This window comes from Mauremys reevesii, linkage group 3 (assembly GCF_016161935.1).
Source record: "Mauremys reevesii isolate NIE-2019 linkage group 3, ASM1616193v1, whole genome shotgun sequence".
Taxonomy (NCBI): domain Eukaryota; kingdom Metazoa; phylum Chordata; order Testudines; family Geoemydidae; genus Mauremys; species Mauremys reevesii.
In genome coordinates this window covers 10,964,669-11,108,847 of record NC_052625.1, presented here as the reverse complement: position 1 = coordinate 11,108,847, position 144,179 = coordinate 10,964,669, and the positions used below count along the sequence as shown (strand labels likewise).

At 43.5% G+C, this 144,179-nt stretch overlaps 2 long non-coding RNA genes across 2 annotated transcripts; one reads left to right on the top strand and one right to left on the bottom strand.

Moving 5' to 3' along the window:
- Positions 1 to 60,689: 60,689 nt before the first annotated feature.
- On the bottom strand, positions 60,690 to 99,731 carry LOC120401540. The gene is made up of 3 exons (XR_005596519.1): positions 99,577 to 99,731; positions 85,177 to 85,269; positions 60,690 to 60,771 (listed from the first exon to the last, which is right to left on the bottom strand). It is a non-coding gene; the product is annotated as an uncharacterized LOC120401540 (long non-coding RNA).
- Positions 99,732 to 99,863: 132 nt separating this feature from the next.
- On the top strand, positions 99,864 to 141,987 carry LOC120401539. Its single transcript, XR_005596518.1, has 4 exons — positions 99,864 to 100,163; positions 140,339 to 140,437; positions 141,119 to 141,319; positions 141,824 to 141,987. It is a non-coding gene; the product is annotated as an uncharacterized LOC120401539 (long non-coding RNA).
- Positions 141,988 to 144,179: the final 2,192 nt, after the last annotated feature.

Sequence of the window (144,179 nt, the reverse complement as noted above, 5' to 3'; positions counted from 1 at the left end):
TCTGATGTTTGCTTGTTTCTTAACCATTCTGCCTGTGGACGGCAGGCGAAACAATCAGAGCATTTAACATATTAAACTCATGCCATGTGCTATTAATAATACTCAGAACTGTTACAACAGGTCCAAAGCACTTCAGATTTTCTTCCATTGGAAGCCACAAGATAATAAGAGGAGGCTCCAAGAGAGGTGTGGATTGCCCGCAAGAGGTCTGAACAGCAACATGTATTTTTACTGGAAGTCTGCTAACTAGCCAAAACCTTTGGAAAGTCATGACACCAATTTGGCAAAGCACTATCTCTGTCTGCTATATTGAAAACATCTTAGACAGCATAATAAATAAAATGCACTTCATTTTCATGGTTTTAAGCCTGTCAGCTTTAAGCTGGTCTTTCTGTTGGCCTGCAGTCTGTCAAAGAGTAAAGATTAGGAAACTCGATGGAGCTGAACCAATTCAAATTGACAAAATATAACAGAGAGAGAGGGGGAAAAAAGAAATCTACCCAGAGGTCTGGGTGGGATTTCACTCTCCAGTGATGTAGTATTGCCCTGAGGACCTGATCCAAAGTCAAGTGAAGTCAGTGAGAGTCTTTCTATTGACTTCAGTGAGGTCAGGCCCTAAAAGAACACCCCAAACCTTCGAATCTGTAATATATATTTTCTGGGGCTCTACTAGGAACAATTGTCATGGTCACCAAATAGGAAGCACCACTGAGGACCTCAAATTTTGGTTGTTGGGATGGCGACTAAAACAAATATAGTAGGGGTATAGCTGATGGTTAGTGGGCCAAAGTTTGGTGCGTGTTCAGATGTTCACAGGATAGTCCCAATCTTGACAGAGTTCTTCTATCCCAAAAGCCAGAATTATCTCCAGTGGCAACGAAATGCTACAATATGGTTTTATGCTGCGATGGGACAGGATATCCTGGCATCTGAGTGACAATGTCTTATTTAAGTGTCTTATTATAAACATCTTTCTCTCATGACCCAGTAGCCAAGGACAATGTGTAATAAGGCTGCTCAAACGAGATGTGCAGGACAGCACATTGCCTGATTTCCAAAGCCATCGCCCTCCAAGGGAGTAAAAGAGAGGAGGCAAATGCGAAGAGACTTGCGGTAAATAGTCAAAATGGAAAACCGAATGCGAGGAAATGAAGTAGATTTGCAGAGCTTCGGAGCGATCAGGACTAAGAGCATTAAATAAAGAACAGATAGCTGAATACCCCAGTGCAGGTGCTAACAGAAAGGCACTGCAATAAGTGTCCTGATTCTCAATGGTCTTCAACAACAGCAGCTTTTCCTGTAGTTAATGGTTGCCCTGGGACTCAACACCTCTGTGGATCAGGCCTTATGTACGGATTTAGATGGCTAACTATGGGCACATACGTTTGAAAATTTTGGCCTGGGTCCTTAAGGAGACAGGTTCTGAGAGAAGGAAATGTGCCCATTGTAGGACATCGTTATGTATCAGGATCCCTCAGTTTCACATCAGGTGGCAAGTATCTTCTTGGGTAGCTACATTATACACCCCCAAAAGGTGAGAAGTTTTCTCCAGAAAATGATCAACGCCTTTACCCTCATATGTCAGGGATCAGAAACATATTGAGCCCTATGGTAAAACCCCTTCACCTACCATTGAAATGGCACCACTTTGGCTTTGAGATGCAGCGTAGCTCTTTTACAGTGCCCAGAAAGCCTACACAAAGCCTTAGAATGCTTTATTCAGATGAAAACATGGGGGAAATTTAAGTAGGGACAAGGGGCCAGACAGTTAAATGCTGATTTACACCATCTGAGGATCTGCCTCAAAGTATTTAACCAGTCAGCACAGGATATGTGAAATCAGGCATCTTACAGATTGTGGCGGGGCGACGACTCACCAGCGTGGCGCTTCCTGCTGGTTGTCATGGGAATTAGCTCTTTCCAGCCCAGAGCGCCCTCTGCAGGCTGGTGGCTCGCCCGCCGCTGGCCCCTGTGTCCCTCCCAGACCCCGGTGCCCCTCTACTTCAGGGTTATGCCATCTCTGTCTGGGTCTCCCCTCCCAAGGGAACCCCCAACCCCCTTAAACCCACCTTGCCTCAGTGGCTACTGCCAGTCATCATCTAGCCCCCTCTCCCTGGGGCAGACTGCAGTCTGTAAACCACTCATCATCGGCAAGGAGGTTAGGACCTGCTGCCTTTGCCTATCTCTGGGCTGCCCCCCTGCAGCCCCAGTACCTATTTGTAGGCCTGCAGCCTGGGGTTTTGCTAGGCTGGAGCTCCCCAGCTCCTTCTGCCCTTCCCCAGCACTGCTCCACCCTAGGTACCCTTCCCAGCTCCCAGGCAGCCAGATCCTTCTCTCTCTGAAGCGAGAGCGAGAGTGTGTGTCTTCCAAGCTCTGGCCCTCAGCCCTATTATAGGGCCAGCCATGGCCTGATTGGGGCATGGCCCCAGCTGTGGCTGCTTCCCCCAATCAGCCTAGCTTTTCCCCCGCCCCAGCCTTCTCCCAGGGCTGTTTCAAGCCCTTCAGGGCATGAGCGGGGTGACCCCCCCCTTCCCCCCCGCTACACAGATCAATAACCCAAGAATGAAGCAACTACAGGGACTGCCCGAGTGCATTTGGCCTCAGTGAGCCCTGACGGTATAAGCAAGTCTGCTGTCTGGTGTGATTAGGTCCATAGTTAAAGCTCTTATCAGTTTGACTAATGAGGATATAATAGGGATATGAGCAGATGAGCAGGAAAAAAAGAAAAATGTGTTTGCTGTGCTGACAGACTTACAAGTCAATTTGTGGTTATCTCATGCAGCAAGAATTTGCGGTTTGTTTAAACATTAAGGTATGGTTTTAACTAAGGTCACTATCAGTCAGATAGTGACTGGTTCAGGCGAGTAGCTGCATCTATAACCAGTGTGGCAAATTGCCAGCACTATTATGATGGGTCTCACGCTTTCTCTTCTTTGAGGGGGGTTCAGGGCACCATTTCTTGCCCCTGAATTGGAATATTAATTGCCCCACTAGTGTCTTTGAGGAGGGGAGTGGAGAGGGAGGGACCTGGGCCCGCCCTCTACTCCAGGTCCCAGCCCAGGGGCCCTGAGGATAGTGGTGAACCACTTGAACTGGCGGTTCCTTCCCCTGGGCTACTTCCCTCTCCTGCCCTTCAGCTTGTGGGGGGGCTTCCTGCCCTCCCTCTGCACAAGCCAGGTGCCCCTTACCTAGGGTCTTGGACTTCTTAGCCCTCCGCAGCACTCCTCCAAACTTTTCTCTGCTTTTCCTTCAAACTGTTCTCTGCTCCAATACCAATCCTTTCTGCTCCAACTCCCACACTGTCTGATTGAAGCAGGGGTTTTTTATCATGTGACTGACTGCAGGTACTCTAATTGGCTTCAGGTGCTTTAATTGGCTTCAGGTGCTCTAGTTAATCTATAGCAAACTTTCTTCCCCTTACAGGGAATAAGGCTCCCTTGTAACACTCTCCTGCTGCCCTCTGGCCATGCTGTATCACACCAGTTATTACTATGGGTCAACAAACCAGTTTGTATAAAGACAAACTAGATTTTCAGCCATTCCTTTGAACCAGACCAGAACCATTTCTGAGGGTCGAAATTATTAGAATTTTAAAACATAATTTTTACCTCTCTCCATATTTCCTAATTGCAGCTCATCCACTTCATAAAAAGGCTGTTCTTATGGACCCAGTCCTCATCTGGGTCTTTCATATCAGCTGAGAAGCTGGCCCATGTATTTCCAACTAAGTCTGAACCAGAAAGCCCTGTTTTTGCTAGACTTCTAGCCCAATTTTCCCCTATATGTATTCACCAGTCTATCGTTTTAGGGAAGAAGCACTAGAGTGGTGTCTTGTTCTGCACATTCATCGTAGAGACCTGTGTTAAATGAGCAAGTCCCTTTATTCTTATCTTCACATCCACCACAAACCAAACCATTTCTTAGCTGCAGCAGGCAGCTCTCTGATCTGAACAGCCTTCACAGCCCTGCCTGCTTATGGGAAGAGTGACCCTTTAAATTCTCCAGCCATACCCCATACATTAATAATAGCAGCTGCCCCGAGTCCTAAGGGTGGTCCTTGTGTTGCACTGCCAGGGTTATCAGAGTTACCTTCAGGTAATCTGAGAAGAAGACAGGTAGCTGGAGCCCCAATGTGAAAGAAAAGACAAAAGGCAATCATTTCATTTTAAAACTAGTGAGTTTTGATGCAGAACAACTGCAGTATCAAAGAGAGGCAGCTGAGCTTCAGTTCATTTGCAAATTTGACACCATCGGCTCAGGATTAAACAAAGACTGTGAATGGCTAGCCAACTACAAAAGCAGTTTCTCCTCCCTTGGTGTTCACACCTCCACTGCTAGAAGAGGGCCTCATCCTCCCTGATTGAACTATCCTTGTTATCTCTAGACTGATTCTTGCCTGCATATTTATACCTGCCTCTGGAAATTTCCACTACATTCATCTGGCAAAGTGGGTATTCACCCACGAAAGCTCATGCTCCAATACGTCTGTTAGTCTATAAGGTGCCACAGGACTCTCTGTTGTTTTTTACAGTTCCAGATTAACACGGCTCCCCCTCTGATACTTGCAGTATCAACAGTTACTTGAGGGTCTAGCTGGCACAGCATGTATAAACCCTGCAATCCACAACCTATCAAAAAGGAAGTTTAATTCAGTGGATATCTACACTCTATTGTACAGTTATTACATTTGACCACCGAGGGAGAAACAGAGAACTTTGCATGGTCACTAGAGCGAGTCAAAAACTGGGGAAACAATTTAATGGAATACTTCCGAATTTCTAAGGCATTTCAATTTTGTTTCAAAATGGATCGATTGTCCATTTATTTGTGAAAGTTTACTTGAAAATTTTCTTATTCAACATTGGATTTTTGGTGAATGAAATATGCTTCTAATGATTTTGAAAATTATTTCAAGAACTCTTTTGATGAAAAGTTGATAAAAATGTCCCCGAAAATTGTAAAAAAAAAAATGAAAAATTGTTACCCTCAACAAGGTTTAAAGGAATGTTTTGTTTTGTAAATAAATCAATTTTTCTGTGAAAAACTGGAACATAAGAACATAAGAATGGCCACACTGGGTCAGACCAAAGGTTCATCCAGCCCAGTATCTTCTGACAGTGGCCAATGCCAGGTGCCCCAGAGTGAATGAACAGAACAGGTAATCATCAAGTGATCCATGCCCTGTCACCCATTCCCAGCTTGTGGCATACAGAGGCTAGGGACACCATCCCTGCCCATCTTGGCTAATAGCCATCGATGGACCTATCCTCCATGAATTTATCTAGCTATTTTTGAACCCTTTTATAGTCTTGGCCTTCACATCATCCTCTGGCAAGGAGTTCCACAGGTTGACTGTGCACTGTGTGAAGAAATACTTCCTTTTGTTTGTTTTAAACCTGCTGCCTATTAAATGTCAGCCACTCCGGTGGTCACTTTAACAGCCATAGATGTTCACCATTACAATGATGGGTGCAGTATAGAAACCTAAACTAACAGACAGAAATATGTAGAGAGATCTATACTGATTTTTCCAATTCAGTAAGAGTGTAATTTATATACCTGTGATTTATGTACCAGCATACTATAGTGTTTTCTCTATACTGTGAATTTCAAAATCTGACACAAAACATATTTTTAAGAATGTATGTGCGTACTCACTAAATTAACATGTTGCATTATAGCAGTGGTCATCAGAAATGTGCAAATTTAGAACATTTAATATTTTGTTTACATTTACTATTAGCTTTTGCTTTCATCAAACTGCAGCGGGGAGGGGGGGAGGAAGGGGGGGGGGAAGGAAACAGAGACCCTTTCAGAAGTCTGTTTCTTCCTTGCAACAGATCCAGGATTCTTTTAAACACTGCACCACTATCTGATTAAAATGAGAATGTCAGCTGATGGACTCCAGCTGGAGACAAGATTGAGGCAATTAAGAATTATTAAATGGTGGTACTTTGTTTATTTTACTTAATTTTAAGCACACTTATTGGTGCATTATATGTCAGGCTTCTGGAAGAAATACAGTCCGAAAGCAAAGTGATTCAGGTAGGAAACAGGAAAGATAATGCAAAAATTTTGCAAAAATTAAATGTAGCCTTTGAAAATTAAAGGTAAGGCTTGACATCGAAGGAATTCTGGAATAAGGACAGAGTTCACTAAAGGTTAATTGATTTAGGGGTATGTTCTCACCTAGAGCTGATCCAAAGCCCAGTGAAGTCAATAGGAGATTTTTCCATTGATTTCAGGGGACTCTGGCTGAGACTCCAAAGGGACATTTCAAATCTCCACCATGCCTTGTAGGAGAGAAGGATACCCCTTACCTAGGTCTTGTCGGTATGATGCCTTTACTAGATCTTCTGCTTTGCAAAATCTGGATGCTCTGTTTGTCCCATCAGTGCACAACCACTGCTGTGAATCCCTGCGCATTTTAGCTTGGCATTCAAGCTTTACGAACTTGATGGGACTAATTCATACCCCTTTGCAGAAATTTAAAGGACTGTATGGCAATGGAGAGCAATTGTTCTCCATGTGAGTGGTAATGGCTTAGTGTGATTAATCTGCATTAAAGACATAGATGAGGCATGACTGGAAAGAGATCAAAAACCTGTTTCTTCCTGGTCACCAGTCATGACCTGCTGTGGTGAACACAGCTGGAAAGAAGGGAAATGGAAAGTTGAGAGGCTTCCTGCGGCTTCTTTGGCAGCTGGGCCACGAGGCATAAGGATATTTGGTATGGCCTGTCTCAACATGGTTCACTCCAAAGGTGACGTCTCAGACCTTGGCTTGGAAATCTTTAATCTGGATCTCCAGGTCTCCCTGGAGTGCTGGTTGGAAGATAAATGGATTATCATCACATGGCATGCAGAGGTCCAATAACAATCAGGGCCTTGTTGCAGGGCAGGTGGGCCTCTCTCACCCCCTCCTGTATAGGTTCACCACCGTGTGCTTTATTTTCAATGTGCTATACAACTCCTTGTCTTCCCTTCCCTCCCCGCAGCTTCTACCTTCTCCCTAGGCACAGGGTGGGAGAGGGAAGCTGTCACCTCCTTCATATCCTAGGCTTCTCTGGCCTTTGCCTCCCGTCTCTCCTTTAACTGTCCTCAGCTAACGAGCTGACTCACCTTGTTAATTGGTTAATCACCTGGCACTTTACCAATTATTTCCTCAATGTGGTCCATATGGAGATGCTTGCAAGGCGCACAGAGTGATGAGTCAGCCTTAGGCTATTCACATAGGCCCCACTGAGTAGGAAACAGTGATACCACTCTCAAAAAATGGGTAGGTGCAGTTTGTAGCCCCATAGCAGCTGGGAAATAGGGAGAATGTTCCTTTCCATACAACAGATATCCTCCAAGCCATTAGCTCTGCTGAGGGGGCCTATGGTGAGTTCCAGAAAAGCAATGGGTTCCATTCCAATGATTGCTATTGGCACTGGTAGACAGTCAGTCCATGACATACAATGAGTGATATCCATACAGGCTTTCACCACACCAGGAGACCAGTCATTTCTCCAGAAAACATTTTATCAGTGCAAAAAAGTAAAGGCCAGTCAAGCATTCCCCCCTTACAGTTGCCAGGACTTCCAGCCCCAGAGTTCAGATATGTTTATTTGGGTTGTAATGCAATAAATTTACACTTGTTTCCCAGCCATTTCAAACAATGAGTCAGTGTCACGATTCAGGCGTGCGTGGCCTCAACAGCAAGATCTTTATGGTGTAAACTGAGGTCAGCCTTAATAATGATAAAAAATATAATGCCCGACACGTCTATAATAATTCTTTGCTCTTTTACAGCACTTTGCATCCACAGATCTCAAAGGCCATTACAAAGATGGGTCAACATTTTTAGCCCCGTTTTTGCAGATGGGTGAGTTAAGCTGGGTGCCCAATCAACTAGATGGCACTCGTTTGCTTATTTTAGAGCAAAAACCCAAAAATACCCAAAAATGGAAAGAGGAGCACATAAACCAAAGTTGGTTGGGCAATGAAGTACACAAATATAGTCCCATCCTAATCATGTCCTTTACAAAATGGCAGCCCCGCCTGAAAAACAGACAGCATACACCACAAAACTTACCAAGAACGCTGGGAACCAGAATCACAAAGTGAGGCAGATAATAGGAGGAACAAATAGCCAGAGATATCAAGACAGAACACAAAACTCAAAACACATTAGAAGAAAAGAGGGGGCATTTTTAATCATACAAATAGGTTTTCTAAACCTACCCACCCCCCAAATGGTGAACTGGGTACTTAAAATATCAGAGGGGTAGCTGTGTTAGTCTGGATCTGTAAAAGCAGCAAAGAATCCTGTGGCACCTTATAGACTAACAGACGTTTTGCAGCATGAGCTTTCGTGGGTGAATACCCACTTCGTCGGATGCAAGTAGTGGAAATTTCCAGGGGCAGGTATATATACGCAAGCAAGAAGCAAGCTAGAGATAACAAGGTCAGTTCAATCAGGGAGGATGAGGCCCTGTTCTAGCAGTTGAGGTGTGAAAACCAAGGGAGGAGAAACTGGTTCTGTAATTGGCAAGCCATTCACAGTCTTTGTTTAATCCTGAGCTGATGGTGTCAAATTTGCAGATGAACTGAAGCTCAGCAGTTTCTCTTTGAAGTCTGGTCCTGAAGTTTTTTTGCTGCAGGATGGCCACCTTAAGATCTGCTATTGTGTGGCCAGGGAGGTTGAAGTGTTCTCCTACAGGTAATTTTTCGGTAATTAAAGATGATTGCAAAGGAGCAGAGTAGTTATAGTCATTTATTTTGTTCGTTTTACTACATGATGGGAAAACTTTTCTTGGGAAATCAGAGAGCCGCCTGTGCAAAAACTGAAATCATATGTAAGAAATTCTGGGGCAGCTTAAGAGTCTCAAGTGCATTAGGGCTGGGAGATGTTCCTCTGAGGGTTTGCAAAACAGTGGCAAATGAGAACATGCAAAGCGGCCTTAAAAAGAGCACCTGATACTGAAGACTGAGAAGTCCCTAACCTAGAGCCTACCTTTAAAAATGGAACCAAGTGAGACCTCAGGAACTTCATTATGAGTGAAGCTAGTCAGAAGCCTAATTAAGGGCAAAGTAGTACAATGTCTAACCTAATAAGGCCAGCGTGGCTTCTGTAAGGAAACATTGTGCCTCTCTAATGTGTTAAGAGTTCTTTGGAAAAGTTAATAAGACAGTAGATAAAGGTGACCTGGTGATCATAACTTACTTGGATTTTCAAACAGCTTTGATAAGGGCCCTCATAAGAACCCATTGAGGAAAATAAATAACCAAAGGGTAAAGGGGCAGAGTCTTGTCACTGAATTTAGAAAAAAGAGAGGTCAAGCCACAGGAGAACAGTTGTGGGAGACAGCTGCTCTTCAGAGTGGAGAAAAGTTGAGTGGGAGGTAGTGCAGGAGTCAGTTTTGGATGGAGGGGAGACAATTTTTTTTATTTTTTTTTTTATTATATAAAGAGGAGCATAGGAGGAGAGAGCGAGTGAGTTATAATGAAAAAATTAATTGTGGGTGAGTTCACATGCACACACTCGTGTGTCTGTGCATGAGCACGTGTACTACACATTTCCAGCCTAACATCTGTGGATGCTTTTCTATCCCTAACACATAGCGCAGCCTAGAAAACCCATGCTTTTGTTTATAAATTGAATCACCTTAGAGAAAAAAAATAATCTTGGGTTTAAGTTATAGGAAAAATAAGGCCTGTGACCTCAAACTAGCTTTACGGCCCCCAACAAACAGTTCAAGTCATGCAGAAAACCTCAAGATCCACAAGGTTTGCCCATCCTATTGGATATATTTAGAGCCAGACTGCTCTGCTGGTGTGTGGGGGGATTGGAGGTTCTCCAAACCGCTCCATCTCAGTGTCCTTTGCACAGTGTTGCCTGGACACAGTCACAGACCCGGCACTCTCCCAAGTATAGTGACTGTTTCCTACTAGTGCCCCCATGGAGACTAGCCACTGGTATGAGTCACAGCCACTTCTCTCCTACCTGGCAGACAATGGGGCACATGCTACTCTCACTGAAGGGGCATAGCAGTGGGTACTGCTTCTCTGTTTGCTTGGGAGCTCAGGAGAGATTGTGCCTTTTGGAAGCAAATTGCTTCCTAGAGATCTCCTGGGATAGTGTGACTGCACAGCCATCCACTACGGGCCAATGCCTATCAGGCATAATCCAGCCCTTGCTGTATTCATGGTTCAGAGGTGGGAATGATTAGCAGATTAATAACGTGTATGGCACTTACTGTCATCAGCATTTTCAGTAGTGACCTCCACAGCTGCACCTAGGACTTGTCACACCTTCACTTCTGGACATGCACACATCCAAATGTGTGTGTGAGACCTGCATTTGAATGTGCAAAGGAAGGAGCTGTTTGCATGAATAAGCCTTTCGGTCTGCACATACGCAAATGCAGAGGTGGAAAACTACAGATTAAATTTAAATTAAAAAAACTATAGGAACCACCTATATGTTGGCGGGTGGATTTTTAGTACCCTGTAAAACATTTGTGTGGTTGCAAGCTAAGATGATAAAGGCAATCAAGAAGATTCCAGGTGGCAGTTAATCACCTTCCGGGGTTAGCAGACAATCCACATATAAACCCATGCACAGCATTGCGGTATTGGCTAGGTGCATCATCCGTTATTGGCCTCTGCTGGTGACAAGATACCAGATTAGAATGTTTAGCTCTTCCCGGTGCAGGAAGTCCAAGATACAGATGGAGAGCAGAAGGTTAGCAAGGTGTTATGCTATGTCGTTTTACTGCCAGGCAGAAGGGCAGTCTTCAATCCACATGTATTTACGTCAGGGAGAAGATATGTCTTTTAAAAACTTCGGATCAAAACGTCTCCATATCAGAAGTTATCCCGTGTGAGGTGGAAAATGTAACATGCATTCAAACTCCTCATCAGCACCATGGCTATGTTTTGGTGTCTTGTGTTAAACAGGTTGCTCTCATGGCAGTGCCTTGGCCACTTCTCTTTTCTTATAGATGTTTCACCTCCTTATCTCCATTTTTACCTGGCTTGTTAACTGCATTTTTAGTTTAAGGATCCTCTGCTTATGGCTCTTTATTTGTGTATTTCTTCTTCAGGATGGATGGGCTGCTGGTGTGTTATTGTGAGTTTCTATCACTGGTGTACAGAGAGATGGCCATACCACATACCATCGCTATGCCCTTATCATAATCCACCCGCATAGCACTAACCACCATCCACATTGACAGTCTGAACAGAGACAACAAGAGCTGCGAGAGAGTGATTGAGGCTATTCACTGTAAGTGGAACCTGGGCTGAAGAATGCAATACCCAGTGGCATTGGAACAGTTTTTATAGTGGGGGAGCGGAAAGCCATTGAACAAAACTGTAAACATTACAGAAACCACTTCAAGCCAGGGGGTGCGGGCGCACCTCCAGCACCTCTGGCAAGAGCCAAAATCTAAAGAGGAACCACTGTGCAGCCAACATGACAGAGGAGAGATTGAGACACACGACTTGGAAGTTCCCAATACAAAGGTGCGTGAGAAAGGTATTTCCTCAAACAATCAGGGATTACAAAAGATTTGTTACGGAAAAGTGAGGAGGGAAAATCTTGAGAGAAAGGACGGAGACCACAGACAGCATCAAACTATGTAGCTACCTGCCACTGCATTGGGGATGGCCACTAATGACAAATAGGGAATAAAACTCCAAATGCAGAATGAAGCCCTGTCTTGGATAGATAGTACTTACTATGCACATCCCATTGACTGATACCCCAGGAGTCATTCTCTTCTACACTTTGACGTACAGTTTGCCACACCAGTAAAGTATTATTGAATTGGACTAGCAGGGCACTTGGGATGAGGTAAAGTTACAAAGTGTGAGAGTCAGAAACTTCTTTGTGCAGCATCTAGCCCAGCAGGGCTCTGGTCCAATGCTGGGGCACCTTTGGTGCTACCATAATACATGTTATTATTTATTATATGTCTTCTTCTACTTTTTTTATTTGCAGAGCCAGATCTTCAGCTGCTGTAGCCACTGACTTCAATGGAGCTAAACCGATTTACACCAGTTCAGGCGCTGGCCTGTAATGTGTATTCATTTTGCACTGCACATTAGGATTACAGGAATGCTTGGAGTTTGACAGGTGACTGGGCAGTGTGAGCCATCATTATTTTTTACATATTTCCTTATATTTAAGAGGAAGAAACTTGGCAGGGAGCGGGATTTCTATTTGATTTTTTGTCTGGAGAGAGGGGAGGAATAAATATAGGATTCTCCAGTTTTCCTTCAGACCTTAATCTCCCCTTAATCCATTTGATGAGGAATCTTGGGGGATGTTTATTAGCTGCGATCTACTTTAGGTCTTATTGCATTCACTGTGGGAGAGTTTCTTTTTGCATGAAGTACTTTTCCTATTGTTGGGAGATTTTTGCACTTCCAGAGCCTTGGCCACTTCTCTTTTCTTATGGATGTTTCACCTCCTTATCTCCAGTTTTACCTGGCTTGTTAACTGCATTTTTAGTTTAAGGATCCTCTTGTTTATGGCTCTTTATTTGTGTATTTCTTCTTCAGGATGGATGGGCTGCTGATGTGTTATTGTGAGTTTCTATCACTGGTGTACAGAAGGATAATGGTTACACTTGCAGAGGAGAAAGGTTTGTCATGGAGAAGATGTTTACTTTCCAGCTCATTGCTCAAAATGGCAGGGCCGAAGGCCTTGTGATCGGGGAAGGCACATTCAAACCTCAGTGGAAATCTCAAACCAAATCTAAATCTTTTTTCAGGTGTCAAAAGTTTAGCCACTGTTAAATTCAGTTAATTTTATTGACGTCAAACAAAAAGAGGAACAGTTACTTGAGAATCAGATAGTACTGAAAGTTATAGGATAAAAGAAGCAAAAGGAAAAACCTGTATTACTTTAAAAGGTATTCAGTACACATGAATGCTTAATTTTGCCTTCAGTTCATAACCTGTCTGGTTCTATTGATAACCTTCATTTTCATTTTGGCTGTGCATCAGAAAGAAGTTATTGTTTCGTTTCATTTTCATGTATTTTATGCCATTTCCTCAGAGGAGGGAATTCAAAGGGCAGCTCAGATGTGAGATAGTTCTTATGTGCACCTTTGAAACCCTACACATTACTCCATGGGTTCATAACACTCTTCAAGTAAGAGCACTGAGCCATTGAATTCCGCCTCCTTACAATGTATTTTCATAGCCTCATATGAGAGATGGCCTTGGAATTTTCTTCTCTGGACCCAGAAGCATATCAGAATTACAAGAGTGTTGTCTATCTACCTGATGTATTTAAATGGACCCCCATCACCAAAGCATTTGGGCACTTCATGGTCTTTAATTAATTTACCCTCACAGCACCTCTATGAGATAGAAAAGTACTATTACCCCCATTTTACAGATGGGGAACTGAGGCACAGAGAGACCAAGGGACCTGTACATGCCCACGGTCACACAGGAAGTCTATGGCAAAGCAGAGACTTGAACCTCAGTCTCCCATAGTCCAAGGAGGCTTTAAGCAGGTCTCCCAAATCTCTATAATATTTACTAAGAATTTGGGGGCCAAATTCAGCTCTTAGATACAGCTGTGTAAATCCAGGGTAACTCTACTGACCTTCTTTGAGTTACTATGGACACATCAGTGTAACTGGGATCAGCATTTGGCTCTGAGTGTGTTGAAAACAACAGAAGGTTAGCATTGTATTTATTGCTTTGTTCACACTTAGAAGAGGGAAAGCACAATTTTAACCAAAAAATGCTATTTCATAAAAGCTGCAGTTTATCTTCACCAAACAGCTGCCAAAATGTTTAGCAGCCTCTTGATCTAAATCTCAAAGGTCCAGAATTCAGTCTGATCTCTCCTTTATTGGTCTCATAATCTTTTGAAATTGACACTCCATTATGCGCATATTTTTAATATAAACTGTGCTCATAAATATGGAATTGGCTTTATAACAAGGAAAAGATTTTGCACTAATAGGAAACACTGGCATAACAATGACAAAGGAAAGACTAGTACAACACCTTGATACTCACATAGCGGGGCCAGGTTATGACTTTGACCATGTGCCCGTGCCCTTGACTTCTCACTCGGAGCCAGTGAATAGGGAACAAGTGAGCCGGCAAAGGATGGAATATAGAAATTCACAGATTGGATCAGGCCCGGAGATCCATCTAGTTCAGTTTACTGTCTCTAATAGTGGCTAGTCAACCAGATGCTTCACAGGAAGTACAAGGAACATCTCAATCCCAATCAGTTTGCTTACGACATTAAGCATGAGGTTTAATATTATTTCTAACATTTATGTTAGCATTAAGGCGGGTTGAGGATTTTTAACACAACATCTTTTGGTTGGAAAAATGTAGATTAATTTAAACCAAAACTATTCGCAGGAAGAGGTCAGTTATGATATATTTCCCATTTTGAAAAAAAGTTGAAAAAAGTTTCAGAATTGTTAGTCTACCCGATTTTGACATTTTATGCATGAAAGAGGTCCCTTTTTTTTCAAAATGACTTTTTGTTTCAAAATGTAAGATAATGTGAGGTAAAAATGCAAAAAACAGAAGGTTAATGCTGAAACCAAACATTTCAAAATTATTGAAATGAAACATTTTGGTGGATCTGAGCTGCGTTTGTGTTTGTTAGTTTTTTTGCTCATGAAATTTTTCAAGAGTGATTTTCATCCTGAATTAGTATGGGAAAATTTCTTAAAATCTTGAAAATTCTCCCAGCCAACTATTATAACTCTGGATATTCTTTAAATGTCCAGTCCCTTTGTGAATCTTGCTAAACTTTTGGCCCTAATGACATCCTGTGGCAATGAGTTCCACAGTCTAATTTTATGTTGCATGAAAAAGTATTTCCTTTTCAGTTTTGAATTTGCCACATTCTAATTGAATGTCTCCTTGTTCTTGAGTTAAGAGACATGGAGAATGAGATAGGAATTTGGAGAATGGCCAGTAGTGAATTACTACCCACCCAAGGCCCAGAGCAAGAGAGAAGCTGTGAGGGAATTGCACTTCATAGTGCTGAGTGTGTATCTTTTGGGTGCCCAACTTAAGAACACCTTAAAAGGGCTTGATACTCAGAGGGCAGGTGCTCTACAAAACCAGGCCTCTCCAAGATGAGACACTTGTGACAAGTTGCGTACCTAAAAACGGAGGCACCCAAATTCACTAGTCACTTTTGATAGTCTTGGCTCAGCTAATCTTCAGGCTAGTGCCGAAAGGCAAAATAAAACCCTAGATTTGATATACCAAGAAGGTAGGAACTCCCACATCAGTTATCCTTGTAAACAATGCTACTGAATGAAAAATGAATAGCCTAAATGGGCAGAGTAGACAGACAGACTAGACAGGCAAACAGAATGGAATAAGCACTGATGCCTCAGTCAGAGATATGTTGCCACCTCAGTGTCTGAGTGACTTAAATAAACCTTGATGAACAGAGATGGGAATATGCAGCTTGGTAATGGGGAAAAAAATGGTTGTGACTGAGAATCACTCTTTCAAAACAAATAAGATACAACTTAACTCATATATAAAATAAAAAGGCAAGGCTTTTTGACAGAAGTGGTAAGTTGGTTAATTTTCCTTTTCACTTTTTACCTGAATCTTGACCTCTGTCCTGCTCCCTCACTAGGTTTTCCTATTTCCACTTGGCCTTGACAAAAAACAGACCTATCCTTAAATGTGTTATACAAACTAATCATTTATACTAGGAGAGCTAAATGGATGGTACAGAACCCTTTTGAACCTATGTTACATTTTAACTACTTTAAACACATCCAGCTGTGCAAAGTTCAATCATTCACTTCAGCAGGTAAATCCAGTGTGAGATAACATGTGTGTCTCTTTGCAGATCACCCAAGAAAGGGAAAAATACCAGAGTGCTTGGAAGACAATTGATCAAATATTTGTAATTTCTCAGATAAACTGTCTTACTACATTCGTGTCATCATATTTTAGCTAAAACTATATCATCTCTGTAAATAATGTGGCCTAAGCTTTCGAAAGTGACTAGTGATTTTGAATGCTTTGGTTCTTGGGTACTCAACTTGAAACACCTTAAAGAGGCCTGATTTTAGGTTCCACTCATATAATCATTAATCACATCTGAAAATTTAGGCCCTGGGTATATCATTTTAGCTGATTTTCTATAATGCTTTCTATTGTGGAACAAAGGGGATGTTAGAACATGTTAGGTGCCATTTTTCCTGAGAAATTTTGAACAAAAAATGTTTTTCTTTCAATCTCCTGTTTTCAAAAATGAAAAAGAGGAAAATGTGCACTCAAAGCCAAACCACAAACTGATTTTGTTTTCTCAAAGCCCTAAAATTTCTACTGAAAAGATTTCCCCAAGAATTTCAATTTGTTTTTCACTGAAAAAGAAAACAGAAAATTTGAGCCAATCATAAATATAGGATCCGCTGTAAAATTGTATAACATCACTGAGAATATGAAAATGTGTCAATAAAAATGTAATTGGTGCACATAGAACACACAGAAACTTTTATGCAAAAATGTTCCTTTTTGTTGAAAAAGCTATTTTTCATCAAAAATGTTTTAATGAAAAAAAATGTTGGCCCTCACCAGCAATAGGGGACTTGATCCTGTAACATGTGGCACAGCTGTCAGACCACCCACAAGTAATTTAAGATTTGGTGCCTAAAAAGAATGGGGCTGTTATATGGTACAAATTGTGTCACTTATGGTTAATAATGTAGCAGCTATAATGGACAGAATACTAGAAAATTAGTACGTAGTGTTAAATTAATCAACAAGCTTTACCACTTGAACTTCTTTCTACTTTGATCCTGCAGTGTGCTCCTGAAGCCTATGGGTTGGCATTAAAGGATGGCACGGTCAGATAACTGCCCTAGTTACGATGACAATCACAGCATTGTGTCTTACTGCAAACCAAGTGAGCGTTCAAAAGGTTAGTTGTGCAGAAAGCAGGCACAACCCCATTGTACTGTTCTGTCTAAGGGAAGGGGCATCATGATATTTTTTCTTTTTTTTTTCTTGGCCTATGAAAATGTCTGGATTTCTGAGTCTGGGAGTGAAGGGACGGCTCTTTAATTAACACTCCCAGAGGATAAAAAAGGGGGGTTACATGACTTACAGGGCCTGTTTGGTGTAAGTGGTGCAAATAACTGAATTATTGAAATTAGGGATGGAAAAGATCTGTTTGGTCATGCAGCCTTCTTGACAGTGCATAGTCAGTTCTAGATGATATAGTTTCTAGTGTTTTGTGGAGAAGACTTGAATTCTCCAGGCTGAAGTCTACCGTGGAGCATTATGTTTGAAAGGTGCCTACAAAATGGTGAAAAGCCTCTTACCAGCTGGACATGCCCACGAGTTGGGACTAGAGAGTCTCCAACAGGGGGAGCTATTTCAATGATGTAATGCCTAAAGCACATGCTAAAGTCAGTCATTGATGGTCTAGTAGGCTAGAAAGGTGTGAACTTATGAAAGTTAGACAGGTAGGGGGGTCGAATTGCCTGTCTCTTCTGTTGCATGACAAAGGAGGCAGTGTCTGATCAAAGAAGATACAGGCTCTGAAGAAAGGGTGTCACGAGGTCTCTCTTACTCATACACGCTGGGTGGTAAAGCCGTCAGCTCCTCAGAAACAGATGCTGAGTATGATCGCTAGGCAAAAATAATAAGAGCTCTTGAGCCAAATTCTGCCAGGAGATTTGTACATACAATTTCCATTGGGTGTGGTGGGAGCCACACACATACGCCCCTTAGGGCAGAGTTTAACCCATCCAGTTTATCTTTCTGAGTAACAAAAGCCTTCTACTAGCATGAACAATATCTGCAAGATAGCTCTGCTAATGTTGGGCAAAGTACAGCTTGGCAATGTCTATGTCTGTCGCTGGCCAAAAGAGTGTCTTAAGGACCTTGCTAGAGAACGATTCAGGTGGCACTCAATCTGCAAGGCGGCAAAGTCCCTTTGGGATTTGCCTTAGTGAAAATGAATGATGGTTTCCTCTTCACTCCAAATCCTGATCATTACATTTAACACTCCTTTCACTAGATTGCTCCTGGGAAACACAGAGCCAACTCTACCCAGAGTAGCAAGATGGCTTGCACAACTATTTTGTAGTTATTAAAAAAAAAGTTTCAGCTAAAGAAACTGGGACATTTCAGGTGTTCCCAGAACTCCAAGACATGATATGAAAGCCTGTGACCACTTCAGTAAAATCAGGACAGAAGGTTGCTTTGTTCCGGATTTGGTGTGCAAGCAAGCAACACATTTTTATCTCTGTGCACCTGGACCCAAGTTCTAAGTAGACACCACAGGAGTGTAAGGAGAGTTCTTTCTCTCCCTGACTCTGTGCAGGCATATTGTCCAAGTCACACTCTAGCCCTAAATAAGCAAAAGAAGAATCATTAGACAATTTAAATCATTCCACTGAAAAAGGAATCATTTCTTTCCTTCTTCGCCTTTCTCCTCTCTATAATGTTTTTGGCACGTGCAGTTTTTTCATAGGACTACGAAGAAGAGTGTCGCCAACAAACAGAATACACTTTACCTTTCCATTCTGTGCTGTTTTTAAAGATATCTGTACCAGAAATCCCATTAACAAGGAAGAGCATGTACAGCATAGTGATAGACACATTTTTCATCCCATAAAATGTTTCATTAACCCCCCTGCCAGCCCTTTAAGCCTGGAGCCTGGTTTAGAAAAGGAGTTGCTGAAAGAACCAGCCTGTGCCACAACTCAGTAAAGGCTTCTTTCCTCTTCTCGCTGCTCTTTGTCACCACTAACAACCCTGCTTCCGACAGTTTGCCGTAGCTTTGTGGGCAGCTTTCATAGCTAGACAACGCAAAGCACACAAAGGGAGCCAGAATCCCCCAGTGTTGTGGTATTCGATCCAATGGCTAAATGCTTGCAAACTGAAGTAGGATGAAGACTAGCTGTTACATTTATTGGACAAATGCTGCTTGGTTGGCCCATTGCCAGAAAAAATAACCCATTACAATCAAAACCCAGTTAAGTCAAACAGTCCATGCTTAATTAAGCCCCCTCCAAGAGTTTTCTGTTCAACAAAGCTGATATTTTCAGCAGGTGAGACTGAAGCTGTCCAGCCCATAGTACCCAATCTAAATCCTTAAATGTGGGTGTCCGTGTCGTGTGTGATGCTAACTCTGAAAGGGGGACTCGGCTGGATCCCAGAATTACAGTATTCGCAATATAAACATAAGCTAAAAATCTCCCCCAGCCCCGACATCATTCACAAAATGGAATGATTTGCTTTCACTGTAACTTCAGGCCCCAGTCTGGTGAGGTGACTTCACTGGGCCTGAATCCAAAGCTCATTCAAGTCAACGGGATTCTTTCCACTGACTTAGAAGTAGGCCCCTTGTGCCTCATCCTGCACTCCAAAAGACATGGCCACTCAGTGCACATAGGAATCTGTAAGAGTGATGCACCTAGGGTGTGATCCTGCAGCCAATGACATCAGCTCAACTTCAGTGGTGCAGAATTTAGCCTAGTCTAACTTCCATTCAAAGTCAATGGCAGCTGACTTAAAGCAGTGAACAGGAGGGCAGATTTTAGCCATTATAACCACAAAGATGCAGATATTACAGGTCAGTCCCATACAACAGAAAGATAAAACAGAGAGGAAAGCATCTGTAGCATGTGTATAGAATTTTTTCCGTGGTGCCTGTCTGTAAAGATGGACACAGGCAAACAAACGGTGACATTCTTTAAAAGGTTCTTTCTCTTTTCAGACAGAGGTGAGCAGGCCAGGCCCTGACTTGTTTGGGACTAGGGTGTTTCATTGTGGTTTGGAGATGCATCCAGGATTTTTTATTACTCAGAAACTTTGGTTCTGCCTGTGTTTTTTAAGGAGTCTGAGAATGAAATATGATTCATATTTGCATCTGTTAGCATGTTGGGAAGAAAAAAGGATGAGCAAATTGCTGCTGAAAGACAAATAAAAAAAGCTGATTCCATTTCCCACAACACTTTCTAGGTTTGGGCTGCATCTGTTTATGTTACCAGAAACTTTGTAATAGAATTAAAAGTGGCGGACAATGGCAAAGTCAGCAATGGTTACAGCTGAGCATCTGGTCTTCTTGAAATGTTGATTTGGATGGAATATAAAAAGTCACTGCTGTAAATTAGTTCCATGACAATTTTGTTTTTAAAGAAGTCCTTCGGGCTTTTGAAAATAACAGTTTAGTTCCATGATGTAATCTACTCTGACTGACCAAATCTCATCCCTGTAGAAAGAATACATTGTAATGTCTGTGTGAACGATGACTCTACATACCCATACAAATAAGATGTTATGCATAGTACTTACCACATAAATCTGTGCTATCATAATAATAGTTGAAGTATAATGGAGGAAAAATGTCATGTATTGTAAAGAATTTTTTCCCTACATTAATCTCCATAAATGCCTTAAGGACACAGAGGGTACATCTTATGAAAGGACCTTTATGAGGCTGCATAACATGACATTCCATTCATAAAACCAGAAAAAGGCAACATGGTGTATCGGCACAATTCTGTTCAATGTTAGGATCTTCATGAAAAACACTGACATCATTTACTGCAACTTCTCACCCAGACGGAACATGTTTCGAATTTGTAAATGCTAAATATGAAAGATAATGTTGTGCAAGAGTTCAGATTAAAACCAAGCTTTCCTCCAGAAAAAAATATTGTCCTTGACCAGCCAAAATATATTATTGGTGGTACAACAGATAACTAGAATTCCAAACCAATACCAAGGCCAAGTGGCGCTAGGCGCTGTGCATATGCATAGAAAGAAAGAGCGCCTGTTATTCTATGGCGCTTATAGCCTAAATAGACAAGACACAGCGAGGAGAAAAGAAATATTATCCCCACTCTTACAGATGGAGAACTGGAGCACAGACATTTTACGTGACTGACCCAAGGTGAAAAAGGAAGCTTGTGGTAGATCCAGGAACTGGCCCCAGATCTCCTGAGTCTCAGGTCTTTAACTGCAAGGCCAACCTTCCTCAATTTTGTGTCAGCAATTCAGATTTCGTTAAGAATGCTTAGCACACCCACAGAATGTAATACTAGGACCTGAAATGGCCAACCCCTCTGTGGGTGCAGTTACATTGCCTTCAGGAGGAAGTGTTTGTAGGCATGTGGCTTTATTTTGCATAACACCATTCTGATAAACTGTATCTAAAAATGCCTTAGAGAGTGAAATAATACAGTAAAAGGAGAAATATAGCACAGGAAAGGCAGAGTTGTAGGCAAGACAGAATGGGAAATGGCTTTCAGAGGAGATCTGAAAGGCAATGGAAAGTAAATGAGGAAAGAGATAGAGGAAGGACTATTCCCAGTGGCAAGAGAAAGCCATGTTACCAGTTGTGACAAGCCTGTGTGGAAGGATATAGGGAACAGAAGCACAAATGTCTCAGATAAGCAGAATCCAAATAGACTGTCTGCTTTCCCATTCACTGTGTAGGGCAGAAGGAAGAAAACAACGTGGAAGCAAAACGATTATTATTAATATGATAGTAGTTCCCAGAGGCTCCAACCGTGATCAAGGCCCCATTGTGCTAGACACTGGTCAGACACATCATGAGAACAGACCCAGCCTTGCCATCTAAACAGACACGGATAATAAAGGCAAAGAGAGCAGAGCAGGTCAGCGACAGACCTGGGCAGTCCAGTGCAAAATGCACTGGGCCCCCTCTGTATCCCAAATTGTTCACTCCCTCAAAATGAAGGCGGGGGAGAAAATTCCTCATGTAACAAAAATCCAGCAAAAGGAGCGATACACAAGCGGGGCCAGAATCCTAAGTACATGCAGGAGTGCTGCAGACCAGATGGTACGTAGACAATTTGTCTATTAGCCGGTGCTGTGGGAGGAATGTACAAAGGGAGAAAAAAATACCTTATGCTGCTTGTGCAAACTCATCCAAATGCTTGCTGAAAGTCGCAAACCTTTTGTTAATTTGGTTAATTCTTTGAGGGGGGCAACGCAGAGAATAAGTGATAGCAGAGCACCGACTCCCTGGAAGAATCTACTATCCCACCAACGGGGGGTCCCCACAATTGTTACACTAACAACAAGCCTGTGAGGCAGCATGAAAACTCTTTGAGAGCATCAGAGATGGAAAACACATGCTGGCAAACCCACTGGAATGATATGACCCAATGTGCATAGACCACCGACTGACTACATGTGCATAAGCGCTCCCTGGAGGGGGGGGTCTTTGACTTTCTAGCCCCCAAACAAGTGACAGAAAGATTCACACCCTCTGGGAAAAGGCTCTGACACTCCGCATGTGCAGGTTTGGAAAAAGAAATAATCCCACGCTGCAGTGAACGTGTTGGAGAAGTCGCATGACAAGATCAAGTGGCTAACCCGTTGGTTTCTCTCCCTGGGTTTATTGTGTCTGATAATGAAGCCAGTCTGGGGCGTGCTGCTGAGAATGGGGGATTTGGTCATGTGTCATGTTTTGCAAACTGCCTTAATTAAATTGTTCATGATTTTCCCCCCCCTACAGCAAACAAAAGGCATATGAAACAAATACTGGCCTTTGCCTGTAATAGAGACATTCTACAGGGGGTCTAGGATGGGTACATGACATGGGAAGAATACCACTCCTGCCAAACGTGCATCTCAATCTGATTTTCACATGCAGAGAACACTTGGGAGGCTTTTAACTGCCTTTTATTTTATTTTCTGTCGCTCCCCTGCACCCTGTTTTCTTGAGCTACAATAGGAATTTTCCTGTTTCCTTCCAACTCCTTTCCCCCATCCTAGATATCGTCCTTTTTCACCTCCACAGTTGCTCAGAGGAAGTGACTGTGACTCACCAGCCAGCACGCCCCTTTGTGGCTGGGCATGGCGTAGCAGGCTTTCCTCCTTTTGCACCCCCCCGTTGCACAGCTCCTTCAGCTCTCTGGTAATCTGCGTCTTCTTTGAGACTCAACTCTCTGGCCAGATCACATATGGTCCCACCCTTTGCAGGGTAAACCAATGGTCTCACTACAGACTTACTAGTTCTTGCCCCCGGTATCAAAAGGTTGCAATATCTTTCCCCCTTGTGGGGGTTTTTTGCTCCACCTTCATCAGTGGTCCAGTAGGGGAGCGCAGGCCATCCCTCTCCTCTGGGTTCTGGTCCAGGGATCCTTTAAATAAGCAGTCAAGATCTGGCCATGCTGACTGCTGCTGCCTTCCTGGACCACTTCCTACCCGGCCCTGTCTTGGGCCTTTCCCATAGCTTCTTCCCAGGCTCACAGTACATCAGTAGCCTCTTCTAGAGACTCACTACCAAGCTTTATAGTACTTTCTGCCACCCTACTGGGTCTGGCTGCAAGAGAGGTCATCTACTCCCCTGGCAGGTCAGTCTCTGCCCCAGCAGGAGTCTTCCTCCTCCACACGGTCCCCTCCACCAGCACAGAGACTCCTGGAAGACTCACTTCCCCCAGCTATCCTACCCGACTGCCTTGGGCTGTCTGACACAGGCCTATCTTCCCTCAGAGAGGGTCTGTCAGTCACAGGGTGGCCAACTTTCTAATCGCACAAAACCGAACATCCAGCCCCGCCTCTTCCCTGAGGCCACACCCCCTGCTCACTACATCCCCCCACCCTCAGTGGCTCATTCTCCTCCACCCTCACTCACTTTCACTGGGCTGGGGGAGAGGGTTGGGATGCGGGAGGGAGTGAGGGCTCTAACTGGGGGGTGTGGGCTCCAGAGTGGGGCCAGAAATGAGGGGTTCAGGGTGCTAAAGGGTGCTCTGGGCTGGGCCAGGGCGTTAGGGTGCAGGGGGGTGAGGGATCTGTCTGGGGGTTCAGGCTCTGGGGTGGGGCTGGAGATGAAGGGTTTGGGGTGAAGGAGAGGGCTCCAGGCTGGGGGGAGGGGCAGAGGGGTTCAAGATGTGGGAGAGGGCTCTGGGCTGGGGCAGGGGATTGGGGTGCAGGGGAGGTGAGGGCTCAGTCTGGGGGTGCAGGCTCTGGGTGGGGTTGGGGAAGAGGGGTTTGAGGATGTAGGAGGGGATTCCAGGTTTGGGGGGGCTCAGAGTTGGGGCAGGGGGTTGGGGCTCGGAGTTGGGACACAGGCTTACCTCCGGCAACTCCTGGTCAGAGGCTCAGCACAGGGGTTAAGGCAAGCTTCCTGCCTGTCCTAACTCCGCGCTGCATCCTGGAAGCGGCCAGCAGGTCTGGCTCCTAGGGGGAGGCACAGCAGGTGGCTCTGTGCGCTGCTCTCGCCAGCAGGCACCGCCCCCGCAGCTCCCATTGGCCGTGGTTCCCATTGGCCGTGGTTCCTGGCCAATGGGAGTGTGGAGCCGATGCTCAGGGGGGCAGCGTGCTGAGTCCCCTGGCCCCCCGCCTAGGAGCTGGACCTGCTGTCCACTTCCGGGGTGCAGTGCAGAGCCAGGACAGGTAGAGACTAGCCTGCCTTAGCTGCGCAGCACCACTGACTGGACTTTTAATGGCCCGGTCAGCACTGCTGACCGGAGCTGCCAGGGTCCCTTTTTGACCAGGTGTTCCAGTCGAAAATCGGACACCTGGTCAACCTAGTCAGTCAGCAGGCCAATTTAGCCCCCTTGACTTCTGCTCTCCTTCCTGGTCAACCCCCACCTGAGCCAAGTTCAGCCCTCCTCTCTCCAAGCTTTACACCTACTGCAGGTATAGCAGGGCACCGTGGACTGAGCCCACAGGCTCTCATCAACCCCCTCTGGCCCCTTTCCAGTGGCCTTTATACTAGAGTACTGTGAGACATTGTGTTGTGCGCAGTGTGTCACAGATGGAGCTGCAAGGGATACCTTTTATTAAGGTTGCCTAACACTTTGCATTATAAGACCCTGATTTTGGTTATGTATAAATATGATACACTTTAACTTTTTGGTTAGCATAGGGTATATACTGGAGGAAGGATGGTGTAGTGGTTAGTTAAGATTCTGGCCTGCGAATGCCAAAATTTAGGCTCAATTTTTGGCTCTGCCACAGACTGTTTGTGCGACCTTGGGCCAGTCATTTAATCCCTTCAAGCCTCAAGTCCTCATCTGTAGATAAGAATACTCCCTGCTTCACAAAAGGTGCCATGTAGATAAATCCATAAGTAGTTGAGAGGCACTCAGGTTCTGCGTCAGTAGAGTAATGGTTTAGATCACTGCAGTAACACTCCTGCCTGCTGTGGTGGTTTTGAACCATCCCTCCAGCATCCTGTAATATTTCTTTCATACAAGGGCCCTAGGTCTGAGTTCTATCTACGTCACTACTTCATGCCAGTGAGAGCCGGGAAGCAATAAGCTGTATATAAATATTTAATCTGCACCAGCAACTGCATTAGCACACAGAGCAGCAAAACATTTCAGAAGGCAAAGCAGTAAGGCTCCGAATTTGGATTTCTGCAAAAGCTGGGCTGAGCTCAAATAATCCAGTAAACCCACTGTTCCAAAACCTCCCAAACAAATTCAAATATTTTAATCTGTTTCTTTCTGCTTCATTTTTCCCCGGAAATGTACATCAGAGAGTCAGTTCTTAGGCTGCAATGGTGAGAGATACAGTATTAGCATCTGATCCTCAAAGCACTTGAGCAGAGCCTTCATTTTAAGCACAGGAGTAAACCCATTGACTTCAATGGGCGTACTCACTTACTTACATTTAAGTCTGAACTGGGGCCTGACCGCAGTATTTCAACCAATGAGAAGATAAGCTCTCTGATTGTTTTCCCTTCACAAATGGCTTCTTGAAGCATTAAAATAGCCTGTGGGGAATAAGCAGAAATATAGATGCAGCTAAAGATCAGTGAAAGAAACAGAAATACTATCATCTGTGTGCGTTTTTACCCAAAAAAGGAGCTTTGCATTTATAGGGAAGCTGGTAAAACTGTACTTAGGGGGAGATGAGGGAGAACAAGTGTTTCCCTGTGTACCACAACTAAACAGGAAGTGGTGTGACAGTAAGTTTGATTTCTTTTTCTATATTTGACGCCTTCAGATCTAGGTTAGCTTTATAACAAAGTGTGTCAATTTGGTGCTTAGTTAAAGACTTGGGCTCTGATCCAACAACACACTTAAGCATGTGGATAAATCACTCTAAGCTGGGTGAGTCAAATTCCCAGCTGATGTAAATCAGCATAGCGCCACTAAAGCCAATGGTGTTACACCAATTTACAGCACTAAGGGTCAGTCTAATTGACTTCAACGGGACTACTCCCCTGCTTAGCGTTATGCAGGTGTCTATGATTTTCATGAGAGCTTTACTGGATCAAGACCGAAGAGTGTGGGCCATACCGTCAAGAATACGTCACCTACAACCTCTCTGGCATTCCAGTTCTAGCCCTCTCTTGTGCTAGATTAATTAGCTGGTGTGGGGACAGGGAATGGAGCTTGGGTGTGGAATGATGTCCATCCGAGGCTAGAATGAGACAAACTGACTCACTCATTGTGACATATGACTTAAATCACTCTCAGAGATGAAAGGCTATTGCACTAAACCACTGTACAGTAGTAGCTCTTTGTAGTTCTCTTTCTACTATAGAAAAATGTAATGCTGAGAACGTGAAAAACAGCCCGTTTTTCTCCTTAGAAATGAAGGGAAAATGAGCTCGTTTTAAAGTGCCCCACTCAAATGGCTTCATTTTTAGCGTGTTGATTATACATTCATAACAATTCAAGCAATTACTGCGGCAGTAAATGCAATGTAATAGTTGTTGGGATATTGCTTAGTAATTGCTCTACAATTTGAAAGGTTTTATATAACCGCTGCCGAACTCTTATTATAATTAAAATATATATAAATATATAGAGCTGATTGCGTAATAGCCATGTACTGTATACACAATGTCGTTCTTGGAAATGAAACAAATGTTAAATCTCCCCCTGGGTTAAAAAAAAAAGGCAACAAATTGTGGCACTGGGTTCATGAGTGGACAAAGTGTCGGCATTTAGGTTTTGTCACTGTGGATCAACCCCAGCTGAGATAATTTAGAATTATAAAAGATCTGGTGGTCTCACTTTGGCAGGCAGTAGGTTCTAGCGAACGCATGTGCACATACAGGCCATCACCAGCTGAACAGCACAGCTGTGGCAGTGGGGATAGAGTCAAGGATCTTTTGCTCCAAAATCGAATGACTGAAGCTAAATCTATTGCCTAAAATGTCTGTTAAAGCTGGTCAAATTTGTTGAATGCAATTTGGGGGGGTTGTCAATGCAATTTTTGTGTGTGCAGGTGGGAAACTATCGACATTGTCAACATTTTCCTTTTTTTCGCAAAATAAATGCTGAACATCCAACTGAATTTCAATGAACATTGTTATCACCGTTATGGTTGAACACGTTATTGAAAGAGTTATCAATAGTTTTTTTGTCTACTAAAAACCTGGCTTTCAGTAAGCAAATGTTTCAGGTATTGAAAAGTAGGGTTTTGGAAAACAAAAAAATGTCAGTAACTATTTTAATTACATTTTTAATTTAAAAAACAGAAAAAGCATTATAAAAATGAAAAAAATCCAAATTTGGAGCCATTTTAACTCCTTTGTAATAAAAACAACTTCAACTTTTTGAATTTTTTCTCTAATTTTGTCAACAAGTTCTAGGTCTCAGTAGCATCAGGATATACCATCTCTTTGTACATGAGCCCCACTAGAGAGCAACATCACAAACACTTGACTTTCTCCAGCCGCGAACAGTACTAGACATATACACCAACCAAAAGCTTATAAAGGCCTGTATAGGCCAGAACATAGAAATAACCATCACCTAGAAAGGCTAAAGATCTTGTCCTGCATCACTGAAATCAATGGGAGCTTTGTCATTGGTTTGAACAGGTACCAGATGACACCATAAGATAATCATATGGGTTAATAGATCCTTCGTTTCTGGAAAGGATGGTCCTTTCTGTTGGTCACACAGTGGGAAAGACGCCGCAAAGGAATTCAACAGCCTGTGAAGAAAAGTCTAGTCCTACTGTTTCCATTCCCCAAGTTCTTCCCAGCATAGCAATTCATTCATGCCTCAGCACAGCCCTCTGTTCTCATGGTGGAACTCTCTAATGTTTCTGCATTACAGAAGGTTGTCTCTATTGTGTGTGCTTGTCTTATTTTTCAGTTAATGCCTGTTTTTTCTCCATTACCGAAGTTCAGTTTTTCTTCTCTCTTTCCATCTACCACTCAAATTCCTTTCCAGATCGTCCTCCAGCACTTTTTATCTCTGGAGCCCCAAACAGGGGGGATCGAATTGGGAAATTAGCTGCACCCTCAACCTGACATCCACCCCACTCACAGTAGGTTGTGCAGATGTTCAGGACACACTTATGTAGGCTCTCTTGTGCTCTAACGGGCTTAGCTTCCCCTCATTCTGGGGAAAATTTACAGCTGTAAGGAACATTCTGCTGGCAATCCATTTATTTGTATTTCAACTACAACTGCCAATATGTTGTTTGGGAGGATTTTGTTTTGTTTTTTACATTGTATGCTTTTGTTTACCACAGGCAAAGAATTCCCACAATATATTCAAAACTAAAAGAAAAAATATAAGATAAAGATTAGGCACCAGATTCTCAGCTGGTGTCATTCAGTATAGTTCCACTGAAGTCAATGAATGTATGCTACTTTCCACCAGCTGACCCTAGCGCTACATGGAAATATGCTTTTCCACTCTACAATCTGGGGGCCAAATTTGTTGTCTGTGTAAATGGGCTAAACTCCGTCGACGTCAGTGGAGCTGTGTCCATTTACAGCAGCATTGAAATTGGCCCTTGGTCTTCATGACATGCTCCGTATATAGAAAGGAGGTCCTCTGACATTGTGTGAATATTTTATTCTTATGTCAAGCAAAGGAAAAATATTCACTGCTTTGAGTGAGTCTTGATTGCCTGGAAACATAGCACGGGAAAAGACTTGAGAAAAGTAGTTATGAGTTAGGCATTTCTTGTGTTGCAGAAATACCCCAGATACTCAAACTCAATTTTTTTTTTTAATAGGAAAGTCCATGAGAAAGAAGTTTGACTGCCAGCACTTGTGTTATCAGAGTGATTTAACATTGAGTTACGCTAGCAGAGCCTATAAATCTTTACTAACAGCTTAACATGTGAGGCATTTGATGTGTCTGGGAACCTGCTGTATGAAAGAAATTAGCTGTAAAAAAAGAAGTGAAATGCCTATTCCCCTGGGAAGAGTCTGTAAGGCTGCTAATAGATCATCTGTTCATTCGAAAGACACTTGTTCCTCTAGTAAAACAGCAACTAATATTTTTGCTTTCCACTGCTTGGACAGGAAATATGGTGCTAAGGGCCAATAGACAGAGCAAATTATCATATTAATTACACGGTCAGTAAACATTTGCTGTCCCACGTTTCCTAAAGTATGAATACTTCCTGGTTGGATTTCACCAGTGGAACCAGCCTCTGTTAGCTGTTTCACTCTGCTGTGAATGTCTGAGAAGATGGGTTACATTTTAGGGGCTAGCCAGGTTAAACACACTCATCATAATGGTAGGGAAGCGTCAGTCACCCGGGAAGGCAGAAAAATTTCAGTGCTACCAGCTTTTAGGCACAATTTTCAAATGAGGGCCTCTAAAATTAGGCACCTAAGTAATGCTCTGATCCTGCAAAGAGAAGCACACAGGGAAACCTCTGCACTCTCACAGAGCCGCATTGATTTCTACACACTCTTCATAAGTTATAGGCTCAGGGCCCATGTGGCCTGATTTCTAGAGGTGCTGAGCATCCACAGCACCCATGCTGGGCCGGATGTTCACCTCCACTGTGGCCCATGATAGCCTGAGCTGGGTGAGTCCTGAATGCAAGCTGGATAAGGACTGCAGGATCTGGCCCTATGGCAGGACTTATTGGTATCCAAAGGAGAATCTACAGCATTTCTAGCACAAATGTCAGGGTCAGAGTGCAATTTACCTCATTTCATCTTCACCAAAGCAAGACACCCCTATGCAGGACTTAAATTTCCTAACTGCCACTCTTCCGTTTGGGATGTGCAAGTCATTAGGCTCAGTCAGGTCAACTTCAAAGGGAAAAAAACAAACAAACAGTAAAGTGTTTTGAAAATGCTACGGTGGAATTCTATTACTTGTATGTCTTGGGCAGGGCTTCGGCCTCAACATTTTTGGCTAAAATAACTCCCAGATTTTATCCTGAACAGGACAACTGCAAAGAGAATATTTTGATTTTTTGGAAATCTTTCAGTATGTGTCACAGATCATTTGCATGAAGATACATTGTTGCCTTTAATTCTAATACTAAGGCCCACGAAACGTAAAGAAGAGGTGTAAACAGTTGGTGTGAACTGACAGAGCACCGTCTGCATCAGTTGGAATCATAGAATCATAGAATCTCAGGGTTGGAAGGGACCTCAGGAGGTCATCTAGTCCAACCCCCTGCTCAAAGCAGGACCAAACCCAACTATGTCAATTTACATCAACAGAGGAACTGGTCCTATATATTTATTTTATATATACTCAAAATAATTACAGCTATGCATTAAATCTCATGGTTTCAAAGTGGCCACTGATTTGTGATGGCGCAAGTTCTGGGCGCTCCATCTGAGATAACAACTCAGGGCATCATTTTCAGAAGTGCTGAGCTCCCAACCTAACAAATTGAAGTCCAGGGGAGCTGCGGGCACTCAGAACCTCTCAAAACCAGGCTCTGAAGTTGGGAACCAAAAATGGAGACATTCCAAAATCAGTGGGCACCAGAAAATGCAGCTGCGAATACAAAGGGCTAAATTCAACCGTTGCCAATTGAACTCAGTGGAGGTTGATAACATCAGGGTCAAATTTGACCCCAACACTCATTGCACTGAATGATGATCAGGGTGCCTACAGGGTCTCTTTGCTACTTATCACAGGCTTTTTATTCAAAGCAGAATTCAAGGGACGTAGAGGAGTGAATATAAGGGGACTATATTTAATACTTTTTCTATTCAGCTGAGGACCTCTGCAATTATTTTTAAGTGATATTTTTAGCCAGTTTGTGACACTAGGGATTTGGAGCACTTTTCCCGTAGTGGCAGGTTGTTTTATTGGTCTTTCACCAAACATACTTTAATGGTTTTATTTTCACCTCCATTAATGCTTAAATGCTTCCATGAGGCATTGTAGTCAGTTATTCTCCACCGAAATTGAAAAATAACACGAATGACAGTGCATTTATAAACACAGAGAAAGTACCAGAGTTTTCTCCATTACTCTGTCATCAAAGATATCAGCTCTAGGTTGTGCTCAGAGCATTAGCCCATGTAGCCTGATATGAGTTCATGAGGCTGGAATTCAAAACACTAACCAGCTGTGGGAACCCGGGAAGAAGCCTGTCACACTAAATGGTATCCAGATTAGAGCTGTGAGAATTTGGGATAGCCCGTCTAGCAAGCAAGCTCCTTTAGGGAAAAAACAATGGTTCCCAAGTAGCTACATTTATAAGTCTGGAGGAAGCAAGGCTTAAATTAGATAGAGAAGTAACTAGGCCTGACTGCAACTAAATCTATATCAGAGGGAAAGTTGTCAAGGGAAGGGAAACAAGTTGAGCAAGTTGTTTCTTAATTATGATGTGGACTTTCTCTTGGATAAATTTCTCTCTCAAATGCAACCTCAGGGCCATACCCTGTTTTCCGGTGCATGTGTGTGCATGTGCATCTTTTGGCAAAATTCAACCCTAAGAAAAGATGATAACATGTATCATGCTCTGAATGTTAGATCCACTATGCTACCGTATGCATAGAGCTGTTCGTGTCTGGCATGCAGGTGCTTGATTTTGAAACTCCAGTTAACTAGACAGAAATGTCTAGGGGGACCACCCACAGTGTAATACAGAAGAGAAGGAGAGAGGATGGGATTGATACTGCATCCACCCCACAGCAGATTTCATGCTTGGGGCAAAGCAATTACTCTCCTTCTTTCCTTCCAATCCCGAGCCACTATCGGATTTCCTACACTTCTTCACTACTGGAGAACACACCGCCTGCTGAAACGTATTTATGGCTGATCCTGCTAGATGCAGCATGTTTGAGGACTGGGGCCCTATCTCTTCTTTGATTTACAGCATCCTTTAAAATGGTCTTAAAACACTTCTTTGGAAGGGATGGTGTCTCTTTAGCTTTGTTCAATGCCATCCCAGTCACTTGGCACAGGTTTGGCAACACTAGCCCACTTCAGTGAATGGGCTGGTTTCAGAAAGCTCATAAAGATGTGCCAGCATGAGGTTCAAGCCTGGAAAAACTCAGTACTTCGTTACTAATGTAGCAAATTGCTTTGGGTATATCCATCAGTGTCGATACTGGATAAGTGCCGCACATCAGGTGTTGGCTGTTTGAGGTTTTTGGCATGAGGTGGAAGAGGGTCGCCCAAAGGCAGAAATACTCCAGGAAGTGATCTTTTTCTGCATACTTAGTTAGTGACCCTGAACACAGCAACCACACAGATGGTGTCAGGTCCCTCAGAGGTTCCAAGGACATGGGCAACGATCTGATTGATGTTACACCTGTTAAGACTCGTGGGAGTAACTAATGACATGTGTCTAATGAAATTCTCACTTGTGATTTCCCCTCTTTCATTACAGCTAAGTCTTTTTAGGTACTAAACTTTGCTCCTGACTCAGAAGAAGATCACAAGCCATTCTCTGTCCACACACTAATTGGTCTGATTATGAAACAAAATACATCTTCAAGACAAAAAGAAAGAACACTTTAAAATGCTATTTCCATTTGTCTTAACCTGGCTCAGAAATGTCTGTCACTCTCCCTCACACATATAACAACAAGAAAACAACCCTTTTTGGAGGGGAGCGGGAGAGAAGAACTCACAGGAGGTGATTTTGGGAGGGCTGGTAGGAAGACCTTAAAAAGGCTATTTTAGTTCTTATCTCCCTACTTTTTAATGAAAAAATGTCTTTTTTCTTCAACGTTTTCCTTTTTTTAGATGAAATACGGAAGTGGAAAAATTTGGACTATCGGTTTTCCTTCCCCCTCCCATCCCACTCCCTTTTCAATGGCCAAATGTTAAAAGACTAAAAAGGAGAGAAAGGAGGAGTAATGAACCTTCTGGAGAATGGATCCCAAGTTGTTGCTCTAACTGCTCAGGAAGTTCATCACTTAATAGTTAATTAAATAAAATAACTGAGTTTGCATGCTTCCCTCCATGTCATGACACAGAGGAATGCCTGCACCCACTGGAGGGGAGAACCCCACCTGGTCATTCTCACCTTTTCCTCCAATTCTGCAGCAGCCTCTGCTTGGAATTCCAGCTCCATACTCCCAGGAAAAGACAATGTAGAAGTAATACAGCTTCAGGCTCTGTTAACTACTGCTGGCCTCCCCCTCCACTCTTGTTTTGAAAGGTTCTTGGATAAGTATTTGGTAATGTGGCTTCAATAAACTGTCCTCCTGCCTGTTCTCCTGACCTGAGGATTATGGGAGCTGATCTAATGGACTCTTCTGGAGCATGCAGGCCCAGTGGGAGAAATCCTGAGGAACTGCAAGTTTCTCAAGAAACCCTTCTTGCAGTCCTTACTCAGGCAAAACTCCCACTGATGCCAATGTGGATTTTGACTACAAAAAGGATGTGCAGGGTTAAGCGGTAAAAGGACTAAGAGGTCCTGAGGCCAATTCTCCTTAATGTATGACTCATAAATCCAGATGTCAATTATTGAGCTTGGGAGACAGATTAAGCAAGAAGAGAAAACTATTTCTTGTGGGCAACTCATTTAAGGTGTGTCTGACTCAAGATACCCCTGACAAGAAATGCATTTAAGGACTTGAATATTTCCACCATGCTATGTGGCAGTGAGATAAATGTGAAGGCCAGAGCATTTTGCCCCCAAAACACTGATCAGCCAAAAATCAGTCAAGATATAATGTCTTACCAAACACTTTCTCCTGTATTTTAACTGTGTAGCAAGACTCCTCAAAAACTTCACTTGTCTGTCTTATGCATCTTTTGGGGTTAAGTCTACTCAATTGTCTTTCAAATTTGAATTCATATCTGATATCATTTTAGCCCCCTTAACACTACTATTATTATTTATAATTTGCAGTACAGTAGCCTCTAGAGGTGCCAGCCAAGATCAGGGTCCTGTCATGATAAGCACTGCACAAACACATAGCAGGAGACAGTCCCAGCTTCAAATGCCTGACAATCTAAACAGCAAAGATAGAGAAAGGGTGGGAAGGAAAACTCATCAGCAAATAGCCACCCATTTCATGACACCTACATATGCACAGATACGTCCATATGGGGCATCTCTCCATATGGTCTGAATTTTAAATAAAAGCTATAGGCCAGACCAGACCGATACAAATCGGTGTAACTCCACTGAAGCTGAGGATCTAGCCCAACATTTCGATTTACCCAGTTTATCAGTGTCACCAGGCCCAACTTTCTCTCTTCTTTATTCTTGTGCTAAATCATTTCCCTCTCTTTGTTAGTCCCACCCACTCTTCTCTGTTCTACCAGTCATGCTCTCTCTCGGATCAGATCCCTGTTTGCTGCTAGGGCCTTTTTCCTTTCTCTCCATTGCCATGCCTTATCTTCTCTGTTTCCACCTTCCTCCCCTTCATACCTGTCACTCGCTCGCTCACGATCAGCTGTCAATCCCACCTCTCTCTCTCGGCTAATACATACCTCTGCCTGTGCTTGCCAGCTTCCTTCCCTCCTAAAGACTCTACTCTTCCCTCAAGGGCTCCGACTCTGAGGTAGTTTTTCTTCCAGCCCTGCCCCCGGCCCCAGTTTCTGACATACTCCACTGGTTTCAACCTCTAGCAATGAGAGGCCTGAGGGAGGAAATTAGTGCAACGACTAATGGATAGGCTTTTCAAGGGGCAGGGCTGCTGCTTATGAATGTGAAGGATTTTGGTTCAAGTTCCAGTGAGGGCAGATCCCTCATACCCAGTGATACCACCACAGAACTATGGACTACTGCCACCAGGACATAACCACTGCTCTTGATACAACAGCTTCTTCTCTGATACGTTCTTATCACAACAATACTGGGCTTGCAAGCTACCATCTGACAGCGCGTTCATATGGGTTAGCTGAACTGTCACTAAAACATCCTCACTTAGACAGCTTTAAAAAGGCCATAGTTCCAATGGAACTATAATCTTAATTCCCAAATATTTGAAAGGACCCATCTTTTCTCTGGAGCATATTTATTCCATCCTTGCTCTGAACGTCATTTTTATTGCAATACAGGCCTTGGAGAAAATCGACATGGTAGTTACAGTCTCTAACAAAGGATGGTACCTCCTTCTGAAGATATTTACATACACAAAAGGAAAGCCTGCCCCTTGTTTAAACAATAAGTTTCTTGGAGCTTTAGCAACTGTTACACAAGTTTTTCTAATTGCATTTCGGCATTTGATAGTTATTTTCTTATTAGTGAATAATTTTCATCTGCTAAACATTTACAGCCTATATTAGAAACTTCAAAGGCCTCAGTACTTTTATGACATTAATCTCCATCAGTGCATACCAAGTCACAAGAAAGAAAAGTCAAACCTGAAAAGAAAAGTCAAAGAGAGCCACAATGGAACACTGAAATATAGCTAGCTTCAAGCAATGATAAATAAAGAGTAAACACTGCTCTCATCTGCTGCCTCATACTAAGAGATATCCATCACTCAATCAAGACAAGGCTAATTCATTCCAACCCTTTCCCTTCCTTACAGCAACTTTGTCACTTCTGTTATAGCTCAAGGACCATAATTCTAACCTCAGATCTGTGTACATGGCAGCTGTGATGTTCATATGAACAAGATTTGATGCTAGATGCAATATCTTACTATGGGAAAAGAGTCTTGAATATCGGTGTGTGAGCCGCAGTTGCAATCACTACAAAGAACTTGTTCTATTATAAAACCCATTATTTCATTTGTCAGTGGAAGGTGTTATTCAAGGAACAGTCTACTACTAGAACTAGTGATAAAATGAGGGAGAAAAAATCACAATATTGAAATTTCAGTGACATTTGTAATCTTTTTTTTTTATTTTGACAAGTTCTAGTGCCTATGTTAAGAAACCCCACATTATCATGCCATCTAAGTTAACTGTGATATCAGAGAACTGGAAATACTCTGAACTATTGTGAATGCAGAGTCTTTTTGTGTCCCAACCAGAGAATGTCCCCAGAATAAATAACCAAAATCAACAACCTATTCTCACACAAAACCCTATTCTTTATCAACACCGTAGGTGCATTTCTAGAATCCTTTCGGGTGGGGCTTGAAGGCTGCCTCTGGAGTTCCCCTTGTGACTACTACAAGTGGAATGCATTAGCTAACAAGTCCGCACCTATGTCAGACAGGCAAAGGACTTTCTTTGTTTACTTGGAATAATTCTGTTCTTTGGGAACAGTCTCATAAATTCGAGACTGGAGTTTTCTGTGCTGTCCCACAATCCCCCTTCTTAGCCAGGCAACCGTTTGGCCATTCCACTACCCTGCAAATCCTACAGCTTTTCACCATCTGTGCCTTTTAAGTTCCTCCAGGAGAAGGGGAATGTTGAACATTCTTTCATTTACATGCCCAGTTTAGAATGTGGGACTTTTATTCAAATATAAAGCCTGGGAATAGAAGGCAAGCAGCAAGCTAACAGAGCGCACTGCATGAACAGTATGAGATTATTAGTAGTAATAAGTACTGATATGACTGTAGCATTTAGCAGCCCCACTCATGGACTGTGACCCCGTTGTGCTAGGCACTGCACAAGCACAGAATGACTTAGAGCCACAGTACAGTAGAGAAGATAAAAGAATTTGGGGTTACAGGATTGACTGTTACATCTGAGCGATAATACCAGCTTCTGAGCTGGTGGGCATTGCCATAGAGTGATTTACCACAGCTAGAAATCTGGCCCATAATCTGTAATGGATGGAGATATGGCTACAGTGGCAAACCTGTTGTGTTCACTTGGCATTTTACGATATGTTTGGGTATTGTAAGAACTAGGGCGAGAATTGTAACCTGCCTTTACGAGAACAAAACAGGAGTGTAAGGGGGGAGAAAGATGCCTCCTTACTCCCCCATGTTGGCTACCTGAAGGGCAGGTCCCAGCACAGGCTGCAAAGCAGCTTCTGTAGGGACACTGCTTCACCACATGCAGGTGAGCAGGCAGGAGAGGACAGCGGACAGGCATTGGCTCCACCCTGCAGTGTGCAGCTGAGCTGGTGCAGGGAGGAGGGCAATCTCATGGTGGAAGGCACCAGGGTATAGGAGTAACAGATCACTTCCTCCCTGGAGCCAGTGGGCCTAGGGTGACCAGACAGCAAGTGTGAAAAATCGGGACTGGGGTGGGGGTAATAGGAGCCTATATAAGAAAAAGACCCCAAAATCAGGACTGTCTCTATAAAATCGGGATATCTGGTCACCCTAAGTGGGCCACAGGGGGCAAAACTGTGACTCCCAGTATTGCAGTTTCCTTCGTGGTCTGCTTCTGCAGCTGTACACCACCCATTACTCAGGAAAGATTGCAAAGCTACAGTCTAGCCCTAAATCAACAGGTAAAGCAGTATTTGCATTCACATTCTGTTCTAGCTTTTGTAAAGCCTTTTATGCAACTGCTGGATGTAAGTAAGCACATTAGTAGAGCGGGATAACTTGGCATGTGGCATTCCCAGTGAAGTTAACAGGAGATCTGCCAGCAGAAGAATTTCAGGACTGAGTGTCTGTTTTGTAGCAGTTCTCCTGCAGCCACACCCTCCAGCCCTACCTCATCCAAATACTCCTCAATTCATAGAGTCCCATGCAATCAGTGGGACTATTTGAGTGAGTAAAAGTTGAAGGATTGGGCCCTTATTTCAGTAAAGCCTTTATATTATCAAAAAGATCAATAAAAGATGTGAAGTTCAAAAAGTTAAAATATAGCATCCGGATTACTGCAGTGTAGCCACAATAACCTCTATTTCTGCATGCATATGTACACACATTCCTAAATGTGCATTTTTACCAGGTTTGTGCTCACAAATCTGAGAGACCTGGAAGAGGAAGATTTAAAAATCAGTGTTTTAAGACTACTCATGTTGAAAAAATTATCCCAGGGATCAGATGTCTTTTTCAGTTTGCAATTAACACAATGAGAGGAGGAGGAGGAAGCGGAAATGTAAATGCCAAGGGATGGGAAATGGGAGGCCTAATTTCTTTTCCAAGATTAACTCTGGGGGCCGAAATAAAATTCAACCTGTTGGCTAAAATTTGGCTCTTTTCCTATTAAAATACCTCCCTAATCAGTTCAGCGTGTTAGATATATATCAGAGTGGACCATACCACTCTGAGGGAAAACAGAATTGTCTATTTCTATTATTATTATTACTATGCTGCGTATAGATCACCGTTTTTCTTCTCAGAGAGCTTGTCGTTTGTATAAAGAAATAGAGCTAAAAGAATGTCAAAACCTGATTAACTTCAAATGCCTAGATAATTTTCTAATAAGCAACTAAAGTAAAAAGCGAGGTGTATGGGGTCAGATCATCTATGTCAAAAGCAATAGAAAGCTCTGACACATCAGGACATTTTAGTAATTCAGCTATATTAGACATTATAGGTTAGATTGTGACTTGGAAGTTGCACAGATGAAAGGGAGCAAGGGCTGATTCCCTTTTCAACAAAGCCTTTCAGCCACATGCTTAACTGCAGGCATGTCCTTAAGTCCCGCTGGCTTTGCAAAGGGCATTACCACATAGAATCAGAAATGTAGGGTTGGAAGGGACCTCGAAATATCAAGTCCAGCCCCCTGCATTGAGGCAGGACCAAGTAAACCTAGACCATTCCTGACAGGTGTTTGTCCAACCTCTTCTTAAAAACCTCCAGTGATGGGGATTCCACAACCTCCCTGGGAAGCCTATTCCAGAACTTAACTATTATTATAGTTAGGTTTTCCTAATATCTAACCTAAATCTCCTGTGCTGCAGATTAAGCCCATTATGTCTTGTCCTACGTCCAGTGGACATGGAGAACCACCATCCTCTTTATAACGGCCCTGAACATATTTGAAGGCTATCATCAGGTTCCCCCTCAGTCTTCTTTTCTGAAGGCTAAACATGCCCAGGTTTTTTAACCTTCCCTTGTAGGTCAGGTTTTCTAAATCTTTTATCATTTTTGTTGCTTAAATGACCTAAACCATGCTTAAATGTTTGGTGACATGGACCCAAAGAGGGACTAAGAAAGCCCACTCTTATGCAGGCTAACCCAACCTAGGGTGTGGATGCGTAGGAATAAATGGGTCTCCACACCTGCATACTCCCTCCCTGGAGAAGGTGGGCTGGGAGTAGCAGCATCCCTATCTCCACCCCCTCATCACTGGCCTGTGTAGCTAAGCCAGCACAAGGGGTATCACGATGTACTGTTGGTATTTGCCAGCACCATCTTACTACCTGCCCGCCACTGGAGCAAGTGGAAAGCAGACAGAGAACTGTGTCTCAGGCCTGGTCTACACTGTGTGTGTGTGGGGGGGGGGGGTGTCAATCTAAGTTATGCAACATACTTAGATCGACTTACCGTGGTGTCTTCACCGCGGTGAGTCGACTGCTGCCGCTCCCCCGTCGACTCCGCCTGCGCCTCTTGCGGCGCTGGAGTACAGGCGTCGATGGGAGAGCGCTCAGGGATCAATTTATTGCATCTAGAGTAGACGCGATAAATCGACCCCCGCTGGATCGATCGCTGCCCGCCGATCCGGCAGATAGTGTAGACATACCCTCAGATGCGTCTCTGAGTCACATTGGCTCCCAGACCTCCCACACCTGGGGTCGGGGTGCTGGAACAGGGGGGACTAAGGGGCCATGGCCCTCCCACATTCTGGAAGTGGACGGTTCTGGCCCATCCACTTTTCGCCTGGGCCCAGCCCCCTGCCCCTCCTCTTCCCCCTGAGGCCACTCCCCTGGACAGGCTGGAAGCTGGAGCCCGGCCTGGATAAGAGGAGCCTGGGGAGCCCGGGCACCTGTGGGGAGCCACGGACCCTCTACCTGCCCTGGGTGGTGGGGGGGGCCAAGGGTCAGGGACACGGACCGGGGGCTGCTCTCAGTTCCCCCTGCCCTGGGCAGGTGGAGGGGCCCAGGCTCCCCAGACAGGCTCTGGCTTCCAGTTGGCCGGGGGCAGAGCTTTGTGGGGAAGAGGAGGGGCAGAGATGTGGCCAAGGAGGGGTGGAGCCTCGTGCCCCCCCCATTTTAGGCAGAATCAGTCTCCCCTACCTGGAGTGGTACAATCTGCACACCATTGCTTGCTTGGGATGTTCTGGTAGTCACCACTGAGCCCTCTGTGAAGAGAAATAAACAACAGTTTTACATACACTTGGTCACGTGTCCCATGTAACATTATCCAACACTGTGTAATTAACAAGAGTGAATTTTCTAAGGCCCAGACTGATTTCTTCCAAAGTAATCCCAGCGGTAATCGTTTCCACTTCCACACTGTCTTGTTTTGAATGTACCTTTGCCTTGGGTTTTTCAGGACTTCTTGCAATTTATACTACCTACTCAGCAAGTTTCAAAGCAGTCTATATAGACTGATCCACAGCTATAGAGCAACTTAATGCTCGCTCCAATCATTCTCAGCAATATACGGGTTAGATTACATACTCAGTGCCAGAAAAAATGATCTATCTCAGATTTAAATCATTAAGAATGACCCTCTGGAGACAATAATCTCTCCTAAATTTGAGAGCTACAGACAACTGTCAGAATGTTGTCTGGCTCTGGACCGTTTCCTCATAACAAAGCTGGTTTGTGCAATCAATGAGGCTGACGAATTCTTTGAGATGCTCTCAGGGCCTGATGCAAGGCATACTGAAGCCTGTGGAAACACTCCATTGACTAGACCTGGGTGGGAAACCGTTTTCCCATCGCCTGAGAATTTTCAAGAAAAAGAAAATCGATTGGGTCAATTGAAACATTTCAATCAGTATTTTGACCCTTTTTTATTTTTTTACTGTTTTTAATTTATCTGTTACTATAAATTAACTAACATTTCCAAATGAAAAGGGGGTTTTTTGAACTGAAGAACAGACTTTTTTTCTTTTGACATTTTTAAAACTTTTTTTTTCCAAATGTATAGAAACGGACCCTTTCCTATGAAATGTTTTGGTTTCAATTCGAACAATCACATTTTTCGGATGAAAAAACATTTAATTGAAAAATTCTTAATCAGCTCTACCATTGACTTCATTGGGTTCTGAATCAGTGGCTAATCCACTATTTTCTTATCTTTTTCGCCTGTGTACTTTCAAAACACATTTGATATAGACAATCTCCTTTATTTTATAACCAGCACAGTTTAAATTCCTTCCAGTAAGGAGAGGTTTGCCCTAGTTAAACACACTTGTGACAGAAAGCCTTTATCATCAATCATTTTTAAATAACACTATAATTCCACACAACTAAAAGTATAATGTGCTGTATATGTTATTGGAACATTAACACTAACACAAATTATTTATTTATAGCTCAGCGGTTCGAGCATTGGCCTGCTAAACCCAGGGTTGTGAGCAAGCAGGTGGAGGAGCTAGGAACTGAACTGAACAAAATATCCTGGACAAAGTTCCATCCCCTGTTCTGCCTGCCCACTACAAGTTTTATGGCAGTCTGGGATGCACAGATCGCACTTGCCAGAATATGACCCATGGTCATGTGTAATTCTTTTAAGAACAGCCGTTTTCCAGAAGAAAACCCATCACTATGTCTATTACTTATATACAGCAGAGGAGGGAATTCCTGAGCGTTGGTTATTCTTGCTGCATAAACTATGCGCGCACACACTGAGACATTCTTTAAAAGAAATCAAGCTAAGAGTGGTTTCTTATTTCACTATATAATGCTGAATATCCAGAAACTGATGATAAACCTAAGCAGAGCAAATAAATGACTCCCCAATGAGAACTTTCTGACTGACATTTTTCATCCATAACAGAATTCACATGACTCTCCAAGGGACATGTGAATTGTCTCACCTACAGAAATTCGAGCAAATTTCTGTGCATGCGGCAAAGAGAAAACAGAGTCCTAGACTTCAGCTGAGTGTTTCACAGAACAACGCACCGCTTTCAAAAAAGCCCTCTAAGAGCACAAACGCTGTGCCCTGATGACATCACCATCTGCTATGAAATGTGCCATGGGAAGAACAAGTCAATTGTACAATAATTCTCATTCTCTCGCTCACTCACTTTAAACGTTGACAATGAGCGCAGTAAATTAAGCTTCATATTTTTCAGACTAAATTCAAAATAAGCACGACAGCTTAGCCAGTGATCTATCTAGAAACCTCGTCCTTGCATCTCTGGCTTTCTATGAGCTGTCAAGAGACTTAGGCTAGCACTCTGATCGCTCATTCCTAGACAGAGCCTCAGCCCAGTTTTACAGGCACTCACTCAAGCCTCTACTTCAAACCTCTTGCTGAATGTGCCATGTTCTTTATCACCAGTCACCTTTCTTACAGCTATCACCCCAGCTCCCGCAGTGAGCAAACTTAGCAGCCTTCCCATCACAGAGCCCTTCCTACAATTCTTCCTAGACAAAGCAGAACTATAGAGGACTTCCAGACTTTCCTGCTACCCCAACATCGATTCACCTCTCACATGACTCAGGACATTTCATTGCCTTCCTTATGCCCAAGGCCTGATCATTCCAAGAAGGTGTTTTGTCATTCCTTGGATTTGTCTCCACTTACTGGGGGATGACGCACAGCGATCAATCCACCGGGAGGCGATTTAGCGGGTCTAGTGAAGACCCGCTAAATCGTCCGCCGATCGCTCTCCCGTTGACTCCACCGGAATGAGAAGCGTAAGGTAAGTCGACAGGAGAGTTTCTCCCGTCGAACCAGCACAGTGTAGACACAGCAATAAGTCAACCTAAGGTACATCGACTCCAGCTATGTTATTTACATAGCTAGAGTTGTGTAACTTAGACTGACTTAGCTCTGTAGTGTAGACCTGCCCCTTGACTCTGAAATAGCTTCATTTGGCTTTGAAGGGCTATTTCTGAAGCCTGCAGAATAAAACTCTTCAGAGTGTTGTCAGAGGCTTTCTGAAGGTGCCCGGTGCTGTCCGGGGCAGAGAGAAACAGAAGGACATCTGCTGAGGGAATGATTTTGTTCTTCAAGACACTCCTTCATCATGCACTACAAAGTGTCCGTATGTTCAAAAATGGATACTATGGTCAGTCCTGCAAGCTGCTACTTCACAACGTTCTAATTTTGTTTTGTCACCAAACTTATCTGTCTTGTTACTCTTAATTCCCAATAGTGCCTACAGACAGTTGGATGGGGTTCTGTGTCATTGTTTTGTTACTTGCCTGTATATTGGTCTTCTCAGGCCTGGTCTACACTACACATTTAAACCGAATTTAGCAGCGTTAAACCGGTTTAACCCTGCACCCGTCCACACAACGAGGCCCTTTATATCGATATAAAGGGCTCTTTAAACCGATTTCTGTACTCCTCCCCGACGAGAGGAGTAGCACTGAAATCGGTATTGCCATGTCGGATTAGGGTTAGTGTGGCCGCAAATCGATGGTATTGGCCTCCGGGTGGTATCCCACATTGCACCATTGTGACCGCTCTGGAAAGCAATCTGAACTCGGATGCACTGGCCAGGTAGACAGGAAAAGCCCCGCAAACCTTTGAATTTCATTTCCTGTTTGCCCAGTGTGGAGCTCTGATCAGCACGGGTGGCGATGCAGTCCCAAATCCAAAAAGAGCTCCAGCATGGACCGTACAGGAGATACTGGATCTGATCGCTGTATGGGGAGACAAATCTGTTCTATCAGAGCACTAATACAGAAGACGAAATGACAAAGCATTTGAAAAAATCTCCAGGCTATGATAGACAGAGGCCACAGCACAGTGCTGTGTGACAAGCGTAATGGAAAGCCAAAGAAAAAGCATTTGCATTCTTGGCTGAGCTCCCAATCCAGGGAAAAAGGGCGCGAAATGATTGTCTGCCGTTCCTTTCACGGAGGAAGGATTGAGTGACGACATTTACCCAGAATCACCCGCGACACTGTTTTTGCATTGGGATCTCAACCCAGAATTCCAATGGGCGGGGAAGACTGCGGGAACTATGGGATAGCTACGGGATAGCTACCCACAGTGCAACGCTCCGGAAATCGACGCTAGCCTCGGTACATGGACGCACACCGCTGAATTAATGTGCTTAGTGTGGCCGCGTGCACTCGACTTTATACAATCTGTTTTACAAAACCAGTTTATGTAAAATCGGAATAATCCCGTAGTGTAGACATACCCTTGTACACATCCACCTGAAAGATAATAGGTGTTAATGCTGGTTGTTCTTCATCCATATTAGCATTTTCTTATTAAATTTTGGAATTATTAGCTTGGTTCTTCTCTGGTATCCCTGCATTTTATAATGAAATATTTTGGCAAGTTGGAGTAACACTGCATGTTGTCTTAATGTGGATAGAACTTCCTAGTTGCTCCTACGGCTAGGTTAGTGGGGTGTATATAAGAATTATTTCACACATATGCCTGCTCTTGATCACAGAAGTCAATGGGAACATTTTAATTGATACCAATGAGAGCTGGGGCCTAAGGAAAGACTATAGAATATGCCTCAATGTTAGTTTCACATACTTCTGATTAAAAAAAACCATGTAACTGACAATTCCAAAGATCAGGAGACTAGATGACTTTATTGCTAATAGTAGCAGTAATTAGGGCAGATTGAAACTATTCAAACAAAACCATTTTGTTGAAAAATGACCCTTTTCTTAAATCGGAATTTTTTCAGAAATATATTCAGGGGGGTGCTTTTTTCCTTTTTTTAAAAATGAAACTGGAAAACAAAATGTTTAGTCTTTTTCTGAGGGTTTTCAGTTTTATTCTTTTTTTTCCTTTTTCTCATGCAAAAGAAAGAAAGAGTGCAGGAGAGAAGGCGGGGAAGGAAAACAAACAAAAAAGTTTCACAAAACCAAAAAGGGCAGCTGTTTTTTCAAAAGAGCTTACAATCTAAGTGCAATTGATGTATAATAATAAGTAATGTGACACCGATGTTCACTGATCACACAACTTTCTGAAAAAATGCCAAGGGGGGACTGAAGGTTTCACATAGAAATGTGCTAACTTTGTATCACAAATGATAAATGTATAGCAAAAAAATCTGGGTTTGGATATATAGCGTTCTCCCACCGTAGGGCTAAGGGAGTGTTTTATTTTCACAGCTCTGTGCAGACATACCACTTCCGCTCCAGAAGACTATAGATTTTGAAATCAGAGATACCGGTATCAGTGACATTTTTTAAACCTAAGCTCACCTTTTTTTTTTTTTTTTGCATGAATACAGAATAGCATCAATTCCCGGTGATTAATGGATCAGGAGATAATTAACTAAAGAAAGAATGCTATTTCTAAGAGCAAAGTCTAAGGTTGTGGTCTTACACAACCGCATTTCCCTGCCATTTTGGAGAGGGAAGGAAGTAAAACTGGGGCACTGACCTCTGCGGATTGCAGATCCCTGCTGAGGATGACAGGAGCTGGGCACCACAATTATTTTCGGGCCCAGGGGACTGACATCAACAGGACTTCCAAACTAGGAGTCCTGTTCTCCAAGGCTGCTCCCTCTTCCTGAAACATTCTTGTTCTGACTTGAAATGAGCTGCTGGCACATCAGCATGGCTGGAAAGATGAGCAGAGGACAGGCACTCCAGGTGCAAAACCTTGGCCCCCTTCATTTCAGTCATGTGAAAACTGTGACAGTGTCACCCATCACTGCTTTTAGCAACAAACATCGACTAAAAGCATAAGGGACCCTGTATAACACAGTGACACTCTTTGGTGTAAGCCTAAGCCTGGATAGGCATCTCATGTAAGTTATTACCTTAAGAATTCCAGGTCTGTTTTTTTTTCAATGGAAACAAATGGATGTAGGTAAACTCTTGCACCACTGAAGCCATCGGGAACTTTGCCAGCGGGCACAGGCTTGCACGCTATTTCCATCTCATACTGGATACCCAGTGGTGTGATCAGGAGACAATTCTCACCATGCACTAGCGTCACAATTTCTATCCTAGAAATTCAAATGATCCATACCACCCACTGCCATCCCCAGTTCCAAGTATGTTTTCAATTAGACTGAGCCCTGAGACTGAAATAATAATGTGCTTTGGATCAAATCTTGCAGTCCCACCTCTCACTCTATTCAATAGGAGTTGTGACTGCAGGATCTGCCCCTTAATTACTGTATTGTAAATTGCTCTGGAGCTACATAAGTTTTCCCAGGCTTTAGCTCCCCTGCAAGTATCTCCACTGGGAAAAGGGAGGAGAACTGATGCAGCTGTGAGGTGTCTGCCCATGTCTGACCCTGGGTCAACAGTGGGCTGTTTAGTTACCAACAATGACCCATGGGCTTCGAGAATCCCACTTTACCTTCTGTAGGATTTTCTCAGCTCCGCATTTTTCCAGTGGAATATTTCATCCCCCCTTCCCCCCGACAGTGTAGTTTGAGAACAATACCCAAATGTGATTTCAATTAGGTCAATAACAAATTCATGGAGGTTCAGCCCTCACCATCTGTCCAGAGGGAATGAGACTCCGTGTTTTGTTTTGTTTTTCTTTCTTTCTTATGAATCCTCTGTTTGACAAAAGCAGCTCCATAAATAAGAGAGATGAAATGGGCTGTATGGCAAAAAAAACAAAAGAGTAAATTAATAGTGGACCTACCTTAATTCTCAGCGCATCACAGCATTACATAAATGTATCACTTAACATGTACATAATTTACCATGATTCAACCACATTTAAACTCATTAAACAAAGACCTAGAGGACAGCACTGAAAGCGTCTGACTAGATTAGTAAATTTGCAGAGGGATTATGTTTGTGTTATACTAAAAGCTTTCATTTCAGAAGTTTAGATGCATTTTGCATTAAAAGCAAAACTGCCACTGGACCAAACCATATAGCTGAGTCTGTAGGTTTAATCCAGCGTAAGAGAAGCAGCAGTACTGTACCAGGATTTTTATAGTTCAGTGGTTATGCCTTTGATGTCACTAAAAGTTTTGCATACTCTACATACACAGATAGTCAACCATTGTAGTAAAAATGGAGGCAGCTTGTCAGATATTCTGTCCTGGGTTGCACTTCCAAATAGCAGCATGCAGGGCAGTTATTGGATGATAGTGAAGGACAAGAAAAGCCTGATCCTGCAAATACTTTCACATGTGAATAGCTTCAGTGGTACTGCTCACCTGAATAAGCTTGGGCTTTTGCAAGTCTGGGCCCTTAATCAGGAGAGTTCATACACAAACCTTATCTCTCTTCCATGCAAGCAAATGGTACCACAAGCCCAACTTCAGCAAAGAATGGAAGCATGTGCTTAAATCTGTTCCTATTCAGTGATGCAGTTAAGTAAGTGCTTAGCTTCAGGCATGTACTAAAATCTCACTGAAGTCAATGAGACTTAACACGTCAGGAGTTAACCCATTTGCTGAGTTGGGGCCATGGTGGAGACAATGTGAAAAATATACAAGAAAGAAAAAAAAGAGGGGGATAGAAAGTACAGGCCTAATTTTGGAGAATCCGATACTGATTTTTAGCTCCTTGAGCCAATGTTTCAGCTAAGGACAGATTCTACCATCATGACCATGTTGAGTGGCAGCTCATTCCATTCCATTGAAGAAAATGGAACTACTCATGGAATACGATGCTTTTGGTGTCAAGACAGGTGGTACAATCTGGCTTTTAATGTTCTCTGATGTTCCTTCATCAGAATAATAAGAAGAGACTGGAAATGTATTCAGACCATGGATTCTCCATGCTGGAAAAATATAGTTTTGTCTTAGTCACGGGATGCAAACCCAAAAAATAACATCAGAGCTCTGTGCAAATATGGTGGTTACTTATTTTAAATTTCTGTGATTATGAAGGTCAGGAGCATTTTCTAATATATTCATATTCAAATACATCAATTAAGCACAATCAGTTTCACTTCTCTTCTGTGCTTGACATCTGGAGCCCCAAATGAAATCTCATTGATGCGTGATGTCTAATCTTTACATATTGATGTCACTATTTAAAGACTGGGAACACAACCCAGGCGGAATGGGTCTCATAAATAATCCACCATCTTTGGGAAATTAAACTGAAAGGACAGGCTCACCTTTGACCTTTCATCCCCTATAATGAAGGCTGGGCAAGAATGCAAATTAAGGCAAATTCGGAAGGTGGGAAGAAAAAAAATCAATTCTACTGCTTACAAGTAATTAAGACACACAGCAAGAGACAGATTTTATTTATAATTAAGTGATTAACCCCAAGTGAGAATTAAACCGGTCAGTGAAAACATAGGTGACAGAAAACATAAGTGGTTTATGAAATGTAGGATAGGATATGCAAAACCCCTCTGCACTGGACTAACTCTGCTTCTTCCAGAGTCAAGGAGAGCTTTATCACTGGCTTCAGAGGGTCACAGTCAGGCCAAAGCTGAGCCCTTCTGAAAATCTCATCCATTAATCCTAGGCTGTGAGCCAATGCCTCTCTCCAATGGAAACATCCGCAAGATGGGAGACAATCTCCAAGAGAGTCCCACACACACACGTCGTCCCACATCTCTAGGGGGAGACATGCATGTTTTGACCCTTGTGGAGTAAACAGGGGATTCAATTTTCCAAACCTGCAGATCCTGCCCTCACAGTCTAGGCTGAGGTAAGAGACTGGGTGGTGGCCAGGGCCATCCCTGCAGAGGCCCTATGCCCCACGGAATCTGAAGCCCCTGCGCTAAGACCCAGCTCCCTGATGGGACAATACCATTGAGATACTCTGCTAGGGATTCTCCCGCCCACTGCCGCTCCCTCCTGTGGGAGTCTGTGGCACCCCAGTACCAAAAGGGCTGCAGCCTTGCGCTACATCCCTTTTCAATCGATTGGCCATTTCTTCCTTGAGTTGAGGAGGGAGGGATGGCAACATGTTCGCATACTCAGCACCAACCCATCCCTTATACCCTGCGCAGGTCCCTGGACCCACTGAGGCCCTTATCCAGGTCTAGAGACAGAGGAGGATGGTCCCACAGAGGCACCTGCCTCCCTATCGGCTGTGGGGGAAGAGGAAATCCTCCTTTTACAGATTTTTGGGGGGGGGTGACTCCACCCTCCCTCCATCTGTAGGCAAAGGTCAATTAGTCTTTATGTGGAGCCCCGTAGACCAGGGAAACCTAAAGATGTTCCAGAAATCCTAACTCGGGTTGCTCTCTCTAAGGCTTTCTAGAGTAAATCTCTTTGGTATTTAAATTCTCTCCCTTTGGTACTTAAATACCAAGTTTTGAACAAGAATATTAAACAAATAATTTAAAACGGAGAAAAAAATTATTCTGGAGGGACAAATCCTGATTATATTGAAGTCAGTGGAAGTTTTGTCACTGACTTTAGTGGGACCAGGATTTAGACCTTGGCTTGTGCCATTAGAAACCTTAAAGTGCGAATGTTTCAGGCTATTTCTGGTTCTGGCTCATTGCTATTTCCTCTATTGGGCATTTCCTGTCATTCAGTGTTTCTGTCATCTGTGTACACCTTTTGCAATGAAACAATTTATGCATTTCCATAAAGCCAAGCAAAGTGCTTCAGCCATGAAACACACCCCGATTTACAACACTCTGAGGAAGGGCTGGCACTACTGGATTTCCTGGCCAATAATAATTTCCTCGCACAAAACAGCAAGCAAAATTTGACACAATATATGGTGGAAGGAGAAAAAGAGAAAAGTTTAATGGAAAAGAAAAAAATGGGATATGTTCTCTTAGATGGTGCATGAACAAAGAGAAGTATCATCCTTCCAAAATAATGGATCAGGTGCCTTTGACTCAACTCTCTAATAGTGATGGATGAAGTCAATGGGGCTACAATGAGCACAGCTGGGTTTTATGTGGATCAGTTTGTAGGATCAGGGTCTACGTTTAGCTAAGGACTTGTTACTGTGGCTGTTTAGTTAAACCTTATCCAAAAGATCCAAAACCTACTGAGTGCAAAGTTGGTCCAGAACATCCAGTGAGAGCTGGCCTTTCTGGTGAGATATCTGCTACTTCCGAACTTCTCCTCTGGCCTGAAATACTGCCAGTGAACACCCTTTCCCTCCCAACATTTGATACTTCTTCAGCAGCAAACAGAAAGCGCAGAGGTTCATGAAAACAGTACACAAAAGCTCAACAGAGCTTTGTTTCAAATTCACCGAGGTTTAGTTTGATTTAGTTTCAAAGGCTTTTTTCCCCCCATTTCCATGCAAAACAATTTTGTGTTCAGTACTCTGGATCCTACAGTAGGTGAAGAAGATGAGAATCAAATTAGCTGAACATTTACAGAATGTGCACATATGGAGAAAGATTTTCCACACTAGATTTTCAGAAGCACTCAGATCCCATTTGGGCATCTAAATAGAGGTCAGATTTTCAAAAGCCCTTGGCCCTCCGAATCTCCCAGGGATTGCACATATGATCAGATTTCCAGAAAGAGTTTTCTACCCAACATGCTGGGCTCTTCTAAAGCTCAAACCACTTATTTTGATGTCTAAATGGGGAGTTGAAAATCTGTCCTTGAAAAGCTGGTTCCATGAAGGCAGCTGTTACAGGGGAGACTCGCCACCTTTTGTATAACACCTCAATGCACAACACTATCAGGATCTGGCAAACATAACGTACACTCTTCAGCTATGTAGGAATGCAGGACTGTCAGTTTCAATCAAGACTCAAACAAAGCCAAGACTTTGAATGAAGGTAAACCTTGAATGCTTAATATTTAATAAAAACATCCTGTTCTCATGCACTGATTTGTTTTTAACAAAGTATAGCTCTGCCTTTAGAGTAGTGAGATTAAAAGGAAGAGGCCTTTAAACGTTAGGAAAATAATAAAGCAGCGAATGATTACATTCAAGGCCAGATCCTCAGTGCGGGAAAATCAGCAGAGCTTTACAAGAGCTATAACAGAGATATCTTGATTCACACCAGCCTAGGAGCTGGCCTGAAGTGATTTACATATGTGCACTTGTGGTAATGTGTAGTTTGAGAGTACCGAACATCTGCTTTAAGCTGTCTGCAGGTTCCAATTAATGATTTTTTTCCATTATAAATTTGTCTTCCCCTCTTTTTCATTTCTTCCAAAAACCTGTTTTCTTTTATTGTACTTCACTTATTTTTTGCTCTTAGAGGTTTTGGGAACAGCAGCAGTGGAAACTGAAGCTATCTGGTTAAACTGGGGTCAGGCTCTGTGAAGCCAGCTGCAATCCACACTTCCCCACCCCACCCTGCCCTACCACTAACCTGAACTTTGACCTGAAGGGACCACCCCCACCTCTCTCTCCTGTGATAGCTCAGTCCAGATTTCTGCTAAGCAAAGGCAGCCAATTAGCTAAAATGCCAAAATAGCTATGTGTGAAAATGTATACGCATGCTCTCAAGTTTCTGTTTCTTGTACTGTTGGAGAATAACCAAAACCACCACATGTATCTAGCAATCTGAAATCCATGGGTGAATTAAATCACTTGGTGTTTCTTCTTTGTCCTGACAAACATTTTACAGTTTAAACTACAGCCAAGGTTTCCAAAAAGTAGGTGCCTAAAGAGGCTTTGCTGCCCGGTGACTAAAGCACTGGACTGAGACTCAGGAGACCTGGGTCCTAGTTCTGCCTTGGCCACTGGGCGACTTTGGCCAAGTCACTTTACCTCTCTGTGCCTTGGTGTACCCCACTGTAAAATGGGACAATGATACCGACCCTTCTTTGTAAAGCACTTAGAGATCTACTGAGGTAACGTGCTATATGAGAGTGAGGTATTATTACTGTCAGGCTCCTAATTCCATATTGAGGAATGGAAATCAGTGCCCTAACTTCAAAAGTGCTGAGCACACAGAGCCTCTGGTTGACTTCACTGGGCGCTGCGAGGGGCTCAGCACTTTCGAAAATCAGGCCATTGATTTGGGAGCCTACCTATGGATTTAGGAGTAGGATTTTCAAAAGCGATTTAGGCACGCAAGTGCCACTGATGTTCCCTGAGACTGTGGCGTTAAGGCACCTATGAAAATCCCACCCTAAGAGTCTAACTTTAGAGACAGTCTCTACTCTGAAGAGCTTGCTGTCTAAATGGACAAGCCAGACAAAGGAAGGCTATTATCCCCATTCTCCAGGTGAGGAACCGAGGCAGAGAGAGGTGTCTTGTCCAAGGTGCCCCAGGTACACGGTGTCAGAATGATGAATTGATCCCAGATCTCTTAGTCCAGTGACTTATCCACAAGAGCTCCCTTCCTCTCTCTGCATGGGGCCTCTGATTACAGTGTTGTGGGGGGGTCGCTTTCCTTGCTGTTCCTGGAGAATCCATACACATCTCCCTCACCATGAGGGGATACCGTAACCCTTTCACTCTGGCTGTCACTCTGTTCTGTTCTGCCCTGAGCTGGTGGAATTCAGACCTCCTGCCCCTGTCTCCAAACACTGCGGCAGCCATGGGAAGCAAGGCAAGAAAAGCTCACACATGAAAAGCCCTTAAGCAATTTTCATGGCTCAGGGGGAGCCACCAGACTTTTTGACACTTGGACTGCTCACTAATTGCAGGTTACCATTGCGGGCTGTTCATGATGGTTGTTAACCATCGCTAACAGATAAGGGTACATCTACACTGGAATAAAAGACCCACAGCACGGCCCAGGCCAGCTGACTCGGGCTCCAGGGGGGTAAAAATTGCTGTGTAGATATTCGGGCTCAGGCTGGAGCCCAGGATCTGGGAACTTCTCCCCTCTTCTGATCCCAGAGCTCGGGCTCCAGCCGGATCCCAAACATCTACATAGCAATATTACAGCGCCCTGGCCTGAGCCCGAGACAGCTGAGCCAGGCCAACCGTGGGTGTTTTATTGCTGCGTATACCCTTTGGGAACCTGATAAAATCAGGGCGGGAGGGCTGGAGGCTGATGAAGTCTCACTCTGAAAGCTGTGGTGGGAGGACACGGCGTGCAGGCTCGAACATCACCAAATCAGCTAATTAATAGTGAAGTGGGAGAAGGAAAAAGAGAGAGAGAAGCTGAAGGAATACGCTGAGTTTTAGAGACAATATGGTCCAGTGGATAGAGCACTGAGCCGGGGACCAGGAGTTCTATCCCTGGCTCTGTCACTGGCTGGCAATGTGACCTTCACCTCGGGTCCCATCCCACCCTTTTTTTTTTAAGCTGTTGGCTCTCTGGGGCAGGGTCCGTCTCTCACAACGTGTCTGTACAAAAGGGCAGCAGTCTCAGTTACGGCCTCTAGGAGTGAGTGTAATAATAAGAATTGTGAAGCCTTCGGGTGCAGAGACTAGACTGGTCCTCCCCCCAGCAACCTAGAAAAGCAAAGGAAATCTGGAAGCTGGATGGGAATATTTCCATTGATTTAAATAGGTGTTAGGCCAGGTCCCTCTTGCTTCTGATGCCTCAGTCAGCAGGCAGAGCTCCTTGCCTGTGACTGACAGAAGGATCTGTTTGGGGTGGGAGGGATTTTAATTTATTGTTAATAGAACTATCAGTACGTCCGGGCAGGTAACACATTGGAGGCCTTTTATTTAATTATAGTCTGGTTTCCGATATACAAAACGTAGCCCCCAATGCTGCTAGTCTGTAAAGGCTTTGGTTAACATACCCGAGGGTGCATGTCCAAAATCAAAACCCCGATGACTTGGAAATTACCGAGCCTTAACTGTTTTGAGTCCTTTGATGTGAACATTTTTGTTCCTATTGCAATTACTTCTTATTAAAAGACATAGTCAGGAGAACCAGGCTACAGGAGTGCCGCCTAACAGCTACCACAAAGGTGATTTTTTTCTAACTAAGATGCAGGAATTGTCATAGAACAACAACAAAAAATCCTTTTGACTGTTAAAAGTCATTTTATCTGCAGTATTATCATGCATTGCTGTTGCTAGAACAGCTTGAAATTTTTCAACTACAAATTTTTCCCTTTGGAAAGTGGTTTCTTCTAAATTGACTTTTTTTTCCCCACAGCAAAGTGTCAATTTCAACTACATTTTTCTATTTTGGAAGAGTCTGAATGACAAATGTCAATTTCAATTGGCGAGTTTGAATTTAAATGATTTTTTTTTTAATTCTGACAGGTCAGTTCAAGGCCAATCATTTATTTAGATCAAAAATGTCTCCAGGTCTGGTTGGACATTTCCAAATAAAAATTTTCCCTTTGCTGAAAATTTTTGATATTTTGACTCTGTTCCAATTTGAAATGGAATGTAATTTAGAAATGTTGATGTTTCCCATTAAAGGAAAATTCTGTTTTTCAAATAGCTGTAGCCATTGTTTTGCTATTAGATTGCACTGTAACAACCTGCTCTGTGTAAGGGGATGGAGTGTGGATCTGCTGCCTCCAAAATAACCCAGGGAAGGAAGCTGGTCTCAGAGATTGCTTCCCCGCTGCTCCCGTACTCACAGGCGAGGGGTGAACACCTAACTGCCCCAAGGCTGAACTCACCTACGCTGGCTATCATCACGGCACAGCTTCCTTAGGGAAGAAGGAACAAGACTGAAGCTCTGCTCAGTCCCTGCTTACCTGTGCAAGGAAAAGTGCTGAACACTTGAACTGGGTGAAGGAGTTCAGTCCAAACTTTTTTCTTTTTTTGCAGATTCAAATCCACTGACACCTTTTGTGAATTCATGTCGATCTTGCCAAATTGTTTTAGTAAACCAAAAGCCAGACATTGTGTTTCCACGTTATCAAACTGGAATGTTTTGACTGTTCAGTTCAAAACAACATTTCATTTCAACATTGAATTTTATTTTAAAAATTAAAAAAAAAAAAAAGTAAAAAAAGGTCTTCCCATTGAAACTACACTTTTCGTTTTGGGTAGAACAAAATGTGTAATTCAGCCAGAAACGTTTTTTAATTCACCAACAATTTTGAAAATTTTGGGGTTTTGATCAACCCGACATTTTTTTTCCAGAATTGCTACCAAATCAAAAAATCTATTATTTGTCCAGCTCTACTGATCACGCAGTGGCCATTCAGTATCTACAGCTGAAGTAAGGGAGTCTTATGCCCCCTTTATTTCCCTGCAGTTTGACTTTCTTATTTCCTTTTTATGGATTATTTAAATTGGTTTAGGGTTAACAAAAAAAATCAATAACTTAGGAAAATTCTAAAACTTCAGCAGAGTAAGGAAGGTGGTTTTTCTGGATAGTAGAAATGAAACTAGTAAACTGCTCAATCATCTTGGTCCCCAGCCAAAGAACCTGAATAAGTCTCAAAGTGCTAAAAGGATCCTGCATGGGATTATTATTCTTTAAAACCCACTCTCACGATGGTTATCATTTCAGTCAGCTTCCATTAATACACTTGTAAAATGTGCAGTGGCATTTGTTTGCATGCACAGATGAGGTAATTGCAAGCCTAACAATCTGATCTTCATGTACAATGGTCTCTGGTTTTGCCTTAGATAATTAGCTGTGATTCCCTCAGTATTTCTTACTTTATCATACTTACACTTGGTATCCCAAGAATACTGCAAACACTGAGGCAAAACTACTAGGTTATCAAAAGCACATAGGCAGTTGGCACATTGTTAAAGATTGACTGCTTGCATATGTGACCCTTTGTACATGACTAAACAACTTGGCTAAAGGACTTTTTTTGTTTCAGTTTTCACCAAAAAGGTTAGAAGCGATTGGAAATCTAACATAGTGAATGCCAGTGAAAATGAGGTAGGATCAGAGGCTAATATTGGGAAAGAACAAGTTAAAAATTACTTAGCCAAGTTAGATGTCTTCAAGTTACCAAGGCCCGAAGAAATGCATCCTAGAATACTCAAGGGACTGACTGAGGAGATATCTGAGCCATTAGTGATTATCTTCAAAAAGTCATAGAAGAGGGAGATATTCCAGAGGACTGGAAAAGGGCAAATATAGTCCCAATCTATAAAAAGGGAAATAAAGACAACCCAGGGAATTACAGACCAGTCAGCTTAACTTCAGTACCCAGAAAGATAAGGGAGCAAAGACTCAAACAATCAGTTTGCAAACACCTAGAAGTAAATAAAGTGATAAGTAACAGCATGGCTTTGTCAACAACAAATCATGTCAAACCAACTTAATAGCCTTCTTTGACAGGATAACAAGCCTTGTGGATAATGGGGAAGTGGTAGACGTGGTATATCTTGACTTTTGTAAGGCTTTTGATACTTTCTCACATGACAACAAACTACAGAAATACAACCTAGATGGAGCTACTATAACATAGGTGCATAACTGGTTGGAAAACCATCCCGAGAGTAGTGATTCACAGTCAAGCTGGAAGGGCATATCAAGTGGGGTCCCACAGGGATCAGTTCTGGGTCCGGTTCTGTTCAGTATCTTCATCAATGATTTAGATAATGGCATAGAGAATACACTTATAAAGTTTGTGGACAATACCAAGCTGGGAGGGGTTGCAAGTGCTTCGGAGGATAGGATTAAAATTCAAAATTATCTGAACAAACTGGAGAAATGCTATGAAGTAAATAGGATGAAATTCAATTAGGACAAATGCAAAGTACTCCACTTAGGAAGGAACGATCAGTTGCACACATACAAAATGGGAAATGACTGCCTAGGAAAGAGTACTGCGAGTCATAGTGGATCACAAGCTAAATATGAGTCGACACTGTAACACTGTTTCAAAAAAAGCAAACGTCATTCTGGGATGTAGTAGCAGGTGTGCTGTAAGCAAGACACAAGAGTAATTCTTCCACTCCACTCCGCGCTGATTAGGCCTCAACTGGAGTATTGCGTCCAGTTCTGGGTGCCACATTTCAGGAAAGATGTGGACAAACTGGAGAAAGTCCAGAGAAGAGCAATAAAAATGATGAAAGTTATAGAAAACATGACTCTAATACTTCTAATCAGTACGGTTGCAATGAAAACTTCAAAAACATGAACCATGTATAAACAAATGTAGCATCATCTGCCTGCATCTGCTGAGAGCATGAGACAATAGCTCAGAGAGGATTGATTCACCCCATTCATCTCAATTAGGACTCAATGGACTCTACAATGCCATGATTGTGCACTTCAGCATTTTCCCCAAGATGCAATAGAATCCAACAATTCCAAAATGATGAAAGGTCAAGAAAACATGACCTCTGAGGGAAGATTGAAAAAAATGAGTTTGTTTAGTCTGGAGAAGAGAAGACCGAGGGGGACATGATAACAGTTTTCAGGTACCTAAAAAGATTGTTACAAGGAGGAGGGAGAAACATTGTTCTCATTAACCTCTGAGAATAGAACAAGAAACAATGGGCTTAAATTGCAGCAAGGGTGGTTTAGGATGAACATTAGGAAAAACTTCCTAACTTTCAGGGTAGTTAAGCACTGGAAAAAATTACCTAGGGAGGTTGTGGAATCTCCATCACTGGAGATTTTTAAGAGCAGGTTAGACAAACACCTCTCAGGGATGATCTAGATAATACTTAATCCTGCCTTGAGTGCAGAGGCTGGACTAGAAGACCTCTTAAGGTTCTTTCCAGTTTTATGATTTTATGATTCTATACAAATGCAAAAGTTTATACATGGGTGTCTTCAAATTCTCCAATCTCATTCCTGGAGGCTGGCTGAAATTTTAGCCCTTTACCTCTAGCATCTCCTACCATCAAAGCTGCTAGTGTTAGAGCCAACAAAACCATTCCAATAAAATACCATAACAAACACAGATCTTTCCCTCTCTGCTAATTTAGCATTGGGTGGTAATCATCAGCTTTATTAGCAGTAGTGAATGTCTGACTGATCCAGCTGCAAGATTTAACACATCTTTTAAAATAAATATTAGACCACACCCAACAATCTCATCGGTAGCAGGTGTGCCAGTTGTTTGGCCTACCTAGCCTTGGGCGCTACAAGGGCTGATCCAATACCCAATGAAGTCCGTGGAAGGACTCACAGTGGGACTTGAATCAAGGTCAGAATGAACAACCTATTAAAGAAGATTGTTGACTCTGCTTAGAGAAAAGACACTCATTTGAGGTTAGAGTGATGTAGATTGTACACATGATGAATCTACAGTGAATAAACCTGTCGCAAGACAGTCCCATTAACTCACTCTTTGGTATTAAGGGTGGTATTTTCAAAACTGCTCTGAGCTGGTCCAACTCTTCTTTCATTGAACTCATTGAAACCAATGCAGAGCATTTTGAAAATCCCACCCTCAAATACCATCAGTACCCTACAGCTGGTTGAAAATTTTCAGACAGAATATTTTTCTATTCAAATACGCTGATTTAACAAAAGAGAAATGTTCCAAGGGCACATACTGATTCTGGCAACATTTTTCACATAACATTATTGAAATGATTAGTTATTTTCAACTTTATTCTTTTGACTTTTGTTATAAATTATCATTTTATAATAAAAAAGTCAAAACAATTGATAGCTAAAGTAAAATCAATAAAACTAGATGGTTCAATACCATGGAAAATAAATGTTGTTTCAGTTCGTCCAAAATGAAGTTTTGGAATTTTCATTCCATGGGAATTTCAAATTTTTGTTGTGCCTAGGAATGAAAAAAAAATCAAAATTTCAGAATTTCCACAGAATAGGAATTCTGGGCTCCCACCAGCCCTACATCACATCTTCCAACCTTTCCCTGCAGCCCTGAACAGTTGAGGGATGACATCTGACTGTTTAGTCATCCCTCCAGTAGTTGGATATTGTAAACAATCAGTGTTGTGCGACTTACTGTATATAGAGCGTGTATACGGCAGAAGATGATAGCATGTTTGAGGCTTTCAGCCCAAAATGTTTACAGCTTATAATGAAAACCATGAGTTTCTTCCTTTACCCAAATCTGTATACATTCCTTTGGCCCACAGACAAACAGGAGACTGAGGGTGGGGGAGTTCACAGTGATTAATCATTTTACATTTCTGACAGTTTAATGAGTTTTTAGAAGTGCCATATTGGCCAGACAAACACAAAAGCAGCTTTTTTCCCCTTCTTCTTTTCATCCAATCTAGCGACAGCTTTTCATAGGTTTGGAAGTAACATAGATCCTCAAGTATCACAGATGTGACTGAATGCAACTGTCCCTCTTCATTTTGCAGGCTGGAGGGTAGTTTCCATCTTATCAAGAAATAGGCAAACACATACCAAAATTAATACTGTCTCAGTAACCGAGGTGCCATTATGTAGCATGTTTAGGAAGGGGAAAGGTTTATTTCTCTTAGGCTGTATTAATCTTCTTGGAAAGCCCAGTCCAGAGATGACAAGGAGCAAAAGGAATAATACTCTGCTATGTGAAACAGACCATCCAGCCAAAGCTGCTTGCTTACAGACAGATGGAAAACACAGCCAATGTTCTGAAACTACAGCTGTGCGTCTATGATCTCTCAGATCTATGTGTGTGATCAATAAAGATTTTCAAATGATCTAATACAGCACAGTCTCCTGGAGATTTGGTTCTCCAGACTTTTTTATTGTTGTTTTCTTTTCGAAGAACCACATTAAACTCACCCAAAACGCAGTCAAAAAGAAAACAGCTCTCAAGCTTTTCTTTTTAAAAAAGGATTGTGCGCACACACCCACACAAATGGCCTTGATTTTCTCCTGCTAAGTGCAAGTTGCACACACTCCCTGCATCAGCGGGGACAGCTGGGAATTCACCCATTGGGGGGGAAGGCAGGCAGCAGAGTAATCATTGCCCTTCCTCTGAGGGCCCCTCCCAGGTGTCTACATCCTTCTTCCTCCTCAGAAGGCTGCAGAGGAATGATGTGGCGTCCCTTGGCACAGCAAGGGTTAAGCATGGCATATAACGCTGTAACCCCACTCAAGGGCCAGATTTTCCACAGTTAAGCACAAGCAAATGCGCACTTGTATTAGCACAAACCAAGGTTCTATATGAAAATACTCAGTGTGCATGTGCAAATCAGATTTTTGTGTACACACCTGGCCAGGTAGATGCCTAGTGAGTCGTGTACAAATGCCAACTCTTCATGTGTGCACACAGATGGGGCATTTGCAATGCATGCACAGGGTGGATGTTTGCAAATTACATGTGTGACTGTCACCATGTGGCCCTTTATTATTTTGTAATGAAGCATGTTGAATGACATTTATCATGCTTTTGTTTGGTGGGAGATAGTGAGATTTAGAGAGCGGCATGGATGAGACTAATTCTTCCTTTGTACCCTCCTTGCTCTTCTGCCCCAGGTCTCACTTTATGTATCCATTCTTCCCCCCATATCGGGGACTCCTGCCCAGATCCTGCCAATTGATCATCTTAAACAGAAGTGAGGGAAAGTGGACGACATCGAGTGAGGCTCCCCCGCCCTTCACTTTCATGATCCTCTTCAGGCCGGAGAAAATGGGACTAAGCTCCATTCTCGCCTTTGGGTCTCTGTATCATAGTGTCTCTCACTATCACTATATCACTGGGTCAGCCTTGACCTTCTGTTCTCTGAGGCAGATGGTCGCAGGCACAGCACATGGGCTCTCAGTTCCCTGTTATTCCAAGCAAGTTGTGTGTCCAGGAACCTTACCTCAGCAGAACAGTGACTGACAAAGTACCAGACTGAGACAGTATACGTGCTGCCCGCCATTACTGGTTATATGAACATGAATTACGCCAACGGTACGCAAATATACATCGTCTCGAAGGGAGGAATTCCAGTTGAAAGTGCAAAAGTATATTCTGAACTGGGTTGAGACCCAACACGCATTTTTGAGGGAGGAAGGGAGGGGGGACAATTTGTGCCCACAAAACTTGTCCTTCAAAAATTAATTGTGGATGCAAATGTAAGTAGCTGCTTCTCTCGTTACCTGATTGCTGTCTACAGTTAGGTGTTTTGGAGTCATATTTAATCAGATTGCAGGCCCAAGTCTTACAGGTAGAAAATGCACCTGCAAAGGAGACACCAGAGACAGTAAAAAGCTGACTGGATCAGGGATTCACTTGGAAGCAGCATATTTTGCTCTCTGCAGGTCATTCCATCAGCCTGAACAAAATAATTGGGTCTATTTACAAAAGACCCTGTGACATTTTAGCTATGCAATTCCCATTAAGTCTGAGTAACACTGGCATCTTCTCGACTGACAGCTAAATAAATGCAAAGGGTGATGTATATGGAACACGTCTCAACGAGTGCCACACAGCCAACGGCTTAGACAGTGCTTTGGAAAGAAGTTAAGAGGAAAAGGTTTATTTGCTTTTCAGAAACAGAAGAGCTTACCAGAAACATAATTGCTTTGCAATCTATACACAGAGTGGAAGTTTGATAAAACTCCTATGTGTGCAAATGGAGCAGCTCTGCTGAGCTGCAGAAACCTGTTTATTTAGAAAGCTGAGTCTGCAGTTCCAGAGCGACACTTCATTAGATAGCTTTGCTCCGAAGAATTTCTCGGTCTTATAAAACTATAGAAGTTCCATCCTGATGGCTGGCAAAATAAATGGCTTTGTATGTAAAGTTTATGAAAGTCAGAAAACCAAAACAATCCATCTCGTTATTTTCTTCGACAAATTATGCAGGAGCGCAAACAAACAGGCAAACAAAAGATATAGCCGATGTGAAGAGAATGCAGGCTGACGCTGGTTTCATGCAGGAGTGACCAGCTCCGATGAATGAAATGCCCAGGGCCTCAGAGGCTTCATCTGGTCTTAATTTTCAATCGGCAATAAAATGATACATTTTTTCAACTTTCATTGTAGCTTGTTTTCATCTAGTTTATGTTCCAAGACGTCCTGTTTTTCAAGCCTTGATCTGTCACATTAAAAAAATGGACTTAAAAAATGTATAATAGCGACCTAGTGGCACCACTACGGCAGCAGCCCTCTTGATATCCAGGCCAGCTGTGGAATTTTGGCTCTCCAAGCCAATGGAAATCAGGAGCAAGAGGAGACGAAAGGCTTGTCTCCATGTGGAAGGGACCTGGCTTCTCTGCCTTTTGCAAGGATCTCCTTTAAACCCAGCATCAGTTAAGAGAGAAGGGCCTACAGGAGAGAAGAGAGGCCTTTGATGGTGGTTTGAGCATCGGCGTCTCCCCAGCACCACCAGTGCCCAGAAGGTCGGGCATTGTCTTTTCTCCCTTCACATAAAAGGGGTTGGAAGCTGCGCTGCTGCTTCACATTGTGATTCTCTGCTGGGCCCAACTGCCTCAATGCTTGGCCTCCCTTGGGCACCCACCCCTGCACTTTGCTGCCTCTCCTCTGGATACCATAACACGTGGTTATGAATTGCAGGGTGCTTATACCCTATTCCAGGGGTAGGCAGCCTATGGCACGCGTGCCGAAGGCAGCACGCGAGCTGATTTTCAGTGGCACTCACACTTCCCGGGTCCTGGCCACTGGGCCGGGGGGCTCTGCATTTTAATTTAATTTTAAACGAAGCTTCTTAAACATTTTAAAAACCTTATTTACTTTACATACAACAATAGTTTAGTTGTATATTATAGACTTATAGGAAGAGACCTTCTAAAAACATTAAAATGTATTACCGGCATGCAGAACCTTAAATTAGAGTGAATAAATGAAGACTTGGCACACCACTTCCAAAAGGTTGCCAACCCCTGCTATTCTATACTGCATTACACACTCAGGAGCTAAAGTCAAACATAAAAGGCATCAAAGGGCAGCTGAGGAAAGCCTCTACCACCACCTGAGTCCCCAAATGCTGTACCTTCAGCCCCAGTCTTCTCTAGTGGTGGCAGCTTTCAGGTGACCTCCTGAGGTCCTGGGCCCCCTTTCAGCCGGCACTCAGGTTCCACAGGTCACTGGGATCTGACTTGCCTCTGCCGGGTTTAGAAAGAGGAAGTCTCCAACTCCTGGAGCCAGGAAATTGCCCTGAAGGCTTGTCCAAGCCTGCTACATCGAGGTGCACAGGGCTGCGTGGGACACCACTCTGCTAGCTGGAGAAAAGGTTCTGCAGTGGGAGCCAGATAGCGGGGAGAGATGAGAAATAAGGGAGAAAGACCTGGCTTGTTAAACCATAATCAGATACTTCAGCCCTAGAAGCCCCACTTAGGGTGTGTCTACACTGCAATTAAAAACCTGGAGCTGGCATGTGCCAACTGACTCAGGCTTATGGGGTTCCAGCTAAGAGCTGTTTAATTGACTTGGACTCAGGTTGGAGCCCAGGCTCTCGGACCCTGCAAAGTGGGAGGGTCCCAGAGCTCAGGCTGCAGCCTGAGCCTGAACATCTCCACTGCAGTTGGCCTGAGCCCCGCGAGCCCAAGTCAGCTGGGACATGCCAGCCGCGGGTGTCTAACTGCAGTGTAGACACACCCTTGGACAACTCCTGGCCCTGTTCTGCTTGTCACAGCTCTGTGGCATCTTCAGAATCCATGACAGGGGATGTGAGCCTGCTTGGCCTCACACACTACCATATTATCCCATCCTCTAACCTCTTCCCAGCAGACTAAAGAGGCAATACAGTCACGTCATGCCTGGCTAACAGCTACCCAATGACACTGTCAGACATGGCGAGAACATGTGGTCAGTTGGGCCAAAGTCCACAGGCTTGGTGCGGGATAGCGGAGAGCCAGCCCCTCCTTCTGGGAACACGTAATGGGAGGGACTGAGAGCAAAAGGAAGAGGAACTCACCACAGTTCCCTTCCTTCCCCTACCTCACAAGAGCTGTGGGGGGGAAAATGAAGCCTGCCAGCAACCTGCACAGCCGCAGCAGAAGGAACACAGGAAGGCGAGGTCCAGGGAAGGCTGCTCCACCCAGAGCTGACCGGAGGCGGACAATTCCATCTCGTGGCAACTTTCCAGGGTTCTAAGTTTGCTTTTGTTTCTCATTGGAAATGAAACTAAAATATTCTCGTAACAATAGAATGTCCGTTTTCCGATCAAAACCTGACTTTTCCCTGGAGGTGTGGTTAGACCACTGCCCTGGGATGTAGGGCCCAGATTCAAGTCCCTACTCTGATGCAAAGCAGAGATTTTTCCATCTGTGATCACGCTGAATCAGGCAGAGCAAGGACTTGAAGTGGAGTTTCCCACATCCAAGGCCAGTGACCTACCCACCAGGGTATAGGATGGGAGAAAGTCTCTCCCTCCCCTCAGTGAAATCAGCATCAAACACCTCCACAGAATGCTTTGGCTTCAACAAAAATGTGTATTTAGGGAAAAATTCATAGAATTGAAAGTGTTCCGACCAGCTCTAGATCATAGAATCGTAGGACTGGATGGGATCTCGAGAGGTCATCTAGTCCAGTCCCCTGCACTTATGGCAGGACCAAGTATTATCCACATTCTCCACCCATAGAATAGGTGTGAAAGCACCCTTCCCTCCGTAGTAATCCTAATGAGCCTCAGCCATCCAGAAGAGCCTGGAGAATCGTCCAGGGATATTAGGAAGGGGTTATCACTCCTCATCCTGTCAGCTAGCATAGGACCAATATTTGGCCAATTGTCTTCAATAAGATTACGGATATATCTGAGGACAGCAGTGGGGCACTAAGCCGAGATTTACACAGGCACCTAGGGGATTTAGACACACAACCCTCATTCATTTTAGTGGGAATTGTACATCTAAATCCCCTTAGGCAGCTTGGAAATTATCAGCCCTGGTGTCTGTCATCTCCCAGTGAAAGCAAAATATAACCCAAAGGACCAGCCTATGAAAGTATCAATCTCCAGGCAACCGAAACAAGCAAAATGGGTCAGGGTGTGAAAAGGCAAAACAATCAACTAACTAACTGAACAGCGATTAGTCCACACGTGTAATTAATCATGTAAACGTGCCTGGTCTAGGCTTACACAACACAGGGCATGGTAATTCACAGACAAGCAGTTGCTATTCCCAAATCCTCCAGAATGACCTCGTGGACCTTTGCCAAAGCTCCAGCTGTGCCATTATCTGCGCATCAGTTCATTACCCTAGGCAGATATCCTCATTGGATGAGAACCCATTTCGACTGGGTCAAGGGAGAGCTATGTCTTCGCAGCAGGGGGTAGGCCATTGCTAAATGTCAGCTACGCAAACAGGCTTGCACGGGTTTTTTCTCCTGAAAAGAAGGCATTCGAGAGAACCAGGGTTTGAGGGTAAATGTCAAAACTTTCCAAGAGCTCTCGATATTTCTTCCCTAATGTTAGCTCAAATGTAAAACATTTAGAAGAGGGCAGGGGTGGAAAAACCCATGTATTGTTGTGTTCCCCCCCCACACACACACACACCTTTCCCTATGCAAAATTACTCAGAATCCAATAAAAGAACCACTTCTTTTCCTAATGAAATAAATGAGTTTCACTTCACATCCTGTGGTCTGTTAAATGAATAAATAAATGAGCGAGCGGCTTGCAGCCCCTTGGTGGGATGGATCTCCTGGGATTGGATTCTTTGGCAGTGCTCATTAGCCTTGGCGCTCTCTTCATTGCTTCTCCTCTGCCACTTGACTTCCTCTGCCAAGGTCTCTCCCCTCACCCCCATCTTCTCCCTGACTGTGTTCTTTGCATATAGAATCACCTCTCTGCCTTTCTGTCTTGTAAGACCCCCAGGGACAAATTCTCTGCTGGTGCAAATCCATGGGAGTTTTATTGATCTCAGTGGACGGGGGCTAATTTAATCAGTAGAGAACTTGGGTTCTACCTCTCTCCCTGCTTCTGACACTGACTCATTCCAGCCCTCCCATGCTGATTTAACAAGCCCATCTCTCTGCCCCCCTACCCCACCCCTAAATCATCTCAAGAGATGTTTTCCGCACTCATGCTGGGCTTCATCCTGTGCCCGCTGAAGTTAACAGCACAGCTGAGCTTTAGCTCATATACTTTCTAAGAGCCCATTTCTCAGTTCTTTTTTCCTGCCTGCTCTTCTGTTCTCTCAGTCACTGGAGCACATGGGATGGAAGGAACACCCCAGCACAATGGTGGCATGGTTTTCCTTCTGTGTAAATGTCTGTTGTTTTAATCCTTGTAAAGGTCTGCTAATGAACTACAGAGAAAAGAAAAGTACAATGGCGCTGGGGAAAATCCTGCCAGAGCATCTCCAAGGACATCTCCACATTTTGAGAGACAGAGCACTTCACCTTGCAAAGGACATTTCTTTTCCCTGTGTATCTAGGCTGTGATTCCCAAAGGGACCCAAGTTGTTTTAATGGGAGCCAGGCAGCTGCCTCACCTATGCCCCTGGGAAAATACCAATCTTAGGTTTCCATGTGCTCACCCATTCCCGTCATATCAAAACTCCTGCGGCTGGGATTAAAGTGAATGGCCAAAGTTGCATTGACACATACATCCCTGGTTCTATGTGAGGCCTGGTCTACACTGTGGGGCAGGGGGGATCAATTTAAGGAGATGAATAACGTAGCTGAAGTCGACATACTTAGATCTACTTACCGCGATGTCTTCACTGTGATAAGTAGATGGCTGACACTCTCCTGTCATCTCCGCCTGTGCCTCTCACCCTGGTGGAGTACTGGAGTCAACGGGAGAGCACTCGTGGTCGATTTATTGCGTCTAGACTAGACACGATAAATCGACCCCCTCGTTGAATCGATCTCTGCCCGTCGATCCAGCCGGTAATCCAGCAAGGGGTGTTGTTTGAGAGTTCGGGGCTTTTGGGAATCTAAAGCTCAGAATAAGGGGGAGGGAGGGAGGATGGCTTAGTCTTCTATAGTGCAGTACATCAACTATTTAGAAATACCTTCTTAATTCTCATTGGCTAAGAATTGGTCTACACTGGAGCGGTGAGGTAAGTTGGTCTAAGTTACGCAACTTCAGCTACAAAAATAGCATAGCTGAAATCGATGTACTTAGAGTTACTTACTGTAATGTCTTCACTGCGGTAGGTCAACTGCTGACACTCCCCCGTCGACTCCACCTACGCTTCTCACTCTGGTGGAGTACTGGAGTCTACGGAAGAGCGCTCAGTGGTTGATTTATTGCGTCTTCACTAGACGTGATAAATCGACCCCCACTGGATCAATCGCTCCGGAGGTAAGTGTAGACATGCCCTAAGACTACCGTGTATGTTTCCAAGTCACAGCTACTTCAGGTGCTAGCCTTTGTATTTTTAAAGAAAAATTTACATAGCACGGCCTCATTTGAGCTATATTCTTTCTCTCTAACATGCAGTCAACAAACCGGTGAATATAAGGTGGGGGGAAGGGAAGAATTCCACAACATGATCACTTGGCAGTGTATATTGTTTTCTTTCAAAGGGCATTACAATACACTTCTCTCACTTGGGGAACTTCAAGAGAGGGTAATTATTCTTGTCTGCCTTGTCATATATATTAAAAATGTTCAAATGTGGCTTTCCAGGGAATTCTGCCAAATATTTTTAGGCACCAGACCCAGCTTTACTTAATTTTATATTGCCTTCTTAGTCTATTGTAAAATATCCTTCCATGCCATTTGAATTTGGTAGAAGGCTGAAACATACTCGTTTCTATTAGAAACAAAAAAATGCTGCTTTCCTGGAAATGAAGATCTTTTAACTCCTAATGTGGGAGCTGTTCAAATGGACAGTGATTAAAGCAGCTGCACGAAACTTAATGCACATCAGGGTGACTTTACTGCCACAACAAAACAAACACAAATGCCCAGCCCTCTTCCAGGAACAGCAACGTACTCAGAGCAGAATGTAGCTTTAAATAGTTATGTTTTTATTAGCACTTTATAATTATTTATGTTAGTACAACAGTAGCACCTAGTGACCCCAAACAAGATCGGAGCCCTATTGTGCTAGGCACTATATACATAGGAAATGTCCCTGCACCATTAGGGAATTTTGCCATTGGCTACAATGGGAGCAGGACTGGACCCACAGTAGAAGTCCATCCCTGCCCCAAAAGTGACTTTGATTGTAAGCGCTTTGGGGCAAGGGCCATCTTTTAGTATTTAGTATTTGTACAGCACCTAACACAGTGGGGTCCTTCTCTGTAATTGTGGCTCCTTGACAGTACCACAAAACAAATAACCAAGAACTTACAATCTAAATGGGCAAAGGGCAGGAAGGAAAACAGAGGCACAGGGAAGCAAAGGGACTTGCCCAAGGTCGCACGCAGCAGACCAGTTGCAGAGGCAGGAACAGAACCCTGGCTGGTGGCTTCCGCATCTACTGCCTACCCACTAGACTCTCCTGCTTCCTTGGGTAGAGCCTGATTATGTTCTCATTTACACTGGTGTACAACACAGTGCAACTATACTGGCTGTAGTAGAATCAGTCCCGATTTCCACCGCTGTGAGAGAGTTCAGGATAAAGCCCTACAAGGTTCCTAGCTGTGTTTTTCCTGGATATTTTGCTCTCTATGAGCTAACTTCAGAAACTGTAGATAATTAGCACAAAAGTCTATGTGAAATGTTGTATTTGTGTAAGTGTTTATTTTGGCCCCCTAAAAGAGGCTGATGTCCAACTCTTGTGCTCAGCCCCACCTTAGTTATATTTGTCCTGTAATGTAGAACAAACTTGGAGCGACACTTAAATATGAAGCCCTTTGAAACAGTATTAATGCTATCTCTTTATCATTAACACGCACATTTACTCCCTTCACAATTGACCCAAAGGCCGATTGTTTGACACAGTGTGTTTTAAAGGGGAGGTTTCACAGAGTAGCAACATTGTTTTACTTTTTCTTGGCAATGAAAAGGAAGCGAGCCCAGACGGCCTGTTGAAAACTGAAGCCGCTCACTGGACTCCACCTCCCTGCCTCTCTCTCTCTTGTGTTTTCATCTTTTATGGTGGTGGGCAGCTCTGAGCCAGACTCTGCAACTAGAATTTCTTATATCCTTTAGTCACTTGGCTGTTCTTTCCCATAGCTAGGCCAACAGCAGATTAATGTCAAGGCTGCCTGAGCCAAACGTATGAATCTAAGTGGAGACCTCTTAGTATAACAGGAATGCTGCTGGACAGTCACTGCTTTTACCAACAGAGACTGGACTGATCTGATCTCACATGTGGGTAAATCAGGAGCAATTGCATTGCAATCAATCACGTTACACAGGTGTCAGCGAAGTCAGATTCAGGCCCCATGCACGGTGCATTTATGACAAACTGCAGTTGCATGGTGAAAATGCTCTGTGTGCTGTCTGTTTGGTGTAAGTTGTCCACTCAAAGTCCTCTTGTGCATCACACAAACACAAGTCTGTAGTAGTGTTATTCCCCTTCCCCTGTGCAAACAGAAGCGGAAGCTTCACAGAACTGTTTGGCAACTTCTATTTTTAAAAGTCCCCTCTTTTAGAAGGAAATCGAGTCCCATTAAAGACAAATACTCTGGGGGTTGCGATGACTCAGAGAATGGGTAACAGTCTTTCACTCTAGATTAGAGATAGGCCTAAAGTCAACCCCCTAATCTGAACAGCTCAAATGTTGGGGAAGTTTGGACCCCAGTGTCAAACCAAAAATCCAGAGGCAAACACCTCCAAACTTGAGAAAGCTCCAGTCCACATCTGGAGCCAGACTTTCCAGCTCAGGCCTGTCTGTACTCTAGATTGTCCTGGGGACTCCAGACCAGGTTGGTGGTGACTAATAGTCATTACCATTTGATGGGCTGCCATCTAACGGCTGTTCAGTGACCTAACTGAAAGGGTTGGTCTAGTTTGCATCAAATGGATGCCTACCTCTCAGAAACCACCACCACAAACAACACCAATTGGCGGCCTCCTTAGCAGTCTCACAGCAAAGTCATGGACTGAATGGGCCTGGGGACAGAACTAGCCTCAGCCTCATGAAGGAGGTTCCCACAGACAGACAACAGGATTGCGTAGCGGATGGACGTGAACATCCAAATGGCAACAGAAATGATTACTGGAGAGCACAGTGAGGGAGAATGGAGCCCCCGGTCATTACAACTTATTTTTGCATATATCAGTGGTTGCTGTTGCTTAGGGCTTAAAAACCAGTAAGCAAATATTCAAAGTTTAAATCTTAAACTGCAAACACCCCACAAAGCATTTTTTAAAGACCTACAAGAGCATCGGACACCAGTATTTTGCAATTTAAAATATTGGCCCCTTATAAAGAGAAGCCATTATTTAGAGACAGGAAGTTTAGCTTATTGCCCGGTGCATACTGTTTGCCTATTGCATTATTTTGGGCTATTTTCATTCCTCACACAGTAAAGAGGAAATTCTAAGAACATTTCATTGCCTTTCTTTATTAGATGAACAGCAAAGGTTTGCAGTTTGCTGACCACGGGATTGCTTTGCTAGTTTTGGCATTCAATTTCACTTCGCATAGATCTGGTGGAGGATAAAATATTTGTTCTTTCTAAAAATGGGGGTTTTTTTCTTTCCCATTCCATTTGAGTCCTGCTCCCACCCCCATCTTTCATCATTTCCCTAAAAAAGCCTAACTGCAAATAAAAATAGAAAGCTGATCCCCCTCCTCCAATTTATTTTTCTTCTTAAGTGAAACCTTTCAGGTCAGAAACCAACCAGAGAGGCACATAAATAACACAACTTCCTCCACTCACAAAGGCTCTTCAAGGGTTTTCAGTGGGACGGGGACCATTTTATGCAACAGCCATCAGAGAGATACAGTACTGACCCACTTAACTTGAACAGTATGATTGCTATTCTAACCATCATACACTTCTATCAGGACAGACGCTGCATCTCATTTACTGGGCATTATGGTTCTGTTGTCTGTATAACATGGTTCTGATGCAGCTGAGATAACAAAGCAAAGAACTGGAACGCATATACATTCCTTCGCTCTTCCAACACTTCACATGGCTCTCCAAAATGTTTTTGTACTATTTTTTCCCCTTTAGCTAACAGCAAAATATAATTAAATACATAAATAAAAATGTATTCCTCCTAAAAGGGTTGGTTTTTTTTAAAAAAGCATTACGCATTTTGACATTTATTAGAAACAGTTTTAGATGCTTGTTAATCCGAAGACCAAGTACTATTGATTTACAAGGAGTACCTCATCCAATATCCATCATCTGCATAAAAAAAAACGGAGTCTGAGAATTCAAAAATGGGTGATGCCTTTTTGGCAGCGGCTTGCTGTGTCCTGCCAACTGCATAGAGTGTAGAAACTGGATGGGAAACAGCTCTGGCCTTTCTCTGTGCTCTTCAGGCTTTACTGTACGTGCCTCAAATACTGTGTGCTAATGTACATTTATTTTTATATTACAGACTCAACATGTATGCATTAGATCAAGGCTTTGGGGACTCTTTTATTGCGCAACGTGAGTTACTCAGACTCTTATTCACTTGAGTGATAAGCGTAGGAAAAATAGATAGATAGATCTATTATACACACATATGTATCTGGACAGGCATATATACATCTAGGCCTGCTCAAAAGTCTCCAGTTGACTTAGGTGAGCTTTAGATCAGGCCCAAGTTTAGTATGAGATATGGATTCATCTCCTCCAAACTTTTAAACTGTTTTAAAATGGCCAAAACTATGGACTGCTTCTCCATTCTGCGATACTGGTTCTCCTCCAGTGTAACTCCATTGACTCCAACAGAGCAGAAAACCAGCATAAAGGGGAGGAGAATCAGGCATATATTATTTATGTTTTTAAAGTAGTTTCTTAGCCTGCATGTTACCCGCTTTTTCTACTGATTCTTCAGCTAGCATCCTTGCAAGGAACTCTACGGACCTGATCCAATGAAATCAACGTGACCCTTTCTATTGACTGCCCTCAGGCTTGCGTCATGAGAAGTCTGCGAAGGGAGTATTGAAATATAGTACTACGAAGGCAAGGAGGCATTCATGAGAGTCTGTGGAGGAGACCATAGGCTTCTACTCATCTTGGAGATTCTTTCTAAAAATGTGGCAAAGGTTTAATACATTTTAAAAATGAGTCAAATCTCTGAGCATAACATTTTCCCTCCACTGTTTTTTTTTTTTAAATCATTGTTCAGGATGGACTGGAGATATGTTTTCCAGACTAAATAGTTTTGCTTACATCTTGTGCCATAAGAAAAAAAAAAGGAACGTACAGATGTTGCGCCCACCTCCTTTCCTGCATGCGCAGCCCCCAATGAATTCCCTGATGATGCTGTTTGGCTTTGGCTAACTCTCTCTTTTCTAGGTTCCCTCCCTAACAGACGTGCCAGAGTCACATTCTCTCAGCCTCTGCGGCTGCACCTGTTTTTCCCTTTCTCTGAGGCTATTGGTCGTCTCTCTCCTGACAGCCTCCTGTCGCTCCCTGCCCTACTCTACCCCCCAGGTTCCCACAGCCTCAATAGCGAACGCTAGACCATGTATAGTAATTGCTTTCAGACTATTTTCCCACAATGATTTTTTTTCTCATTCACTGATACTGGATTTAGGACTCTCACAGGGCCAGCCCTTGGATTCCTTGCTCTGTCCATACTCACCCATCACTGCCATTTGCAGGAATGGCAGCTTCATCCAATTAAGGACCACAGGAGTCCCCCTCCAAAGGGAAAGAAGACCCAGTGAGTAGAGCTCTAGTCTTGGACTTGAACAATCAAGACTCAATTCCCAGCTCTCCCACAGGTTCTGTGCCTGACCTTGGCCAAATGACTTCAATTCACCATCTGCAAAATGGGATAATAGCACTTCCCTACCTCGCAGGAGTGGTGTGAAGAGAAATTACATTAAAGATTGTGGCCACTCAAACACTACAGTAATGGCGTCCATACAAGTACGATAGGCAGCTAAACATCATGCACGAAAGCCTCCGTCACAATTCCCAGCAACTTATCCAATCCTTCACCATCTTATCCATCCTTTTCACCCACGAAAGCTCATGCTGCAAAACGTCTGTTAGTCTATAAGGTGCCACAAGATTCTTTGCTGCTTCTACAGAACCAGACTAACACGGCTACCCCTTTGATACTATCCAATCCTTGTGCAATGGTTTTAGAACACAACATTTGATGATGGGAATGCAAGTTAATGAGGCCACTTTCAATTATAAAATGCCGATGTTCAAACACAGACAGGAAGATTAGTCTTCAGGTTGAGAGGCCTGACTGGGATTCAGGAAATCTGGGATCAGCTTCTGGCTCTGCTACAAACTTCCTGTCTGACCTCAGGCAAGTCACATGATTCCTCATTTCCCCACCAGTCCGGCGAGGATAACCACCTTTCCTTTGTCTGTCTGGTCTAGAACAGGCATTGGACTGGAAGCTGTTTAAAACGGGGAGCATTTCTTACTATGCACATGTGGAGTCCTTAGCACAGCGGGTCTTGCTTTTGGCCTGGAGATGTTACTATAATACAAATAATTTAAAACAATTAAAGGTCCCAGCTCTGCAGCTATGACTAATCTACACAATCCTTCTTTGTGCAGCTAGTCCAAGGGACCCCTGTCCACTTTAAAATGTCAAATGACGCCAAAGTGGTCAATCCAAACATAGGGACCAAGGGTGGGAGAGGATACAATTGAGGGGCCATCTTCAGCAAGCCCATGTTTAACAACTGCTACAACATAATGATGTTGGACACAATGCTACTGCTCCCTACTCTAAGCACAGGAAGCAACTGTGATATTTCAGATACCACTGTGTGGTAACAGTTGGTAAATGGTGACTGTAGTAGTCAAACTTCTGTTTTCAGCCATGTATCCAGAGGTTTGCGTTGACTGAGGTCTCAATCCTGTCACCTTATTCACATGAGTAATTCTTACTTATACAAGTAGTCACGGTCATGGAACCCAGTGATGCTAGGCAGCTTTTTGTATTACAGGGGAACTCATTCGTGGTCTGGTTGAGACATGTTATGGTATGCACAGAATCGAAACCTATGAGTTCTGGCAGTAATTCAGAGTACTGTGCTCACTCCTTCAATACAGTGCAGGCAAAAGCAATGCATGGGGTGGGGGGGGAGCATACGGGGTCACATGCCCTCTCTCCCTCCCCAGATTTGCTGCTTGGCTTGGACTGAGCATGCTCACATGGACTGACCATGTTCAGTAACACTGCTGAAACCAGCTACACTCACTCTACTCCGCCCACACACACACACACACACACACACACACTATTGGCAGGCATGGGTCATCTCTGACAGTACTCAAATTCTTCATCACTTATTCAGCAAGCTTCAGAAGCAATTTCATCTTCAAACACGTACACTATAGCTGCAATAGATGCAAGATAATAGAAAACCAAGAGATACAACTGGCCTCAGTCATGCACAAATTGCTCAGAATATCACCCACAATCTAAACCCACTTAATTCCTTGCCTTTTATTCATACGGATGAAATGTACCTGGAGAAAGAGGGACCATAAGACCTTGTTTTGCACTGGGGTTTATTTCATCCATAATGATTGCAAAAGGGATCTTAAATTTCCAAGATGAATGCTAATTAATAAACCTTTCTCGGTTGTCTTCTCTTTTTGCAAATAATTAGCTGCACATTTGTAGGAACGTGTGTGTATATGTGTCTCAGAGCTGTTTAAATCAGAACCATAACTCTGAACCCCCTCCCATTGGGGAAAGAGGTGTTCTTACCTGGAGTTAGCTAACTTATGTTAACTGAGTCAAGGTAAAACCCTAGTGAAGACAAGACCATTTGTAGTTTTAACATAAGATAACACGTTGAGGTGAACCAAGGCTCCCTCATAGTCTTTACCTCAACCTGCTAACATGAGTCAAAGCTACAAACTGTTAACTAACTCCAATTAAGAATATACCTTTTTCTTAGTGAAGACACCAAAAATGTGATGTCTTTGCCACTTGTGGAATCCCAAATAATGTGTGTATGTAGGAATATAGATTACATTAACTATTCAACAAGAAATTCCAAAACCTCAACATTTGAGGTTTTTGCATTTCATTTTAATTTCACAGCAAGGGTCTGATTTTTTTGCAAAATAACTCATGAAATGTTTGAGATGTTATTAATAGGGCTGTTGATTAATTGAAGTTAACTCACACAATTAACTCAAAAATATTAATTGTGATTAAAAAAATGAATCACGATTAATATCATTGTTAAACAATAGACTACCAATCAACATTTATTAAATATTTTGGATGTTTTTCTACATTTTCAAATATATTGATTTCTATTACAACACAGAATACAAAGTGTACAGTGCTCACTTTACATTATTATTTTTATTACAAATATTTGCACTGTAAAAATGATAAAAGAAATTGTATTTTTCAATTCATCTCATATAAGTACTGTACTGCAATCCCTTTATCATGGAAGTGTAACTTACAAATGTAGATTTTTTTTTGTTGTTACATAACTGCACTCAAAAACAAAACAATTTAGAACTTTAGAGCCTACAAGTCCACTCAGTCCTACTTCTTGGTCAGCCAATTGCTAAGACAAACAAGTTTGTTTACATTTATGGAAGATGCTGCTGACTGCTTCTGATTTACCATGTCACCTGAAAGTGAGAACAGGCATTCGCATGGCACTTTTGTAGCCGGCGTTGCAAAGTATTTACATGCCAGATATGCTAAACATGTCCCTTCATGCTTCAGCCACCATTCCAGAGGACATGCTTCCATGCTGATAAAGCTCATTTAAAAAATAATGCATTAATTAAATATGTGACTGAACTCCTTGGGGGAGAATTGTATGTCACCTGTTCTGTTTTATCCACAGTTTACCACATATTTCATGTTATAGCACATGATGATGATGACCCAGCACATGTTTGTTTTAAGAACACTTTCACAGCAGATTTGACAAAATGCAAAGAAGGTACCAATGTGAGATTTCTAAGGATAGATACAGCACTCAACCCAAGGTTTAAGAACCTGAAGTGCCTTCCAAAAAAGAAAATCAACCTTCTGCTGGTGGCATCTGACTCAGATGATGAACATGCGCTGGTCTGCTCTGCTTTGGATCGTTATCGAGCAGAACCCGTCATCAGCATGAATGCATGTCTTCTGGAATGGTGGTTTAAGCATGAAGGGACATATGAATCTTTAGCACATCTGGCACGTAAATATCTTGCGATGCCGGCTACAACCGTGCTATGCGAACATCTGTTCTCACTTTCAGGTGACACTGTAAACAAGAAGCGGGAAGTATTATCTCCTACAAATTGTAACCAAACTTGTTTGTCTGAGTGATTGGCTGAAGTAGGACTGAGTGGACTGTAGGCTCTAAAGTTTTACATTGTTTTATTTTTTAATGCAGTTTTTTTGTACGTAATTCTACATTTGTAAGTTCAACTTCCATGATCAAGAGATTGCACTACAGTACTTGTATTAGGTGAAGTGACAAATATTATTTCTTTTGTTTTTTACAGTGCAAATATTTGTAATCAAAGATATAAAGTGAGCACTGTACACTTTGTATTCTGTGTTGTAATTGAAATCAATATATTTGAAAATGTAGAAAACATCCAAAAATATTTAAATAAATGATATTCTATTGTTTAACAGCGTGATTAATCAGGATTAATTTCTTTAATCGCTGGAGAGCCCTAGTTATTAATAAATATTTTAGTATTTGAGCCCCTCTGCTGTCTGTGTCTCTCTCACACACACAGGTACACGTATCACAATCACAGACAGTGTTAAATGTTTGGTGCACAGATATTTTTTCACCAGTGAACACTTGCTGACTGTTTTGAACAGCACTGGCCTATAAAACAAACACCAACTGTTACTGAGAGAAAAGGAAATAAAATATCACCTCAGGATAAAAAGTAGGAGTATGTGGCGTGTTATCAGAATGTGGACATTGTGGCTACGTTACTGTTGTACTGACAGAAGATTACAGGTTGTGATATTTTCAGGTACTTGACTGAACTGGCAGGGGAGGATGTGTTGTGATTAGGTGGTAGTTTCTATGTACATTTCTGTTGACTTTGGTTTCCTTTCCTTGCCCATTTCCTCTTTTTCCTGCATATAATGCACTGCACAGTCTTTGCAAAGAAAACACTGGAGGTTATACAGACAGGTACAATATTCCACATAGCTACATTTCCTTCAGCACAGCCACCTGACCCCATTTCCGCAGGATTAAGCTGTTTTGCTTCCCTTTGCTGCACCATGCGGAGGAGAACCTAAAGGCCTACTTTACCCAGAAGCTGTACACTTCTCCCTTTGCATGTGCCTGCAGCCAGGCTGTCACTTCCCATTGACATGATGGCTTGCAGTAACATTGACCATCAGGGGCGGCTCTATAAATTACGGCGCCCCAAGCAGGGCGGCGCGCTTCGCCGCCCTTCCCTGGTCCCGCGGCCGGGGCAGAAGTGTCTGCAGCGGGTGCGCTGGTTCGCGGCTCCGTCTGGTTCGCATGCCTGCGGGAGCTCCGTCTGAGCCGCGGGACCAGCGCGCCCGCCGCAGTCATGCCTGCGGGAGCTCAAGCGGAGCCGCGGGAAGAGGGGACCCTCCGCAGTCATGCCTGCGGCAGGTCCGCTCGTCCCGGGCTCCGGTGGACCTCCCGCAGGCATGACTGCGGAAGGTCCGCCGGAGCCAAATGCCACCCTGCCCCGACAATGCCGCCCCATGCGCCTGCTTGGCGCGCTGGGGTCTGGAGCCGGCCCTGTTGACCATGTTGATCCTGCAAGATATTTTGAGTATTGAAAAAATATTGTGGGTCACCAGTATGGGAATTGAATGCTGATCTTCCAGAAAGGAAAGTATAACCCATGAGCGTCTGTTTGCATGTTACTTTATAAGCCTTATTGTAGGAATGTGGACAAACGCCCCCAAAGAAATAAATCATGGATTATATCTACAAAGATTTTCTTTCAGACTCTACTTATGTAAAATTAAAAGTGCTTGAGAATAGATTTTGGGATTTTCAAAGAAATTAAGGGAGTTTGATGCTCAAGCCCCATAAAAACTCAGAAGCCATTAGGTTCTTTTGAAAAGCCAACCAGAAGTTTTTGAATACTGTTAACATTTCAAACAACCTGTCAGACTTTGTTTATTGCAATAACGCCTACAGAAATGGTTACTTCAGCCAAAAAACAGAGCTCCATTTACATCAGTGCACATGTTGAGAGGCAATTTGGTCAAGTGGATAGAACTCTCTACTGGAACTCAAGAGACCTGGCTCCTGTTCCTGGCACTCCCACTGATGTGCTGTGCAACTTGGGGCAAATCTCTGGGCTTCCGTTTCCCTCTTTCTATTCTGATTGCAAATTCTTTGTTCTTTTATTGTGTGTATGCACAATGCCCAGCACACTGGAGATTGGCTTTGTAACATGGTGCTCATATTATTTCACCCTTATCTTGATGTTCTAATGCTCTAACCTTAGACTTTTTTTGATTTACAAGGTCAAATGACATGGGGGAACTGGGGAACCCTCATTAACTGAGGAGGTGGAAATGTTTCGGGTTTTATTTATTCTTTTATGGACTTCTACAGCAGCGCTCTCACTTCTAACTAGGTTCTTTCCCTAATATAAACATGAATTTTACCTCTAGCCAGGTGATGTTGCTCACCTATCATTAACATTCAACCAGTAAACAAATTGCATGCTCATTTTAAAGCTCAAATGAATTATAAAGTTTTGTAGTGTAATCTGTGCTTTAACACGTAGACTCTGGCAAGCCAACCTGGTGAGTGGCTCCTAAGCACACAAACCTTCAACTGAGAATGCCCAACCACCAACTGTACATAAAGGAAATTCAGGATCCACAGAAGCAGTATCCGAATGATATCCACTGTTGTGAAAAGATAAAAGGAGAGAGGATGGCCTCACAAGCAACTGGGTCCTAGCCTTTTAAGGCTTTAAACATTGTGACTAGATGTGCTTTATATTACACTAATGTGGAATTTCCATCCAGCTGGGAATTCTGATATTTCAGCATTTGTTTTCAGAACAAACCAGAATGAAAAGCTGAAATATTGATTTTCCCCACCCCCACCCCACCCGAACTAAACAGTCCCAAAAGTTTAAATTCACGAATGGTGAAATTTTCCATTTCAGTTTGCTGAACTGACCCAGAACATTTCATTTTGAGTCAATTTAACAAACTTAATTTCCGTATGGTGTCCATTGCCTCATAGGAGTTGTAGTTCAGAAGTCTGTTGCCTTCATTCTCCCTTTGTGAGCTGGGTGCCCTGCCAGACAACATCGCCCATGATGCATATGCAGCCATGTGACTCCCATGATGCATCACACAACTTGGTCAGATGGCAGTCTGCATTCCATCATGGCAGATGTCATCCAGTCAGGAAGCCCATCCCATAGGAGAGACTGGGGACTCAAACTATAGCTCCACGGAGGCCATGCAGCACAACAGGCAACTGCAGCTTAATGTGGAACTGACTTGAAATGTTTTAGGTTAGTTCATGAAACTGAAATACGTCAGCAAAATTGAAATATTCATATGGAAGATTTGTATTTTGCAGAAACTGCATTTTCTCTTGAAAAGCCATGTCAGTGGAGAATTCCAGACCAGCTCAACATTAAACCTGGAGCAGCATAAGTAGCCAGGGTGGCCTAAGCAAAGGGACCTCCCCTCTGTCCCTCAGAAAGCACTTGAACCTCACGAGCGGAACCTTGCAATATCTGAATTCATTTAGAAGCTCAGTGAGATTCTCAGCTGGTATATAACCATGTAGACACATTGACTTCAGAGCTACACTGATTTACACCCACTGAGGAACCAGCCCACTGTCTTTCTAAATCTGCCAGCCTTAATGTAATGGGGCCACTTCACCCTCTTCACCTCCATTGAGCCCACCCTATGACAGGTGAGAGGTAGCGGTGCTGGTAAAGGAGGGAGACTAGTACTGGGAGAGCAGAAGTCACAGAAGAAATCTTGGTGGTTGTTGAAAAGTGATGGTGGAGTCAGTCCAGGTGTAGCGGAGACCATGCGGAGAAGTCTTGGAGCAGAAAATGAGGAAGTTTGGTTTCGAGTTGGGCACTAGGCCTAGAGATTGTGATGCCCGATACCAAAAAACTTCTCCGTCCCCATCTGCATTCGCATATTTGACTGGTCTTCTCATTTCTCCATATCCGTAATACCCTTCATCTTTTGCCCCTTTTGTCTGCAAATCAGCTTCAGACGGTGGAAACCCTTCCTCTCTCACCCATTTCTGCAGGTTCTGGTGACCTCCATACAATATCTGTTGCAGCTGTAGGCAGCAACCGATTAAGAACAGGATACAACTACGCTCTGTCTTATGTGTCATGTATATGTGTGTGCAACTGTATCTGATCTATAGATACAGTACAACCTGTGACAGGATCAGGCCTGATGGCTACAGGAGAGTAATAGAAGGCAGATATATTAGCCCCAGGTTAAAGTAGGTCCCCTTTCCCTGGGTAAGGTAACAGGGACGGTTCCAGAACCATCAGGAACTTTCTGGAAACAATTAAGGCAGACAGGCTGATTAGAACACCTGCAGCCAATCAAGAAGCTGCTAGAATCAATCAGGGCAGGCTAATCAGGGCACCTGGGTTTAAAAAGGAGCTCACTCCAGTCAGGGATGGGGAAGCCAGAGGAGAGGAAGCGCGTGTGAGGAGCTGGGAGCAAGAGGCGCAAAGAGCTGAGAGTGAGAGGCTGTGCTGCTGGAGGACTGAGGAATACAAGCGTTATCAGACACCAGGAGGAAGGTCCTGTGGTGAGGATAAAGAAGGTGTTTGGAGGAGGCCATGGGGAAGTAGCCCAGGGAGTTGTAGCCGTCATGCAGCTGTTACAGGAGGCACTATAGACAGCTGCAATCCACAGGGCCTTGGGCTGGAACCTGGAGTAGAGGGTGGGCCCGGGTTCCCCCCAAACCTCCCAACTCCTGATCAGACACAGGAAGATCTCTGAGGCTAGCAAAATCCGCCAATAAGCGCAGGACTCACCAACGTAGAGGAGGAACTTTGTCACAAACCATATAGATCTAATTCTGCTTCTGTTTGGAGGTTAGGAAGAGAGAGAAACCTTCACAAAAGAACGCGTGTTCGCAGAGCAGACTGGAAGTGTGGTAGCAGAAGGGATAAAGAATGGAAAGCTGGCAGCATGGACAGCAAAGGGAGGGGCAGGAAGCAAAAAGTGAGCTGTAATTATTTGTAATTAATTTATTTTGTAGAGTTGGAAAAACAAGGCTGGAAGCGGCAATGCACAAATGGTATTTTTGCTGCTCTGTAATTGCAGAAGTTGTTTAAAATATATTTATTGACCCTGCAGACACTCAGTCCTCTGTGTGTGTGTGTGTGTGTGTGTGTGTGTGTGTGTGTACACACTCCCACATGTACTTCCATTTACTTAACGGCAACTAGGCCCGGGGTAAGCAGACATCCAGGCGTGTTTGTGGGTCACAAATTACTGTCCAGGTATTCCAGTCTTTCCCAGACTTCTGAAAGATAAGTGTCTCCCTCCGCTCCTCCTCCCACTCTGGGAAAATGAAACCAATAGGCCCCCTTCTATTCTGCCATGTTATCAGCACAGCATGAGGAAAACTTGCATTGGCACTGTGTCCTGTCCCAGCCAGTCCTTCCCACACAGCCAGAAGGGAGTGCAACACCACTTTGGGAAATGCAGAGCAATGCCAAATTTCAGCCTGATTTCATTTTAAACAGCTGAAATGTGGGGTTATAAGAAAAATGGTAAACCTTCCTCAATTGCATGCCATTTTACTAGCCCTACAGAGATGTTAGGTAAGGGATATTCATAGGAATAATTTGGGGACTTTTAATGATGAAAAGGAAGCTTTTTTTCTACTTTTTATGAACAGCAATATCCACCCCTGCTTTGTAGTTCACAATTTCATCTGGACACATTTCAAATGTTCTACTGCCTCTAATTCAATCTCACACCATAATAAGGAAACATGAATTCCAGGAATAACTAGCTTTAGAAGAAAAGAAACAAATGATTCAATTTCCCATGAATAATAAAACCCCATGTAATGCTTGACAACAGAAATATAATCAGAAAAGAGAAATGGAAAGTATCTGCGTAACGAACAGGTGCTGACAGGCATGCTTAGCTGAAACGGAGTAAAAGTCACATTTTATTTTTGACATTGAACATGGGAACGTGTAGATGGTGCAGGGCTACTCTAGATTGAATTATTATTTCTATTGCAGCAGCACCAAAAATGTGCTGGGCCCTACTCTAGATTGAATTATTATTTCTATTGCAGCAGCACCAAAAATGTGCTGGGCCCTGTATCGACATAGAGATACAGTCACTACTCCTAAAAGCTTACGTCCCAGAAGGTAAGCAGCACATAAAAAGAGAGTGATAAAACTTACAAGGAATTTTTTTCTCCTTCCTTCTCTCCCCAATCCTTTGTCTTCAGTCATTTTTTATCTTGCTAATTTTTTGCAGGCATCATTGAACAGGTGGATTGTGAAGGTAAGGGAACTTAAGCATGTGTTTAAATAGAAAGACCCTCCCAATTCATCTTTAAAAGGACAGTCTGAGAAATTCAATTCAACCCTCAAAACATTTGGATCCAGCAGAATATTTCCAGTCCGCCACTTCGGTGAAGAATTCTCTAACAGGGATTCCTCCGGCTAAGGCACTGACAACAACACAATAGTGACATTCTCTCATAATGCCCAGACCTGATACCAAGCAGGAAGTAGCCACGCGAGCCTTCCACGCTCCTGGCTGTTTTCAGGATTCAACTCCTCTCATCCAGGGCTTCCAGTCCTCACACTAACTCAGTCCACATGCTTGTGGAATTGAATGTGGTAAAGTCATGTCTGAAGGAGAAAGGTTTGGATCATCAGCCCCATTTCCTACAACTTCAGGGTAGAAATGAAAAGTCCTTGACCCGAAAGGCCTGCAATTTACTCATTAAACCACATAACTCCCCTATTTCCTGACTAATAATCCATAAGGGTTCATAATGGGTTAACTCTGCAGTCAACCTTTATTTTTCTTGTTTAGATTTATACAGCAGACATCATAAATTTTACCTCCTAAACAGACCTTTACCTAACATGAGATATTCTGAATAAAAAATATACACTTGCTGAGGCAATTGCCTCATTATATCAAGGATTTAGGAGAGCAATTCTTTTTTTTTTTTTCAGAAAAACAAGAGCCAGTCACCTAAAAATGGAGCACACTAAGTACCTTCTCTTTGGTGGAGACAATGATGTCTGTAAGCTCTGGTGTTTTATACATTCTGTTCCTTTGTAGTGCTGAAAATAACCTTTATTTGTGAGAGGGAGTTTTAGGATTTGTCGGTCTCTGGATTTTTTTCATCTTGAGTTAACTGATTGCCAATTAGGGCAACGAGCAAACATTGTAGCATGGAACAAAATTTGGGGAATGTTCACACTGGCCTTTACAAATGTGTCAATTACCTTGCGTTGATTGGCAATCAATTAACTAAGGTAAAAAAATCTAATGTGGACAAAACCAAAGGAGGGAGAACTGGACACTCTCAGGGCCTGATCCTGAACAGTACTGAGCAATCACGCCTACTATTGGCCAAAAGTCAGGATTTCCCAGGTCACGAGGAATTTTGATATTTCAAAATTTGATTTTGTTCCAAATCGGAACAAAACCAAAATTTTTTTTTTTAATTTCTTACAAACCAGAACCTGTCCTCTCCCGCAAACAAAATACATTTGGAAACACCAACACTTGGTATTTCCTGAGTGAAATATACTCCCCAGGACCAGCAGCCACTGACTGAAATAGAAATTCTCATCAGTTTCATTTGATAATTAGAATGTCAATTTTGGTCAAAAGCTCCTGGGACTTCCAGCATCTGCAGCTCTGGGGCAGCCCACCACGTAGTCTGTCCAGCGGCTGAAGATCCCAGGGCTTCCAGAGGCCCAGGCTAGCTGGCTCACTGGCTGCCCAATCAGCTAGAGCTGGGACTACCAGGGCTTTCAGGCTTCCAGCTCCCTGGCAAGGAGCCAGGAAGGCCTGGCGAGGCAGGTCGTCCCCAGAGCCATGGACTGTGGAAGCCCAGGAACCAGACAAAGCTGATAGGGAACCAGGACAAAACCTGCTTGGCAGACAGGGTTCTGTGGAACCCTGCCCGTGATTCAATGAGAATACATCAAACCCAACTTGCTGTCATGAGACATTTCAGGTTCAATGAACTGGCATTTTGCGATGAACGATTGCAATGTTCGTTGGAATGATGCAATTTTCATTGGAAAATTTCCATCCAGCTCTAACCAAAACCCCCACAGAAGCCACTGGGAGTTGAAACTCCCCCTAACCTGACCAAAAGCACTCAGGCCTGGATCCTCAAAGGGATTTAGGCATCTAATTCTCATTGATTTCAATGGGAAATAGCAACAGGAGTTAAATACCTAAATACCTTTGAGAATCTGGGCCTAAGTCTCTTGCAGGATTGGGCCGTTTGCGTATTTAAAGTCCATACAATGATTTCAGATATTCTACCACATACACAGAGATCATTGTTTAAACAGTATGAGCTGGCTTTGCCACAGAAGAGCTCTTACCACAAATTTCTGACTCAGGTGTGTGCAATGAATGTTTCTTACTGGAAATTGAGCACAGATATGCAGAGATGAAGGTGCAGACAGAGGCATGTTGTGGTACAAACGTTTAACTGGCATGAGTTTGAGAAGGCTGCACATTACTCACCATGATAGAGTTCTGAAAGACATCCTCAGTGCATTCCAGTAAAACCTGTATTCCACCATGCACTGGCGTGTGCTTTGTTGACACTACGCATTTTACAGAAAAGCTATTATAGAAATTGTTACAGCTTTATTTCATATTCGCTGCTTTTGGTACCCCTCTACTTGTGCAGCCTTAGGATCATGAATCCATCTGTACCAGCCTCAGAGTGACAAAAAAATCAGCACTGGTACATCATTAAAACCACCAAACATATTCTAAAATGGAGGTTTTTCAAACGTGTGTCCTCCGATCCATAATGTCATGGACCACTTTCTCACATTCACAATCCCGTGACGTCCCTGTAGCAACACCAATAACTGCTTCTGTAGTGTCTGTGCAATTGAGCAGGCGGAAATAAAGCCGGAAGTGCCAGTACCTGTAACCAGCAGGTGCTCTCCACGCTTGACAGCCAGATATTCAGGCCTGCTGAGCCCACGAGAGCTTCCACTGAAGTCAGTCGGACCTGCTTGGGTGCTCAGTACTTCTGAAAACCCACCCACTCATTTAGATGCCTAAGTATGGATTTAGGAGCCTAATTTTAGACTCCGGTATCTGAAAGCTTCACCCTAAATCCCTAATAATGGCAGTGGACTAAGAAAAAACAAGCAGAACCCCAGTTCTGCTATATAGAAAGAGGGTTCAGAACAAAGTTTCCTCATGTTGATTAGCTTGCCTCTTTCAACCTTACCACCATTTACCACTGGCTTTCATGACCTGTAAATACTAGATTCTGATAGGTCTGCCCAATTCCCCTGTATGTCTATTACCAACGTTTCATTATGCATGCTAAGACATTTCTGTTTGCTTGAGGTACACCAGAGGCATGGAAACATTTTTCAAAGGTAACTCAGTTAACATTAAATGTCAAAATATTACTCACTTCTTTAGCAAGATCATGCAGCTGCAACCTGGAGAATTAATTTGGGATGGTGTCTCTGTAGATTTTAGGGTGTTGGCCTGAGCATACCTTTTGCTAAACAAAAAAATAATTGAATAACTAGAAAGTTAAAACACTGGATGAGACTAACTGAAGGGCAAGAATGAACAGCTAAGCATATAAAGGAAACCTCTTTTTAAGCTAGGAAAGTTATGATTAATTACGGATAAAACAATCAAAGAGACTCTTGATGCCTAAGGTAGGAACATATTCTATTAACTCAGTAGCAAAGTATTCTGCTGATGATGATTATTATTATAGGTTTCCTTGAAAGACTAATCACTGTCGCATCTAGGCACTTCATCAGCATTAATGTATTTATCCTCACAACCCCTTTTGAGGAAGGGAAGGATTATTAGCTCCATTTTACAGATGGGCAATTGAGACATGGAAATAGTAGGTCTGATTCTTTTCTTACAACAATAGCTTAACTCCACTGGTTTCACAGGAGTTACTCCTGATTTACTGGTTTCACAGGAGTTATTCCTGATTTACATTGGTATAAGTGAGATCAGATCTGGCCCCTAAGGATATGTCTACACGGAAAAAAACAACAACAAAAAAAACACGGCAGCAAGCAGGGCCGGCCCACAACATTTTGGCACCTGAGATGGAGAGCTCAAATGATGCCTCCATGCCCCCTCGCTTGGGCCAAAACTTTGAAAGATCTCAATTCTGCCTTCTTCCTGTTCTACTCTTCTCATGGTACTGCGCTGCTACCTACCCTAATAAAGGAGAACTAACAACTTAAAATGCCTTGCTCAAAAATTTTAAGTAACACTTAACTTTCAAATGCCTGAATAACAAATGTAACTTTTCTTGTCTGCCTAGTAAACACTGGCATTTTTATCTGTTTGAATAATCAAAGTGGTGCTTTCCGTGCCGCCTTGGTTGCAAAGATTTGAACTGCTTCCTGAAGGTCCACAGTCTGGGCCAGCTCATGCTCTCTTGAGATGGTTGCAAGGCCAACCAGACTCTCCTGTGTCATTGTGGAGCATAGATGTGTTTTTATTAACTTCAGCTTGGAGAAGCTGCGTTCTCCACTGGCAACTGTTACAGGAAGTGTTAGAAGTATGCGCAGAGCAACAAAAGCATTTGGAAAGAGGGTGGTCATCTTATTTGTGCACATATATTCCAGAACAGCCTTTGGAGTTGATCTTGCTGAAATGTATCTTGAAAGGGCTTTCAGTTCATCACCTAAATCACTTACATCAATATCGCGCATGTCATCATGTGTCAACACTGTCTCTAGTGCCCTGCATTGCTGGTGTAGGTCTTCTTCAGGTATAGTGAAGAGTTTTGGAATATCATACAACATCCCAAATATACTGCTGTGTTCCTTGAACTGTGTGAAATGTTCTTCAACTGACTGTATTGCACAATCTAGCACCTGGTTAAAGAATTTAACTTTGAATTGTTTGCGGTCTCTTATGGGGTTATCCCGTGCCTCGTAATCAAAATGTCTTCTTCTTCGGTGACTCTTGTATTCTTGAATGGGTGGGAAAATAGCTTTAGTGTGAAATTCCTCTGCCAACTTCTGTGCACTCTTCAGAATGTTTTGAAATCCCTTATCTGACCGGTAAGACTGTAGGTGTGACTTTTCTTTGTCCAGTTGTTCCATTGCTCCAGGTATATCAAGTTCATCACCTTGGAGTCTCTTACTTACAACATTTATTTCAAACAGTATGTCATGCCACAACACTAAGCCACACAGAAATTTGAAGTTATGTATGTTTCTGGTGATTCCATTTCCCTCTGCCACTGTTCTCCCACAAACAGTTCCTGTCATAGCATTATCCTCCATAATGGCATCATCTATGTTCCCAATTTGGTGTTTGATAGGCTTTATCAGCTCCACTCGACTTTCCCATCATGTGGCACTCAGTGGTTTCAGTGTCAGAGAGGATGTTCCCAGAAGTTGCTTCAAAATTTGCCATCAATGAGTTGATGCAGAGAAAAATACATAGATGCTTTGAATTACATTAAAAAATTCAGCAGCCTCACTAGAAGCTGATGCTGCCTCACTGAGCACCAAATTCAATGAATGAGAACTGCATGGGACAAGGGTTTAACTCTTGCATCTGTGTCTGGACTCCTCTGTTCTTTCCTCTCATGTTGGCACCATTATCGTTGCCCTGACCACTCATGTCAGCTATCGCAATTCCCATGTCTTCTAGCTTTTTAAGAAGCACATTTGTCATACCAGCTCCTGTAGTATCATCAATGTCAATAAATTCTAAAAATGCTCTCTGACAGTCACCATTGCAGGGGCATTTTCACTAGGTTCTGTTTTTTGTTATAAAACACACAATTAAAGTCATTTGTTCCGCATGGCTGATGTCAGGTGTGCAATCCAGAATAACAGTAATATCTTGCTGACTTCAGATCTGCCACAATCTTCTGTTTGACTTTTGTTGCCAGTAACTGTATGAACTCATTTTGAATGGTTTTTCCAAGGTAGTGGTGTGTGTGTACATTTCTTGGGTGGTGATTCTTCTTAGATGCTCCTGGAGTACAGCATCAAACCCAGGCATAAGTTCCCCGATTTTAAGGAAGTTTCATTGTATGGCACATACAGCTGATCTGAAATGCCATGCAGTGCTAGCTTTTGGGTAGCAAGCATTCTCACAATGGCAATGAGCCTTTTCAGAACAATTTGTCATTAAAGAGACTCTGACACAATCTTGATGCTGATCATCTATGGTGGCCTTTAACCTTAGTCTCATCTCAAGCTCTTTCTACCTATGGAATGCTCTCTGGTGATTTGCTGCCTTCTCATGGCATGCCAGATTTCTAGCCAGATTTTTCCAGTCCTTTCTTCCTGTAGAACCCAATGTGGCTGGAATATTAGACTGGAAGAGTTTGCAACAAAAACAGTATACAGCATTCTGGGGTTTTGAGTACATAAGCCATGGCCTCTCCACTTTTCACCATTGCAGATTTCACGCCAGTAATGTGTTGGATGGAAACTTCTATTTTCATTGTCTTTGGGGAACATGAAGTTTTTCACTTGCTGTGGCCCATGGAGTACAAGGAAGTCCCTCGGGCTGCTGCTCAAGTGGGTCCACAGTCCTGGATCATCTAGACTTAAAGAACTAAACTCAGCAGCAGCTGTTTCATGTGCCTCCACCACACTCTGAGCTACACTTTTCTTCAGGAATGTGCATGGTTACATCCATTTGAGATGGAGATATGGATGCTGCAGTAGCTGCCAGGTCACCTGCACTCTGACTAACTGGAAGATCAGGCATCTCCTCACCACTCACATCCTCACTGGGGCCGGAAGGCTCACCATGAACATTTGTGTCTATGTATCTCAGGAGAGCTCCTTCCTGCTTAGATAGAAAAGCTTCCTTTGCTTTCTTTCTTTTTCTGAATGCTGCCCCAGAGGAGCGTTTTCTTCTTTCACTCATGGCTGCTGTGCTGTGCCAGCTATAGTGGCTCTCAACACTCAGTTGAAGGGGACAAATAAGCAAGCTGGTAACATGGCCTGAGTGAGGGAAGATATCAGCGTCTTAAGGGCCTAACTGTCTCCTACTACTTCAGTTGACTGCCGGGTCTCCTCAAGTGGGTTCAGGGAAGCAGTAGGAAACAGGCAGCTCCCTGAGAAACTGTTGTTAATCAGTCCAGGCTCCTAGGGGTGCTAGAGAGGTATGTAAGAGGCTCCTCCTCCTCTCTCTCTCTCTCTCTGCAGCTCCTGCTGCTTTCTGTTATTCCCTCTCACCTTTTCTCCTGCCTGCTTATGTCTCTTGTGCCCTCCTTCCTCCAGCACAGCACTCCACCATCTCTGTGCATTTAGAGGAGAGAGAATACATATATACCAGCAGCAGACACAATTTTCTACACTCTGGGTCCTAGTGGCGCCCCCCCCCACCCCCCATCTGGCACCTGAGGCGGCCGTCTCAGTTCACCTCATGGTAAGACCAGTCATGGCAGCAAGTCTCAGAGCTTGGATCGACAGACTTGAGTTCATACCATGGCACTAATAGTAGCTGTATATATTTTCCAGCTTGGGCTGGAGCTTGAGCTCTGAAGCCTGCCCACTCCGCTCCCAACTATTTTAGCACAATAGCACAAGTCCAAGTCTGTAGACTAAGACCCTGAGACTTCTGCCACAGGGTTTTTTTTTTTGCAGTGTAGACATACCCTAAATGACTTGCCCAAAGTCACACAGCGAGTCTGTGTCACAATTGTGACCAGAAACCCAATTCCTTGAGTTCCAACCCAGTGCATTAGCCATAAAATCTTCCTTTTCAAAAGAAGACCAAAGCTCTAGTCCATGAATTCTAAGAACAGGGGTGGGGTGACCTGTCTGGCTTCTTATTTCATGAGCAAAAACACAACATCAATCATTGTACTGTGTGTTTGTAAACAAAAAAAATCACAAGGTGATTAATGGATCAGTCCATCATTACGTGGACTTATTTATATTGCTATTTTCAGACCTATATTTTTTCTCTTGCTAGACATATCATTAGAGAGCTGACCCACTGTATTCATTACTACATGATTTTAGAGAAGGTGTTTTTGCAGTAACACCCTTTTGTATTCAAGTTGTCCTGACGCTCTACAAAGAAAAATAAGTAAATACCACTAGCCTAGTGATAGCGTAGTAAGTAAACACAGTAGCCTCTTGGACAACCTACCCACACAATAGGAAATGCATGGATATTGTCTTGGTCAGAGGGGAAATGTTGACCAGAACATTCTAATTATCTCCAGTTTCTTCAGAGTGGCATGCCCTTTTAATCTTCTGTTTGAAAATCCACCCAAAATGGTCGGAAAGGACTTGATTTTAACTTCACCGTGCTGTAAGTTGACTTTTCTCAATTCAGGAACCACAGTAATTCAGGCAGTAAAAGACATTCTATATAGTTGGCGTAGTTGGACAGCACATCAATGAGGACATGGCCAGAGGCAGCCATTTTGGTTATAAGAACAAAACTAGATCAAAGGGCCATATAAGCAGATAAGCCAACAGACCAGACAGAATATCAATAAAGTTCCCAATAGTAGCAGAGAGGGAGATGCTCTCCAGTCGACTTACCTTACGCTTCTCATTCCGGTGGAGTACCGGAATCGATCAGAGAATGATCTGCGATCAATTTAGCAGGTCTTCACTGGACCCGCTAAATTGACCCCTGGTGCATCGATTGCTGAGGCGTCAATCCCTGGTAAGTGTAGACATGCCCTGAGATATGAATGCACAATTCCAACTAACTGCAAGCTTCATTGTGGGGATCTGAGTGCAGATTTCAGCCCTCTGTGCCTGGCCACCCTCTTTACCATGTTATTTTGGGTCTCTACATACTCTCCTCTTTCTCCTTTATCAGATCCTCTGACTATGAAAGAAAATAAACACTTCAGAGTGTTCTTGAGGTATATTCTACTACTCCCCTCAGTACTGGCCCTAAGCCAATCTTCTAGGTGGGGCACTGTAACCCCAGGATGAACTAAGATAAAGTTTATGTAAGTATCCAAACCACAGAACAGGTACAAGACAGATGCAACACTGGCACAGAGTGAAGTTTGGGAATTGGGTTTTTACTTTCAGATCAGCGAATGGCAAGCGAAAGTAAGTGACTTTTTTTTTAACTGATCTATGGAAGTCTGATATCCAATGTCACACCTAGAATTTGCCTATCACTGGCTGCTCCATCTGGGCCAACTCTGTAAGGCGAGGTGCTCAGATACCATGTGCCAGGTGTAGCATTGATAGGTTTCTCTTCACAGGGCCCACACAAACGAGATCCTGCAGGTTGCTTTTCACATGGGTTGTCCACATCAGCACAATCACTGAGGTGGTAGATGAAATGGAAATATCCCTCCAACTTTTTCTGTCCTGACATCCCCTGACTGTGGCTGCAGGTCTTATGCATTGCTACTCCTGGAGTTTTCCTCAACATTTATTCTTTTGATATGGCAGTGCTTATGGTTGTCAGTGGACTCAGTCCTGCCGGTTGACTTGAAGATTTGGGGACTAGGTTTATCTGCTTCTTCCACAAGGCAGCAGGAAATGGTGGGGGGAGGGGGAGAGAGGACTTTCTCCCTAAAACTAGTCAGAATTTTAAAACAAAACTTTTTTAGACAAAGCCAAAACTGTTTGTGAAATGGGGTTGGTTTCAATGAATTTTCCAACTTGAAGATAATGCTGAGGAAAAAAGGTTTGAAATTGTCAAAATATTTCATTAAAAACATTTAAAGAAAAAAAAATCAGGTTTCCCAGTTTGAAATGTAAGGTAATTAGACTTTTAAATGGGGGTTAATAAAAAAGAAACAAAGGTCAAAATCCAAAGGAAATGTTTTGATGGACCTGAACCAAAAAAGATTCTGGTTCTCAGTTCGGGATTAGTTTTGAGATTTTGACTTTTCATCTTGATTCAAGATGGGAAAACATTTTTGAACTCTTGAAAATACTTTTAGGATGGGAAAACTGTTTCCCTTCCAGCTCTACTTCTCTCTCTTGCTGCCAACTGCCCCATAACCCTAAGGGTTCCCTAAGGACTGTGCCATAGAAATTCTGAGAAGTCTTTTCCATAACACACAGTTACTAGGAAATACTGGGAGTTCTCTAGTTTCTGTACTAGAGATTATGGGTGTGGGGGTGCTCTTAGCTCACTAGGAGAGTTTTCACTCTTTTGCTGACCCTTTGGCTAGGTAGGAGTGTCTTCCCCCACGGGGACCCTGTATGAACTGAGCGGCAGGATCTCTTCAGCTGAGATACACCCATGAACCCTACTAATGAAACCTGCACACCCTGAAAACTAGGTAGGAGGAAAGGAAGGGGGACAGCTAGGGAATGCCTGATCTAAAGGGCTGGTTGTAGTGCTGTGCGAGTACTATCCAGACATGGACTGGTTCACCTAAAGCAGCACCACCCCAACACACTCTGATGTCTGGTGGGTTCAGCGTTCTATGCAAATCTTTCACTTGGCCTTCCCAGTCACACCTACTTAATCCAAGGCAGTTAGGAAAATACAACATCTCTTCCCTGCCCAAGACACTGATAGGTGGCTGCTAATGTTGGCACTTCCCTTGTAGCTGACAAGGAACGTTACCACACCCTATAAAACACTTTCCACAGCACACGTTGACTGTGCATGCAACAGAAAAGACTCATTGCTGCAGGAAAAATGAGCCTTTGTATAGCTGAGCAAATCATTTGGAACCAATTTATTAAATTAGGCCTCTGGTTCTGTTCAAATTCTCAAACTGTATTAATTATTTGAAATTCTCCCTGAATATCTTTCCTGGGTTTGTTTTTCTCCAACTATATGAATATATCTCATGAACATTCATTGCAAATATCCAGTATTTGAAACTTCAAAATTCACAAGCTAGTCATTGCTGCAAATGACCTAGGTTTCGATTCTATTACAAAGGGATTCTTATACTATGTTCATCTCTGCAGTATCTGAGCATCTCACAGTAGTGCATTAAACCATGTGGCCACACATCTGTCACCTGTTTGTTCACTTATCCTCTCCTGAGATGAAGACGCTTGTGTGGTGGAGAGTCTTGTTTTGGTTTTAGGTTTGGTTTGGTCTGGTTGGTATCTGTTTCCTGACTGGATGACTTGGGAACATAGCAATTGCCAGACGGGTTCAGCTCCAAGGTTCAACTAGCCCAGTAGCCTATCTCTGACAGTGGCCAGCATCAGATGCTTTAGAGGAAGTTGTAAGAACCCCACAGTAGGCAGATATAAAAATACACCACTCACAGATCTGTCTCATTCTAGACTCTAATAGTTTGAGATCATCTTAAACCCTGAAGCATGAGATTTTTGTCAAAATTTATTCTGGATATTTTTTATATTCATATAAATATTCTTGATATCCATATAAACATCCAATCCCTTTTTGAACCTTATTAATATGGAATCTTGGTGTATGTAATTAACACATTGTGAACTGTAAATGGGGCATATTAAAATCAAATAGACAATTTGATTAGCTTTCTGCAGATATTTGAGCAATCAAATTTAACATCCACTTCCTGTGAGTATTCATACTAATGAAGCTTGACCAATGAATGTTCTCAGAAAGCAAATATAAATGGATCATGACCACTATTGAATTGAAATTCCAACCAAGTACCAAAGGTAAATGAATTTTTATAGGAAAATATTCCTAATGATTGTTCAGACAGCATCAGATTTTAATTTCATTTTTATTTTATTTTTAATTTGTGATCAAGGACTTTTTCATTGCCTGGCATTTCATGGAGAATTAAACTACCGTGCTTTGAATAATATGGCTCCATAGATCATTTGGATTTTATATAATAACATTCTACTCCATATGTTTTATTTTACTAATAAACAAAGCACAAATTCAAATGTTAGCCCACCACTGCATTTTACAATGATTGATGATCGTACGCGTCTTCAGAGGTACTTTTGCCTGACTAATGAATATATGATTTGGCCTTAAGTGTTGTGTTTCTTTTACTGTATTTTTGCTGGGCTTTTATTGTGCTGTCATGTTGTGTAGAAGCCTGTTATGGCATAATGAAAATTATAACAGTAAAGATTGATTGATTGATTATGCCTTGTACTATATAACAATTGCTGTAGTAGAAGTATCCCAGATTTGAATTGGTATTTTTTAATAAAATAAAGCATTTGGAACAGAAAATTACAGCATAAAATTTAAATTCTATTTGAATCCTATTCTATTTGAATCACGCTATTCAAAACTCTGTAGCTCATTTTTCCCAGGAAAGTGCAGTGCAGGAAAAACTTTCTTCTCAGTAATAGATTAAACATTAATTGGACACCTTCTTAATTAAAACTCAGCTCTCATGACTCATGTATGTCACTGCAAAATGTAGTAACATATCAGGCTAGGTCGTGGGTGTGCACTGATATCATGATTTACTCTTGATTGCTGGCCAGACTTATCAGTCAAAAAATTAAAAACACATGAGATTTGTTTTTAAACCAGCGACTAACTGGATTTAACCCCTACCATTTTAGAGTTGCGTGGGATTTAGTCACACAACTCCCATTAAAGTCAACAGAAGTTCAAATCAGTGGGCGTGGTAGGGCAAAATCTTATGCAGCTCTTGGAACGTCTAGAAAGGAAATAAAGGTTTTGCATGACTGTATGGGCAAGACCATGGGCCAGAATCTCATCAGTGGAGAATCTGACCTAATATCTTAGGGAATTAATACCCAAATCACATATCACTTTTAAGGTCACAATCAACACATCAAATTCCACCCAGAAGTAAATAAGGAGCCAGTGCAGCCTCTGACACTTTGGGACAATATACTACAGCCAGTCTGACAAAGCCAGGGCCCTCTGACATTCTATGCCAGCAGAAGCGTGTGGGTGGTCTTAACGAGTAGTCCCACATGGAGCACATTGCAGCAATCAGCCTGGTGGTCACAAAGACACACAGGACGGTGGCAAGTCTGCATTGGAGAATAAAGATCACATCAAGTACAGATGGAAAACCAAAGCCACCCTGGCTACAAGCGTAATCAGCTACAGCAGCACCTCTTAACTACAATGCTTGTTAACAAAAGGCGGGCAAACACCCTCGTTCACAGTGACTCACTTGCTTTGTCAGGTTGGCCATCAGTGCATATTTCCTCAATGCTCCACAAACTGCTCTCACTCCTTCTCTAGGGCTGGGTGAAATTCAGTGTGTTGACGCTGATCTTTCAAAGCCACAGATGAAATAATGACACCTTTGAAGTCTATGGGAGTTTTGCCATTGGATTTCAACAGGACCAGGATTTCACACCATATGTGCTTGTGGTCATAGCCACCGGAGACTATACACCTTCCTCGAACAAACTTTCCTAGAGGGAAGGTGGATCTTGACATTTAAACAGGCTCAGATTGTTCCTTTAACTTGTCCCAAGTTCTTACTAATTCCCCTTTGCATATTTTCTCATGAGTGAAGACATCTTGGCCAAGACTTTCAAAAAGGGGAGTCCAAAATTAAGCTCCTAATTCCATATTTAGGAATCTAAAACAGCTCCCATTGGCCCAGGAGAAGATGAGTGGTCTCGTGATTAAGACAACGGCTAGGGCTCGCCATAGATCTGCGTTCAATTCCTGACTCTATCATAAACTTCCCGTGTGACCCTGGGGACGTCGCTTAGCCTCTCTGTGCCTCAGTACCCCAGCATCGTGCTTCCTTTCTCACAGGCCTGGTCTACACTAGGGAACTGTGGGGGTGGGGGGGCGAATCAATGTAAGTTATGCAACTTCAGCTACATGAATAATGTAGCTGAAGTCAACATACTTAGATCTACTTACCACGGTGTCTTCACTGTGGTAAGTCGACTGCTGACGCTCCCCCGTCAACTCCATCTATGCTTCTCGCTCCGGTGGAGTACAAGAGTCGACAGGAGAGCACTCGGCAGTCGATTTATCGCATCTTCACTAGACGCAATATATCGTCCCCCTGCTGGATTGATCGCTCCGGAGGTAAGTGTAGACATGCCCGCACACAGTGTCTGTCCCATCTATTTAGACTGTAAACTTTTGGGACAGGGAGAGTCTCTCACTTTGTGTTTGTACAGTGCCTAGCACAATGGGGCTGTGATCACATGTAGGCACAACTGTAACACCCAACATTTTCTGAAAATCTTGGTCTTAACAATAGGTTCTTTTTTTCCCTCACAGACCATCCTACCCACTTACTTGACCCTGTGGGAAAGTCAAAGCTTAGTTGATTTATGACTTCATTGCAGGATCCAATGGAAATAGAAGCTCCGGGATGGGAAAAAGATTTTATTCAGGAAAAGAAATATCTGCCAGAAGAGCAAAAAGGCTGGTGCAAATTGAAATAAGTACATGTCTAACTCTACAAATTGGTCAGAGCTCCACTGAAGTCAATGGGCTACAACAACATCAGATGAGGATCTGCCCCTTTCTGTCTCCAATAACAGCAACAACATTCCAATCAATGAGTAAGGCTGCAATTTCTCCCGAACTCTGAAGCCCTCTTAATTAATGCAAAACGAGTGTCAAAGTATACTGAACTGTGCAACGTACCTTAAACACGTGCATAACTGTAAGCACACGAGTGGTGCTGCAGACTACTCACATGCTTGAGAGACACACAGGCTTAAGTGAATTGCCTCTCAATGAATCACAAAAAGCAAGATAAATCCCAAGGCTGAACGGGTGGGAGCAAAGTGCATCTGTCAAAGTCTACCTATTTCATTTTCTATTAAAAAAACTGCCAGAACTTTGGTTCCATGTCTTCATAGCACAAGTGCTGGGCAATAAACATATCCAAAACATACAGAGAGATCAGTTTCTTCCAGTGAGGAGGGTCAGTGAATTTCCATTAGAATGAGTCACTGAGGTTCCCAAACCCTTAAGGTGTCGAAAAGCCAGTGAAAATGAGGTTATTTTAGGATTAGGAATACAAACAGATACTAAGGCACACAGAGAGCTCGAGCTTCACTTCGACCTCCGTATGTCGCTATGAAACATACGTCCCTGAAAGCAAAATGTATATATTTCCCTCTACAACAAAGGCATAAAATGGTTCACTCCCAAACAAGTATTTGAGCACTGATCTTGCACTTCATCTAAGATTACCCACCCGGCAAACCAAGCTGTATTCTTTCTGGGTGGCTCAGAGAATAGCATGTTACAGTGGAAACACCCATTTATTTCATTTACTGCCATTTATAATATTTTCCACTATTTGTAGATAATGAATTCATCCATTTTTTGCCAAGCTTACGCAGCCTGTTTTAGAGCCAAAATTAACCAGAATCCTTCTAAAAATGTGTTACCCTTCATTTTCCATGATTGCTTAGTGGTTCTCCTGGAAGGTGACCAAAATCAACCATATTAACAATGCACAGCAACAACTGAACTGTCATATTTGTACTCCCTTAACAGCAGGAAGAGTGCCGTCAAACTGGTCCCTAAAATACACATTTCAAAGCACAACCGCTCAGGTTAATTCAAGCCAGTGGACAAGAAATGAGGAATTGCAACTGGTGGTCTTTCCTAGAGGCATTCTATAATGGCACTCTCATCAACAGAGATATGGAGCGGATTATCTGATATTTATTTGGCGCTGGTTACTCCTCGTTTCTCTCCAAATTGCATAATGTTGGATACGATACCACAGAGGCCTACAATATGGAACATGCCTGAACATGCTGAGCACCCGATTTACACATCCTTCACTTCACACCCTGCGCGTCGGTCCATTGAACTCAGTGGGGCACCTTCTAATCCAGCCCAGCTGAGGAGCAATCCATAGTTGCGCGGCTCCAGAAGCAAAGCCGGGACAGACTTGTGACTCTGGGTGAGGCACTCCCCCCTGCTTCTGCCTTGCTGCTGTGGGGAGAGTAAATTCCATCAGCCCTTGCTTAGGGTCGGCTATTTCCTCCTCATCACTGGCTCAGCTGTGCGGACATGCTGGGGGGTGGGGAAGCCACCACTTCACTCTAGGGTTACCAAAGAGCAAGTGTGAAAAACCACAAGGGTGAGGAGTAATAGGAGCCTATATAAGAAAAAGACCCAAAAATCAGGACTGTCCCTATAAAATCGGGACATCTGGTCACCCTACTTCACCCTCTCCCTCATTCTGCACACACACTCCCTACTCACCAGCATGGGAAAGTGAGTAACAGTCCAGCCACAGCAATGCAAGTAGCCCATGCAGGCAAGTACCTAATCCCCCTACACAGATATGCAGCAGCACCCACAGCTGAGCCCAGGGTGTAAAACTAAGCAGGTGCATTAAATCTTTGCAAGATTTCTTTTCCCGTCCTCTGTAAGGGTAGGTTGACCCCTTGATCCCACACCAAGGAACTCAAAGGAAGCAAGATCAAGCCCAAGGAGAACAGGGCACCCCCAAACGTACTGGCTGGCCAGGAGCCCACCACTGGAAAATGTGAGCTGTAATAACAAAAATCAGTCACCATAATAATTACAAGCAAAGACTGATAGAACAAGTTTACTTTCATTTGTACAAGTTAGTACCGATGCAAAAGTAGGGCAATAAATACGCCAACAGTTCAGTCTTTGTTTCTGGACATCAGCCCTGTTTTCTTTGGCCCCACCAGAGACCATGCGGGGGTTAAAGGTAAAGGGAACTTCTGGAGCAGAAACAGAGGTAGCAGAGCTGCCAAAACACGGTCAGCACCCAATTCCCATTGATTCGCAGGGCATGTGGCACTGAATGAGTTAATAAGCTACCGTTTGTGACTCTGGAACTGGAGCAGGCAAGGAAGCCACATAAAGCGCTGAATTATGGCACGGGAATGAAACAGACTGTCACAATTGCGCTGAAGTTCTTAGCATTGACAATTTACAGGATTGCAATAAATATTAACACCCCATATTCCTGCCTGACCTCCCACCGAGGCGCCACGGCTTGCCAACATCTTCCTCTTTCTCAGGCCTTTCCATTCTGCCTTATGCAGCTGGCTCAGAGCTTTTGAATTCTCCCTCCTTCTAAATGCTGCATTCCCCCTTCTGACACTGTAGACCTCTCTGAAATCTATCAGTCCTCAGCTGATCTAGGCTTCTCTAGTCAACCCAAGCCTCTCCAATGTTCTCATTCTGGGCATATCCTCCCAGTGCCACCAATCCCTGTCCCATTGACTTCACTGGGACACAGCCAATGCCCAGCTCAGAATCATTCCGATTTGCTTTCTCCATTTATTGCGGATGCGTCCACTGACTCTTTTCTCTTCGGCCGTTCCAAGCATCACTCATCTCTCGGTGGTTCTTCTCAGGCTCTGAACTTCAGCCACTTCTCCAAACGCCTTCTAATGTTTTGACTTTTGCCGGTTAAGATTAAACAAAATTTCAAAGCTTTCTTCTCCGATTATTTTTTCATACTCAAAATACTTTTATCAGTCCCATGAACTGCAAAGAACATATGTCTACCCATACAGCCTGATCACTCTGCAGCTGCTGTGTAATCCTGCATATCACACAGCTAGGGGACTGGACCCTGGCCTACGCTTCTGGGCAAAGCAGCTGTAAGCCAGTGGATCTGGTCCCCCACACCTTTCCCCTGAAAAGCCATAGCAGTTTCTAGGCCAGTCCCCTATCAAATCACCAGCAAACTGAGGCCAACCCATCTCTATGCCCTGGAGATACCCAGCTACTAGATCGACCCATTTGGGGTGCAGGCAGCTGGGTGTAATTCATGCACTGGATCCTGTTACAATCGCTGCAAATTAGATCAAACTTCAGGATACTCTGACTTATGCTGAATATAACAGGAAAGACTGGGTAATTATTTCATTTATTTATATATTGTGGTAGCACCTAAAAAGCCCAGCCATGGCCCAGGGCCCCAATGGGCTAGACATAGCATTGTAATCAGTAGGCTACCAACCTCTGTCCTGTGACAGGTGTATTTGCCTTCAGAATAAAATGTCAGTTTCCTGCCTGGGTGACAGACCGTAGCTACAGCCGCTCTTTCCCTGGCTGCCCTCATAAAGATATCTTAAGCCATTTCCCACCTTGCCTTGCAGGCTTGAGCTAACAGAGTGTGGGTCCTGGCTAAATGGTGACATCCAGGATATGTAAGGGATGAGGGTTAGGCAGGAGGATTATGAGGGAACAAACAGCTTTAGCTGGTGATTGAATGCTGATGTCAGGTAGGTGCAGGGATAGCATGAACGCTATGGAAGTTGAGATCGTTGAGTTTCTCTCTTCCCCAGGCCTCCTCTCCCAGCCTTGGCACATGCTACACTGGAAGGAGTCTGTATGGCTTTTTGCCCATTAGGAAACAGCAAAGAAAACAGGACCCAAGCTGTGTAAGCCACAGTGCAGAATGGCAGGACTGCCCGACAGGGAAATGTAATCAAAGGCAGTCAATTAAAACAGAGACAAGAGAGAGCCGGACATTCAGCCTTGGAGATGGAACCCAGCTGTTGATGAGGGGCTCAACTGAGGCTTTGCCAGGATCCCTGAGAACAGGTCGGTGTGTTGTTAGAAGCTGATTAGGACCTCCTGGTTCCAAACTCCCTTGCTTTGAGGGGAGCTGGCGGAGCATGCTTCTCCTTGGCAAGCAGTCTGTCCTTGCCCACCTGCACGGGCAGCCCTGAGGAGGCTGCTTGCCCAGGTTGCATTGCTACCGGAAGGAAGGAGGCATCATACTCCCCCTGGAGCATAGGACAGGCCACTGTCTGGCCCTCATAGCCACCAAGAGATAGTTGCTGCCTTTGAACACTAGCACCAAAATGGCCGTGCTGCTCCCTGGCACCGTTTAGAGATTGGAATTATCTCAGGGTGCCCAGCCTTGGCCTAACTGTGCTCCCACTGACCCAAAACCCCACCCTGAGCGTGTTCATCTCTGAGGAGAGGTGTTCCTTGCAGGGGACTATCCAACTCCCTCCCAGCAAACACTTGTGCAGTTGCAGATGTCCCAGCCCAGCAGAGTGGAGGAAGGTGGCTGAGGGTAGAGCAGAGGGTGAGGCAAAAGAATCAATAAACTTAGAAACTGAAGATGCTCAGCATCACCCCAGAGGTGCTCAGTACCTCACAGTATCAGACCTTCAGTTCTTGGGATAGTGAATGGAAATTTCCAGTAGAGAAGCCAATTAGTTCTTGGTGGTGTTTTCGTGTGATATGGACACCCATCCAAAGGAAATGGACTTGGGCCACCAGACCTGTTCCACACAGGCCACCAACTAGTGATGATGTTTGGTCACCGGTAGAATGGGAAGAATATTGCAAAAAGCTATTTGTGAACATGAGTTCAAACCTTCATCTTGCCTGTGTTCACGCCCATTGCCTGTTCACTCTCCATGAATATTCTAGTTAATGAGCAGGAACGTTATTTATATTGTAGTAGCACTTAGAGGCTCCACCCAAGACTGGAGCTCCATTGTACAGGACACTATTAATAAACATAGTTTGAGAAATCCCAGCTTCAGATCTACAGCTAATCAAATACGAAGGGAAACTGAGAGGTGAAGTAATTGATCAAACATGGAGCAGGTCACTTGCGCAATGGGAATAGAATGCAGGTCTCCTGGGTCCCAGGCCAGGGTCCTATACACTGGACCACATTGTCTCTTAATATCTTAGGCTCTGAATTGCTTATATTCAATATTCTCTGAGATTGCCAGAAATCTATAAACATTAAGTCGTTCACATTCATCCAACAGTTGTAAGCGAATTCACGGAAACATTGATCTATTTATGGACAACAAACGAATGGGGGAAAAAGAGCAAACTAGATGAATAATTTTATCTGAGAATAATTTGCCTTCCTCTGAGTCAGAACTGAACATTTCAACATTGCACTCCTAATCTCCTGATCAATCCAGGACAATAATAAAATATTGGTAATGTCCCTGTTGCTGAAGCCTTCCCTTGGATCAGTCAAGAAGGAAGGGGGGGAACAATGAAAACGTCTGCGAGCATTTCTTATGTAACAGTTATGCAGCAGCAGCACCTTGCCAGCAATTAGCTCAAAGCCCCATTGTGTTAGGTATTGTACAAACATGAAGAAAATTATTGTAAGCTCTTGGGGGGCAGTGACTTTCTAAAATAAGATCTTACAATCGATGGCCTTTTTCTAGTAAACATTCCCAAAAGCCCTAGAAGCGCCTTACACTGATTTCTGCAATTTCTAATTTTCAGTGATATTAATTCATGTAGAAGGGTCAGTTGGCCAAATTCTGATCTCACCTTTACCCACTGAGTTCATTGGGGTTGTCAAGATCTATGGGAGGGCAACATCAGCATAGTGTATCCCAGAAACACAGTAAAACGATCACTAAAAAAAGGTGTCTTTATGTTTTATTTTAAATGGACAACTTCTCTGGGCTTTTTTACAAAGCCAGAGGAATTTTATTCTTGGAGCGGTAGAAAACCACAGCCCATCTCTCCCAAGTTTCCAACCCCACACAACATTTTTATTAATTTTGAAACTTTGAAGGAAGAATGCTACCTTGGCGTCACAATTTTACACAATTTGCTAGAATTCAGAGCACACGTTACAGCCCACATGAAATGGAAACGTTCTAACAACGTTGAGCTGCATCCTCTGGTTTGACCGAGCTGCTCTCAGCACAGGAAGAGCATTGGGGGTGGGGGGGGCGGAGATGGCTCCTTTGCGGCTCCCCAGTCCTGGGGCCTGGTGACAGCTGCTTTAGAACCCAGTGCAATGTACAGCTGCCTCAGAGCTGCTTTAAGTTACATCCGTTCCCCGTGAATCCAAGGGGACATTCTGGCAGCCAGGGATCACTGGAGCTCAGCTACACTGTGCCTGGCCATGGGGCCATGAAAAGCCATTAGCCAGCTCTGTGACTCCCGGCGACTCTCCCTGGCTGGCTGAGCTGGCTCCGTGGGTCATCTTTGCCAACAGAGCAGTGCAAAGGGGCAGTGCAGTTCTGAGGATCTGACCCATTATTCCCTTTTTTGTGAAATGAAAAGATAGTTTGCAAACTCCATCAAGCAAAAAGTTACATAGTTGGGGAGAAAACGCAGGATTAAAAATGCTAGAATTCTTTTAAAGCGAATTCACTTTTCATTGCTTCAGCATTGATGCTGTCGGCTTTCAATCTGTTTTCATTGTCCTCAGCTTGCACAGTCGACCGAGACTGGGCTGCTTTGCATTTTGGTTCTCATGCACTAGACGACGTTATTGGGTTTGGTTCCTTAGTCCTCGCAAAGTCAGACTTTTCCATCTACACACTCATGTGGCCCTCAACACTGTAATATTAAAACACCTCATGCTCATTGCTGGTATTATCATTTAATAACTTTTAGTGCCAATCAGGCCAGGGGCCCATTGTGCTAAGCTACGTACAAATGTCAGTCTCTGCCCAACAGATCAGACACTCTGAATACACAGAATAGACAAAGTATTCTGTCCATTTTACTGGTGGGGAAACTGAGGCACAGAGCGTGAGTGACTTGCCCACGGGGTCTGGCAGAGCAGGGAACTGAACGCAGATCTCCTGAGTCCCAAACCATTGCCTGAGCCAGAAGGCCATTTTCTCTCCCTTTCAACGTGCAACACAACTTGAGTTTGTACAACAGCCTTCCTTTACCCCACCCTCCACCCCGGTAACCTCCCCCACAAAAAAAGCAACACAAACATCTTGGACTGTAACATGCTTTGCAGAATAAATGCTATAAACGCAGAGAGAAACAACAGAAGAAGCCGAGGCAGGGAAACAGAGGCTGAGATTTGCAGGGAGATGAAGAGTTGATGAGGTGGAGAGAGAAAGGATGGACCTTGCAGCTGGCCAATGCTGTAAGAAGGCTCTTGCACCAAAAATGGCTGGATTGTATGGGGGGGAGGGGGGGAGTGAAATCCTAACCCCACTGAAATCAAAGACAAAAATCCCACTGACTTCCAACCCATTTTGAGGTAGGCTGCAGCAGGCCCGTGGACGGTTTAAAGTAAGGTGGATAACTTTGACCTGGGTCTTCCTGAAACTAATGAAGAGTTAGCAATGAGAGGTTAGTTTAATGTGGGGGAAGGCAATGGCTTTTAGAAGATCTTTCCTTCCCTTTAAGGCTTCGTAAGGCTTGCAAACTTGACGCTGACTGAGAAAAGTTGAAGGCGAATGTACTTGAAAATGGTTTGTAACCCGTTCCCTTGCATCAGATTCCTCACCTTCTCTGTCAGGATGTTCATTTAATGCCTTTCATATTTCTATGTAAGACTATAAGCTCCCTAAACCCGGGCATATCTGTCATCTCAGCACTATCAGGAAAGAGCTGATGAGAATGTGATCGGCAGTGATGATTACAAGGACTTTGCAAACACAGGAAAGCATGTTCTGCATTAATTGCTAATCTATTTCAGCCAATTTGGCACCATGACAAAAGCAACTGGTCATATCTAACAAGGCAGGGGATCAGAAATGATTCTATTTCAGAACAGCATGTCCAGGGAGAGGTATCAACCGTTAATTCCAGGTGACTAGTTTCTTTATAAATATATTAGCAGCATAATGGAGGGTTCTTTAATGGGATTATAACTACACAGGCAGACCCTAAGCAGCTGCTCTGCTAGTCAAGGGCAACATGGCTGACAATAAGATTTAAGAAAGTGAATGGAGGAAAAATGGCAAATCTCTGGTCTGGCACACTTAAATGACCTCATTGCTTAAAAGTAATTGGATCACGTTGCATATGTGAAAAGAAAACCGAATAAGCTTAAGGCAATCTCTTTGGGCACGCTCATCACCGTCTCCCCCACTGTTCTTGCCTTGAAGGGAGTTAGAATGGACCAGTCCAGAAGCACTCATCTTTTCACACACGGGAGTAGATCTTAAAGCCAACGGGGTGTCACCTGTCGCATCGAGTAACTGAAAGGACATGGTCAAGGGTGATAGGCCACCAATTTTGACACTGACGTTGTCTTCCCCTCTCTGCAGAGCTGTTGTAATTCTTTATATCATGTGCATTTTAAAATAATGGCTCTGTCATAATTTTTTAAACCAAAAGACAGAAGCCTGTCACTAGGACCTGCCCTACATTGTCAAACCAGCAATTGATATCCTGCTGGGCAGCTGCCACACAAGGAACTTAGGGGAACGGGGAGCTGATGGAGGGCTGCCAGTCCACCCTGGTTCCAAGCCCCCACCAGCTAGCTGCAAAGGGCTGCTCTTCCTGCAAGCAGTGGGCAAAGCAGGCGGCTGCCCAGCAACATTAGAAGGGAACATTGCACAACTTTAAATGAACATGTTCCCTAATTGATCAGCAACGTAACAACGTTAACCGGGACGACTTTAAGTGAGGAGTTTCAGAGGGGTAGCCATGTTAGTCTGGATCGGTAAAAAGCAACAAAGAGTCCTGTGGCACCTTATAGACTAACAAATGTATCAGAGCATAAGCTTTCGTGGGTGAATGCCCACATGCATCCGATGAAGTGGGTATTCACCCACGAAAGCTCATGCTCCAGTACATCTGTTAGTCTGTAAGGTGCCACAGGACTCTTTGTTGCTTTTTAAGTGAGGAGTTACTGTAGTTTGAAACTGAGGGTAGATTTGGACCTAAAGATGAGTGGCTTTAACAGGAACACTGTACAGAATAATACGTGCATTTGACTTTCTCCTGTGGAATACAGAACCGTAGTTGGATTAACATGGACTGTTTAAGCAGCTTAACCTTGAACAAGCTACAAATGTTATTATTTGAAGTCCAGATTGGGCTGCACAATCTTGGAATTCTACTGCCAGAGACTCCTGACTCAGAACAGCAGATCCATTCAGGACAGCAGTTGAATGCAGGTGTAACGCACACACCCCCTGGGTGTGGTGTTCTGTCCCATCTAGTAGCGCCAAGACCACTTACAGAGAGAGAGAGAAAAAATGAATCTGCTCTACAGCCTTAGCTAACAGTCCGCTAGTCATGCAATAGAGGTTCATGCACTAAACTCCAGAGGTCCCAAGTTCGATCCTGCCCACTGACAACCGGGGTCTGTCAGCGTTACACTTGCTTAACTTTGAGTTTGTGCTTACCTCCCAATGACAAGTGCTTTCCTGTATTAAGTTAGACTGAGGGAAGCCTAGTCATCTGACTGACTATACAGGCTGAGCCTCAATGGAAGGACTTCCAGACCCCAATTCTGACAGGTATTTAGGTGCCTAACTCCCATTGATTTCAATGGGAATTAGGTGCATATATATCTTTGAGGATCTGGGCAGGGACATCATTTGCTGTGCAGTTGTGCTGTCTAGACCAGGGGTCCCCAACGCGGTACCCACGGGCACCATGGCGCCCGCGGGGGGATCTAAATGCGCCCGTGTCCTGGCCGGCGGTGGAGCATCCGCCGAATTTCCGCGGGATTTCGGCGGCGACGGCTCTCGATGACGTCACTTGTCGGCGGCAAGCAGCAGCATCGAGAGGTGTCGCCGCCAAAATGCCGCAGAAATTTGGGGGCGACGCCTCTTGATGACGCCGCTTGCTGCCGAGAAGTGATGTCATCGAGAGGTGTCGCCGCAGAAATGCCGCAGAAATTCAGCGGCATTTCGGCAGATGCTCCACCGCCGCCATGGTCCTTCGTCTGGCGCCCGCCAGACAAAAAGGTTGGGGACCACTGGGCTAGACCTTGGTTTGCCCCCCTTCCAACTTTTCATAGGTCTTATATGTGTCAGATTTTGTCCCATCCCCCCCACAACCACCACCACCACCACCACCACCTTTGCAGGATATAATATAATCACTTACAATGCTTTATATGCCGACACAACTCCTCCCTCCCCCACACCCAATATTTTCTGAAATGATGTCTCTGGATGGGGGCCCAGTGACTTCGATGGCTTTGAAAGTTGAAGAGGCGTTCTGCTATTCCTTATGGGTCTGATCCAGAGTTCAACATAGGAAAGCCCTGGCACCATTTCAAGTGATATTTTGCTTCATTTAGAACAACGATTTGGAACAGTGAGCCTGGTTTCCTATTAGCTGAGCTCTATGAGACCGTCAGGGAGTGTTTCAGACATATGACCATATTTATATATAAAGTGCGGACGTGAAGACACACAGTGATTTTTTGTGGTTATTGACAAGAGATTGGATGGTTGCATAGCTAGCAAGAGTTGATAAACCATTTCTGCTACACCATCATGTATTCTGCATGCATCACCTATGCTGCACAAAATCTCATAACAATGTTTTAGAGGGTTCCATTTCCTATAAGCCCCACTGAAATGTATGCCTAATCAAATGATCATTTCATGACACAGCTTTCTCAATGTCAATCTATCTATATTTAGCTCATGCTAACTGCCCAGAGATCGGAGCTACCCATCTCGAGGCTAGTCAGTGAAAATAAGCTTGAAGGGCAGAGAGAAAGATATAATATGATACCTGACACATTACTACTGAACTGCACTGGCTGGGGATGCACTAAAAAAATATTGCCACTGTAGAAGACCTTAAGGTACATCTGTAGGCCCTCATTCAGGAAAGCACTTTAGACTATGATTAAGTCCATCCCTATTCTGGACTAAGCACAAGCTTCAAGATAAGCATGTGCTTAAGTGCTGTCCTGAATTGTGATACTTTTTTGACTCAGGACTAGCTCAAGACTGTGAACTTCCAGCAGGAACTAAGGCCCATCACAAGGCTCACAACATTCCACTCTAGGCTAGTCTACACTTACCAGCCGGTGAGTTTCGGTTCTTCTCGAGAAACGGAACTATCACTATCGAACGCTAAGTTCGAACTCCGGAACGGAAACTCCGCGCGGGTACTCTCACTGCAAACAAGGCGTGGCGGGCGAGTCGGGGGAGCCGAGGGAGGAGCGGATTCGCATGCGGCATCTGGAGGTAGAGTTAACTGAACGGTAATTCAGCTCGCTCGCTATTCACGCTGAAGCTGAAACTTACCCTAGTTCCCCCCCGCTCTTAGTGTAGACCTGCCCTAAGTGCAAGGCATGCCTCTGTCACCTTGCCTTCTTTAACAGAAACATGTAGTAGCGTTTGGTATATAAACTGCAAGAATCCACTCAGATAGTACTATGATGGGCATGGTTTAAGAACCTGAATAGAATAGAATAGAAAAGAACTCCTGGAATTAAAAATGAAGGGTTTGGGGGAGCCAGGGTTTGGGATTGTGTAATATTTCAGTTCATCTTTCAGTCTGAAATGGATCAGCAACCATTTCATTTTTATCAAAACACAATTAGACTGTGGTGAATGACAGCATAAATCTTAACTAGGAAAGACACAGGAAGAAAGACCACCAGGGTGGAACATAACTGTAAACCTGCCCATAAAACTATATTTGAGTTCTGATCGTATACTCAGGGACTCCTTTAAATGATCCAGCACTGACTTCCAAAGAAAGTGTTACCAATTAAGCAAAAGAAACTTTAACAGTCAATTTTAATTACGCTAAGAGATTCACCAATCAATTCCCAGATCGAGCTGAAGTTTTTACTAGAGATGACTGGAAACAATTTACATGCTTTTATGTTGCGTCTAGACTTTAATAAGTGGTTTAAGCACTAAGCAGTTCTGTGCCAGTATCAAAGTAGCTCTACAGCATACATAGAAACTTACCAGCCTTTCTCAAACTCTTCAAAACATTTCTCTGAAAATGGTTTCAAAGGTTACAGAATGTGTTATATAAATACCACTCTGGGGGCTATTTACCGTAAGCACAAAGCCACCCATTGCATGGCTTTTTCTCTAACTAGCTGCTTTAAACACAGAGCTATCGAGCCAGATCCTCAGCTGATGCAAATTGGTGTAGTTCCGCTGATTACAATGGAACTGTTCACACCAGCTGAGAATCAAGCCCGTTATAGTTATGTTTAAAATAAAAAAAACCCTTGAAAAAACCAGAGATTTGAAACAAATGATTCAATTGAGCAAATCTCTATAATCTTTTGAACACCTAAACACCTAGCACTCTGATCTACCATCCTCTTATCTGTGCATACCAATGTCCCATTAAGGACGTAGGCTGCCACTGTGCTGATTAAACATTTCGTTATGGCAGTAAATGTCTGTACTGTTTAGTCAACATGGTAGCGCCTAACGCATGGGAGAAAATGAAGCACCTGGTTCTTACATTATTTAAACTGTATGGTTTCATCTCTGGTCATACCGGACTGTGCTACTAAGGCAATCACTTTGATCATTGCTGTAGGTCATCAAATCACTCTGGTAATTCTGTTTAATTTTTTAATGAGACTGTTTTGGTTTCATTTAGGGAACTCTGCTTTTTTTTTTTTTAAGTGCCTGTCAGGAATGTGAGACTATATGTGTTAATCATGACCCCACTGAGCAAAGCTAGTTAAATTGAGTGAGATGTATTTAATTAAATGTATCTATAAACATTCACACATTTTCATTCAGAGAGCAGCAGATGTAATTTTAATTCCAAAGGCGGGAGTTTGATGCTTTTGTGATTCAGAATCTCTTAAGATGTTTCCTACAGGATGATGTCAGCATAAAAAACCTGCTAGGAGCTCAGCATACCAGAGGCCTGACAAAGTTGGGTCTGTTTACTTGTAGGGGCAAGAGGACGACTTATCTGCTATTGTACTTTAGAAGAGGCAGCCATCAACTCTAGAAGTACACCCCCATTACTGCTAGAGATGACCGCCTAATTAACATTAAACCCCCAGTGTTTTAACTGTTGTTATTCTTTGTATCAGAATTAGGGTGACCAGACAGCAGATATGAAAAATCGGGACGGGAGTGGGAGGTAATAGGAGCCTATATAAGAAAAAGACCCAAAAATCGGGGCTGTCCCTATAAAATCGGGACATCTGGTCACCCTAATCAGAATAGCACCTGGAGACCCAAGTTGGGACCAAGACCCCATTGGGGAGGAGCAATGGTCTCTGCCCTCACGGAGCTTACAATCTAAGTAGACAGGACAGAGACCAGAGGGGAGCGGGAAGAGAGACACAGAGACGGGATATGATTTGTCCAAGATCAGACAGCAGGCCAGCAACAGAGCTGGGCTCAGAACCCCACGCTCGCTCCTAGACTCATCACCTATATACCAGACCACATTGCCTCTCCTTGTTACTAAATGTTACTCGGAGGATCTTAGCAGCCAAGAGTAACACTTAAAATAAATGCATACCTAGAGCTTTGATTTAACATGTTCTGATTTGCAGAGCACTCCAAGAAAATATTATGCCACAAAAGCTTTCTTGAAATTCTAACCAACCATTCCTGTGCAAATGAACAAGGAGATACACTCACAATAAACAGGTTTCGGAGTAGCAGCCGTGTTAGTCTGTATCCGCAAAAAGAACAGGAGTACTTGTGGCACCTTAGAGACTAACAAATCGGATGAAGTGAGCTGTAGCCCACAAAAGCTTATGCTCAGATAAATGTGTTAGTCTCTAAGGTGCCACAAGTACTCCTGTTCTTTTCACAATAAACAATAACTGGCAGAGCTGTCATTCGGAATAAGTAATATCTATCCACACACACGGCCATAGGGTCTGATCATCTTGCTGTTTACACTGATATAACACTATAGACTTCAGTAGCATTGCTCCTGATTTACGCCAGTGTGAGTGATAGGAGAATAAGGCTTGTGAGGCTGGAGTCGTGAATTCACATCTGTTCTGCATGGGGTGCCTTGCCCTCAAGGGTGAACTCCGTTTAATAATGGAATTCTTGCAAAAAAGCAAAACAAAACACTCCTGTCCTATAGGACAGGTGGAGTTGTAAGGCTCCATGCCTGCATGAGGTTATGTTTTACACAGAGGAACGGAGGTCTTTGTTGACTACAGTTCTTTGTGGCAAGTGATTTTAGTCCCTTTAGTGGTTGTATACCAATGACAGATCCGTGTCAACAGAAACAAGAGCCGCTCAAAGCATTCTATGATCTCAAAGAAGTAGAATTTTTTTCCCTTCTATCTCCTTCAGAAAACACAAACAAGTTATAATTAGCTCAAAGGGCAAGAAGAAATTATTGAAAAAAGACACCACGGCTTCTTTGCTGCTTTTACAGATCCAGACTAACACGGCTACCCCTCTGATACTTGACACCATGGCTTCTGTCTCTCAGAAACTGGGATTCCATAAAATAATGAACAATACATAGATTCATAGATTTTTAAGGCCAAAGGGGACCATTCTGCTCATTCAGTCTGACCCGCATAACACAGGCCACAGCATTTCACTCAGTTATTCCTGTAGCAAACCCAATAACTCGTGGCTGTACCGGTGCATTTCTTTCAGAAAGACATTCAGTCTTGATTTACAAGTACCAGTCTTGATATGGGAAGACCACACATGACAGCTCCTACACAGCCTGAAAGTTAAGCTAGTTCATGGATATGAGCTGCTTATAATCCAGCAAGATTCTCACTCCAACTTTGGGCGGAAAAAGCACGTAGGTGGCTTATAAAACTTCCTTTCTGCCGTGACCCCAAATCTAAGCAAAAGGTCAAAATCATTTCTGTTGCTTCAAAGGCTCAATTGTCATTCAGGCCAACAATGTGGTGGTGAAGAAAGCATGTTCATATCTTTGGTCTAAGACAAACACAGGAAAAGATTGGTATTGTTTACTCAGACTGTATCCCTCCACTGAGCACTTTGGAGGGATAGTCCTCTGTAATATTGCTTTCTAGAATATTAATTGGTTAGCATTTTCACCCAATGGCTACTACATCTTAGGTGCTCAGAGCCACGCTCTGCCATCAGAGGCATGCAGGCCCGCCGACAGAAATTCCAGGACCCAGGGCCAGGGCTGTCCCAGGGCGGGGGCAGAGCCCGGGGCAGAAGTGACGAATCCATCACTTCCAGGACCGTCCGCAGGGCCCCCCCAAGGGCGGGGCCCAGAGCGGTTGCACATGCCTAGGAGTCCTGTGGCCCACCTGAGCGATTTAAAAGGGTCTGGGGCTCCTGGCCACTGCTACCGCAGCAGCAGCGGCAGCAGCTGGGGGTCCCCAGGCCCTTTTAAATCACCCGGGCCCCTGGGCAATTGCCCCATTTGCCCCCCACTGTCAGCAGGCCTGAAGGCATGTGTGGTCAATAGGTTTCTCTGCAGGAATTCAAAGGCAGAGGTGAAAATCCTTGCTCCACTGGAGCCAATGGCAAAACTCCCATTGACTTCAATAAGACCAGGACTTCACCCAGAATCTGTAGTCAGGAAGACAGTCGTGGAGATCCGTGTGGAGGCAATAGCAATGCTAATACATGAGCTAGTCAGTAAGGAAGCTCTCTCAGTTACAGTAACATCATCATTCCCTGGAGGTCATAAAACTCACCTAGTTTTATGTAGGCCAAGCTCTCCAGTCTGTCACATGTATCACAATAACAACTCGAGGACATGCCATGCTAGATCAAATAATTCTGGTTTATATAAAAATATAATAATGAGTCTGATGATGAACTATAGTAGGGTCTAGACATAGGCACCGACTCCGGGGGTGCTCCAGGGCTGGCCCCACCAATCAGCTCCTCTCCCTCCCCACAGCGTCTCCTGCCCACTGTGATCAGCTGTTCAGCAGCATGCAGGAGGCACTGGCGGGGAGGGGAAGGAGCGGGGGCAGGAAGAAGGAGGGAAGGGGCAGAGTGGGGGCAGGCGAGGCGGGGTGGGAAGAGGTGGGGTGGGAGCATGGAGGAAGGGATGAAGTGGGGGCAGGGCCTGGGGCAGAGCACTGGTCGAGCACCCCCCAGGAACCGACGAAGTCGGTGCCTATGGGCCAAGATGCTCTTAATGGAGATCAGGGCTCCATTGTGCTAGGTGCTGTACAAACACATATTTGAGATCCAGTCCCTGCCCATACAAGTATACAATCAAAATAGACAAGACAGACAAATAGTGGGTGAGGAAACAGAAACGGTTGATGTGACTTAGCAAAGTTCACACTGCAGATACCTGGAAGAGCCAGGAATAGACCTGGAGAGAACAGAATACTAACCAAACCTTATCCGGCCTCCCAACACTTATTAAAAGTAATGCAAATGCAAAGAAAGTAGCGATCTTTTATTAATGAGAGGAGGTCATTCAGTTTCAGTAGGTAGCAATATTAGTTCTACCCACTCTGGTGTGAAACTATCAAACATGCACAAACCCAACTGAAATGTCTCTTAAAAGGCAAAGGGAGGCAGCTGACGTTTCCTGTTTGCCCTTTTAAGCCGTGTAAACCTGAGAATAAATCCACCTGTCACCCTATCTCCACTAAGGTCACTACAAAACCCTCCCTCTTGTTTGCAAACAGCTTAGCAGCTACCGAAGAGCAGCCACCAATAAACTTATTGCAAACAAAGATTAATTCCTGATTAATCATTCGGAAAGGTAAGAGCCACACTAAGCCACCGACCAGCCACTGACCAGTGAGGTTTGCTTAGTGATTTATTACTCTGTTGGATGCTGAGGCTAATTGGAGCCAGACAAAAGAAGATAAGGGGGAAAAAAAACAAATAAAAGTTGTGAAAAGTAAAGGGAAAGCCATAAAAATGGAGTAAGTCAATAATACAGAACAATGGGACAGAAAGTGAAGCAGAAAAGAAAAGAAACAATGAAAGAAACTACAAGTTCTGAGTACTTTGCCAAGCAGACCACACATTTGGCGAACGATCAAGGAAATAGGAGAAAGGCACAAATTCTAGCTCTGAAAAGTCAGATGAGGCCTGAAAACTACTTTCAAAGTCTTATCCCATATATATATATATACAGAAAGAGAGAGACAGAGAGACAGAGACAGAGAGAGATGTATCAGGAATGAGAAGACTGCTGTACTTTTTTTACATAATTCATTTTCCTTGAAACACACTATACAAATGATCTGTGATACGCAGACACATACATCCACATACACTGTACCTGAGGTTCCATTGGTAGAACTTCTCATAAAGGGGCTTATTCTGGTCCAGCATCAAGTTTCTCTTTTGTACTGCCACTAACTTCACCGTAGTTACTCCTGATTTACAAGCAGCGTAATGAAGAGCAAAATCAGGCACATATTGTAAAATGAACGTTTCTGACACGTACATACTAATAAATGACTGACAGTGTATATTTAAGCTTGCTTGTCTGAGGCCAAATCTTCCTTTTCATGCCTTAAAAAGGCATGAAATGAGAGGACATGATTCCTGAGCCACAGCATTCCGGATTCCTGTACAGCTGATCCGGATGCAGGAAAGGGTGCTGAGGTTGAGAGTCACAGATGCAGATCCCTGACCCTCTGCACTATGCGTTATGGCAGATGTAGTCCAGCTGAGGATCCCAGCCCATAGCGGAGAATGAGGACATACGGCGAAACCCACAACCCCCATTTTTGGCCTAAATCTGTCAGTTTTCGGTGACAAAATATTCCATCAATCAAAATGTTCTGCAGAAAGCTGACACTTTTTGTGAAAAAGGTGTATTCCATCAAAAACAAATATTTTTTTTTGTCAAAAAACCAATTTTGATGGGAAAATGTTCAGCCAGCCCTGCTTGTAAGCTCTTTGGGGCAGAGCCCAGGTCTGGGGCATGGACAGTGTCCTAGCACCATGGGGTCCTGTTCCGTGACAATCCAGATAGCAAATAATAACGTATTAAGTTGCAACCACAATGGACTAGCAACACCTTAATCACTAGGGGCTAGATCGTGTGGAAGTAGAAAAAAAAGCGCTGACATCTTAGCTTTCTAGGAAGAGCAAGAGTCGGGCTAACTCTAACAGCTAATAACGCGAGACTTCCAGGCAGGGCCTGGGTGAGTGGAAAAGAACTGTAAGAGAGGGTGTTTTGAACTCGTGTTAGATAAGAATGGAACGCAGACTATAGCAAGAACTGCTGAGAAAAGTAAGATATCAGGAAGGACTATGTATAAACAAAATGCAGTTGTTGATCATTACTGTACGTAACAAAAGGTATAAATCTTGCCTTCATTGTTTATCTTTTGGGAGACCTGCCGTTGTGCACTCCCCCCCTTGCAATACTGCTTGAGAATAAACTGCCTCTGACATGTTGCAACCAACCTAAGAGCGTTATTCTTCCACAATCGTGCCCTGGTGAAAGGCAGCCAGGAAGGGGATTAGCAGGCAGTAAAATCGACATATACCCACCCTCCTGTGTGGCACATTAGGACAGTCCAGCTCATAACTCCGGGTGATGCACAGGGATCAGGGCCACATACCCAATGCTCACCTCTACCAACTGGCATGTATGGGTTGGGTCGGGGCGGTTCTAGACATTTCGCCGCCCCAAGCACGGCGGCATGCCACGGGGGGCGCTCTGCCGGTCGCCGGTCCCGCGGCTCCGGTGGACCCTCCGCAGGCATGCCGCCGAAGGCTGGCTGCCTGCCGCCCTCCCAGCGACCGGCAGAGCGCCCCCCGTGGCTTGCCGCCCCAAGCATGCGCTTGGCGTACTGGGGCCTGGAGCCGCCCCTGGGTTGGGTGGAGCCATTTCTCCCTCTGTGCGTTTAGGCCCGTGGAGCTGCAGGGCAGGTGTCTGCTACGCCATGCCGAGGGCTGCGATATAGCCTTGGACAGGGCAGCTCGCACTCCACCCTTTACCCAGAGAGCCCAAAGCACGATCTAACACTATGGAGCAGCCTCTGGCTGGCTCCTTCATGGATGCACAAGAGAAGAGGTGGGAAAAAGAAAGCTCCTGCATTACAATCCCTTTCCAGGAGGCTGCCTCAATCAGCACCTTTGCTTTTTCCTGAGTACAGATACTTCCTTGGGGACGCTAGCTACTCCAAAGAGGGCATGCGCTGCACGCTCCATCTTCAATGGGCTTTACAAACACGCACCTTGATCCGTCCCTCCTGGTGCAGATCTAACCCACCGTGCGCCAGCAGGGGCAGCTTCACTGGAGGGGGAGTTAATCCCCAAGGAGAGGGCAATTTAAAGCATGGTCAGGGCTCCAGAGGAGCACCACTAGGGAAGGCACCCAGGGTGTGCACAGAATCAGCACCTCAGCCAGGTGCCCTGTCCAGACCAGGTCTGAGCCCCCCCGGCGCAGCAAGCCTGGTGAATAGCCAGTGCTGTAGTAAGCACGCCCAGCAGATTTTAGAACATAAGAACGGTCGTACTGGGTCAGACCAAAGGTCCATCTAGCCCAGTATCTGCCGACAGTGACCAATACCAGGTGCCCCAGAGGGAGTGAACCTAACAGGCAATGATCAAGTGATCTCTCTCCTGCCATCCATCTCCACCCTCTGACAAACAGAGGCTAGGCACACCATTCTTACCCATCCTACCTAATAGTAGTTAATGGACTTAACCTCCATGAATTTATCCAGTTCTCTTTTAAACCCTGTTATAGTCCTAGCCTTCACAACCTCCTCAGGCAAGGAGTTCCACAGGTTGACTGTGCACTGTGTGAAGAAGAACTTCCTTTGATTTGTTTTAAACCTGCTGCCCATTAATTTCATATGGTGGCCCCTAGTTCTTATATTATGGGAACAAGTAAATAACTTTTCCTTATTCACTTTCTCCACATCACTCATGACTTTATATACCTCCATCATATCCCCCCTTGGTCTCCTCTTTTCCAAGCTCCTATTTTCCAGTACTGGGCGACGCAGCTTGTGTTGCATGAGTGGAAACCCAAGCCTGAATCAAAGCCACTGACTAATTCAATGTGGGATTTTCAAAAGCGCTCAGCGCTGGCCTCATTCTGCTCCCACTCATGTTGGGAGCAGTTTGACCGTTCACTTCAGTGGGAGCAGAGTCAAGCTAAAATCCCACCCTGCGGGTTAGCACTTTTTAGACATGAATGGGGAGTTGCTGGCTAGAGCAGTTACACTAAACACGCTTGTGTTCTTTGTCCTCAGCTGACTTTAATGATAAACATCTGTCTATAGGGAGGCAAAGTTTAGGTGCTGGGAAAAGATCCACTTTTGCTTGAAGCATTTGCTTAAGTTCTCTCTCTTTCTCCCTCTATTTCTGTAATACGGCAGCAAGCGAGCAGGCAAGCAGGTGGTGCTGGGAGGGAGCAGGAACCTCTCGCTTCCATTTTCTTCTGTCTTTTAATAAATCCCTGTAGCAGCTTTGTGACAGGTCTCTCTTAGCCACAATGCTCAAGCAAACAGCTTTTCTTTCGGCCTCCATTCAGCCCACTGCCAGGGAAGCAGGGCTGCAGGCAGGAGACTCCAGTCACTCAGCCCGTTTGCCCTCTAATTCAATTAGAAAAGCAAGCATGAAGTCAATATTCATTGCACCGGGCTGGGATTGCGCAGCACAATGAAATGATAATGAGCAAGTGCACAAAGGAGACAAGCCTAATAATAGGTTTTTAAAGAGAAGCTGCACTGTGTGACCGTGTCTAAGACTGGCAAACACGCCTGGGCATATGGGGCTTCACCCTCTGGGGTTTAGTCTGATCCCCTGCCATCTGTATCTAGGGCAGAAGGCTGGCTGTGAATCCAAGGGAATCTCACGATGTGCTCTCTTATGTCGCTCTAGTCTGCTAGTTCAGAGCCCTTAAGTGAAAAGAAATTGGTTTCTTAAACATACAGTATGCTGGAGAATATGTTCACATCTGTGGATCACAGGCAACAGGATTTCAAACGGGCATGCTGGTGCGAATCCTGAACACAGTCACAGGTTATCGTGAGTGCAAGGAGCAATAAAAGTTAGCATGTGAGAGAAGCTTGCAGCTTCCAGCACTGTGTGTGGGACGAGCTAAACGGATCTATTTCGAAGGTAATCATCGTAATAAGTCAACAGGGCCTTGGCTCCGTGTGAGCTAGGAAGAAGCATATGGACTTCAGCTTGACCAGGAAAGGATAATTAATGGACCGAATTCTGCGGTTGCATCTCTGTTCCCAACTCAGAGAAAACACCCGTTGAAAATGGGCTGCCTAACGCTTGCCTTGTATTAGTTCTTTGCTGGCGTCTTGCAAACATTGTTTTAATTCGTCGCTTTTAACTAGTAGAAATAGCGAATGATTGAAGTCGTATTTTTAAAAAACAAGACAGCACCAGGGATGCAGGAGCGGAGCGGACTTGACACATCACGAAGATCATTTTGATAGTTCTTCAGCTTTTGCTTTTACTGTGGTAGCACTTAGGGGCCCTAACTGAATGATTGGGACCTGGTGATGCTGGGTGTGGTACATACACATAGCAAGAAACACTCCCGGCCCCAAAGAACTTACAATCTAAACAGAGAAAACACAGGCGAAAGGAAGTATTGTTAGCCCACTTTACAGATGGGGAAATGCGCTCGAGAGAGATTAAATGGCATGCCCCAGCTCACAAACGTGTCCATGGCAGAGTCAAAAATTTAACTCAGATCTCCTGAGGGCCAGTCCTGCACCTCAGCTGACAAACCAGTCTTAGTCTTTAGTCAATTAGTCAGAAATATTCTGTCATTATTCCACTAAAATTACCAGTAAACCTTAACCTATTTTTGACTGCTATATATTTTCCTGTTGTTATGAATGCCTGTTGCGTTTATTAGTGTTGTTGTTTTGTTGTTGTTTTTTTTAAACGGGAGATGATAGACATCCGCCCTGGCAAAGCTACAGTTCTCTTAAGAGCTGCTTTTTCAACACTGTGCATGACAACGGCTGGTTTTGACTTCAGGTCCAGTGGAAAGGAAGTTCGTTTTGTCATTCTTCCTGCTTCAGAAGCTTTATTTGCTAATAATAGAAGTGAGCGGTGAATTGCTTCATTTTCAGTAGGAAGTTCTTCATGGACTATTGGCCCAGATCCTCAGCTGCTGTAAATTAACTTAGTTTCCTTGAAGTCAACAGAGTCGTGCTGAGTTACACCAGCGGAAGATCCGGCCCTGTTATCATCATTTCCCTAAACTCAGCATCTCTTAATAACAACTCCGTGGAAGATCCTAAACCCAACTCTGTATCACAAGGGGAGAATTCAGCTTCACTCATGAGCCGGGCTAGATTCTGTTGGGCAAGACGGGCAGTACAGACCTCCCCCCCACCCCACAACCTTGACTGCATCCCAGTGACCCTCAAGGTGGAAGAGCACAGCCAATGAGATATTGCAGGCCTGCCCCAAATGGACTTGCTCGGGCGCTGGTTCTGTTGCCTGACTTGGCACGTGACAATAGTAGAGCTCCATAGAAAGAGTTATTTTCTTCTAACACCGAACGAGAAATTTCATTTCAGCGAGGGAAGAGTTTTATCCCCAGGGTTACTGTCTCTCTCCGTGCTCTGCAATGGATCTTTTCCTGGAACCTTCCCTCACCCACTGTCTGGCTAGCCACTGCACTTTTAAAGAAACAGTACACACAGCCTCACGGCCCCTTCGCCGTCATAAAATCCATCACAGGACAGCGCCTCTTCCTACCTTGGATGAGCTAAAGCTGTTGCCCTCTGGTCAACCTCTGCCTCAAGTGGCTGCTGCTGACCATCCTCTGTACTCTGAAGCACCCCTGGCAGGGGACAACTGGAGCAAGGAAGAGAATCACAGAATAGAATTATAGAATATCAGGGTTGGAAGAGATCTCAGGAGGTCATCTAGCCCCCTCCCCCCCTGCTCAAAGCAGGACCAATCCCCAACTAAATCACCTCTTCACCTCCACCACGGAATCAGAAAGGGACAAAAGGAGCCACTAATACAAACGTCGCCATTGGTTCACACCTTTGGACTCACATTGTCCTTGTGTAGGTGGGGAGACACTCTCTTGTCCTCTCCCTAAACCATTATCAAAGGGCCCCAAAGATCTGACCCAGAGCACCAGGCTCAGGCACCCTGTGCCAGCAGGTCATGGATATGTGTCAACACCAGCAGCACACCCTTCCTGTGTGTTTCTGGCTGTGGCTGAGACAAGTTGGCCAGACACTTTTGTTTGACCCTCTGAGCTGGTGGGTTCAGTGTTAACTTACTCTGAACATGCTGGCCAAGATGAGACAAAGAACCCACCAGACTGATCTTTTCTCCTGCGACATCTCATCCATTTTTGGACTGTAATTCCATCTCCTAAACACCAGGGACCAGATACTGCACTGGTGTAAAGCCAAGTGTATACCGATTTACACTAGCTGAGGATCTGGACACATGATTTTTGTTTCAGCTCTTTTGTTGCAGCTTCAACTGCAGTAGAGAACCATGTATTGATTCATTTATCAACGGAAGAAAGGGATATTATAACCACATCTTCCTTATGCATTCTTTACCAGTGAAAAGCAAAGAACACTCAGCTTTCGTCACTTCAGTTGCCAAGGAGGTATCTAACCAGGACATACAAATCCAGTCTCTGGGTGGTTACTTGGGTGTGGAAATGCCAATAATCGCAGGATTTGGGTATCCTGGAAAGGCTCTCCTTGAAAACCGAATCCTCTCCATTAAAACAGACAAGAGGTGCAGTGTCCCTGTGTAAGTCCTGCATGTCACTGCCAGAAATTATGACATTAACTTCCCCTTTCTTGTCACTTATTTTAGAGGCAACGCTGTTATGTAACAAAGTCAAAATCTGTATGTGTCAGGGATTCAGATACACCAGCTTCGTCTCCCACACAGCTCTAGTATCTCAATAAGAGATGTTGAAAACATCAGGCAACACCACAGGTACCTTCGTTTTGGTGTCACATAAGCATTCATTGGAGTCCATTACCCTGTAACATGCCCTGAAGCCCACTGGATCCTCTATGGGCGACTACAGTGTTCCCTGCTGAGGAGCTCTCTTCACTGGGGATGTTAAAGAAGGTATAGGGTCATGCTTTTCTGTCCTATTTCTATCGCCTTTTAAAGACAGGCCATTCACATTTTTCTTCCACCTGCCTAGGAAGTGCCTCATTTATCAAGTTGGGAATTCCAGAGTGTCTCGCAGCTGGTGCTCACTTTCCACTTTTCTTGTCCCATGTTACCTTGCTGCTTGGGAAGGTCTTAGTGTGTATTTTGGGTTTGTGGCTAAGCAAAAAAATATTTGACACTTTTCCTGTATCTTTGATATTCTTTCCCCTCCTGGGAAATTTAGGCTAGATTTACCATTGCTACACAGCTGCTTCACCCTTCCTTTCTAAATACCATAGGTCATATCCTCAGCAGGTGTAGATTGGCAGAGATCCCTTGAAGTCAATTCCACCAGCTGAGGATCTAGCCCTTTTCAATGTAAACTAATAAACAAGCTTTTTTCCTTTACCAAATGATACAATAGTCACCGTTCTGATTAGAGATGAACCCAAAACAAAACACCCAATCCAAATTGCCTCCACGTTCTAGGGCAGGTTCGGAATCCTCGCCCACTTCAGCACGACGATAGTTCTTGCACCAGAACTGGACATCATTATGTGTTTTGCTGGTGTGATCCTGTTGATTTCAGGGGAGTTTTGCCTCATTTGGGCCAATCTGAAATAGCAGAATCGGGCCAATCGACATTGAGACAGAAAGGATGGTCATGTGGTTAAGGTACCAAACTGGTCCAGGAGATCTGGGTTCAATTCTGTCCTCTGCCATTGGTTTCCTGTGTGACCTGGGGCAAGAGAGACAAGGGGTGGGTGAAGTAATGATGCCTTTTATTGACCAAATTCTGTTGGGGAGAGAGACAAGCTTTCGAGCTACAGAGCTCTTCTTCAGGTCAGAGAAGAGCTCCATGTAGCTCAAAAGCTTGTCTCTCTCCCCAACAGAAGTTGGTCCAGTAAAAGATATTACCTCACCCACCTTGTCTTTCTACTATCCTGGGATTGACACCATAGGTGCAGACTTCCCCTCTGCCCGGTGGGTGCTGGACCCCCCCACACACGCTCCTCTGGCCCCGCCTCTTCTGCCTATGCACCGCCCTCGCCCTGCCCCCATTCCACCCCTTCCCCCAAGTCCCTGCCCTGCCTCTTTTCTGCCTCCTCCCCTGAGTACGCTGCATCCCTGCTCCTCCCCCTCTGTCCCGGAATGTCCTAAGCACCGCCAAACAGCTGTTAGGCGGTGGGGGGAGGGAAGTGCTGTGAGGGAGGGGGGAGGAATGGGGACGTGGCGCGCTGGGGTGGGGGAGAAGGAGGCAAGGAGGGGGGGAGCTTGGCTGCCGGTGGGTGCGGAACATCCGCTAATTTTTCCCCGCGGGTGCTCCAGCCTCGGAGCACCCATGGAGTCAGCGCCTATGGCTGACACAGCTACAACAACACTGCATAAGACCTGGGGCAAGTCGCTCATTCTCCATCCCTTAACATCCTATCTAAAAACTGGGAACACCACTCCTTATCTCCAACTCTGTGTCTTTCCCAGAAGTGAATAGGGTTGCCACCTCAGCAAATTGTACTAATGTGACAGATAAAGGACCTTTTTCTTCATTCACTTGGTTATTGGTAAAGCTGATGGGATTTTAATCTCTGAATCCAAGGACTCTAGATGGTTCAAACCTGCAATTTACACACTTAGGTGAGGAGGGACCACTGGTTCATGGACCACTGCTTGGACTGTATGTTCCTTGGGGGGAGGAATTCTCTCTTACTTTGGGTACAAACAGCACCTTGCACAATGTGTGAGATTTCTAAGCTCCATTGTAATACAAATAATCACAATATCAAACTCTCCTTCTCCTGGTGACCACCACATACCAGGACTGGCTGATGTGGAAGAGAGTTTGTTTTTATACAGCACTTGTCCTATGTAAGGTATCTCAGAGTCATTTTAAAAGAAATGAGTTAGAAATGGGTGATAACTGGAGGGGGGCACAGAAGCTATATTCACCCCTGGCCTCAATGGAATTACACAGATTTATGCCAAAACTAAATTTGGCTCCTAGAATGCGGGAACATAAAACAGAGTGTGTATTTATGTTATTAATAATAAAGGTAATGCAGCTGGTGAATTCTGAGCCATGCAATTACAAGGAGACATACAGTATACACAATTAGGAATCCTTATCAGATTGTTTGGTCTATCTTTCCCATTTAAAAGTGGTGTTTAAACTTTACTTACAGACAAACTAACCAATCAATGAAGATGTCATTTGGTCCTGAATAACATGGACCAAAAAATAATCAACGGGTGAAACTACTGCTGTTTCATTTAGGGAATAAATTTAACAAAACTTTCATCAAAACTTTGGGGACACGTTTAAGAGAAAAACCCAATGTTAGGTCTTCAGAATCTTCCACCACGATACATTTTTTAAGCTATTTGGAAAAGGCTTCACCAAAAGTCAAATGTCCAAAAGACCAAACCATGACTTTGCCATTATTTAAACTTTTCAGCTGCTCCCCTAAGAAAATAAACTCAGAGCTAAACAGAAACTTCAATGTTTTCCTAAAAGAAACAAATAACAGTAACATTATAGCTACTAAACAGGAATCAGCTGTATAAACAGTTTACCTGCCTCTGACAGCACCCCCTATGGAAATAATCTCTGGATGACTGCAATTAAAGAAGGAACAACAAATGTTAGTGGGGATGCCATTGCAACAAAGCCTGCAATGAATATTAGCAAGAAACATGAGGGATGAGTACCTAAGAAGTGTTTCATTACTGTTATGCGCCTTCTAATTTTATTATTCTGATGCTCTATTGGGGATGCGTGAGATCACGTGTATTACAGACAAAGATGGTAGTGATTGCTATATCCAAATTGCCTAATATTTCCAATTTTAAGCCCTGTTTTCAATTTCTTCAAACTTTGCCAAACTTTAACCAGCTAATCTTAACTCTGGCATTTCCTGACTTTTGACTGCCTGACCTTGCAACCTTAATAACATTATTTTACATATGCATATAGATAGACGTAATTATTGAATTTTATACAGTCCAGAAACAAAGCAATATTTTTCTCTAAGATATTTTCTGGATATTTGAATTTGATTTTCTTCTCTGATCTAAATCTAAAGAGATCAGAGGTTTTAGGACTCGAAAGGGAGTGAGAAAAATCAATAGCTTTCACAAATTCATTCTTTTCAACCTTGATCTCTGATAACTCAGTGATCAAATGGTTTGCAGTTGTGACAGATGGAATCCTTTGAAATATGCAACGTTATAGAAATCTCCCTTCCTCCTCACCCTCCCCTCCAGTATGTGTCAACTTCTGGGGCTACATTGTCTAGTTGTTCCCAGAATATGATTGCGGACTGAAGATACGACTGCAGAATATATGCACGTGCTAGCATGTGTGCCCAAGCGCTTAGATTATGTCTTTATTACACAGTTTTAGCCCAACCCCTTACCAGCCACACAGAGAAACCTCTGACTCAGGTTTGGAGATTCTTTAAGCCTGGCCTAGCTTACTTAGCTGGAGATGTGGGTTAGAACTCAGGCTCCAGTTTAACTCAAGTTGGAACCTTCCCACTTTGTAGCAAGGATGCAGGCTAAATCACGTTAGTGATTTTAGTCCTCCAGTGGCCTTCCCACAATTCCCCCAAAAGGGCAGATAAGTTCTCCCTCAATTGAGTTGGAAAAAAAAATCCTAGCGTGTCTCAGCACAAAGAAACACTGGATAGGCCTCCAGATGCACACGGGCGAGTGCAGAAACAGTGAGGATACCGTAATGCATGTGTGACTTTGCAGTGGGGTCACTCAGACCCGGCCAAGCCTAACGCAGGGGTTCAGACCCGAGAGCCAATCGCCCAGGTTAACTCTGCAGTGCAGACATATGTCTACAGTGCAAAAGTGCATGGAGTTTGCAGACACAAATTAGTTACATTTCTCTTAATGGGCCAGGTTTATGCCTCCTAAGCAAGGAACTGCAGCCTGAGCCACATGACGAGCTGGCATAGTTTGGATTCAAGGAGCCTGATTCCCCCCGGCCCTGCACATTGTGCAGTCATTTACACCACTGAAAAGTGGGGTAAAACACTCCCAGATCAGAATGGTGTCATTTCACACCTTTGTACTCACTATGCACTGGTATAAATGACTAAACAAGGTATTGTTAAACAGAGAGTCCAGTTCTAGGAGCCTGCTTCATTAAATCCTCAATTGAACTTAAGCTGTGGCAAGTTTCTAATCATGATTCTGATTGAGAAGGAGATTTTCAGTGGGAACTGAGTGCATGATTTTCCCCTCTGTGCCCTTGAAAATCTCCCTCTCAATACTTATGGGCCAGATCCTCAGCTGGCATAAACAAACCTAAAGCCTACTGAAAGCAAGGTAGTTGTACCAGTTTATACCAGCACAGAATCTAGCTGTATATGGACAAACTGAGGTGGTGCTTTACAGCAATAAAAAAAACAACACATGGTCCTTGTTCCAAATCATTTGTATTATAAATGAAATTAACGCAAGAGCCAACAATAGCAGACAAGAAAGGAAAATGGAGGGACAAGGGTCGCAAACAGTAAGAAGCATTTCCCATTGGCTTAACCTTTAGAATATTTAGATCTAGCTAAAATCAGATCTAAGATCAGTAGAAAACATTAGAGGGAATAACCTTAAAGACACCCTTATAGCAGCTTTAACCTGCTCCAGTGCCCATTGCAGTCAATAGCAAGATTCCCGCTGAGTTAAATGGGCTTTGGATCAAGCCCTCCATCACTTACTTCTATCAGCCTCCCCTCCGCTTCTCCCACACCTAAGCACTGCCAATCTGCTGTCAGGCTTCTAATACCAAGCATGTGATTCCTTTGTTGGTACCCTGTTCAGTGTCATTTAAGCTGCCCAGTCTGCAAGGCCACCGAGGTCAAGGAACTATCAGGAGTAAGGTTTCTTAAGTGCAATGTGTGAGACACCATCTGACACTGTTTATAGTTTGAGTTAGCTTCTTATTGACCACAGGATAGAAGTTAAAAGCATTGCTTTTGGAGTTCAAACGTGGTAACCTCTGAAGTGATGTTTGAATTAGGGTTATAAAGGGGCCTACAGTTTTGATCGGATGCTTGGAGAAGAAAAGGGGTTGGGAAGTATTTTAAGAAGGAAATCAGAGTAGCTAAGCGGACTATGCCAACTGCTATATTATCATAGATTCCACTGAACTAATCTATCAGGTTTGTGCATTATGTGATATGGCTCCATTGGCATTCACATACTGCAGCTGACAAAATACAGACTGTATACTTCAAATGCGACTGTCGATCTTTAAAGAAGTCAGTTGCAAAACATGTTGGCTGTTCCAGCGATCAATAATAGGAAGGGCAGTGTATGTTGGATTAACTCCCAAACAATTAAATATTTGCCAACATAAAGCAGAAAAGGTCACAGGACTTTGCCAGAACCTTGTTCACTTCTTGGCATCCCCCTCTATCACAAACACTCACGGCTTAATAATCAGGCAAAATTAACAGTGCTGGAACAGAGGACAACATTCTCTGCAAAGTTTTCTGATGAAAACACTGAAGATATAACAAATAAACCTGTCAAGAACATAAGAATGGCCGTACTAGGTCAGACCAATTGTCTATCTAGCCCAGTGTCCTGTCTTCTGACAGTAGCCAGCACCGGATGCTTCAGAGGGAATGAACAGAACGGGGAAATTTATCGAGCGATCTATCCTGTCATCCCATCCCAGCTTTTAGCAGTCAGAGACTCAAGGACACCCCAAGCATGGAGTTGCATCCCTGACCACCTTGGCTAATAGTTATTGATGGACCTGCCTCCATAGACTCATAGAATTTAAGGACAGAAGGGATCATCGTGATCATCTAGTCTCACCTCCTGCACATTACAGGCCACAGACCCTCACTCACCCACTCCTGTAATAGATCCCTAATCTCAGGCTGAGTTACTGAAGTCCTCAAATCACGGTTTAAAGACGTCAGGTTACAGAGATTCCACCATTTACACTTGTATACACCTGCAAATGACCTGTGGAAAGCAAAAAAAAAAAAAAACCCAGGGTCTCTGCCAATCTGACCCAGGGAAAATTCCTTCCTGATTCCAAATATGGTGATCAGTTAGACCCTGAGCATGTGGTCAAGACCCACCAGCCGGACAATGGGGAAAGAATTCTTTGTAGTAACTTGGAGCCCTCCCAACCACTGTCCCATCACCAGTCGCTGAAGATTTTTGCTGCTGGCAGTCACAGATTGCCTACATGCCATTGTAGGCAATCTCATCACATCATCCCCTCCATAAACTTATCAACCTCACTCTTGAAGCCAGTTAGAGGTTTTTTGCCCCCCGCTGCTCTCCCTGGAAGGCTGTTCCAGAACTTCACTCCTCTGATGGTTAGAAACCTTCACCTAATTTTAAACCTAAACTTGTTGATGGCCAGTTTATATCCATTTGTTCTCGTGTCCACATTGGTGCTTAACTTAAATAACTCCTCTCCTTCCCTGGTATTTATCCCTCTAATGGATTTATAGAGAGCAATCATATGTCCCCTCAGCCTTCTTTTAGTTAGGCTAAACATGGCAACCTCTTTTAGTCTCCTCTTAGAAGGTAGGTTTTCCATTCCTCTGATCATCCTAGTAGCCCGTCTCTGCACCAGTTCCAGTTTGAATTCATCCTTCTTAAACATGAGAAACCAGACTTGCACATAGTATTCCACATGAGTTCTCACCCATGCCTCTTAAAATGATACTAACACTTCCCTGCTCTACTGGAAATACCTCGCCTGATGAATCCTAGAACTGCATTAGCCTTTTTCACAGCCACATTACATTGAGATCAACCAATACCCCCAGGTCTTTCTCTTCTTCAGTCACTTTCAACTGATACGTCCCCAATTTATAGCAAAAATTCTTGTTGTTAGTCCTTAAGTGAACTTTGCACTATTGAATTTAATCCCATTTCTATTACTCCAGTTTTCAAGGTCATCCAAATCTTTCATGATATTCTGGTGCTCCTCCATATTGGCAATACCTCCCAACTTTGGGTCATTCACAAATTTTATTTGCACACTCCCACTTTTTGTGCCAAGCTCATTAATAAAAATTTTAAATGAGATAGGTCCCAAGACCAATCCTTGAGGAACTCCACCAGTAACCTCCCTCCAGCCTGACAGTTCACCTTTCAGTATGACCCGTTGTAGTCTCTCCCTTGAATCAGTTCCTTCTCCACCTTTCAATTCTCACATTAATCCCCATGTTCTCCAATTTAACTAATAATTTCCCATGTGGAAGTGTATCAGATGCTTCACTGACATCCATATAGATTAGATCCACTTCATTGCCTTCGTCTAAAAAAATCAGTTATCTTCTCAAAGAAAGATCAGGTTGGTTTGGCATGATCTACCTTTCGTAAAACAATGTTATATTTTATTCCAGTTGCTGTTTACCTCTACTTAACCACTTTCACTTTCAAAATTTGTTGCAAGAAGACCTTGCATACAACTGAGGTCAAACTAACAAGACTGTAGTTTCCCAGACCACTTTTTCTCCCTTTCTTAAAAATAGGAATTATATTAGCAATTCTCCAGGCATATAGTATGACCCTCAAGTTTACAGATTCAATAACTGAGTTTACAGGAAGCAGAATCCTGTTTCCTCACTATTCAGGAGGGTTAGCTTAGTACAACTGGATAACTGAGGCCTCCCAAGATATTGTGGAGTGGGCCAGTCTGGGGACTATTCACGGAGGCAGTGGAGACAGGTCTGAGCAGGACTACTGTTGACACTTCCACAGGAGGTCTCGCCAAGGAGTTTGGGATACGTATGTTCCTGGCTATGTTCAGTATGTCTGTGTATTGCATGAGTCCATAGGGGTGGGGAATGGCACTGGAGAGAAGCAGGTTCCATCTGGTACTCCTCCCCTGGCCTGTATTAGCAGCTGAAGCCTAGCTGTATGGGAAAACTACCTATCATAGTTGCTTATATGGTCCCCATCACCATACACCTCACAATTTATTAATGTATGTATCCACCCAGGGAAGGGAAGTGCTATTATCCCTATTCACAGATGTTAAAATGAGAGCCAGAAAGACTAGGGAACTTGCCCAGGGTCACACAGGTGGAGCAGAGAATTAAACCCACATCTCCAGAGTCTTAAGCAAGCACCCTAGCCACTGGACCACCCTTTCTCTCCTGTTCTTCAGATGCTCACCCCTCAGCCCCACACATTTTATAACCTGTGTAGATTCATAGAATCATAGAACTGGAAGGGACCTCGAGAGGTCATCTAGTCCAGTCCCCTGCACTCAAGGCAGGACTAAGTATTATCTAGACCATCCCTGACAGGTGTTTGTCCAACCTGCTCTTAAAAATCCCCAATGATGGAGATTCCACCACCTCCCTAGGCAATTTATTCCAGTGCTTAACCACTCTGACAGTTAGGAAGTTTTTCCTAATATCCAACCTAAACTGCCTTTGCTGCAATTTAAGCCCATTGCTTCTTGTCCTATCCTCAGAGGTTAAGAAGAACAATTTCTCTCCCTTCTCCTTGTAACAACCTTTTACATACTTGAAAACTGTTATGTCCCCTCTCAGTCTTCTGTTCTCCAGACTAAACAAACCCAATTTTTTCAATTTTCCCTCATAGGTCATGTTTTCTAGACTTTTAATCATTTTTGTTGCTCTTCTCTGGACTTTCTCCAATTTGTCCACATCTTTCCTGAAATGCGGCACCCAGAACTGGACACATTACTCCAGTTGAGACCTAATCAGCGCAGAGTAGAGCAGAAGAATTACTTCGTGTGTCTTGCTTATAATACTCCTGCTAACACATCCCAGAATGGTGTTTGCTTTTTTTGCAATAGCATTACACTGTTTCATAGGTTCATAGCTTCCAAGGCCACAAAGCACCATTGTCTCTTGTCTGACCTTGTGTAAGCCACAGGCCACAGAACTTCCCCGAGATAAGTCCTAGAGCAGATCTTTTAGAAACGCATCCAATTTTGTTTTTAAAATGACCAGTGGTAGAGAGTCCACCAAGACCCTTGGTAAACTGTTCCGATGGTTAGTTACTGTCACCATTAAAATGTTACACCTTATTTTCAGTCTGAAAAGCTCTTTTATGGAGCCTTTGTCTTGTCACTACCATTTGGCCCTATATTTGATCCAAAAAAGTCTCTGGAATCTTCTCTGTTAGAAGAAACAAACTGCTCCCTGTTTAATGCTGTATGGGACATTGGTGGACTAGGCAGGCTCAAGATAGATTGCTCAGTTGTTTCGCTGTACAGTGGTTCATGGCTCTAAAGTTTGTGTGAAGGGAAACACGTCAGCATCACATATAGTCACAGTCCTTACTCAGTGGGTCAGATTCTTAAAAACGAGGCTCGGTCTACACCATTCTGACACTGTAAAGGGACGTTAATGTGGGAATAGGTTACTTTGGTACATACTTTAAGGCCTCTTTATGCTGCCAGATTGGTGTAAAATGGCCTTAGTGTAAATGAGAATCAGGCCCATAATACTGAATTTCTTTTTTTCACACCAAGCCGAAATTCCAATATTTAATACTACAGTAATATGCAAGATGGAGCTAGATTAAGATAAGGGGCCACAGGGCCAGATGTTCAAATGGCAATAATTGGCACAGCACTATTGGAGGTGAGCAGTTGACTGGTGTAAATAGTTCTAGAAACCCAAGTTCCTCTTATATCTTTAACTGCTTTGCTCATTTTATTACGTCACTAGTGACTAAAACTCTGGTCTGAATAGGCAACTATTTAAGGAAAAGCGCTGTTGCCTCATTCAATACTGGCCAAATTCTTATCTGTTTTCACCAAAACTTAAGACGTGTCCTCTCTCGTTGGTTTTCTTTTAACATAGATGGGGGCAATTGGTTCTAGAGGACAATGTAGTGCAGCCAATCCAGTGATTTAGTTCCTACTGTATCTAAAATCAGTGAAAAGCATCATGCATCAATCATTCACAGCTGTTTCTTTTAATGTGGACACTTGAAAAGAAAGGTGCTAATGCTTTGGATAGATTTAGGCAGATTTCAGCACTTTACAAACCAGCACAGCTAGATAAGGTTGGCTAAATGCAAGCTTTGGTCCTCAGAATTATCTGTCAGATCTTTAGCACAGCTCGTTGTGATATATGTACTTTGGAAGCAAGAGGACATTTCTGAAATTTTGTTCAGTCCAGGATCAGTCAGATTTTAATAACAGAGTCAAGGTGTTTCCAGTGCATTCTCCTCCACCTAGCTCTGAAGTTTGCTGTGAAAAATCTGCAGTAATCAAGACTGGCACAGGACTTGAGTTATTTCATGACCCTGAAAAGTGGATGGAAGATGTACAGTTAGTTCTTATGCAGTCATTCTAAAGTAAATTTACAGAAAGCCACAATGGTATTTAACTCATGTGAAGCATTGGTGCTAAAATACTGCCATTTTTAATCAAAAGCTTATTTGATTTGGTAGATAGAGTAAGCTCTGATTCTAATTTTCACTATGGCAATGTCACACTGCTCTAGCAATGCAAAGGAGCTTTAAAGTGGGCATAAATTACATTCAGACAGCCAGGGCAGTGTGAAAGGAGCCTCAGCAAACATGAGAATCTGGCCCATAAGGTTTTCATTATAGATTTTTAAAAATACATTGATGTGATAGAGTCAGAATGCCGTGCTAATTTCCCTGTTGTATGTATATCTGTGATATACTGAATGGCAAAGATAAACATTGTGGGTAGAAACTATTTTCTGTGTCCTGCGTTTTCATAGCAGTCTCGTTGCCATGATAGCTACGTTTTTGAGTGTTTTGGCTTCTTGGATGATATTTACAACTTGATTCTCATTTACAGTTGGGCCACTTCACACTGCTCTGGTGGTATAAAGGGGCCTTAATGTGAGGATAAATGAAACTGATGCTCATTTTAAAGCCCCGTCTCACTGCCAAAGTAGGGTGAAGAGGATTAAGGTTTGCCTACACAGGGAAATTGATCAGAAAAGCTACTGCAGAATAAGCTATTTTACAATGGGGATACTCTTGCTCGGGAATAAGAGCGCCTTTTTCTGATTTAGTGTAAGAGTGACAACGTGGGGAGATATTCTGGAACAGCTTCTCCACAACACCCATTCCAGTCAATTTCCCTGCATACACAAGCTCTTCGTGCAAATAAGATTCTGACCTGACTAGCTGATAAAATATCCATTTTTCACTATTAATCCAACATAAAAGATAAAACTACCATATTTAACCATTCTAGGACCAATCTTCCATTTTTTACCAATGTGAAATCACTCTTCCCCCACACACACAGACCCCAGAATAGTCTAGAGGTAAAATACTTCACAGTCCCCAATTGATTTAGGAGCTCAAATCCCATTTTCAAAACGGCTTAAGGCATTTAGGTGCCTAACTCCCATTAACTTTCAATGAAATGTAGGCACCTAAGTGACTTAGACACCTAAACCCTATTTTTTTTTAAAAATGGGAGTTAGGTGTCTAAGTCACTTAGGCACTCTTGAAAGTTTTTTTTCCCACATCTTTATATTAGGGAACCAAAAGCTTCCTACTGGAAACTTTCATCTTGCTGCATGATCATGCATCCCCAATTTTGTTTTAATCACTGTACATTGATGACACCAGTGTTGAGAATTGTTGCTCTGCCAGTGAGTAAAAGAGTGGTCATGTCAGCCTGCCAAACCTCCGTTTTTACCTCCTGTTAGCTAACATGAGATACAATCGTAGTGAATACCAGGCAATGTGTCACTTTCACACATTAGCGGGTCAAAGTAGAGACCATATGGAGGCCTAGGGTCAACCTCCAATCATTAATTCATGTTAAAGCAACAGACTGCCTTGTTTTGACTGGGATTTTACCTCAAGTTACGTCATCTCACTTGGCTAGCACAAGTTAAGCACACACTTTTCCCCTGGTGCAGACAAGGTTTTAGGGACACTGTTTATGTCCAAGAATAAGGTGTCACACATACGGGGTCCAATGTGGCCATCCCTTACTCATAGGGGGTTCTTACTCCACCAACTGAAGTCTGGTGCATATTTTAAATAAATAGCATGGTGCAGAATGAACAAGGTCTCCTGTCAACAGCAAAGTAACAGGGGATAGGTTCATACTTTCCCATTCCTACCTCCAGCAATTAGCTGGGAGAATAATCCCTCAGTACTTTAGCCACCTGTACTTGGTCATTTCCTCAGCTACTAACCTTGCATTTAAAGGTCAGTTAGAATGCTCCTGTTACACACGCACAAATAAACCTATGAGCTGGACCTATCATCTTCACTGGGACATATTCATTTAAATCCTTTCAAAACAAAAAAATGGATTTTCCTGGGGAGAGGCCCATTGCTGGAAAGCAAAACTTTGGGGTGACAAGGCATTAATACAGATTACTATTGTGGTATGTGAACCCAATATGAATCCATAATCTGATAGACAGATATACATGTACACACATCTATTTCATTTTTTTTAACTGGTTTTGAGTAACCACGTGGCCACAGTGCAATCTCAGGAAAAAATAAAACAATATAAAATCAATTGGCAAATGTCAATCTGAATAGACCCACACCCGTCCCAGAATGCTGTACTGTTCCTTTCCCCCTAAACCCCATCACCTCTGGGACAAATGCCTGATTCAAGAGATGTGCTGTTAACAGTGTCTTGAAGGCAGGGCCCCGTGTATTCCAAGTTACCACTGCTGCCAATGTGTGCAGTTTGCCACAGATGACACACACCCTGCTGCAGAATCTCAGCTTTCATTTATTAAAAAAACAATATACTTCTAATCCTTATGGCTGCAACGAACACTTCAAAAACACGAACCGCTGTAGCACCATCTTCCTGCATCTGCAGAGAGCCTGAGACAATAGCTCAGAGAGGGGTGACTCACCCCACTCATCTCCGTTAGGGCTAAATGGACTCTGCAATTCTGTGACTGTGCACTTCGGCATTTTTCCCAAGATGCAATAGAATCCAACAATTCCAAAATGAGGAAAGGCCTAGAAAACATGACCTTGGAGGGAAGGCTGAAAAAACTGGGTGTGGTGGGTCTGGAGAAGAGGAGGCTGGGGGGGTTGAGGGGGATGGACATGACAGCAGTTTTCAAGTACATAAAAGTTTGTTACAAGGAGGAGGGTGAAAAATTGTTCTCGGTAACCTCTGAGGAAAGGACAAGAAGTACTAGGCTTAAATTGCAGCAAGGTGGTTTAGGTTGGACATTAGGGAAAACTTCCTAACTGTCAGAGTTGTTAAGCACTGGAATAAATTGCCTAGGGAGGTTGTGGAATTTCCTTTGCTGGATATTTTTAAGAACAGGTTAGACAAACATCTGTCAGGGATGGTCTAGTTATTACATAGTCCTGTCTGGAGTGCAGGTGACTGGACTTGATGACCTCTCGAGGTCCCTTCCAGCCCTACACTTCTATGATTCTATGTTTTCAATCAAAGAATGCACCATTTTGTTGCTGCCCGGTGCCCGACCACGTTTTCTGTCTCCCTGCCCTGCTGGGACCTATCTGCAGCTACTTCTTTCTCTGCAGTTTTCCCTATAAGCGGGAGTTAACTGGATTACACTTCATGTTCCTTGCACTTCTTCATGGAGCCAGGCACAGGGAGTTAGTACATGGGGCCTAGAGTGTAGCTTGTACCAGGGAACAAGGTGACAGAATTATAGGCTGGCAAGCAAGGCAGCCTGGAGAACAACGCAACAGCTGTGGCCTCAGGACCTCATAGTTGTTGAAGTGATTACAAACGCCCCCTCCCCTGGAACTCATGAGAAGTCAGTTCTGATTGAAGTCAGCCACACAATATCATAGAAACCGAAGCCTGGGATGTGAAACCAGGGCATTCAGTGATATTTTAAGGGTCGTGACTTGACGCCCCTTACTCATACAACACATTAATGAAATAAAGAAGACCGAATGAAATGGTTGCAGAGCAGCACTAAGCAATGTAACTGGTGATTAACGCTCATTTTCAGTATAAAATTCAGCCTGAAGAAACCTAGTCTTTTAACCAAAACTAACCACAAAGCTTAAAAGGTTCTCCTCCTTTTGTGTTTCTCCCAAGGCTGCACAGAACGGCACACCTGAAATAAAAATCATGGATGTGGCTTCTTGTTTGAGACTTTGTTAAAACATGTTATTAAATATTCAGAAGTTTCTCCATCCCAGACCTCCATTTTTGCACTTGTAACACAGGAAAGGAAATGCTAGAAAGAATTTCGAAAATATCAGGAAAGGGAAGGGTTCATTAATGTCTAAGTAAACAGCAAATGCAAGCCACATCTGGACACTAGTACATTTTATTTTAAATAAAGTTCCATGAGTACTGTGTGCAGGGGAAGGGGTAGGCTTTGAAACAAGGTAGCCAGCTCCTTCTTCCCCCAATTTCTTAAAAGGTGTGGAATTTATTATGTCGGTTCCTATCTCAAATGCAGCAGTGGAAAGAATATTTTCCTTGTGTAAAGAGACTTTGACAGATTGCGGAAACCTGCTAAATATTGATTCTGGTAAGGCTGAGCTTCAAATTAAAATTAATTTCAATTGTACATGTAAAGAGTTTGATGAACAGATTTCAGAAAACCAAAGATGTATTGCAATGTATTTAAACTGATAAGTACCATTTTCAACTTTGCACTGAAGCGGATGGTAATTGCACTGTATATTTGAGGGCAGTAGAGATATATACTTGAGAGAAAAATACATATGCTAAGGGAAATGGTGTTTCCTTATCCAACAAAGGTGGTCTTCCTACCCAGAGAGTATAGCAAAAACTTCCATCTTCAAAAATAATCATGGTCAAATATAATCATCAACAAATGTTAAGAAAGTGAATATTTTCAACTCTGAGCCATAGCTGTGTGCATTTTCATGGGAGCAGGGGATGGGACCCAGGGATATTTCACGGTGATAGAATCCCAAACTAATGTAGTTGTAGCATTTAGAAGTTGCTGCTACAGATTTTGACCTCATTGTGCCATGGAGAACACAGGTTCCATGCCCAAAGGTTAACAAACCCAGGTAACGGAGGAAACAGATTCCGGAATGGAGGGCCCAAACATGAGATTGTCCCCAACTCAAAGGCACATGAGTCTAGGGACTGTTAGCAGCACTCTGTGCAGCATCACCTGTGATCTCAGCTGTTATGACATACTACAGGGCAAGAGGTGGTGTCAGGAAATCAGTCCACGTATTTCTTCATGGACCATCAGTATCAAGGAACCCAGGAAGAAGCCAGTGCAGTTTTCAAAGAACCAGTATAATATATATACTGTAGAACCACAAAGAAAGTAACTAGTCCCATTCTACAATAGAATATTTAGCATGAGTAACTTCACAGAGTGTATATTACAGCATATTCCATCTAGTGGTCACCAAGACATGAATAATTGTGAGAAGTTTTCTCATCAGGAGCACATGATCACAATCATCTAGACAAATGCAGGTGCAAAAGGGTGCTGATAACCATGAGCAGTGGGGGATCCAGAAGTACCCCCAAATTACAAACTCCCTTGACAAGGGGTAGGTAAACCAGCTCAAAGCTGGGAGTAGAATATCAAAATTCTCAAATGCTCCCCCAAACCTATCAGCTTCATCTCTAGAATTAATCCTCAGCCCCTTTGCTCTCCTCTATGCCCTGGCAGAGAGTCCACACCATCTAGACTTGGAAAAAGAGCCACTGAGCTGCATCATCTGAACACGGATGGCACCACATGCTCATTATATTCCATAGGTGCCTTGAATACCTTCTGGAGTTCTCTTTGAGAGGAAAGAACGGAACTACTCAAGAGTCAACCAACCAAAGAACTGTCCCAGCCAGGGCTTGTAACCATGTCAGCAAAACCTCATGGTCTATGGTACCAAGGAATCAGCATAGACACAGCCTCTGGTCATCGCAAGGAAATCATCAACCAGTGATGGTGAGACATCATTCCGTATCTGGGCAGATAGCCAGACTGAGAGGGGTCAATGAAGTCAAAGCCTTGAGGATGACACCAATGCTCCTTCAGTACAATATTCCCAGTCACCGGTGAAGAAGGAAGATTAGGGACAGATAATTGCTGAACTTGTCGGTGTCAAAACTGGCCAAACCACCACTCAGCTCTGTACTCCCTTAAAGAGTCATTAACAATCAACTGCAATGGACCCAATGCCCCCCGTCCAGCGTCTCCTTTCCACACTTGATTTTACCTTCCAGAAAAGGAATGGGTTCAGTTCGCATGCAGCTGGCCACAGCTACCAGAGACTATTTTGCTATAAAGTGCATAGTGTTAAAACACACAAAAAAGAACTATCTAATTTACTGCAAAAGAGGGGACATTTTAGTTAATCCTTTAAGGAGATACTCCACTAATTTTGTGAGAGACAGTCTACCTTTCAAACAGCCAGCTGGCAAACAGTTCAACTCAACCCTGGCAAAGCCAGCTTTGACTAGACACTAACAGAAAACCAAAATATATTTCTAGGTGCTAATTTTGACCCAAACAACTTCCTGAGCCCCTTTTTAACACCACCACCTTTTCCTAAACGAGTGGCCTTTCAGGTGGGCACACAACCTGAACTGCCATTTGTTGCAATTACTCATAAGACTCAAAGAGTCTTGTTCTCTAAAATGACTTAGTATCCCTTCATAGCAGCATGCAAGGTATGTTTGAAAGAAAAACTTCATCCTTTGAAGGCCACCCACTTGCAAATGATCACATTCTCCACCAGCATCAAAAGGTTTAGTTTTAGTCCTGGACTATCACAAAGAACAAGTTTGAGTTTCCACATTTTAAGAGAGGAATAACAAATATTATTCAGCTGATTTAAGTTAATATTCTAACCATACAGCACAAGACAAGAAACATTATGATCAACTTAAAATCCAGCAGTGATGTTAAAATGGAGGGATGGGGAGGGAAGGGTTATTTTCATGTTACTGAGTTCAGCACTCTTTACTCTTTGAAGAAATGGGCTGACTGAACAGAGCTAGCGAGAGTGCTAAGCATTCACATGGGTACTTTCTTCTGTGGTCAAGCACCCCAAAAACTGGGTTCCAAAATATGCTCTATATTGGGCACTAGCTGCTGTTGAAAATGTGTTTTGGGGTCAATCCGGTCATTTTCATTGCATTTAAAGGTGGAGAGTCACAGAAGGAGCTCCACACATAAAAGCTTTGCTTTAAAATGTAAATATTTAGGCCAAGATTTTCAAAGCTGCCTAATGGATCTGGATGTCCAACTCCCATTTTCATATTATTTAAAATATGCATATTCCAAAGGGCCCAATTTAGCTCCCATTGAAGTCAATAGTAAAGCTCCCATTGAGTTCCATGGAAGGATTTGACTCTATCTAGCTGACCAATATTTAGGGATCTTTACTCTCAATATTTTCTTTGTGAACTGCGGTAAAGTAAAAGACATTGTGTTGGGTAGGAATGTGCCCAGATCAAAGCCCTGGGTGTGAATATCCCCAGCATAATGACGCCTTTCTGATCCTGATTCAAACTGTGTACCTATGGGCTAGCTCCACTGTTAGTATGTCTTGTCATGTAATTCACATTAACTGGAACGTCTCGGAATAGAAAAGTGTAATTTATGGTAGCTCCCGACAACTCAAACCAACCGATCCATTTGCTAACTGCAGCATACAACCACCCCTTTAAAATATTTACTTTAACCTACTGTACATTTAAGAGTTTCAGGGATCCCATAACTTTTGTTTTCCACTTCTAAGTTCACCAGATTCAAGGCCTGTTCTCCATTCGTTACCAGGAATCTCCCACTCTGCCTACAGCCTTCTGACCTCACCAATCAACTATGCTATCTATGCAATAAAACCACTCATTCTTTACATAGAGTGACCCCAATGCCATCACTCAACCACATCACACTTACAATGTTCCAGATATTACCACCATTTGGCTACACTAACTGTGCTCCCAGCTTACCTTAAAATGCTTCCCTTCTGTTATTCCCATAATGCAACGTGGCCCACCTGTTTAGCTTATCTAAAAGAAGAGCAAGAGGTGATTTACAGCGAATAGGTATCTTCATAGGGCGAAAATACCAGGTACTAACGGGTTCTTTAATCTAACCGAGAAGGGCATTACAAGGATCAATGGCTGGAAGCTGAAGCCAGACAAATTTCAAATTAGAAATAGCTCAACGATCAAGGAAAGTGGTGGATTCTCCATCTCTTAACATCTTCAAATCAAGATTGGAAGCCTTTTTGGAAGATGCTTTAGTCAAAAATGAGGTACTGGGCTCAATACAGAGGTAACCGGGTGAAATTTAATGACTTGTATTATATGGGAGGACAGACTAGATCAGTGGTTCTCAACCTTTCCAGACTACTGTACCCCTTTCAGGAGTCTGATTTGTCTTGTGTACCCCCAAGTTTTACCCCACTGAAGAACTACTTGCTTACAGAATCAGACATAAAAATACAGAACTGTCACAGCATGCTATTATTGAAAAATTGCTGGCTTTCTCATTTTTACCATCTAATTATAAAATAAATCAACTGGAATATAAATATTGTACTTCCATTTCAGTGTATAGTCTATAGAGCAGTATAAACAAGTCATCGTCTGCATGAAATTATAGTTTGTACTGAGTTCACTAGTGCTTTTTATGCAGCCTGTTGTAAAACTAGGCAAATATCTAGATGAGTTGATGTACCCCATGGAAGACCTCTGCGTACCCCCAGTGATACACATATCCCTGGTTGAGAACCCCTGGGCTAGATCATCTAATGGTCTCTTCTGGCCTTCAGAGTTCTATGAATCCATAATATAACTTGATTGGCTGATACAGAGGAGGAAAGTATAGGTGAGCTGTGTCTCAAAATCCATCCCCTACCCAGAGTTAAAAAAAAAAGTTGCACTCATTTTGTTCATAGTAGGAGTATTGAGCTCAATTTATAAATTGTTGGGGCCAGCCCCCCCAGATGGTGTAAATCTGCGTAGCACCACAAAAGTTTTTGGAGCTTCATGGGATTACACAAGCTGAGAATCTGGCCTTAGCTTTTTAGTATTTGAGCTGAAAATTAACATCAGTTGTAAGACTCTCAATATAGCAGAACAATGAAATTTTCTTTGTACTAATAATTCTGGATGCTGTTCAATACAGTGTCATTTTTGACAGTAGAGGAGAATACAGTGGAGTCAATATCTGTCAAATTTATTAGATACTGTTGGATTCCATTCTGCAGTTTGAGAATCCTGCACAGCAACAGGGGGAAAGATTGGACAAAGCAAAATAATATTAACGTAAGAAAAAGCACATGCAAAAGCATCTCGCTATTCCGTTTACTGTGTACTTTACTTAAAGACGCAGGCCCTTGTGCCCAGCTGGTAGAACACAGGCACAGCTCCACTGAAGAGTCTGCAACAGGAAAACGATGGTACTATGGCCATTTATACCAGCTGATGATTTGGCCCATAGTTCTGACTTCTGTTCAGTTTTGGTTTGGTTTTTAATGATGCAGTGGTGGTTTTTTAGGTCATAATACTTTGGCCAGTGCAGGAAGGCACAGGGCACCTTTATGATTGTGCAAATATTTTTATAGCAGTAAGCAACTTGTTCTTTGACATCAACATTGCTTTGCTTTCCATTTTTTTTCCAGTGTCAGCTGAATCTGGCTCGTGGGGCCAAAAATTGCAGTGTAGACATACCGGCTTGGGCTGGAGCCCAGGCTCTGAAACCAGAGGGGCAGGTCTCAGAGCCCAGGCTCCAGCCTGAGCCCGCACATCTACAGTGCTACTTTTTAGCCCCACAACCTGAGCCCCAAGGGCCAGAGTCAGTTGACCCGGGCTCTGAGACTCAGTGCTGTGGGGTTTTTATTGCAATGTAGACATACCCTCAGGCAGCCATAGAGCTCAACGCCCCACATTAGAGCCTTGATCCTGCACTGATGACTTCATTATTTCACGAGCAGAGACCCATCCACATGGCTCCCAGTGCATGACTTGGGCCGAAATCAGCAACTGTCCTGCAAAATTCCCTCACCTCCCCATTACTAGCTGAGGATTCCTCTTGGACACAGGTTTTGCAAGTCCCAAAAGCCAGTTCTGAGCGTCTGACCATTCACTCTCCACTCTCTTCCTTTCAGAAGGTCTGGTAGAGAAAAAAGAACGTGATACCATTAGACAAAGTCTGATAACATGCAAGTGTGGGAAAGATATCGGCATTGTCAAAAGCACCTGCCAACGTGAGTATATTTAACCAAGCCTGATCTCTCTTGATGGCATGAAAAGTTAAACATTTTATCCCAAAGGTTTTGTTGGGCATCTCTACTAATTTCTTTTCAAACTGATTTGAGTTGTTAGCATTTAAAAATCTACTTACGGCCATGACACAACATAAAACCCATTACTTGGGAACCACTTGACAAGAGTCCAACCTCAATTCTCTTCCTCTTTTATGCTCCTTGGCAGGATTCAAGAGACCATGTGAGAAAGAGTTAAGTGTCTGGGAGGTCAAAGCAGCTGGGCCAAACAAGCAGGAAGGGGAAGCCAGAGGCTAGGGGAGAAGGATGGCTATGAGAAAGATAATGAGGCCACCACCAGCACCCTAGTCTCACGAGAAGGTGACTGTGGGTGAGAAGCTCAGAACCAAAGAGTCTCTGCTTTCTGGTGCGCTGTTTGCTCCTGGAAGAAGCAGCCAGGAGACCTCAGCTTGTGACAACAGCCTGTGGCTCTTGTCTAAGATAGTCAAATTATTTTTAAACCACATTGGAACGTGCATTGTGATGTTGCATTTGTTTTACCCATTGCCAGTCCGAACCGCATTTATTTCCCTTACAGGGCAAGTTTAGCCAATGCATCTGTCTGCTTATTTTTGTCACCCAAAGCCAGCATGTCAAGTTACATTTCTCCATTTCTTCCATCAGCTATCGTGGTATGAGACCTGGGCATGTTCCAAAAACAACATGGAATACAGACTGCTGTGTTTTGAAGACCTGACCCAAATTATGTATTTATGCAGAGGTTGAAGTTCTCACGAGCAACGGGTGAAATTCTTAGGACAGAAGTTTTGGGCAGGAGAGGACGTAGTACTGAAAGTCAGGAGTATGAGGCACTAAAGGCACCAAGTGGGTAACAAAGGGCAATGTTAAAACCAGGAAATTCATATTTTGAAATTATTTCACAATTGACACCAGAGTCACCTTTATATTAAGAAGCCAAGATGAGCAACGTATGGATCCTCTTAAAAATAATAATGGCAAAGCTCCTATAAATGCTAGAGTACGGTAATACCAGTAACGCACAAGCTGATTGCCTATGGAAAGGAGGAACTTTTGCAGTTTTCCAGGAGGTTCATTCTCCTACTGCAGGATATAAATACCGTAATTCCCTATTGACTTCAGTGCATCTCCGACAGTGGGGTAGTAGGAATTTATTGGCTTCAATAGGAGTTATTCATATCTTGTGTCAGGAGAATGAAGCCCCAGAGTTGATCTAATCATTGACTTTTTGATCACTGTCTTTTTCCCCTGAATCAAAATATGCCAGTCCTGTTATCAGACTTAAAGAGCTAATGTTAGCACAGATACATACTTCAACTCACTAATCTTATCCTGCTGTATACCCTACAGGTTGCAGAGAAATGCTAGCAATATCCAATATCCATAACAAACTCCTAGCACTGGTGTACAGCGGGGATAGTACTGGAATCCCTAGGGGAAAGGAGCAGAGTATATGATTATACTAGAATCACCAGTTAAAGTGTTGACTGGTGACGCCTGCACTGGAGTTAGATGGTCGAGATTCCTTCAGTGTGCAGATGCGCACAGAATAATTCATGTCCTAACACTTTGTACCTTTTAGTCAAACAGCTGTTTTAGTTCTGCATTCTTTCCTTGCTTCTATGCATTTACCATTTGGCAAAATACACTCAAGTTAAAAATAAAGTAAAGTGGCACTTTGCATCTCTGCTAATCCTGGGTATAAACTTCCATACTGGCATTTTGAACCACCTCTCAGTAATACCTCTTGCCTCCTTTAGGAACATTCTTTATAACGCAAGAGAACAGTAATTTAGAGGATAGTGCATTTTCCTTGATTTACCGGCAGATGCAATATAATAGAACCATAGGGTTAGAAAGGACCGCAAGCATCATCTAGTCTAGCCTCCTGACAACATGCAGGATTTGTTGTGTCTGAACCATCCAAGACAGACGGCTATCCAGCCTCCCTTAGAAAACCTCCAGTGAAGGAGCTTCCACAAATTCCTGAGACAGTCTGTGCCATTGTCCTACTGTTCTTAGAGTTAGGAAGTTTTTCCTGAGATTTAATCTAAATCTGCTGTGCTGTCGTTTGAACCCATTGCCTCTTCTCCTGCCCTTTGTAGCAAAAGAGAACATTTTTTCCATCTTTTTTATGGCAGCCTTTCAAGTATTTGAAGATCACTATCATGTCCCCCCTTAATCTCCTCTTTTCCAAACTAAACATACCCTGTTCCTTCAGCCTTTGCTCTCAGGGCTTGCATTCCATCCCTTTGATCATCTTTGTCGCTTGCCTCTGGATCCTTTCCAGTTTCTCTACATCCTTTCTATACAGCAGTGACCAAAACTGGACACAGTACTGCAGCTGAGGCCTAACCAGCATTTTGAGTAGAGCAGTACTATCACCTCACATGACTTGCATGTTATGCCTCTGTTAAAGCAACCTAAAAGTGCATTGGCTTTTATTTTTATTTTATTTTTTTTCAACAGAATGATAATAATAATACCTAGCTCTTATTTAGCACTTTTCATCTGTAGATCTCAAAGGACTTTGTAAGGGAGACCAGTGTCAGTAGCCCCATGAAAAGTCATAGAGTTGTTGGATTGCCTAGGGCAATGTCTAAGCACTTCACTGTGGGAGAATATATTGATATGCACGTGCACATCCAGCGATGATGAGCGCACTATTAGAGATCAGGCTGACACCTATCCCACATCTGCCTACTGTCAGGTTCTCATGCCTTCCTCTAAAGCATCTGGTGCTGGCCGCTGTCAGAGACAAGGTGCTGGGCTAGATGGACCTTGGGATAGATCCCATCTGGCAAGTCCTATGCAGATTTCCCCTGTTGTGCCATTCATCTGAATGGTGTTGGTCAACAAACCCCTCCAGAAACAGATCTGTCAATGGCGAAAAGGGAGTTAGCAAGTCTTAGAGCCAAATCCTACTTGCTGAATTCATGTGAATGCTTCTGCTGCCTCCAGTGGGGCTGTTCACCTGGGTAAGGGGAGCAGGATTTAGCCTTCCGTCTGTAAAGACAAGATCTCAAAATTGGACAGGTTTGGGTTTAAAAGTGGGAAACAAAAAGGTGATACATATATGTGCATCTGTACATATGAGCTCATAGACAGTGAAGAGTTTGGATTCAACCAAACTTTCCACAAGTTAACAGGGACCACAAACTGAGTCATATGTCACCACTAAACCAGAAATGGAGCCCATTCCTCAGGTCAGTCAGTGTCAACTTATCTTTTAACACTTCTCCTTCTCCCCCCCCCCCATCCCCCGCAAGCTCTGCCACTGGTTCCTTGTAGACACCTCACAATGCATCACTCTTCAGGATTGTCACACATGGTACCGGAAAAGCAGGGCCATCCCTAGGCATACACAGCATACGAAGCTGCGTAGGGCACCTGAAAATGTGGGGCACCGTTCCCCTCGCTGGCTGCAGCTGGAATCCTCTCTTCTCCGTCCCCTCCCCTACACTGGGTCGGTGGGCTTCTCCCCGTCCCCAACCCTCCCGCCCTCCCTCCTCAGCCAGCCGGCTGAGGGCTCCAGCTTCTGGCTCTGCCGCCCCAGCCCCAGGGATCCCAGAGCACCGTGGCTGGTCACAGGCGGTGTGGCAGCCCAGCCCCCTGCCGCCCAGAGCCAGAGCGGAGTCTCTCCCTGGACTCTGCCTGCCTGCACTGCTCAGTCTCCATCGAGGGCTGGGCCGGGGCCAGGACAGGA